The sequence below is a fragment of the Simochromis diagramma genome, unplaced genomic scaffold (assembly GCF_900408965.1).
Source record: "Simochromis diagramma unplaced genomic scaffold, fSimDia1.1 OVJJ01000430.1, whole genome shotgun sequence".
Lineage (NCBI taxonomy): Eukaryota > Metazoa > Chordata > Actinopteri > Cichliformes > Cichlidae > Simochromis > Simochromis diagramma.
The window spans coordinates 668,041-789,936 of NW_024387258.1; the positions used below are offsets into that span (position 1 = coordinate 668,041).

Consider the following 121,896-nt stretch of genomic DNA (forward strand, 5'->3'; position numbering starts at 1 on the left):
TAATGTGATGAATACAAAATGCGGTTTGAGTAATGAAATGTTCCTAATAGCTGAACCCCTGACCTTTACTGTAATTTGATTTGTGTATGTGTGTGCGCACGGCCCAGATCTTAGCCGTTTCTCAGTATGCATACTTGTGTGTACTTGCAAAATATTACTGCTTCTGTGACACAAACTGAACTTTAAAAAATTTTAGATGAGGAAATAGATGTGTAAACTTTAAATATCTGCAAGACATTACCTATTTGCAAAAGTGGTCCGTTGTTTTTGGAATTTTATCTTTAAAGCTAATATCTCATAATTAGCATCACATGTCTGTGTTTTATACTTTTATACTTACACACAGTTAAGTATTAGAAGTAGATTGCTATACTCAGATACTAACAGACATAAACAGAGAGGAGCCCCCCCTTTTCTAGGTTATGTTTCATCTATGTCTCCTTGGTGTGTGTCTTTTCTGTTCTCTGTGTCGTCTGTCTTGTCCTCTATTTTTTACTGTTAGTTATGTCAATGCCCTCATTCCATTTATCCATTTCCTTGAGTGTCTCCTTGTGTTCTGTGTCTCCCCGTGTATTTCATGTCTTCGTGTTCCATGTTCTATTTCTCAAGCCCCTGTTGTCTTGTCTATGTCCATTTCTTGTTACTGTTTTATTGTGAAGAGTCTGTTGTTCCATGTTCAGTATGTTTAGTTTAGGCATCAGGTTCATCCGTGTCAGCTGTGTTTCCCCAGGTGTTTCTACTTCCCTTATTACCCTTCTGTGTATTTGAGTCCTCCGTCTCCCTCTGTTCAGTGTTGGGTCGTCCGTTTGTCTTGTATCTCGTCACTTCAGGTTTCAAATTGTGTTTTTTACATCATAGCTCCGCATACACCTTTTCAGATTCATGTTCATGTTCATGCTCTCCTGTCACAGTTTTCATAGATAATCCTAGTTTATCTATGTTTAGGTTTTAGTTTTGTTTTTTTCCCCAGCTCGCTTTGCCTTGTTTTATGTTCATGTTTTTTCAGCCAAATAAATGGCTCGCCTTTTTGTTATACTGAGTTTACTCTCCCATGTCTGCTTTTAAATACTCTAGGAACAACAAGTAGGCCTGCAGAGCGAGAGCGAAGTGCTCTAATAGGGTGATATGGTACTACAAGGTCATTAAGATAAGATGGGGCCTGATTATTTAAGACCTTGTATGTGAGGAGCAGGATTTTGAATTCTGGATTTAACAGGAAGCCAAAACAGGAGAAATCTGCTCTCTCTTTCTAGTCCCTGTCAGGACTCTTGCTGCAGCATTTTGGATTAGCTGAAGGCTTTTCAGTGAGTTTTTTGGACATCCTGATAATAATGAATTACAGTCGTCCAGCCTGGAAGTAATAAATGCATGAACTAGTTTTTCAGCGTCACTCTGAGACAGGATATTTCTAACTTTAGAGATGTTGCACAAATGGAAGAAAGCAGTCTTACATATGTGTTTAATATGTGCGTTGAAGGACATGTCCTGGTCAAAAATGACTCCAAGGTTCCTCACAGTGTTACTGGAGGCCAAGGTAATGCCATCCAGAGTAAGAATCTGAAGCTAGCAGGTTAGCGCACTGCTTCGTCCTACTGGTGAAATAATGTCATTGTTTCCTTTGCTATTGGTTTGTTTTGGAGTGATGTTAAAGCAGTGAGTATGCTGTCATTGCTTTTAACATGCAGTTAACGTTAACTAGTAAAAACTATACCTTATTTCCAAGTTAAGTTAACTAATAATGTAAGTTAGTAAAGTTATTAAAATTTACAGCAAGGCATATCATCTCCACAATCTAATTTAAAATATCATTGTACCTTTCTGACTCCTTTTTAAAATTGTATTTATTTATTTTTTTTTTATTTAAAACCTTTTTTTAAATGGAGAATCTGGATCAGGTTCTGGCTGAGGTGGTAGTGGTAGTTATCAGAAGGTTCATGAATTGGCCCAGACTCCTCTCTCAGACTTGTAGTAGGAAGTGTTCTGAGTGCTGTGCAGAAAGGGGCTACACAAGTGCCAGTCTGTTTGGACTGGCACTTGTGTAGCAGCTTTACAGTCTGTTGAGGAGCTGAGGATTGGCCCATCAACCATTCAGTTAGTAGATGGCTCTGTATTCTGAGCCACAGCTGCTCTCTAACAGAGCTGCTCTCATCATGGAGACAAGTTTGTCTCCATGATGAGAATGTCTGTCACTTGCAGTTTTATGCTGTGTGTTTATATCTAAGGCCAAGGAACTGGAACTTTGTAGTCCACATAAAACAGGGTTTGGCCTGTGATGCTGGCAAGAGAAAGAGACCACAACTCACTATGGTGCCTCTCAGGTACCCTCTAGTGGACAAACCACAATTGCACATTTCTGGGTGTAGCAAAGTGTGTAAAAGGATAACCACATTGGCACAACACTGCTAGGTGCTGTATAAAGAAGCAGGTTTTTAAATAACAGCAGCAACAGGCTTAATGACTTTACCTGAAGTGACCAAAATAAAGGAAAGTGGGAAAAGAGAGGAGCAGTAACAATCAATCAATCACTCACACACAGAAACAATGTTACATCCTTCCACTGGTGTCACAGGAGTATCCTCAAGTAGAGTAACTGAATAAAGCGACTTTGAAAACGTACTTTTGTTGAAGATGTATTCTCAGACTGATCCTTCATGTTGACACAGCTCAGACCAATTCAAGTCAGTTTTATTTATATAGTGCCAAATCAACACAGCCATCCACCCACTACCTCCTGGATTACTATCTACATCAGGGGTGTCAAACCTTGACACAGATAATTTTATATGTCAGTTAGTAATGGTGCGTCTGTATGTGGGAGTCGAATCTTTGAATCCTCAGCACTGCTGAGAATCCATCCAGGCAGAGGTGAGACATTATTTCGATCGATTGAATCTCATGCAAGTAGACTTGGATCATACCATTACCATACCAGTGAAACAAGGAAGGGGGGATGACGTTTGGAAAACAGCCAGCGTAGCGGTACAGGCCAGGTACACCCTTTCATGCATAGTGGTCTCTAAAGTTACTGCTATTCAAAGGCTGTTTCCGTGTATTTGTGTCAGTGTTGATGGTACACTTGTACATAAACCACTACATTGGGCACTGATGTGTCACTCCATACCCTGCCACACATTAAAAACACGTTGTACACCTAAGTGGACATGCAAAAAACTCTTTGAAAAGTACATGTTTAAAAAAATGAAGTTCAAAAATCTTTTTTCATGCATAAATATGAATATTGAAAAAAATCTAGATTGAGGTTGTCATAATTCATGCGTGAAAGGGTTAAGAAGAGCAAAACATGTTTATGTTTATAAATTAGCCAGATGCAAGTAGCATCTGTTTATGAAAACATGATCATTTTAGAGGAACTTTGTTAATTTTGTAATTGCAGAGGAAAAGAAAATCAAGGCCGTCTACCTATAAAAATACACAATGTGGAATAAAAATCCATAAGGAAGACGGGATCTTTAATTGATTATCTATCCAGTTAATTTTGAAAGTATAATTTATTGTGGTAACATCAAGAAAATGTGGTCCAGAAATTTCATCATCAGTCATCATCCATCAAGATTGATTGTTTCAGAAAATGGTAGGTATTCAGGTATTCCATACAAAATCTAGCAGAGCTTTATCTGTAGTTTTACATATATGAGAGATTATGGATGCTAGTCTTAGGATTCCTTCAGCTTTTGATAGTAAAATCCTTCCTTTTAATTTCAAATCTCATAGAAGTCACGAGTTTAATATTTGTTAGTTTTTTCTAATATGGGATTGAAGTTATTGAAACATTGCTGTGATTCATGATGTTCGATATTAATGCCTAGAAAAGTAAGTGAATTTTTCACAGGGATATTTGAGACAGAATCAGCATTACACTCTTTAACTGCTTATAATTCACACTTGTAAAGATTAAGACAAAGACCAGAAGCTTTAGAGAAGGATTCTAACAGATGAATTGCAGAAGTCTGTGAGTTATCTTTTAAAAACGATGTTGTGTCATCAGCAAGGTGACTAATAAGAATTGTCCTGTTAGTGATAGAAATTCTGCTTTATTTTATATGGGAGCAAAGCAGCTGAGCAACAAGAAGAAAAAGATGTGGTGCAATTGGACACCGTTCTCTGATGCCCCGTTGCACATCAAATCTGGCTGAATAGAGCAGTTGGCATTCTAACAGCACTGCAAAAACACTCCCCAAAGCAATGTCTTTTAAGTAAATGGTGTAAAAACAAAGATAAGTGCCAAAATGGAATCATCAAGCAAATCTATTTTAGGTTTGAGAATTAATTGTCAGTAATCAATCCTCGAGTCATACTCCAGGGTAATGCACTAACTGATAGGCATTCATTAAACAGTTGTAATAAAACAGGAGCTAATTGAGGAGCTAATAATTTAAAGGCTTCAGATGAGAAGCCATCTGTCCTTATTGATTTTTTATTTTTTAGCTGTCCTTAGGGTAATAATGAAACATCACATAGATCCTCATCCTCATCTCAAGTTTGGGAGTGTTTTTGTAAAGAGTTTGGAAAGGCCAGATGAGTACTTGTATTCAATTTTGTATAATACTTTTCTAACTTATCAAAGTAAGAGGAATTCTGAATTGAACTCAGGGTTGCTCTAGTCAGACCAATATGGTCAGGACATACTGCAATACGAACTGATGACACTTACAAATGTGGATTGCACAACACTGGACATTATATTCTTCATTTCCAGTTAATACTTGTACAGCTGCTGTTATTGTGTATATATATATTTATATTTCTTCATACATTCTTATATATTTCTATACTGTGTATTTTGTTGGACAGTTATTTTATTTTCAACTTTAATTTATATATTTTGTCTTATTCTTTCCCAGTTAAATTTACCCTTCATTCTAATTTGTGTTGTACAGTTATTTCATTTTTAACTTTAATTTTTATATTTTATTTTATTCCTTCCTAGTTAAATTTACCCTTTTTAATTTTCATATTTTTTTCCTATCTTATTCATAGCCTTTTCTTTTTTTTTTCTTTAGGTCACGAGCAGTTGTCTAAGCATTTCACTACATATCGTACTGTGTATGACTGTGTACGTGACAAATAAAAAATTTGAATTTGAATTTGAATTTGATCACTTAGGGCAAGGAAAAAATGTTAACAGTATAATATTTTTAGAAAACAAGTAATAGTCTAGTCTAGAAAGTCTTGTATTGTCCTTATTTCTCCATATTTCTATTAAGTCAAATCTATCACTGAAAGGTAGTGCTGTCAGTTTTAATCTTGTTAAAATGACTACTGAAAAGTTTAAGAATCTGAATCAGAATACTTTATTAATCCCCAAGGAAATTATGTGGTTACACTTGCTCCAAGACAGTAGGAACAGAATAAACTAAATTAAATAATAAAATATAAAAGTTTAGAAAATATGATTTTATTGCTCAAATAGCTCAATTATAAATTTCCAGAATATTACAGAAATGAAATATATATGATCAACATTTTACTCTAAACTGTAAAACTTGTTCTTTGTTATTTTCACTGTTTGCAAAAGGGTGTAGCTGTTGCACTGTGTACTGTGCATTAGATGGCGGAGTTGTACAAGGAGCCACAGGCAGAAGTGATTTCCTGTGCTGCTCAGGGGTGCATTTGGGTAATCTCAGTCTCTCACTGAACGTGTTCCTGTGACTGGCCAGAACGTGATGGAGTGGGTGGGAGGTGTTGTCCTTACCTTGGACAACATCTGCCACTCCAACACCACCTTCAGGGAGTCCAGCTCAATCCCCACAGTATTACGGGCCTTGCAGATCAGTTTGTTGAGTCTGTTGGTACTCTCAACATGCGGGCCTAGCATGCAATAGCATGGCATTGGCCACAACAGACTGAGTGTTGTCCAACAGATGTTAAAAGACCTCAGCCGCCTCAGAAAATTGAGACAACTCTTGCCCTTCCTGTGGAGTGCACTGGTGTTTTTGACCCAGCCCAGTTTGTTATCAGTGTGTACTCTGAGGTATTTAAAGTCCTCCACAATGTCCACACTGACCTCCTGGATTGAAACAGGGGACACAGGTTTCCTGGTCCTCCTAAAGTCCACAGTCTTTTAGGTCTTTGTCAAGCTGAGCTGCAGATCCTGCTCACACCATGTGCCAAAGAATCAACCACAGCCCAGTACTCCATCTCATCACTCTCACATGCATCCAACAACCGTGGCAGCAGAGTTATCAGAAAACCTCTGAAGTGGCAGGTCTCTGTGCAGTGGCTGAAGTCTGTGGTGTAGAGGGTGAAGAGGGAGGGGGAGAGGACAGTCCTTTGTGGTGGCCCCAGTGTTGAAGATGCACATTGTGGTTTTTCTGTAAAGCGATCAACAATTCAGGACACAAGAAAGCAACCACCTGCATGTTGTCAGCTTATCACCCAGGAGTGTCAGCCTGATGGTACTGAGTGCACTGGAAAAGTCGAAAAACATGACCCTCACAATGCTCACCAGCTGGTCCAGAAGGGCGGAGACAAGGAATGTGTTTCTACTATTGCAGATAGGTGGAAATCTATCCATCATAGCATTGAGGGTGATATTAAAGTCTCCTGGAACTATGACTTGAGGTTATTTCCAGTAAAATTTATCAGCAAATAGCTGAACAATCATAAATGACCTTTAGGATTTGTATATGTGAGCAAAATGCCACCATTAAAAGTATTTTTTTAATATTAAAACACCTGCTGAATGCTCTGAACCATGAGAAAACCACAGATCATTACCCCATTAAGTTCTCCAAAAGTTAACATCTTTTGAGATAGAATAAGATTCTTCACAAAAAACAGAAAGAGTAGTTGTCAAACAGCTAACAGATCATCTGCAGAGGCTTATTTGAAGAGTTTCAGTCAGGTTTCAGAGCTCATCACAGCACAGAAACAGCTTTAGTGAAGGTTACAAATGATCTTCTTATGGCCTCTGACAGTGGACTCATCTCTGTGCTTGTCCTGCTAGACCTCAGCAGGACAATCTGTCTATCTATCTAATAGACTCCAGTTTGTGCATGTAAATGGAGAGTCCTCTTCACACACTGAGGTTAATTATGGAGTTCCACAGGGTTCAGTGCTAGGACCAATTCTGTTTACATTATACATGCTTCCCTTAGGCAGCATCATTAGAAGACATAGCATACATTTACACTGCTATGCAGATGACACCCAGCTCTATCTGTCCATGAAGCCAGATAACACACACCAATTAGTTAAACTGCAGGAATGTCTTAAAGACATAAAGACCTGGATGGCCGCTAACTTTCTGCTTCTTAATTCAGATCAAACTGAGGTTCAGGGCCGTGCAGAGAGGTTTAAAGGGGTGGGTGCTCAAAGTTAAAAAGGGGCACATTGAACTAGGCTGAATAACAACAACACACATTCATCAAGAATCTAATATGGGAAGGGCAGGGCTGTGTTGATCTGAGACTGTAGACATTAAAAAGTCCATAGGAGAGATGGCAGCTGATTAAACAAGTGTCATGAGATAATAACAAAATGCAAAGATTGGTGACAGCGCTTGGAACCATAAGGCAGCAAAAAACTGTGAGAAATAATTTAGGCTCTGCCTGTGAATCACTCTTTGCTTCTCTTCTTCCTTCCATCCCATCATTTCATATATCACTCTCCACTTGCTATGTGAGAACAAGGCACAACTTGCTATTGCAATAAACTATAATCTAATTATCCACACCTAACAACTCTTGCACTTAATCTATAATAAAATGATGACAGAAAAATGTTATAGCCCTGCCTTTAGTAGCCGCACACAGCTCCTGCTGTTTCCTCCTCCTGTCCTTACCAGGCATGTCTGGACAATGTTATATCATGAGTAATATTTTTTTTAAAAACCCATCTAAATAAAACAAACACATGCACGCACACACAGTGACATTTTAGACCTTCTTCAGAATACTGTATATACTATGGGCATCATGGTGCTGATCCAGAATCCTTACATGTTTATTACTAGAGCTACAATAATAAAGCAATGAGGAGGGGGAAGTAATAAATATGAAATAATGTCATTATGATGATTCCATTTGTTTCACTATCCACTCTGTGCAGGGGCAAAGCTTATTACATTTTTAAACTGTAGAGATACAATAATCTTACTGCTGTAAAATCCAAATTTTGTCTTATTTAAAATATAAATCTAATATAATCTGCTTCTTAATGTATGTTCTTTAAAATACAGCTTGTGTTTTTTAATATATTATAATTATAATCATTATTATGTGGACATGCATATTAGATCGTTTTTTAGTGAAATATAATCCCTCCAGAAAGGCAGGAAAAGCCCGGAAACTTACTTTAAAACTAAATATGTTTCTAAATACTTTAAAACTAAATATGTTCCTTAAAACGGTGACAAAGCTACAGACCCATGACAGCCTTACACAGGTAGCCAGCAGCTATGACCAGCACTACCTGTGCAGTTAATAAAAGGACAGGTAATGTTTGTCGCGCTGTTGCACACACAGCACACTCGTTTGTTTCAGTTCGTCAGTTGCCACAAGACAACTTACCAACGTGTACGTAATAAGCTAATACTCCTGGGTGCTACACACTACAGTTTGCGCTGTACACCTACTTACTGGTTTTGTCGCATCAGTCTGTGTCTCTGAGTTAACTTGTGTTTCTCCTACAGCTCCGGACCGCTAAAAATGCGCGTGCTCTTTGTGAGCTCGTTCCCGGCTCGTAACCAGCGCGTTCTGCCGTGATCATGTGACTGATGCAAGCCAGATCCTTTTATTTAGCAAAACTGTGATTAATAGTTAAATATTATTGTTGAGGGGCACAGACAGGACTCCGCACGCACGCACACACACATAAAAAAAAAATAATTTTTATAAAAAAAGTTGCCTCAACAAAAGGGCACTTTGGGCACCCATCAGGAAAGGGGCGGGTGCTCAAGCCCCTCTAGCCCCCCCCCCCCCTCTGCACGTGCCTGCTGAGGTTATTGTACTCGGCCCTGAAAATCTTAGAAATATGGTATCTAAGCAGATTCTTACTCTGGATGGCATTACCTTGGCCTCCAGTACCACTGTGAGGAACCTTGGAGTCATTTCTGACCAGGATATGTCCTTCTGAGCAGGATCAATGTCCACAAGACTGCAGGTCCTGATGGCATCCCCGGGCGTGTTCTCAGAGCGTGTTCTGAGGAGCTTGCAGGAGTGCTCACAGACATATTCAACCTGTCCTTGTCCCACGCTGTGGTACCGGCCTGCTTCAAATCCACCTCCATCGTCCCGATACTCAAAAACTCCAACCCATCTACCTCAATGACTACCGCCCAGTAGCACTTATCCCCATCATCACAAAGTGCTTAGAGCAGCTGGTCCTAGCACACTTCAAATCCTGTCTCCCCCCCCCCCCCCCCCTGGACCCCCACCAATTCGCATACCGCCAGAAACAGGAGCACAGAGGATGCAGTCTCCATCGCACTGCACTCTGTCCTCTCACACCTGGACAACAACAACATCTACACCAGAATGCTGTTTATAGACTTCAGTTCAGCATTCAATACAATCCACCCCTCACAACTCATCAGGAAACTGACAGACCTGGGCATCAGTTCCCTCATGTGCAAATGGTTACTGGACTTCCTGACCAACCGCCCCCAACATGTCCGGCTGGATAACCGCTGCTCATCTGCAATCACAATGATGAGCCCTTTCCTCTACTCCCTCTTCACCCACGACTGCAGACCGGCTGATGGTTCCAACACCATCATTAAGTTTGCAGATGACACCACGGTGATTGGCCTCATCAGTGACAACAATGAGGCCGCCTGCAGGGAGGAGGTGGATCGTCTGGCCGAGTGGTGCGACAGAAACAACCTGCTGCTTAACACCGAGAAGACCAAGGAGCTCATCGTGGACTACAGGGGGAATGCTGACCCACATCCACCCATCTACATTAACCCTGGAAAACCCATGGGGTCAGATCCGACCCCATTGGTTTACTAGGGAAACCATGGGGTCAAATTTGACCCCATGGTTTCTCCAGGGTTAAGGGGATGGCTGTGGAGCGTGTTAGCAGCTTCAAGTTCCTGGGAGTCCACATCTCCGAGGATCTCATCTGAACGACCAACTGCTCCAAGCTGGTCAAGAACGCTCACCAGCGCCTCTTCTTCTTGAGGACTCTGAGGAAGAACCACCTGTCCTCAGACATCCTGGTGAACTTCTATCGCTGCACCATCGAGAGCATCCTGACCAACTGTACAACAGTCTGGTACTGGAACTGCTCTGCCTCGGACCGGAAGGCGTTGCAGAGGGTCGTGAAAACTGCCCAGCGCATCGCTGGAGCGCCACTTCCTGCCATAAAAGACATCTACAGGAAGCGGTGTCTGAAAAGGGCTGGGAAAATCATCAAAGACCCCAGTCACCCATCACATGGACTCTTCACCCTCCTGCCCTCTGGGAGGCGCTACAGGAGCCTCCGGACTAAGACCACCAGGTACCGGAACAGCTTCTTCCCCACAGCTGTCAGACTCCTGAACTCTGCCTCCTAACATCTGACCCACGTTAACACATGGACTGGACACACCCACACCCACAACCACCTACACACAAAATGGACAACTGTACCCTCATACACACAATAATAACATGGACTGAACCACCACTCACAACCACTAGCACTTTATATAGATATATATATTTATGGATAGAAATTATCCACATATCTCACTTATCTTAACTGCACTACTGTATAGTTCTGTGTAAATAATCATTCTGTACATACGATAATTTTTAATTCTACAACTGTTTATAACCTGCATAGTTCACATTTCTGTATAGCTGTATATCTCAGATTTCTGTATAGTTTTTCATATTTATATCCTGTTCATAGCCTGTACATAGCTTGTACTCACTACAGCCTGTACACACTTATAGTTATAGCATATTCATAACATACTTCATACCGTGTACATTATAACATACCATAATAGACCCTCCATCCATCCATCTTCTTCATCCGCTTTATCCGAGGCCGGGTTGCGGGGGCAGCAGCCTAAGCAAAGAGGCCAAGACCTCCCTCTCCCCGGCCACCTCCTCCAGCTTATCCGGGGGAACACCAAGGCGTTCCCAGGCCAGCCAAGAGATATAATTTCTCCAGCGTGTCCTGGGTCTGCCCCGGGGCCTCCTCCCGGTGGGACATGCCTGGAACGCCTCACCCAGGAGGCGCCCAGGGGGCATCCTTGTCAAATGCCCGAACCACCTCAGCTGGCTCCTTTCGATGTGGAGCAGCAGCTGCTCTACTCTGAGCCCCTCCCGGATGGCCGAACTTCTCACCCTATCTCTAAGGGAGAGGCCAGCCACCCTTCGGAGGAAGCTCATTTCTGCCGCTTGTATCCGCGATCTCGTTCTTTCGGTCACTACCCACAGCTCGTGGCCATAGGTGAGGGTAGGGACGTAGATCGACCGGTAAATTGAGAGCTTCGCTTTTACACTCAGCTCCCTCTTCACCACGACGGACCGGTGCAGCGTCCGCATTACTGCAGCTGCAGCCCCAATCCGTCTGTCGATCTCCCGCTCCCTTCTCCCATCACTCGCGAACAAGACCCCGAGATACTTGAACTCCTCCACTTGGGGCAGGAACTCATCCCCGACCCGGAGTGGGCACTCCACCCTTTTCCGGCTGAGAACCATGGCCTCAGATTTGGAGGTGCTGATCCTTATTCCCGCTGCTTCACACTCGGCTGCGAACCGTTCCAGTGCGAGCTGGAGGCCCTCACCCGATGAAGCCAACAGAACCACATCATCCGCAAAAATCAGAGATGAGATTCTGAGGCCACCAAAGCGAAAGCCTTCCGCCACTTGGCTGCGCCTAGAAATCCTGTCCATAAAAATTATGAACAGAACCGGAGACAAAGGGCAGCCCTGGCGGAGCCCATCACCCACCGGGAACGAGTCCGACTTATTGCCGGCAATGCGAACCAAGCTCTTGCAACAGTTGTATAGGGATCGAATGGCCTGTAACAATGGGCCAGACACCCCATACTCCCGCAACACCTCCCACAGGACCCCAAGAGGGACACGGTCGAATGCCTTCTCCAAGTCCACAAAACACATGTAGACTGGTTGGGCAAACTCCCATGCACCCTCAAGTATCCTCGAGAGGATAAAGAGCTGGTCCAGTGTTCCGCGACCAGGACGAAAACCGCATTGTTCCTCCTGTATCCGAGGTTCGACTAGCGGACGAACTCTCCTTTCCAGCGCCCTGGCATAGACTTTCCCAGGGAGGCTGAGGAGTGTGATCGCCCTGTAGTTGGAACACACCCTCCGGTCCCCCTTCTTAAAGATGGGGACCACCACCCCGGTCTGCCAGTCCACAGGTACTGCCCCTGATCTCCACGCAACATTGCAGAGGCGTGTCAACCAGGACAGCCCTACAACGTCCAGAGCCTTCAGGAACTCGGGGCGGACCTCATCAACACCAGGGGCTCTGCCACCAAGGAGTTGTTTAACTGCCTCAGTGACCTCGCCCCCGGAAATTGGCGGGTCATTCCCCTCATCCCCAGACTCTGCTTCCTCCTCGGAAGACGTGTCAGTGGGATTAAGGAGGTCCTCGAAATATTCCTTCCACCGCCTGACAATTTTCTCAGTCGACGTCAGCAGCACTCCGCCAGCACTATACACAGTGCAGGTAGAGCACCACTTTCCCCTCCTGAGATGCCTGACGGTTTGCCAGAATCTCTTCGAGGCAGTCCGAAAGTCTTTTTCCATGGCCTCTCCGAACTCCTCCCACACCCGAGTTTTTGCTTCAGCCACTGCCCGAGCCGCATTCCGCTTGGCCTGTCGATACCTGTCGGCTGCCTCCGGAGTCCCACAGGCTAACCAAGCCCGATAGGACTCCTTCTTCAGCCTGGTGGCTCCCTTCACCTCTGGTGTCCACCATTTGGTTCGGGGATTACCACCACGGCAGGCACCAACCACCCTGCGGCCGCAGCTCAATGCAGCAGCTTCGGCAATGGAGACGCTGAACATGGTCCATTCGGACTCAATGTCCCCAGTCTCCTTCGGAATGCTGTTGAAGCTCTGCCGGAGGTGTGCGTTAAAGATCTTGCGGACTGGGGCCTCTGCTAGACGTTCCCAGCACACCCTCACTACGCGTTTAGGTGCACCAGGTCTGTCCAGCGTCCTCCCCCGCCACCTGATCCAACTCACCACCAAGTGGTGATCAGTTGACAGCCCAGCCCCTCTCTTTACTCGAGTGTCCAGAACATATGGTCGCAGGTCTGGTGATACGATTACAAAATCGATCATCGACCTACGGCCTAGAGCGTCCTGGTGCCACGTGCACTTATGGACACTCTTATGTTCGAACAGGGTGTTCGTTATGGCCAAACTGTGATTAGCACAGAAGTCCAATAACAAAGCACCGCTCAGGTTCAGATCAGGGAGGCCGTTCCTCCCAATCACGCCCCTCCAGGTCTCGCTGTCGTTACCCCACGTGAGCATTGAAGTCTCCCAGCAGGACAACGGAGTCTCCAGGTGGAGCACCTTCCAGCACCCCCCCCCCCCCCCCCCCCCCCCCCCCAGGGACTCTAAGAAGGCTGGGTACTCTCCGAACTGCCACTCGGCGCATAAGCGCAGATGACAGTCAGGACCCATTCCCCGACCCTAAGGCGCAGGGAACAAACCCTCTCGTCCACTGGGAAAAACCCTAACGTACCGGCAGCAAGCCGAGGGGATATTAGAATACCCACCCCAGCCCGCCGCCTCTCCCCAGGGGCAACTTCAGACTGAGACAGAGTCCAGCCCCTCTCCAGGAGACTGGTTCCAGAGCCCAAGCCATGCGTAGAGGTGAGCCCGACTATATCTAGCCGGTACCTCTCAACCTCATGCACTAACTCAGGCTCCTTCCCCACCAGAGAGGTGACATTCCATGTCCCTATTGCCAGTCTTGGCAGCCGGGGGTCAGTCCACCAGGGCCTCCGCTCCTGGCCGCCACCCGGCACACAATGCACCCGACCCCTATGGCGCCTCCTGCGGGTGGTGGGCCTGCGGGAGGATGGGCCCATGTCTCCTCTTCGGGCTGTGCCCGGCCGGGCCCCATGGACTAAGGCCCGGCCACCAGACGCTCGCCCTCGGGCACCCTCCCCGGGCCTGGCTCCAGGGCGGGGCCCCGGTAACCCTATCCCGGGCAGGGTAAACTGTTCCCTCGATATTCTTTTCATAAGGGTCTTCTGAATCGCTCTTTGTCTGGTCCCTCACCCAGGACCAATTTGCCATGGGAGACCCTACCAGGGGGCAAAAGCCCCCAGACAACATAGCCCCTGGGATCCCTGGGACACACAAACCCCTCCACCACAATAAAGTAGCGATTCAAGGAGGAGCATAATAGACCCATTTCTGTAATATACTCACATATCTATATTATTGCTAATATATATTGTAATATATCTATATCATGGCTAAAGCACTTCTGGATGGATGCAAACTGCATTTCGTTGCCCTGTACCTGTGACATGTGCAATGACAATAAAGTTGAATTCTATTCTATTCTATTCTGTTCAATGCACATATTAAACAAATATGTAGGACTGCTTTCTTCCATTTGTGCAACATCTCTAAAGTTAGAAATATTCATGCATTTATTACTTCCAGGCTGGACGACTGTAATTTATTATTATCAGCATGTCCTAAAAAAACTCCCCGAAAAGCCTTCAGTTAATCCAAAATGCAGCAAGAGTCCTGACAGGGACTAGAAAGAGAGAGCAGATTTCTCCTGTATTGGCTTCCTGTTAAATCCAGAATTGAATTCAAAATCCTGCTCCTCACATACAAGGTCTTAAATAATCAGGCCCCATCTTATCTTAATGACCTTGTAGTACCATATCACCCTATTAGAGCACTTCGCTCTCGCTCTGCAGGCCTACTTGTTGTTCCTAGAGTATTTAAAAGTAGAATGGGAGGCAGAGACTTCAGTTTTCAGGCCCCTCTTCTGTGGAAACAGCTTCCAGTTTGGATTCAGGAGACAGATACTATCTCTACTTTCAAGATTAGGCTTCAAACTTTCGTTTTTGCTAAAGCATATAGTTAGGGCTGGACCAGGTGACCCTGAATCCTCCCTTAGTTATGCTGCAATAGACGTAGGCTGCCGGGGGATTCCCATGATGCATTGAGTTTTTCCTTTCCAGTCACCTTTCTCACTCACAATGTGTTAACAGACCTCTCTGCACTGAATCATATCTGTTATTAGCCTCTGTCTCTCTTCCACAGCATGTCTTTATCCTGTCTTCTTTCTCTCACCACCAACCGGTCGCAGCAGATGGCCCCACCCCTCCCTGAGCCTGGTTCTGCCGGAGGTTTCTTCCTGTTAAAAGGGAGTTTTTCCTTCCCACTGTCGCAGAAGTGCTTGCTCATAGGGGGTCATATGATTGTTGGGTTTTCTCTGAATCTATTATTGTGCGATCTACTGTACAATATAAAGCGCCTTGATGCGACTGTTATTGTGATTTGGTGGTAAATAAATAAAATTGAATTGAATTGAATTACTACAGTCCCATATCCAACTCCACATATAACCAACACAGATGTGTCTGCATGTAAACAGTTGAGGCAAAACAGATCCATCATAATCATGATCAAATGAGAGGAAACAGATTTAGGATAGTTCTTACTGCTAGGCTCATTTTTACGTTTTTATGTAATTGTTCATTTGCAGAGACGCATGTTTATCTGGACAACACTGTAGAAGTGTGGGTCTAAGGCAAACACCAGTAAATGTGATGATTTAACATTCTAGCTGCTCAGCTGATATTCAGCCACTTATGTTCACTCATTAACGTTGGCTTACGTAACAACACACACTGTAGGTCACTATGCAAACTTTTCTTCATGCTGAAAGAGAGAAAAACTCATTGTGCCTTTGTTGTGCTTGTTTGGGCCACACAGGGTATGTTACAGAGGATGGGTAGCAGTTATGCTCTAAAACACTTTACATATTACACAGTCAAATTCTGAGAATCAGCACTTCCAAATCTGAAGCCATGGTCCTCAGCTGGAAAAGGGTGGAGTGCCCACTCCGGGTCAGGGACAAGTTCCTGCCCCAAGTGGAGGAGTTTAAGTATCTCGGGGTCTTGTTCACGAGTGATGGGAGAAGGGAGCGGGAGATCAACAGACGGATCGGTGCTGCGGCTGCAGTGATGCGGACGCTATACCAGTCTGTTGTGGTGAAGAGAGAGAGATGAGTGTAAAAGCGAAGCTCTCAATTTACTGGTCGATCTACGTCACCACCCTCACCTATGGCCACGAGCTGTGGGTAGTGACCGAAAGAACGAGATCGCGGATACAAGAAATGAGCTTCCTCCGAAGGGTGGCTGGCCTCTCTCTTAGAGATAGGGTGAGAAGTTCAGCCATCCGGGAGGGGCTCAGAGTAGAGCCGCTGCTCCTCCACATCGAAAGGAGCCAGCTGAGGTGGTTCGGGCATCTCACAAGGATGCCTCCTGGGCGCCTCCTGGGTGAGGTGTTCCGGGCATGTCCCACCGGGAGGAGGCCCCGGGGCAGACCCAGGACATGCTGGAGAGATTATATCTCTTGGCTGGCCTGGGAACGCTTTGGTGTTCCCCCGGATAAGCTGGAGGAGGTGGCTGGGGAGAGGGAGGTCTGGGCTTCTCTGCTTGGGCTGCTGCCCCCACGACCCGGCCCCGGATAAGCGGAAGAAAACGGATGGATGGATGGATGGATGGATGGACAGTCAAATTATGCTTTACTTGTCTCCATTTTACAGGTTTCTCCAAGTCTAACAGAGGACAGAAATATTAGTCTGTGCACTGTGGTTGTTCATATGGGCAGAAACACTGCACACAATAAACAAACGAGGATAGGTGGTCTATTATTATGGCTGCATAAATAGTGGATCAGTGACATTTAAATCAAGCTTTAATTCAAGCTTACACCCACAGACAGTCTGCTCCTATTTTTATTTTCTATCTGTGTGTATACAGTAGATTCATGTGTGTTACACTTTTGTTTTCCATGTTAATCAGAATATGAAGCATAAACAAACATCTGTTACACCTTATCCAATATATAAATTGAGTTAGCTAAATACAGTATTCCCGCGCCAAATCGTAGTTCACCTTTCGAGGACACTACATCACGGATTTATTTGTAAATTTATATCTGGTTTCTGTGGCCTGCAGGCATTTAATTTAAAATGTATAATATAAATATAGTCTTATCGTCAAACATCATGTCGCTGATGCAGCCTATGATCAGGGCGTTATTTGGGTTTAGTTATTTCTTTAATTTAGGCTTTATATTTGAAATGCACCACCTGGTCGAGTTTATGGACGGGGATAAGTACTTTTCACTGAACACGTAAGGATGTATCTCAAATGTGTGTGGAGGATTTTTATGGCTTAAAATATGTAAAATTAAAACAAACAAACAAACAAATACTTTGTAGAAGGCCAATAAGTGCTCTATATATTTCAACATAGGGCATATGTCCTAGTACATATGGGAGGGGGGGCAAAACAAATGCAGAACCAGTGAAACCAACTGCTGCAAAGGGTGAAGTCAATCTGGCAGCGAAGGAAACATCAGTCACATGGTAGGCCAGCTCTATAATTAAGAGCAAGTGTTCTCAAAATGCTCTTACTCATTGCTCATGTGTGTCATGTTGGCCAAACACCCTGCACTCAAATAATCTGTTGATTACAAATATTTATAGTTGTGTCCTGAAACAAAGAACACTTTAGATAACTAAAAAACACATTATAAGCCAACCTGTTGCTTTAATTAGTGTTTGGTCTATTTCATCAGTGTTCACTGATGGTCTGTTCATTAACGGGGGATCTGCTACCTCTTGCTTCAAAATCATGACTGCCAGCTTTAAGAAGAAATTAGTTGCAGAGATACAAAAACATTAAAGTATTCAGAATAATCAGTGATGTGTAATTGAACTGACCAAAGATGAAGTCGCTTACTTTACACGTGATTAGATCAAACGAGGTTACATCTTCTTGATGTAGATGACACAAGGTGGCACATGACCAGCGTGACAATTTGGCACCTCGGTTTCTCATGTAAGCCATGTTTGATACAGAGCTTGTGGTTCTTTAAACATATCCATCTCCCTCCAACACACACAAAGACTGCGTACAAATTCAGGGGCTGCATCTTTCAAAGGACCCAGCCTACCCAGTCTATGTAGCCTCGGTCCTTCATAGGCCGAGTTCCTCGTGGACCGTGAAGGCTGGAATTGGAGTGAAATTGGATGCTCTAGCCTTCGATCTATTCCCACCCTTACCTGGGTTTATCTCTTGTCACCTAACAACCGTTACAGTGTGAAGCACAGGCTTGTAAAAATGGAGCTCGAAATCTTGCTCTGTTTTTTTTAATCTCCCAGGACCTACAGCAGTTGCACTGTTGTCACCAGCATGTTTTGTACCTCAGCTACGAGATAATCCTATCCAGTTAAAATAACTTTGTTTAACCTACAAGCTTTTAGGAATTACATGTTACCTTTAGTTAGTTTCATGGATAATTTCTGGGACTGAATTTGTATACATTTACTACAGTATATAAACTAGTATGTAATATATATAAAATGGATCCCAGGCCTGATTTTCAACTAAGCAGGGAGACTCTGGCAGCGCTGTCTCCTGAACCAAGATTGGAAACATGGTTGGGGTGCCACAAATGAGACCTGCTGGGATTTATTTTTATCTGTAAGACTAATATCTCATAATTAGCACCACATATTTGTGTTTTGTACTTTGTTGCACACTGTAGTTTTGGAAGCAGTCTGTTACTCTGATACAACAGACACAAGACTAAGACCCTTTACAGGAATGTGGACACTCTAGAGGCCTGACAGAGGCCATGAGGTGGCTGTCCTGGTGATGGGTGAAGTGGCGTCTCGACATAAGGGGATGCCTAGGAAGCTGCAGAAGAAGAAACCTGAGCCGAAGTGGTGGATTTCACCCAAATAAGGAGAAATGTGGCTTTCCTCCAACTTTTGATCAATAACCTGTTTATCAAACATAAGAAAAAGCATTACCTGTTTTTTTCCCCAGGAGTTGCAAGTATTATACTATAGTAGTGATACTTTATTCACCATCTCCTGCTTGCATATTTCTGAATACATCTTAGCCCTGCAAACCCTGTTAATGGACGATGCTGTAGACAGTGGCAGGAAGGTTCCTAAAGCACTCTTTGCAGACCACCCTGTGTAATGCTCCACTCGTCAAACAGAAAAGATATGCTGATGTGCTCTTGAGCCAGCCACACCTTCTGCTGATGGATCATTACCTGGGCACTATTTAACAGTGTAGCTTCAGTCGATGCTGGAACGTTTTGTGACAACAGTCAGTGAACCCCAGCTTGTGCTTCGGTGAACAGTGTTGGGAAGGTTACTTTTGATGAGATGAGATGAGATAGCCTTTATTTGTCAGTTGCAGGTCTTTTGCCCACAACCGAGATGACAGACCTTGCCGACCGTACATACAATACAAACATCACATTGGGGAGACAGGTCAGGCTAGGTAGCGAGGAAAAAAAAACATTGAAATGTGTAACACAAAAGGATAATACAGGAATGCACAGGTATCAACACACCATAACACAATAAACACAGACAAGCAACATGGGAAAGAGTTCCAGTGCGTACATCTGATCTGGGACCGCTGCAATCTTTCGACTGCGCCTCCAGCTGACCCAATGTCCACATCATGTGGGAGGTAAGCGTTGGAGGTGGCGTTGGATCCGGGGTAGGGAGGGTGATGCAGTGAGTGCTTATCAGTATCAGTATATGTATGTGTGTGCGTGTCCATAGTTCAGCTGAGACAGTGTCCTTCGCCCTGCCAGGCTAAGTAAACAGTCTTCCAGCCAACCCAGGTGGCCTTGCATGGAATGGGAAGGAACAGACTCAACACAGTCGTTATCAGGGAGTTGTTGTTCGGCTCCAGCCTTGAGCTGGCGCCGAAGGGGTAGCCGGGTTATGATGGTAATTGAGAATTTCAAGCTGTTTTTTAACACTCCAACACTGGTCTCTCAGTCTCCCGTTAATAGCTGCGAGCTTCTCCGTGATGTTATTAGCCGTCGATTCTGTGGTCTTGTCACTCTTTTTGCTCACATAGCAGATTCTGAGACCTCATGACTGCAGCCAACTGATCCGAGGTGTAATCCAGCTTCCACCCAGAGATGTTCTGAGTTGATTCTTTCCTGATGTAATCCAACATACATACACTCAAAGGTGTTATTCTGAGCATTCACTGCAGTCGTAAGCGCCTCCAAGCTCTTAACCATGCTGCCTTCAGTGAGCCCTTTCTGAGAAGTCGCACCTGTCGTTCCAATCCCAGCGGGCAGCCTTGTGGGGGTTTGAACAGCCGGTTCCGCTTTCTTAATTCTTCGATAAGTCAGGGCCAAGCCAGCTCCGATCAGCAAGAACCCTGTTACCATGGTTCCGAATAGGTAGATATCTTCAGCGTCCTCGATCGACAGTCCCGCCAGGCACACGATCCTCTGCCACCCGTCCATCGTGTATCTGGCAGGGAAAGTCCCTCCAGGGCACTCGGGTTCTCCCGAGCCCAGACTTCTCGTTAAAGGGTGTCAATAGCATTCAGAGACCAGCTGATCAAATCCATAATTCTCTTTTAGGTTTTAGACACAGACTGTGAGAGAGTGTTCCAGGGAAAGTAATACAAAAAAGACACGAGACTAGACAAGGACATAAGAACTAGCAGGAAAGATAAGGGAGAGGAGAAAAGTGCGTCCGCCTCCTCCGAGAGCCAGAGCCTTTTAAAATGTATTCCACTACAGATTACAGATTACATGCTCCAAAATGTATTTTGTAACGTATTCCGTTACGTTACTCAATGAGAGTAACGTATTTCAAATACTTTGGATTACTTAATATATTATCATGCTTTTTACAACAACATGAATGTCTTATTGCTGTGTGATTTATTACTGTTACTGAAGGTTACTCTCCACACCAACACCAGCTAGATGTTTAGATCTTAATATGAATGAGTAACAGTAGGTGGACATTAGGTAAGGCTGCACTTTTTGCAGTGATCTCGTATAGAAACTATTCGGCGCGTATATAAAACAGGTCCGCGGCTCCGAACCGTAGTAAAGGGACCTCTGGCTAATACATCGGGTTCGTGTCGGGCTCGTAGCCGAAAACTAGCTTTACTTTGTTGTCTGGGTCAACTTTGCTAGCAAGAGACAGAGCGAGGCGTTGAAAGGCTGCTGCAACGGAGCTTATTGTTTCGGAGGAAAACAGGAACACGGTGTACAGTCGAGTCTTAACAGCTGACTTACAGCTGGGCTTATCAGGCTGCAGTGGTTATTATTATATTTACATGCTTCCAGCTCCCGTTTCTGCTCGGTGACTCGTACTTTTCCTTTTTCTCCCTCCTCGCTCACAGACACATAACAGGTATGGCAGTCCATCCTCCCTGCAGCACGGACTACACTGCCCATGAGACTACATTCTTTAGGGCGATGCCTGTAACACTCTCTTATTGCCTTCATATTTAATAATTTGTTTAAATATTTCTTCACGTCATTATGATTAGAGCCTCTTAATGCGTGTTTTGTTTGGGTTTTCAATGGTGTGGAATCACCAAAAATAGAGAGAGCATAGCCTAACATATCAAACGAGAAAATACCGCCGTGTAATCCCTTTATTTCAACAAAGTAACTGTATTCTGAATACTCAGTTACTCATGTCTTGTATTTTAAATACGTAACACTGGTACATGTATTCCGTTACTCCCCAACACTGTTGGTGAATCACCATTTCATCATGGTGAAAATAACACTTTTGGCAAGCAGTGAAACTAACGACCGTGTCTTGTGTCTTATGTTCAGGAAACCGTGGGGACAGCACGTGAGGAGAGTCAAGTGGTGTTTTGTAAATATTGGTGTGGGAACTGAGGAAGGAACTGAGGAAGGAATTCACTGTGAGTCACAAGGATCACGTTTTTGGAACTGTTTTTCCACTGTGCATCGATTCACTGTAAATAAATCCCATCTGCCTGAACAGCACCACTGTCACCATCGTGGTGAAGCGAGAGCTGAGCATAAAAGTGAAGCTTCTGATTTACCGGTCGATCGATATCCCTACCCTCACCTATGGTCACGAGCTTTGGGTAGTGACCGAAAGAACACGATCCCGGCTACAAGCAGCAGAAATGACCAGAAATGCTTGTCTGCTTAGGCTGCTGCTCTGCGACCTGGCCCTGGATAAGTGGAAGAAAATGGATGGCTGGATGGAAGGGATAGGTTATTGGACTTCATGGCAGGTCCATGTTTTGGCCGACTGCTTCTCCTCTGCTTGAGATGAGAGAGGGGAACACTCATTCACCAGTCTCACCATCGGTCTGCTCTTTGCTACTGCAACCCTGCACTGCCATACCTGCTACCAACTCACCAGCCTCCACACGTGCCAGCTCTTCTCCATTGCTGCAGCCTACGTCCCACGCCGCTCAGCTCTTGACTTTTGATATCCCCAGTGAACCCTTAGTTCCCTGTATTCCCAGCGAACCCAGAGCCTTCAGTGACTTCAGTGCCAACAAACCCACAACCTGTAAGGCCTCTTGTACTTGCAAGATCCCAAGCTCTTGGTTCCTCACTGTCTGAGGGTCAGAGCGAATAGGTCCCAGAGCCTGTGGGTCATAGTCCAGCTGAACCTGAGCCAGAGTGGTCCTGCCACCGACAGCACCAGACTCCAGAGGGGTCCCTGTGTCACTGACCTCCAGTGGCTCTCCAGTGCATCTGACACCGAGTGCCTGGTCAGCCACAGGAGGGTCTAACCTCCTTGCTGGTCCTCTAAAAAGCTTTGTTGCTGGCTTCCTGTTTTGTCTCCTGGGGAGTTCCATCTCCTCAGGGATCAACAACATTCAGCAAAGCGATGGGAGCTTGTTTTCTCTGCCTCTGGCCTCCCGGGTCAGCACCCAGAGTTGCTCTGTCTCCACCGCTGACCTCTCAGCTGGACTTGTGCTAAATTTGCTGTTAGTCTAAAAGCTAGCCCCCACAAGGCCCCAAATCTCCCAAATCCATTCTGGGTGCTAGTTCCACCAAAGAGGGGCCTTAGAGCTGAAGCCTCCCATTCTACTTTTAAATATCATAGAAACCACAAGTAAAGTATAAGTCTGAGAGCGAAGTGCTCTTTTGGGGTGATATTGTACTATGAGGTTAAGATAAGATTAGCCCTGATCATGAAACACCTTGTATGGGAGGAGAAGGGTTTTAAATCGGATTCTGGATTAAACAGGGAGCCAATAAAGACAAGCCAGAAGAGAAATCTGCTCTCTCTTTCTAGTCCCTGTCAGGACTCTTTCTGCAGCATTGTGTATCAGCTGAAGGCTTTTCAGGGAGTTTTTAGGACTTCCTGAAAATAATGAATTACAGCAGTTCAGCCTGGAAGTAATAAATGCATGAACTAGTTTTTCAACATCATTTTAAGACAGGATTTTTCTGATTTTAGAGATGTTGTATAAATGGAAATAAGAACTCCTACATATTTGTTTAATATGCACAATGAAGGACATGTCCTGGTCAAAAACAAAACCAAAGTTCCTCACAGCGTTACTGGAGGCTGAGGTAATGCCATCCATTGTAAGCATCTGGTTAGACACCATATTTCTAAACATTTTAGGGCTGAGCACAATAACCTCAGTTTGATCCAGATTTAGAAGCAGGACATTAGAGGTCATCCAGGTCTTTATGTCTTTGAGGTTCCCTGCAGAGGCATAAACTAAATGGTGTGATTTGTGGCTTCATGGACAGATAAAGCTCGGCATCATCTGCATAACAGTGAAAATACATGCTGTGCCTTCTAATAATACTGCCTAAGGGAAACATTTATAATGCAAACAGAATTGGTCTTAGTGTGAAACTCTGTGGTTTCTAAAATTAAATTTAGTATGTAAAGTGGGCTCTGCACGTAAAAACATTTATGTGAACAAATTGGAGACTATTAGAAAGATATGATTTAATCTACTGCTGATCAATACCTTTAATACCTACAGCATGATCTAATCTCTGTAATAAAATATTATTGATCAATATCAAATGCACACTGAGGTCTAGCAGGACAAGCACAGAGATGAGTCCACTGTCAGAGGCCATAAGAAGATCATTTGTAAGCTTCACTAAAGCTGTTTCTGTGCTGTGATGAGCTCTGAAACCTTCAAGCTTAAATTGGGTGCTCTCTGTGTTTAAGAAGCAATTTGAATGATGAAAGCTGAGAGCGACACACTCATGCAAAGCGTTGTTGTTTTCTTGTTTTGCTGTATTGGCCTTCTGCTTTGAGACATCCGTGTCTCATCGTTCATGTTTGTTTAGCAAACAGTGTCTAAGCTTAGTGCCCATATAAGGAAGTTGAAAACATGCATGCGAGATGAAACTGACAGATCACAATCGTTTCACTTCCACTCTAAGTTCCTACCCTGAAATGTATCAGCAGAAACGGCTGCCATCTTACTGTGCTGCCTTTTCTTAGCACGCTAAACCTGTGTAAGTAATCATGTTTGTCTCAGTGCACTAATGATCCTACAGATGCAACGAGTGACCTACCATGTGACTCACTCCACTCCTCACGCCTCCTGTAGCTCTTTATCAGTATATAAAAACCCTGCAAAAGATTCTGGGATTACTCTTAAGAATTGTATGTGAAGAAGTGTGACTTTCATTCTTTTGCTACTGAAAGCTCGCTGTGTGGTTCGGCTTTTAGAAATGTGAGGAAACCTAACCCTGTCATTTAACTTAATTACTGAATTAATATCATTTGGCAGTAAAGTGCTTAATATCTACACTTTTACATCTGCCTTCTAATAAAGCAGCCTTTATTTGGTTTGTTAGTTGGAACTCATTGGATTATTAAGCGAGTGGGGTGACTCTCGTGTAGAAGCTAGAGAAGGTCATCCACTAATGGTGGTCTGAGCCGTGGCTGCTGCAGTCTGTATGCCAAAGTATCCCTGGGCAAGATATCAAACCCTCAGTTCAGTTTATTGCCCACTCTGACAAACCTAGTGTGCTACTCAAGAGTGTGAAAGGTAAATATGATGGTTGTTGCTTTTCTACTCGAGTACTGTGCATAACAACTACAGCACAGTTATAGTTAAACAGCATTGTGTTTTCCTTTTATTAATTCATTTAGTTTTTGTATCGATATCGCCATGTCTGTGCATACATATGTGTGTGAAGGTATTGATTCGAAAAGTCAAGTAACAGTTGCTCAGCTGAATGTCTGAACGGAAGTATGGTACGTTGTTGCACCTCTCTGTGGTTGCTGCTAGAGAAGTTCTTGTGATACAATGCTTCCTGTTTGTGAAGCAGGAAGAAGAACGTGAACACTCGAAGACGAGCAAGGCTTTCGCTCAGGCAGACATTGTGCTGTGCAGCGACAACAGTCGAGATACAGGACGGAGGCAAGGTACTGTTACCTATTATTTATCCACATAAATGCAACTATAGAACAAGCTGACAATGCAATTGTTCCAAAAATGTTACAGCAAACTCAGCCTGGTACTGCGGCGATTAGCATTTAATCAGAAAGTAAAAGACTGTTCATTTCCTTTTCAGTACAGGATTTGTCTTTCTCTGTATAGTTTGCCAAACAGGATAAATACATCACAAAACACACACAACATCCACACACCCATAAGCACCAAACAAAAAGAAAAGGTGTGACTTTATCCAGGGCAGCAGCAGTGCTCCTAATAACAGGTTGGAGCTGTACTAAAATTGCCAGTGATTGTCAGCTCCTTTCATTCTTCAAGGAAGAATATCAAATGAAAGGAAAAAGATGAATCCTTGGACCCTGGTGTCCTTTTCTGTTTACTGCTTAGCTGTCAAAAAGTGTAATAATAACAAAGCAAAAGAGGAATGATGATACGTGGGTATACAGCTTGGAAACAGCATCATACACTTTCCTGATGACATCACACAATGTCAAAGATGTGAAGTAAGGTTGGTTGTAAACACTTATGTACTCTATCAGTTCTGCCTGACGCAAATCATGAGAATTAGTGAGAATCATTAGAATCACCTAATAATCACACAGCGATCATCATATTAGACAAAGCATTTCAGTAGAGCTGGACAATATGGACAAAATATTACCACAACATTGTTTTTCTGCATTGCATAAATTCATATTAGTACTCTAAGCTAGCATCTCTCTGGTTTGATACAAACTGAAAGAACATGTTACGTTAACATTTTTAATAACTAATAAGATTTATTTTCAACAACTGACACAAACCAAATACACAATTCTCTTAAGTATTGTTATTTGTATACATGTTTTAAAAATACACTCAAATTAACTGGCAATCAAACAATGTGCAGCACTGTTTAACAGTGCAAATTGTTTTGCATTGTTAAACAGTGCTGCACTGTACTGAGTACTGATTTGCATTGTTTTATCAAGTCAAGTCAGGTCAAGTGGCTTTACTTTCATTTCAACCATGTGCAGTGGTACAATACAGAGTGAATCGAGACAACGTTCCCCCACAACCATGGTGATAAAATGTGTAGGACCAGCATTGTTTTGTGTTTGTGCAAGAATAAAACAACGCAAATCAAGGAATGGCTGATTACTAGCTGCAATTTCTTTTCTATCTCGTATATTTCTTCAAATAAAAATATGAGGTAGGGAGTAATTCAGTCTAACAAATACATTTTCTCAATAACTCCCCAAAATCTTCAAGCAAATTTAAATTTTAAATAAAAGTTAAAAAAAATATGAAAGTTTCCTTAAAATTCAGGAAGTAGTTTTTTTTTTTTCAAGTTTTGAGTTTGTTTGAGTATTTGTAGCACCAATAACAGGGAAATGTAGATGTGTTTTGAAAAAAACTACAGTTTAACAGTGAAAATATGTCATAATATTAACAACAATGTGTAATGATGTGTGCTTATTTTATCCCTGAGATAATGAAGAGAGAGATTCCTGGTCAGTTTGAGATGCCATATTTGTTTTCATTTATATGCTGAAATACAGAACAAAACTCTGCTGTCTTGGCTTATGTAGTCTGTGTGTGCCGTGTGTGTGTGTGTGTGTGAGTATATTTCACTGCGTGTGTGGATAGGTGGGTAAGAAAACCGCCTTGGTATTTTTGAAGGTGGTGAAAGTGGTTTGTCATGTTAGCGGACTTTATAAGGACCTGTCAGTGTAGATTTCCCTGCAAACTGATTTTATCTGGTGGCTGTAGCTCAGTAGGTCGCTGGTTTGATCCCGGCTGCATGCCAAAGAACCTTGGCCAAGATACGAACCCCTGTTGCTCTCTGATACGTCTTCTGGAGTATGAGTTTAAATGTTACATAGAAAAAGACTTTGTGAGAATGAGGTGAATAAAGTGGGCTTTATGATCCTACAAATGTGTCTGTCCGTATATACTTTTTGATTGGGGGAGAGAGGTTTTCACCCACGTGAGACACATGGTGGGACTAAGGACAGAGTTCGTCTGATAGGGGCCACTGTATGGGGGCCAGTTTTTTGGAAAAAAGACTTTAAAGTATCTAAAGTATCTTTAAAGTGCCTTTAACAGATAACCACACTCTCTAACTTTGAGTATAATGTGAAATTAGGGAGCTTTTGTAATGTCTGTGAACTTCCTCAGAGCAATTGGTGGACAGTTCCAGATTTTAAGACCTATTGGGAGTGTCCAAGCCATGCTCTAAATAGTGTCCTTAAGAGGGATGGGTCCAGGACTATCTTAGGGACACTCCCAATAGGGGTGAAAATCTGGGACTCTCCACCAATTGCTTGGAACTGAAGAAGCTTCCGGGATGAGAGGTGAAATGTTTTTAGATGCTTCCGAAACATTTGACAGAGTTAATCAACTGAAGATGTTCATTAAATTGCAAAGCAGAGGGGTCCCTGCATATCAAATGGATAAAGGATTTTACACTTTTGGTATTTACATCAAACTATGCAAGTTAATTTGGGTACAGAGGTATCTGAACCTTTTTCTGTATCTACAGAAGTCAGACAAGGTGGATTATTGTATTTGTATGTTGGTGATCTTGATGATCTTTCTGTCAAGTTAAATGATTGTAAGACTGATTGTATGGTGGGCAACCTTCTTATTAATCATTTAATGTACGTTGATGATGTGGTCATTTTGTCCCACCACAGTGCTGATTACTTAAGAGTTTGTGCTAGTTATGGTGCCCAGTATGATATTGTGCTTAACCCTAAAAAAAAAAAAAGAGTGTTATTGTGATTGCTACAACTAAGAAGCATCAGAAGCTACAGTGGCTTGTAAAAGTATTCGGCCCCCTTGAACTTTCCCACATTTTGTCACATTACAGCCACAAACATGAATCAATGTTATTGGAATTGCACATGAAAGACCAACACAAAGTGGTGCACACGTGAGAAGTGGAACGAAAATCAGACATGATTCCAAACATTTTTACAAATAAATAACTGCAAAGTGGGGTGTGCGTAATTATTCAGCCCCCTGAGTCAATACTTTGTAGAACCAGCTTTTGCTGCAGTTCCAGCTGCCAGTCTTTTATGGTCTGTCTCTACCAGCTTTGCACATCTACAGACTGAAATCTTTGCTCATTCTTCTTTGCAAAACAGGTCCAGCTCAGTCAGATTAGATGGACAGCATTTGTGAACAGCAGTTTTCAGATCTTGCCACAGATTCTCGATTGGATTTAGATCTGGACTTTGACTGGGCCGTTCTAACACATGGATATGTTTTGTTTTAAACCATCCCATTGTTGCCCTGGCTTTATGTTTAGGGTGGTTGTCCTGCTGGAAGGTGAACCTCCGCCCCCAGTCTCAAGTCTTCTGCAGACTCCAAGAGGTTTTCTTCCAAGATTGCCCTGTATTTGGCTCCATCCATCTTCCCATCAACTCTGACCAGCTTCCCTGTCCCTGCTGAAGAGAAGCACCCCCAGAGCATGATGCTGCCACCACCATATCTGACAGTGGGGATGGTGTGTTCAGAGTGATGTGCAGTGTTAGTTTTCCACCACACACAGCGTTTTGCATTTTGGTCTCATCTGACCAGAGCAGCTTCTTCCACATGTTTGCTGTGTCCCCCACATGGCTTGTGGCAAACTGCAAACGGGACTTCTTATGGTTTTCTGTTAACAATGGCTTTCTTCTTGCCACTCTTCCATAAAGGCCAACTTTGTGCAGTGCACCACTAATAGTTGTCCTATGGACAGATTCCCCCACCTGAGCTGTAGATCTCTGCAGCTCGTCCAGAGTCACCATGGGCCTCTTGGCTGCATTTCTGATCAGCGCTTGTTCGGCCTGTGAGTTTAGGTGGACGGCCTTGTCTTGGTAGGTTTACAGTTGTGCCATACTCCTTCCATTTCTGAATGATGGCTTGAACAGTGCTCCGTGGATGTTCAAGGCTTGGGGAATCTTTTTGTAGCCTAAGCCTGCTTTAAATTTCTCAATAACTTTATCCCTGACCTGTCTGGTGTGTTCTTTGGACTTCATGGTGTTGTTGCTCCCAATATTCTCTTAGACAACCTCTGAGGCTGTCACAGAGCAGCTGTATCTGTACTGACATTAGATTACACACAGGTGCACTCTGTTTAGTCATTAGCACTCATCAGGCAACGTCTATGGGCAACTGACTGCACTCAGACCAAAGGGGGCTGAATAATTACACACACCCCACTTTGCAGTTATTTATTTGTAAAAAATGTTTGGAATCATGTGTGATTTTCGTTCCACTTCTCACGTGTGCACCACTTTGTGTTGGTCTTTCACCTGGAATTCCAATAACATTGATTCATGTTTGTGGCTGTAATGTGACAAAATGTGGGAAAGTTCAAGGGGGTCGAATACTTTTGCAAGCCACTGTAAAGGTTCCATGATTTTATTCAGCAGACCAAGTATTGGATGTGGTGAGTGTAATAATGTGAATTGTTGTCTACAGGATGAGATGTGTTCCACAGCAGGTTGTGTTGCTGCACGGACGTTTAACACAAGTAAGCGAGTGTTGGGCCGCAACGTCAGGCTGTATGTTGTTGTTGTACATGGCAGAGAGTCAATCTGAGTCACATGACTTGTTAATAAATCTTACTACTCTGTTGGGCAGGAAATTGATATTCTGGAGTCTGTCGTGAATGAGACCAGAATATAACAGTGAGCAAAATGAAATACTTTTTTCATATCTTCAGAAGTGATCTTTCTGAGGATGATGTTGTGAAGTGACAGTGCTGGAAGTAGTACATGCAAGCTAATAGGCAGGTGAATTTTACATGTGCACAGATGATGTTGATTGTTGCCTATGGTTCCTCTTTTTATACTATTTTTTTGTGGCGTAATTCCAGTTGAGCCATAATGAAAAAAACTACAGGTTTCAACAGAGATGGACATCTGCACGTCAAATATTTATCAACTTTTCATGCCTTACTGAAGAACTTTATGTACATATTTATGTGCCATTTTAATGAGTCAATAAATTCAGTGGGAAGAGCTTTGACAGTTAAAACATGTGGTGACACAAGGTATATGTCAAGCTTTCATAAACACTGGGCCAAGTGTCTGGATATTTTATAAGGACCAGTCTTGTCTAAAATAAATAAATAAAATAAAGAAACATTTTTTTTTAAATTTGGCGCCTTTTTGCAACAACTACTGATAAGCGCTATAGAACTGGAAAGCAAATATCACAATGAAGGTGTGTGCCAATCTCTCATCATCCCTGTGAATTTGGGAGAGACTGGGCTAGATTTATCTGAGTTAGAGCAATTTCTTGCTTCATGGTGAAACATTGAAATTCGCCATACCGCCAGAGTCATGCCCTGAAAACTCAGTTTTCGATGTAACTTTAAGACCAACTCCCTAAGGCTTTCCTGTACCAGTGTGAGGCTGTTGCCTTGAAACTGTGTAAAACATCCTGCAAAAATGGTCCCAACAGGGCCCAACAGACTTAATAAGGAAGTCTGTTAGGAAGGACTTTCGTGTCCTTCCCTCCTTATTATTTTACACAGGTGTACCAAATTTCATTCTTGTAGCTCATACTGTGTTTCCTTAGGACTTTCTAAATGCATAAGGTGCCATTTTGAAACTCTTATGTATGAAACCAATAAAATATGTCATATATGGCATATCAATCCGGATTCTCATCATGTCTGTCAAGTCTGCTGGAGTTTGCAGAATCTGTCACTGAGTTACAGCAGTCTCATTTTAAGTGATCGTAATTTGGTGTGCTGCCATGACAATGTCCTTTCACAAAAACCTCAAACGCTTTGCATTCCAGCCATTCAGTTCACTGAAGATCATGTTGATCTGATGAAATCCCTACAAGGAGTTTGTTAAAGTACGAGGTCCAGAAATGGCGAGATATGTAGCCAAAATTAGTCAGCAGACTCAACATGGCTGACTTCCTGTTGGGTTCTAAGAGATTCTAGGAGATGGCTCTAAGAGACTGTTTTGATTGTGTTGATATTTTATATGAGGCTGTCACATTTCAGATTTATAGATCAAACATAGTGCAGGGGCTGCTTTTTTGTTTTGTTTTTTAAATGTTGTAATTGTTTGTAATGTTGCAGTTTTGTCACTTTCCAACCAAAATTCACTGAACCAGCAGCAAAACAAGACCAAGACTGCACTTCATGTCTGATAAACATTGTTATGAATTCTCTCTTACTTTGCAGTTTTGCTTCCACCAGAATAAAATCCCATTTCCTGCACAGCTCTATCTCTCAGTGTACGTTGAGGCCAGTTTCCCATGCTTATTACGCACTGGTCTGCTGTTGTGTACAGTGTTGTCGGCTGCTGTTTTTGTTTTGTTTGTTTGTTTTTTCCCTAAAAACGACCTCTGACAAGAAAACCTAATTCCTGCTGTTCAATATGGGAGAAATTTCTACTTTCACAAATTATGGCAAATTGCAAATCCTAAGCTATGTCTCCAATAAAACCCCTGTAACTTTGTGAAAACAGAAAAGTTTCTGTTTTTACTTTCTACTATAGAAATTTCATGTTTCTTACAACAGTTAAAAAACAGAAAAAGAAGAAGTTCAAAGATTTGTGCTGACAGATTTCTTTATTTACCACAGCAGCTTTTTCTTTATTATGTAGAAAAGCAGTTTAGATTGGTCAGGCCCACTTGAGATCAAAGTGTGGTGTATGTAGCCCATGATGTAAAATTAGTTTGACACCCCTGAACTAGATATAACCATTCAAATTAAGTCTTATACAATTTGACATTACAGTGTCTACAGAAAAATGCCTTACAAAGAAGTTGACATACCCTAACTAACCCAAGAGGTCTTTCTTTAAGATGCATCCACCTTTAAGTTAAAACTATTTAGATTTTGAGTTTGTGACATGAAATGTTTCAAATGCACAATAAATTCTTTTGTTTTTGTCTGTGTCTTGTGTACAGGTAGTTCATCAGCTGTTCATTGCTCACAGCCAAAGAGAAAAACTCTAAAGAGACAGGCCTGTGTTGGTCACCCTATCCAAGAACAGCTCTGGGATCCCTGGGTTCACTAGAACACCTCCTCTGAAAAGCTGCGAGAATCACTACCCACACGTTACAGACAGTAGAGTTACTGTTAATGTACACAGCCTTTCTGCTACAATGAATGACGAAGAGAATGTCCTTGAGGTCGATGACACAGTCACAATGACTCCTGAAAATAAATCTGAAACTCCTTCAGAACTTAAAAAGGCGCCTCCAGTGGCACCCAAACCTGCCTGGTTTCGCCAGAGTCTGAGGAAAATTAAGGATGAGCAGGACCAGAAGACGCAAGTAAAACCATCAGAGCAAACATCTGCTGCAAGCTTCAGCAGAAACTTTGGCATCAGATCTGCATCATCTGCAACCAACCAATCAATCAAGCAAAGGATTCACTCTTTTGAGACTTTTTCCAGTCCAGAAGCTCCAGAAAAGGGGAGCAACAGAAGACCATTGGCTCCTTCAACAACCCTCTCTCCAGTGGAGAAGGGATCCCGAGCCCCTTGCTCTTCCTATTCTGCCTCAAATGGAGATAATGTGAAGAACAAAACTGAATTTTCCAGAGAGATCCAGTCCAGAGATCCAGCACCTAGTAAGGAGGAAGACAACATACCTGCCTCTGTTGCGCCCTGTGCCATTGCCTCAGCCAGCGATGAAGCTTGTCAACAAACAACAGAAAAGTCCTCTGAAGATGAAACTCATTTTAATCAGTCTACCACTGATTCCATGTATTCTCAGACTATCAACACTGATGTGGAGTCAGGGATAAATGATTATCAGTCTGCTCCAGTGCATGACAGCAGTGAAGCCTTACCCACCAAACTGGAGTCTGAGCTTGTGGATTCTGAGTGTTCTGAAACATCGATGAGATCCAATCAAACTGAAGGTCAAAATAGCTCTGACTGGACAGAGGAGGAAGGAAAGCTGTCAAGGACTGCTCGGAATGCTGCTCCGGCCACAGAGAGTAACACCGCGAGCAACCCAGAGAGTGAAAGCTTGGGGAAAATAATTACCTTCAGTAATCAGGTAATCTCACACATATATTGTGTTTATTTTATATAGTCAAGGCTGAATATTCCCACGTTTGGGAATATTCAGCCTTAACATTTATCAGTACAGTATTATTTTGTTCCTCTACCAGCTTCGCTTACATGTGAAAATGGACAGATACACAAATCAACAATCTTTTTGTGGTGTTTGTGAGTAGGAGTGAGTGTCTTTGTATTTTTGTTTGTTACGAAATGTACTTGATAATGAGGGGTGGGAAGTCATTATAGCGCCCCCCAGGAGCCAGAGGCAGACAGAGAAGGATCCGGGCCATCCATCGCCCCAGGAGTACAGAAGATATAAGACCACACATACTGGCTGTGTGTCCATCCCAGCAGGAAAAGGAGGGAGGCCCCAGATGGGTTACCCATGGCCTAAGAGTGAGAGTCTCAACGAACCATAGGCGACAGGCAGCTGACCCCATCAGAGGCCCAACACCCTGGCACGAACCACCTGGCACTTTCTACAGGACTGGATATAAAACCATTCTGTAAAAGTCCAGAGCCTCTGCGCTTTATCTGAGGATGATGGGAAGTGACTCTACCATCACACAAAGCAAACATCAGTATAACAGTGTTCCTAAAGTGCTGGGTTTGTTCATCTACAGTAGAGAAGGAGATTTCTCTCTGAGGGAGCCCCTGGTGAAGATTATGAATCCTAGTTGATCCCTGGGATGAGCTCGTTTTCCTGATGTTTCTGAAGTGATTCCTCTCAGTGGGTCAATGGAACATCTGACACAGGGCAGGTGTGATTAAAGAAAGGGAGGAAGTTTCTTCAACCTCTGCACCCAACAAACCCAGCTTGGTTGTAATGGTCTCCTTCACTCGTTTTCCTGCAGGGTGAATGTATGTTGTGTATCTGTTGTGTGTGCTGCTACACCCCAGCCTAGAGAAAACCAGAGAGCAACACAAAAAGACATTGCAGCTGCTTCCTGGTCCCAAGGAAGGACCAAGGCTGCCACAGAGTTTGCAGTTTTACAACAACCAAATATTTTATCAGTCTGGTGGGCATCACCAAAACAACAAAGAAAAAGCTCTAGAAATAAAACAAAACTAACTTACCTATCATGAGGAATCCAAAAGAAAATCCAGGCCTCTTACCTGTCTCCCTAACCTAAACAGAAGAAGGGATTTTGAAAGAAAAAGGCTTCCACATAAATCAGCAAAGGTTGATTTACAATATACAGATTCAAAATATTTGTTGGACTTTCCGATGTAATTGTCTTTGTATGTTTACAGTTTCACCACAAAAATAACATGATTTTAAATTTGTGTCAGTCTGATTTAGTGTGTTTTTGTTACAGGTGTCACAAGCATTGATGAGCTCTTTGACCGTCTGTGGAGGTAATCCTTCCTTCACAAACCTGCAGGACACCTCTTCACTGGACTCCATTAACCAGCAGGAGTCTGATCTAGCCTTGGACACGTCAGGCAGAGGATTCTCTTTCAGGTATCACTTCAGTTGAGACATGTGGACATGCAAAATGCACTGCTTTGTTATTTAACTTTTGTTCTCAGGGAATTTGGCTTAAGTTAACAAAGAAGGAGTAGTTAATTTTTAAAAACACGTCAAATAGAGAACAGTTCTATACTTGTACCTATGCTTGCGCTCATGGGTACCTGACACTCCTCAGATCTAATGCCTTTCTGTCTCCATAAATACAGCCTGTTCACTTTGAGGGAGTGCATCACTGATCGAGGGGAGGGTGGAGTTCACAACGAGACTGCTTCTGTTTCTGCTTCTGCGCACTCTGTCATCTCAGCTATCAATTCACAGGAAATACAGAAGATGATTCAGGAAGTTGAGGCTTTAGATGAAGAAACACTGAAGGTAAAAAAAACCCAAAAAAACATGTCGTATATCACAGTTCCATTAATTCACAACATCTTTAGAGACAAGTTGTAAAAACTGCAAGAGATTAACATTTTCAGTTATACATCATGAAGTAACAAAATGTAACTTTAGTAATGGAGACAAAAAAAGACTGAAATGAAGTATCTTCCTCCCAATTTTCTGTAATTAAATCCAACCCACCACGGCTTCCTGCTAAACAACAACCGAAAGGAACAAAATCCTGTGGAGACCAGGGACATCTCCTGTACTGCAAACAACAGAGGGTCTAACCAGTGATCCCATTTGCATACATCCTCGTCAATGAACTTAGGAAAAATTAACTTTAAAGTTTTACTCAGAAATGGTGCGCTCGAGTGCTTGCTCCAAGGGGGTCATTTGATTGATGTTGGGGTTTTCTCTGTATTGGGTCTTTATCTTACAATATAAAGCATCTTGAGGCAACTGCTGTTGTGATTTGGCAGAATATAAATGAAATAGATATATAAGTGAATGCCTGCAAAATAAATTTCATGGCAAATGGTAGAAATCTGCCATGATGCCATGGATACGCCTTTCAACAAAAGCTCAAAAGCATCATAATTTAACATCACCCAAGTATTGGGCCAAATATTAGGCCGGTCTGATATTATCCCTAGGAGGAGTTTGAAAATGTGTGACCACAGGAAATGATAAAATTGGTACTAAAATGTTATCTTTAATTCAAAATGGTGGACTTTATGTTGGGTTTGGGTCATTGCATCCAACCTGCCATATTACACATGTGTACGAAAATTCATTAACATTTACATAACATTAACATTTGTTGCCATGATGCCAGGTCTCTCTTGGATATGAGATTTTTAATCTCAATGAGATTTTACCTGGATAAATAAAGGACTAATAAACATTGCTCACTGTGTGCTACATGTCTGTAGTACTTTGATAAAGATGTTGTAAGTGGCACTATTGAGCAATTTTGAAATGCCCTTGTCCAAGACCAATAAAGTACACATATTTTCACCAGACATGTTGAAAGATAGGTTGAGGATTTAACATTTCTCTTGAACAAGACGTTTGTTACTTGTGTGCATAAATAAAAAAATATTTTATTTATACAGCGCCAAATCACCACAACAGTCGCCTCAAGGTGCTTTATATTTAAGACAGACCCCACAATAACACATGCAGAGAAAAACCCACCAATCATATGAGCCCCTATGAGCAAGCACTTTGGCGACAGTGGGAAGGAAAAACTCCCTTTTAACAGGAAGAAACCTCCAGCAGAACCAGGCTCAGGGAGGGGCGGGGCCATCTGCTGTGATTGGTTGGGGTGAGAGAAGGAAGACAGGATAAAGACATGCTGTGGAAGAGAGGCAGAGGTTAATAATAATTATGATTAAATGCAGAGTGGTGTGGGATGAGGGATACTGAAAAATGTTAACAGATTATTCATGATTGATTTTGTTGAAGCACGCTGTGCAATTTGTCTTCTGGAGATGAATTTTCCTATATAATAAAATGCTGCTAGATTTTCTTTACCACACAGTATCATACATGCTCTAAATATGTTTGCAGTGTCGTAGTTTACTGGATTCTGCTATATTGTGTAGGATATTGTAGTTGGTGTTTGGAACAAAATGACAAGGATGGTTGTATTTCAAACCTGTTTTGAACCTTTTAAATTGGCCTCTGACAATGTATTATATTATACATATTTTAATATTAAATTATACCCTACAGTGAATCTTTCCTGAAACTAAATATCAAAAAAAAAAAAAACCCTCAAAATTCAAATAAGCAAGTGCAACATTTCATTTGCATAAATACTACATAAATATTTATTACATAAATATTACATATACACGTCCCTACACACTGCTCCCCGGGTGCCCAATGGCTGCCCACCGCTTCACTGAGTGAATGGGTTAAATGCAGAGAGGAATTTCCCCACGGGGATCAATAAAGTATGCATTATTATTATTATTATTATTATTATTATTATTACATGTAAAAATATTACATTTGAAAAACATGGTCCAGAAAATAGAAAAATGTGTGGATTACTGTTGAAAAAATGCCTTAAAAATGGCCGCTCAAGTAAACCTACATCTTTCCACAGCAACTAGTGGACATCCATGTTGTGATTCTTCATAAAGACGAGGGAGCTGGGCTTGGCTTTACCATTGCTGGAGGGTCCGACCTGGAGAATAAAGCTGTTACTGTAAGATACACACTACACATTTATATTACTGAATTCTAATCTATTTTTTCCAAAATGTTATTCTGCCTAATGTGAAATAAAAAGCATTGCAACTGTATTCACTGAAAAGTTGGCATTAGTTTAAAATGCAGTACAAAAATGTGCAATCGAACCCTGTGAATATCCACTGAAAATAATGTTTAAAAGAAAACAGTGATTGACAGCAATCACAGCAAATCAGGTCATCGAATTGCAAGCCCACATCAACTGATTGCTCAGCTGATATTCTGCGACATATTCAGTTGGCTTCACCAACAGATATATCCGTCACATCTGTTGGTGATAATGAGCCATACCATCCATCCATTTTCTTCTGTTTATCTGGGCCTGGATCGTGTGGGCAGCAGCCTAAGCAGAGAAGCCCAGACCCCCCTCTCCCTAGCCACCTCCTCTAGCTTGTCCAGGGGAACACCAAGGCATTCCCAGGCCAGCCAAAACATGTAATCTCTCCAGTGTCCTGGGTCTGTCCCTGGGCCTCCTCCCAGTGGGACATGCCGGACCACTGTACCCAGGAGGCGCCCAGCAGGTATCCTTGCCAGAAAACTGAACCACCTCCACTGCCTCCTTTCAGTGTGGAAAAGTAGCAGCTCTACTCCCATAGATGCCCCCTGGCAATCTCCTGCTCCCCTCACCCCTCACTCGTGAACAAGACCCTCCTTCACTTGGGCAGCAACTCGTCACTGACCCAAAGTGGGCACTCCACTCTTATCCAATCCATGGCCTCAGACTTGGAGGTGGTGACACTCTGCTGCGAGCCACTCCAGTGTAAACTGGAGGGAAGCACCTGATGAAGCCAACAGAACCACATCATCTGCAAAAAGCAGAGACGAGACTCTGAGGCCACCCAAGTGGAAAGCCTTCCATCACGTGGCTATGCCTAGAAATTCTGCCTGTAAAAATTATAAACAGAATTGGCGACAAAGTGCAACCCTGGCAGAGTCCAACACCCACTAGGAACAAGTTTGAGTTATTACCAGCAGTTGTGTAAGAACTGAAAATGCTCATTTAAATTTTGAGTCTAATAAAAAATGTAATGAGGTAGTGAAGCTGTCATTTCAGGCTCTACTTTCTCTGATCCTTAGTGAAGGTAATAAGTGGAGTTAGGACTTCTTATCTTGTAATTCAGCATTAGAAGTTCTTTACTAATAGATTCATGTATTCATATTCAAGTAAACGAGTAAACAAAATCTGTTCATCTGTTTACCAGTACTCCGATACTTACTCCAATCTAGTCAGGATTTGTGTTATCCACAGTGTGTTGGTCAAACCTGGCTTTATTCATTTTTATACCAATCTAACAAAACAACAATAACACAAATATGAAATCAACTTCTCCCAAACTGTGTTAAGGCTAGTTCTACCTGATCTCTGAATTTGCCGCTGTTTCCTACTTGTGTCTATGTGTCTCACTGATTATCTTGTGTTTAGGTCCACAAAGTGTTTCTCAGTGGCCTGGCAGCGCAGGAGGGCACAATTCAGAAAGGCGATGAGATATTGTCTATAAATGGACAAACACTGTGGGGTGTCACGCACACTGATGCCACCACTGCTCTGCGTCAGGCCCGAAATCTGAAGCTGGCTGTCGTTGTCATCTGCAAGAGAGTCGTGGAGGAGGGAAGAGAGGAAGGAAGCTGTAGGAGCGAAGAGCCAAATCCTGCTGGTCAGTCAGACAACTGGGAATAAATTTATTATCCCCAATTTATTTTAGCAGAAATCACACAACCATCAAGCAAAATGCAATACTTCCAAAGAATTGGGGATCTGTGCAAAATAAATAAAAACAGAATGCAAAGACTGCAAATATCATACACATATGTTTTATTCAAATATTCACAACAGAACACAGAAAATATCAAATGTTTAAACTGAGAAACATTCACAAAATGCAGACATAGCTCTGTAGGTTTATCCAGGTCAGAATAGACATTTTTATTATAAATACTATGCAGGCTACATATACTCTGTGTCTTTGCTGTCGCAGTGGAGGAATGGGGCGCTCCAATGAGTGTGGAGCTGGAGAAATGTGCTGGTGGTGTTGGCTTTACTCTGGAGGGAGGAAAAGGCTCAATCCATGGAGACAGACCTTTAGTCATCAACAGGATCTTTACAGGTGCGCTCACGAAGCTGGCAGTATTCACAAAAACTTTATCACAAGTGTTTCTTTCGTAGTTTATTTTGGGGAAAAAAACTGAGTTTGATTCCAAAAAAAAAAAAGAAGAGCAGTAATTGTAATATTTGGACAGTTGTTAAAAAAAAATGTCTTTTGGATATTTCAGGGGGAGCGGCAGAGCAGAGTGGTCTGCAGAGTGGAGATGAAGTGTTGCAGGTCCAGGGAATAAGTCTGCAAGACATGACTCGATTTGAGGCATGGAACATGATCAAGGCTTTGCCTGAAGGACCCATCACAGTGGTCCTCAAGAGGAGGCTGGGGGGTGCAGAATGACCGGCACAGCTTATGGGCACTGATTGAAGTAAAAAACAAAAAAACAAAAACAAATACCCCAGGACAAACAAACAAAAACAACAAACAAAAGAAAAAACAGCAGCATACAGCAGCCTCAGTAGCAAACAAGGACACAGATGTTGGACTCTTTCTCTTTTTTGTTTTTTAAAAAAATCTCATCAGGTTAATAATTCTTTTAGTTTTATACCAAAGACATTGCAATTTTTTTCATTTTTATGCAGTAATTTTGCATCTACTTACTTTGAATTTCAGAAGAAAAGAGTGAAATTTCACAAATTGTTGCTTTTCAATCTTGTGGCGAGAAAAAGGAAACGTCCCACATATGCAAACAAGACTCTAAAACTGTCAAATTGGTTAAAGAAACACACAAAACAATATTTCTCAGAATTAAAGGACAACTGCACATCTCAAGAAATAATACAAAACCCAGTTAATTGGCAAGGGTTTGAACACTGCAAGGTTCGTTTTGCTTTAACTTGCTTGCTTAATGATATTTGTACAGTAAAAGCTTGTAATGTGGCGACAAACAAAATCAATTTGGAATCTGGAGGCAGCTCAACAGCTGCAGGTACCTGTGCCTGCCTACTGCTGCAGTAGCTTGACACTGAATCTTATTAAGAGATTCAATTAATTACAGAAATTGATATACTAGATTGAATTTTATTTTTAAATTAATATTATTAAAAAGAGTTTCTGTGCTCACAGTCTAAGTCATGTGCCTGAAATAACAATATTAATGGTAATTAATGGTCATAGAGATGATTAAGATAATTACTAGTGTCTTTGCAAATTTGTGAGGACATTTTTTTGCTCCATGACACCTACAAAGTTGTATTTAGCCTGTGTTTGTTACATCTAGAATGACAAGTGTCACCATTGTCCAATCATATATGCAGTACATGAAAACCTGAAATTAGACACTGGACTACATTTGAAGTGTAGTATGTGATAACAAGCAGTTTTACTCCCTCTGCCACCAATCAGGTCATATGAACAACTTCCTGTATCTTCAATAAATGGCTTTAGTCACTGGGATTCAGGTGATGTCTGATTGTTTTCACTCCTACTTGCTACCACAGCTGCCTTTGAAATTGACAATCATTTGAGATTTTTGATGAAATTTGAAAGAGATTGAAAAAACTACAGAAAACAGCCACAATAAAAGAAACACCGTTAACGATGCAACTGACCACAGCAGTCCTGTGCTGGGCTGTTATAGTGAAATTTGTCATGTTTTAGGTAAAGATGATTTTAATGTCTGAAAAACAATTATGCAGTCATAAGTAACAAATGAAAGGAACACCTTTTTAATGAAAGTATAGCACGAAGTCACTTAAGCTTCTTGGATTTTGATCTTGTCAGGGGGGTTTCAGCTGCTTTGGTGTTGATGAAATTAGCATCAGGTGCACTGGAGGGGCAACAATTAGACGACCCCCAAAATAGGAACGGTTTTACAGGCGGAGGCCACTGACATTTTGTCTTCTCATAGTTTCTGTTTTGTTTTTTTACCAGTTTTGCATTTTGCTAGGGTCAGTGAAACTATAGTAAGTGTGAAGTGAAACTTGGACCCTTGCACAGCTAGTCCAAATCCTCCAAGCACATCAATACGTGCCATAGCCAGAAGGTTTGCTCAAGATTATGAAGGAAATTCCAGGAGACAGCCAGAGAACTGGACAGGTACTAACGCATCAACGGGACCATTATCTGCTTCTTTATTCAAGGAGAAGCAGGATGAGCACTGGAAGAGCCCTACACAAAAATGTCTTGGATACTGACATTCACACCAGCAGGCCAATGGTGTGAATGTCTTTGACAAAACAATCAATAACAGATTTCACGAGGGTGGCCTCTAGGCACCACAGAGCCTGAAGGTAAATGTGTTGGAAAACGTGAGAGCTTGAAGAATAAAAAGTGTAGAAAAAAATGATCTTGTATTCTGACATTTTCACTTGAAAAATATTTTCATAACTTTTTATGAGATACGGTTACAGAAAAAATATTCACAAATGTGTTGATTGACGTTTTCACAAATATACTGAGAGCTGCATTCAAAGTTTACTCATATTTATTTATTTATTTTTACTGATTACAACCACAACTCTGTGATTACAACCTCTCAAATCAGTGAATACAGTGGGGACTATTATACACGTGTTGGTTTGAACTTGGTATAGGTTCATTAAAGTGTTGATAATTGTAGGTAACTGATCATAATTGGATTTTATTTCTCTATGCTGTCAGTTATAGTTCTTCGAAAGGAAATCCAAATTGGCAAAAATTGGCATAATGCTGAAGAAATAAAAATTCCTAATCCATGTGTTCCATCAATAGAATTTGAAGAAAGAAAACACTATAAATGAATGTGAAGCTCCAGTAGCACTTTATAGTGTCACACTATTAAGCATTAACCTATTAGCAAGTACTGATTTTTTATATGTAATTAATCCTCCCTAGTATGTGGTTTTGTATACTGACACCGTGTACAGCAATCACTGATACTACATCACTGCTAGCAATAATCATAGTCATGGTCATATTCATAATAATATAGCTGTATTTATAAATGGCATAATACAGTGTAATGCAATGTAAAAGGTGAATTAAGCTCTTGCTAATATCTTGATAATGCTTAGTATGACACTATTATGCATTATTATTAAGTGCTAGCAAAGTCCCCCACTCTGTCTTGAAAATGAAATTAGATTAAATTAAGATTAAAATCAGTGCACTTCCATTCAGTTAGAAACTTATTTTTGTCTTTAGGATTTATAAACTGTAACCCTTCCCCGTAAAAACACCCAAAACACTGCAAATAGACTACTGTAGTTTCTACAGATTAAATTGAATGTTTGCTTACTTGTTAAAACAGAAAAAGATGAAATAAGCTATTACCCATATTCAGATATCCTCCTTAATGGGTCAGCCAATCAGAACAAAACTCCAAATATCACGACGCGTACAGCGTTTATTAACATCTGTGATTTTTATCTCTTATATTCATCTTATAAATACCACTTATTTTTATTTTCTGTCTCACTTTCATTTCATCATTATGTTTGTTTCACGTGTGACGTTTACCGTACCTTGCCGATACTTCACCGTCACCGAAAATGTCCGTTTTCTTTTGAATTGGGTTGTAACAGTTTGATATCTTAAGCCAGTTACACAGCAGTTATTCTTATCATTCTATCTTACACATGCAATTACCTCATGCCACTTAAAATAGTTATTTTTCAAAACTTTTTACATCAAATCTATCAGTCGTAGTTTTATAAATTGGTATAAAATTGACAACAACAAAAAAGAAAAACCTTTTTACGTTTTCCTAAATGAAACATAATTGATTTGGTCATTACTGAACCAGTCTACCAAAGTTCCACTGAATGGAAACTGTGCTTCAGAAAACACAGCCATGAAAGTCACAGGAAGACGCTTCTGCTCAGGTGAACAGCATTAAAAATATCCAATTTAAAGGCATTTTAGGTTCGCCAGAAGGAAAAAAAACAGATTTTGCTTACAAGGGCTCCCCACGAATTCCAATGTATACTTTATCGTTTTAGTATAACTGATAAAAGAGGTAGATATTCATCGTTTGCAGGTGAACAAAACCACAGGAATTCAAGTACAACACGAACAAGCAGGTAAAATAAGTATAGAAAATGTCACTCATTTTTTTAAGTAAATATTTGTAACAGTGCTACTGTCATGAAATTCTAACAGATGTCAGTAACAGCCCATCCAATCCACACATGCAAAGAAATCAAACCATACAGGGAGTGCAGAATTATTAGGCAAGTTGTATTTTTGAGGAATAATGTTATTATTGAACAACAACCATGTTCTCAATGAACCCAAAAAACTCATTAATATCAAAGCTGAATGTTTGTGGAAGTAGTTTTTAGTTTGTTTTTAGTTTTAGCTATTTTAGGGGGATATCTGTGTGTGCGGGTGACTATTACTGTGCATAATTATTAGGCAACTTAACAAAAAAACAAATATATACCCATTTCAATTATTTATTTTTACCAGTGAAACCAATATAACATCTCCACATTCACAAATATACATTTCTGACATTCAAAAACAAAACAAAAACAAATCAGCGACCAATATAGCCACCTTTCTTTGCAAGGACACTCAAAAGCCTGCCATCCATGGATTCTGTCAGTGTTTTGATCTGTTCACCATCAACATTGCGTGCAGCAGCAACCACAGCCTCCCAGACACTGTTCAGAGAGGTGTACTGTTTTCCCTCCTTGTAAATCTCACATTTGATGATGGACCACAGGTTCCCAATGGGGTTCAGATCAGGTGAACAAGGTGGCCATGTCATTAGTTTTTCTTCTTTTATACCCTTTCTTGCCAGCCACGCTGTGGAGTACTTGGACGCGTGTGATGGAGCATTGTCCTGCATGAAAATCATGTTTTTCTTGAAGGATGCAGACTTCTTCCTGTACCACTGCTTGAAGAAGGTGTCTTCCAGAAACTGGCAGTAGGACTGGGAGTTGAGCTTGACTCCATCCTCAACCCGAAAAGGCCCCACAAGCTCATCTTTGATGATACCAGCCCAAACCAGTACTCCACCTCCACCTTGCTGGCGTCTGAGTCGGACTGGAGCTCTCTGCCCTTTACCAATCCAGCCACGGGCCCATCCATCTGGCCCATCAAGACTCACTCTCATTTCATCAGTCCATAAAACCTTAGAAAAACCAGTCTTGAGATATTTCTTGGCCCAGTCTTGACGTTTCAGCTTGTGTGTCTTGTTCAGTGGTGGTCGTCTTTCAGCCTTTCTTACCTTGGCCATGTCTCTGAGTATTGCACACCTTGTGCTTTTGGGCACTCCAGTGATGTTGCAGCTCTGAAATATGGCCAAACTGGTGGCAAGTGGCATCTTGGCAGCTGCACGCTTGACTTTTCTCAGTTCATGGGCAGTTATTTTGCGCCTTGGTTTTTCCACACGCTTCTTGCGACCCTGTTGACTATTTTGAATGAAACGCTTGATTGTTCGATGATCACGCTTCAGAAGCTTTGCAATTTTGAGACTGCTGCATCCCTCTGCAAGATATCTCACTATTTTTGACTTTTCTGAGCCTGTCAAGTCCTTCTTTTGACCCATTTTGCCAAAGGAAAGGAAGTTGCCTAATAATTATGCACACCCTGTAGATGTCAAAAAATGATGTGTAAGTATTGAACATGGTTACTGAAATTTATCCAGAAGCCTTTGTTGGTGATGGCAGCTTCAAGATGAAGAACTATGCATTGCTGGGAGTTGTGGCCCACTCTTCCCCATAAACAGTCTTTAAGCAGCAGATTCATATCAAGAATGTCTCCGTACATTTCCCACACATCCTTCACTTACTTATGTGAAGCATGCCAGCACCCTAAGCTGAAAACACAGCCCCACACCTTGATGTTCCTGTCGCCAAACTTCACCGTTGGGTATAGCGTTTCTTGGATAATATGATGATGATGATAATAATTTGATAATTTTCCATAATTTCCTTCGGGATTAATAAAGTATTCTGATTCTGATGATCTCTATTATGGCATCCAAACAGTTCAGTTTTGGTCTCATCTGAACAGACTTTACTCTCCCAGCATTTGTTTAAAAGTTCAGCAAACTTTAAACGTATTTCAACATGCTTTTTATTCAGCAATGAAGTTCCGCATGGTGAACATGGATACAGGCCATGGGGGTGGAGTGCATTCATTTTTTCTTTGAAATAACAGTACCTACTGATCCAGGTGTTTCTGTAGCTTTCTACAAGTGGTCCTTCACTGCTGGAAAACTCTTCTGATTATTCTTTTCACTCCTCTGTCTGAAATGTTGCGGGAATCACCTGGTTGTGGCTGGTTTTTGGTCAGATTATGGTCCCAACAGTGCTCACTGGAACCTTCAGTATTTTAAAACCTCCTCTGTAACCAGTGCCATCAGTATCTTTTGCAACAATAAAGTTGCTGCAGAGCATCATGAGATTCTTGTGTGACACCTTGGTAATGTTACTTTTTATAAGCCATCAGGTGGGACTGAACAAGCTCATATTAATTTGCACTGAGTGGCAGGATTGCGTTCTAATTACTGATGGATTTCAGTTGCAGTCGTGACTTTCTTCACGTGTTTAACCTCTGCCCCTTTTTGTTATTATAAATAACTTTATGGACATCTATGGTTTGATTTCTTTGCATGTGTGGATTAACTGGGTTGTTACACACATAGTAAAAATTTGAGGTCAATAGGAACTTTCGAAATATATTTACTTGAAACATCGGTGATGTGTTTCATACTTCTTTTACCAGCTGTAAATGTGAGGTATGAAGTTAAAACCAATAAACGATATCAGCATACGTTGACTAAGAGCCGTGCAATGTGCATGTTTACTATACACGCAAGTAAGAAGAGGAAATGTCTAATGCCACACTATTCTCATAAAAAAGGAATGTTTTTCATGCTTTTAACACGTGTACAAATACGTCTATGTTCATGTGATCATCTGATAATCTGAGCTTGTTCGTTACTGTTGACTTAGACTGTTAAAAATGGCATGAACATCTGAACTACTCGTGAGCAGCCCTCAGGCAGGAATTGAACTCTTTGTGTCAAAAGTCCTTGAGTGATTTAACAGACTTGGCCAGGTTGCTGTAGAACTCCGCCATGCTGGAGGGGAAGAATGAGTCAACCACAGAGCGAGGGAGGTAGCCTCCTAGGTCTGTTTGGAAAAAAGTCAGCACCTGGGTTTTGTTGGGCTCTCTGGAAAAAACAAGGGGAAAAAAAGAGAGAAACTTTTAACACACACACACACACACAAACACACACAAATGAAATGCATTGTTTAGTTACTCACCCTGAGACGGGGACACAGATGCAACCACAGGGATGGTTGAATCCTCTCACGTAGCCAGACTGGGGAGCGCAGCTCGGGTGAATTGTATTGGTAGCTTTTTGATATCACACAAAAGATACAAGCACATAACCATATGAGTCTATTTATACCGGTCCATGTGAGAATAAATCAAAGATTCATAACATTTTTGAGAATATTAGATTGTAACAATGTAAATGTGCACTTTAACCTCATCACAATAAAAATGCTATTGCATGTCTCACATATAAACAAAGTAACCAGCATATTTTGCATCAGTTCGTTGATCTAAAACTGATGGCATCTTCAGAACAGGCTGATTAATGGCAAATGCTTCTGATAATATAGTGATTTTACCTCAGTTATTTTCTTCTATACATTTCTCTGACGAATGTCCTATTCATTTATTTATTATGTCTGTTTTTGACCAGGACATGTCCTTCAACGCACATATTAAACAAATATGTAAGACTGTTTTCTTCCATTTGTGCAACATCTCTAAAGTTAGAAATATCCTGTCTCAGAGTGACGCTGAAAAACTAGTTCATGCATTTATTACTTCCAGGCTGGACGACTGTAATTCATTATTATCAGGAAGTCCTAAAAACTCCCTGAAAAGCCTTCAGCTAATCCAAAATGCTGCAGCAAGAGTCCTGACAGGGACTAGAAAGAGAGAGCAGATTTCTCCTGTTTTGGCTTCCTGTTAAATCCAGAATTCAAAATCCTTCTCCTCACATACAAGGTCTTAAATAATCAGGCCCCATCTTATCTTAATGACCTTGTAGTACCATATCACCCCATCGCTGTCCCTGTCATGTGCTTCCTGTTTTATTTTTGATAGTTCTGTTCTGTGCTCAGCTTCTGTCCCCGCCTCGTCTGCCTGATTATTTCCAGCTGTGTTTCCCTCCAGTCTCCCAGTCCCTGATTTCTCTGTTGTGCATTTTAGTCCTCTGTCTTCGCCTGCTCGTTGTCGCGTCGTACCCTCAATATGCTGTGTTTTTCCTTCTGTGCTCCTTGTAGTTCCTAGCTCTGGTTTCCAGTGTCTTAGTGTATATATTTACGTTGGTATTTCTAGTTCCTCGTAGGGCTGCTCAATTAATCGAATTTTAATCACGATTACGATCTGGGCTTTCAATGATCATTAAAAATGACTGTACCGATTATTAGCACCTCCCTCATGCTTTACTCTCGCGCTGCTCCACTCTGCATTTCGAACACGCGTCACAACAATTAAGAGGACCCGAGGGAAGCTCGGAAAGCTAAGCAGAAGTTATTTGGAGAGGAGAGTGACTGCTGTTGGTTGAAAAGAGAGGTAAAAAAAACTTCAGTGGTGTGGAAACATTATGGGTTCGCGGAGTCAGACGTGGATCAAGTAGACATAGTGTGTAAACTTTGCTACATCACTAAACATAGATGTTTACATTTTTCATTTATTTTTTACATTGCAAACATTTGCACTGTTATCAGTATTTGCACACTATTTTATTTTATTTTTTTTAAAGTCATTATTCAATACATTGTTATTGTTAACCCTTTAAAGCCGGTCAGAGCAGCAGGCTCCGTTTTGTGTAACTATTTTTGAGTCCCTGTAGAACCTGAACCGTGTAAGCTAGCGCAATAATTTTTTTTGCATATGAAACTTACATCTTATGCCATCAGCTTGTCCTCGGTCACGGTTTCCTTCCACATAAAGCTTTGCAAAAATTGCATAAAAAGCGCTTGCAGGAACAAAAACATAATATTCCAGAAACAGGCTTTGCCGATCCGATCAGCTGTTCGTAACACTTCCCACAGTGAAACAGCCGTCAGCGAGAACTATCGCATGTCGCCATTTCCTGCCCGAAACAGAAAGTGACGTCATTTTCGCGAAAAATGTAGTTTTTTACTTGTAGGCCTTAAAAGCCTATACTGGTGTTTTTATAAGCCATGTTTGACTTTTCTGAATAGTTTCTGGGATGCTTAGAACTCGAATTGCACTGCTGGAAATAGTTTATTTTGATGCTGTTTTCTTTGCAAATTTGCATCATAGGATTGTTTTTTTGTTTTTCCTGCAGTATATAAAAATTGCTGTATCTCTAAAATAAACTATGCAGACACTCAAAATAAATTTCCTGTTGTTGTAAACTATTTTGTGCAACTTTTTTGTATTTAAAGTTTTGAGGGATAAACCTCTTAAATTTCTCCAAGTAGAAATATATGTAAAAACAAAACAAAAACGATTTTCAATTTTTTTGTAGTTTATTGCACTTTTTTGCAATTAATGTAGTTACTATGGACTTAATGCATACATATTATTAAAATATGGGCTATAACAGTTGTATTGATGTATAGCAACTTGAAATGCTCCCACAAATGGCACTACAGCATGTAAAAATATAATATAAGCTCTGGCGGACTTGGTTCTATAGTAGGTCTTAAAGGGTTAAATAAATATTGTCAAATAATCGAGATCTCAATTTCAGTGAAAATAATCGTGATTATCATTTTTGCCATAATCGAGCAGCCCTAGTTCCTCGTTTTCAGGTTGTTTTCTGTATGAAGAGTTTTACAGCCAAAATAAAGCTGCCTTCTTCAGTTCTCTCCTTCGATGTCCGTGAGTCCTGCATTTGGTCCAATCTCCTGCCTGCCACACAGCGATTCACGACAAAAACTGAATTGACTTTATGGCCAGGGAGTAGGTCAGCTGCTTTAATCATCCAGTTACAGCCAGTATTTTCAACTCCACTGTTATCATGTCTTTTACAATAAAGTCGACATTTGTGATATCACTGTCAGGGAGAAAGTGTCCGAGACTGTTCATGCACTGCATTGTGCAGGTAAAAGTCAACTGTGCATTGCACATGGACAGCACTGCTTAAAATAATAAAAAAAGATCCATAAAGTTAGTTGCCTTTGCGTATGCCACTCTGCTTCTTTGTCATACATCTTTACATCACCAAGTGTCGTCGTCTTTAGAACTTGGGCTGTCTGTCAGAGTGCCGTTGTACTGCTCTCACTTTACGAGCGTACTGGTGTATACGGCTGCAGCAGCCCAAACAGCACACACACTGCTCCTGGCTGCTCCTCCTTTTTATGCTCACCGTGTTGCTTGTGTCACATGGCGATTTTCACATCACATCCTGCGTTGCAAGACATCATTTTTGTGGTACGTCGGCCGGTCGTGCACCATTTATTTATTTATTTTTTTGTAGCCTGGTGCGTTGAAGAGAAGTGTACGATCGTGCAGGGTTTTTTAACCACCATTTTCAGAGATATACTGACACACAGAGGAAGATGTTGCAACCATTTACAAATTTGAGTTTGTGGAAGGAACTTTGCAAAAAACAACCACTTGACAAAGTCCTGGCTTCTGGTTTTGACTTCTTCTCGACTTTATCAGCAAGTATGATGCAATATTATCTGAGTGGCGATACCTATCATTTAGGAGAAAACTGCAGCGTCTTCTTGTGCCTTATCGGCGGGTATAAATGACTGCATCTGTGTGATGACTGTGGGGCGGCGAGCGAAGCAACCACTGCAGAGGGTATATGGGCACCTTAAAGGCCACAGTATACTCGCTGTAATGGTCGCGTTGCCCTCTGCCGAAACCTCATTTCACAGACACTTGTATTTATACCCACCATTACGCTGCAGAAAGCTGCTGCGGTATATAACAATATAGGTATAACCATAAGTGTCGCTACTCAGACAGTATCACCACATAAGCTTTGATATGTTGTTATGGCCGAGGCTCGGGCCTCCATCTGTGTATCTGTACGTCTCTGAGCTTCTTTGCTAAAATGTAACTAAAATGGTGCAAAAAACCCTTCAAGATCAATCACTCGTTTCTTCAACCCAGCTTACAAAAACTGAGAGGTGGACGACATGTTGAGTGGCACCATAAACTGTGTGCCTCAAACTAACCTGACTTGGCTCTGACTCTGACCACATGATTGGGTCAGCACGGTGCTGAAGCAGCCAACGCTGTTCGTTTCTGTGCAAGTTTACAGGCGATCAGATAATTATTTCTCCCACGATTTATCCCAATCATAATAACATCTCAAAGAGCCATGGAAGTAAAAACGGTGCTTAAGTGCGCATCACAATCAACCTTAGAGAGTAAAAAAAGACAGAAGTACAAGAAGAGTGAGAGACAAACATTGAGTCATTACGCACCATTTGAAGAAATGCTGCCATCTTCGTATTGCTTAATTAAAATAACATCTACAAAGTCTCGTGGTGCTATGATGCCCATAGCTGCAGAGGGCGTGACTGTTCGGCAGATTGAGATGTCCTGCACAAGAGTGGACGACAAGGGGACGTACTCAATAAAGCTTAACAAAGAACAAATATGATCCACATTTTGATATCAGTTCATCCAGAAAGTATTCACAGTGCTTTACTTGGTACAACCTTATTCCAAAATGAATTTAAGTATTTTTTACCCCTAACCTCCACACACAACATCCTATAATGACAAAGTCAAAAGTTTGCTTGAAATTATTGCAAATTTACTCAACCCTCTGTTTGCCAACCCTGCTCCATCTGAACATTTGCCAGTGTTCCTATGCTCAAGCATTCCTCTCAGTCACACCAGTTATCAGTAGCTCTCCTCTAAATCCGTGCACCTGGTAACCAACTGGATTAGGATACAGTGGTCTGGAAAAGTAGGCCCCAAGGCCCTGAATAGAGCAACCTGTAAGAAGCAGTTAACTATGAGTAAAATCACATACACGTTTGGATTCTGTGTTTGATTCTGTCATTTTTGACTAAAATGAAAGATGATTCACTAATAACAAACTGACACACAGATAAACTCTGTATCACCTGTAGACATTCAGCCCTTTTACCCTCTCTCAGATGTAATGAGAGGTAAACCAGGAGCACTTCAATATCTTTCAGTTCCACCTGTCTCTTGACGGTTGGCCAGGTGATGCGCGTGCCGTGTTTCCTCCAGATATGACATTTAGCATTCAGACCAAAGAGTTAAATCTTTGTTTCATCGTATCAGAGAATCTTGTTTCTCTAATCCGAGTCTTTCAGGTGCCTTTTGGCAAACTCCAGCTGTCATATGCCTTTTACAAACAAGTGGCTTTCATTCTCTCTCCACATAGCAATGCTGGAGAGTGAGTGGACTGTCACCTCCTTGACTAAGGATCAGATTGCTCTAGGAAGATAACTGGTGGTCCCAAAGTTCTTCCATGTACAGATGATGAAGATCACTGTGCTCACTGGGACTTTCAATGCTGCAGATTTCTTCCTGTACGCTTCTCCAGATCTGTGCCTTCGTACAATCCTGTCTTGAAGGTCTACAGACAATTCCTTGGATTTTATGACTCGGTTTGTGCTCTGACATAGACTGTCAGAGGATCTTAGACAGATGTGTTCCTTTCCAAATCACGTCCAATTAACTGAACATGTCACAGGTGGACATCTAAAAAATGATCAGTGGGAACAGGATGCACCCGAGCTCAGTTGTACCTGTCACGACAAAGACTGTTAAGTTACTTTTGTTTTTCTATTTTTAATAAACTTGCAAGAATTTCAAGCAAACATTTTTATTTTATTTTTTTTACGTTTCATCATTATGGGGTGTTGTGTGTAGAACTCTGAGGTGAAAAATACATTTAAGCCATTGTGGAGTGCGGCTGTAATATGAGCAAATGTGGAACAAGTGAAGCGCATAAGCATTTAAAACTGCACCAGGCAAGAATTTCATTTTAAAATAACGTAAGTGACTTTTCCTAATTGATCCAATTGATCAGTTTTCATTAACAGACAAACACGTAACCATGACAAGAGATGTGAGAAGTGCTTTCATTCATACTACTTATTAATAGATGCTGGTTAATATAAGATTTCCAAATAGTTTTGAGGAAAGCAAAAACAAAACAAAACACAAAAAACTGATGCAGCTTTAAATAAAATTAAAAATTGAATGACTTGATGGAACTTTAAAGAATGTGAGGGGAAAACTACAGTGGGGCAAATAATTATTTGATCCCAACTGCATTTATAAGTTTATTCACAAAGAAATGAACAGTTCCTAATTTTTCTGGTGGTTTCATTTTAATGAAGAGAGAGACAGAATAGTTACTCAGAAATGCAGAGACACAACACATTACATAAAAGTTGGAAACTGATCTGCTTGTTATTGAGGGAAAAAAGTATTTGATCCAAGCAAACATGATTTTGTAGTGAAACTCTTCCTGGTTGCCAGGTTTGCATGCATCTCAGGACGGGCTTTGGCCCACTCCTCTAGAAACTCTCTAAATTTGAAGTTTCAACTCGTTCCAGACTTTCTATATGAAAACGGGTCTGGAGACTGGCTGAGCCAATCTATGACCAAGTGCGTTTTGTCTTAAGTCGCTCCTTTATTGCCATTGCAGTATGTTTTGGATCACCGTCATTCTGGATGACTCATTTTATGGTACACAGACCTGTCCATTGGCCCCTCAATACAGTCAAACTGTCCTGTACCCTTAGCAGAAAAACAGTCCCAAAGCATAATGCGAACAATGCTGTTCTTGATGTAATGGTCCCCTAATCTGTCTTAATCATTAACAAGTTTCTCCCATGTAGTTGTGAACATGTGAACTGGTCCAGCACCTTTCTCATGATTTACCCATGAGGCAAGATCCTGCATGGACTCCCGACTAAGAGAGACTGGTTGTCATTTTATATTTCTTCCATTTCCAAATATTTGCACCAACAGGTGTCATTTTCATCTATCTCATTTCATCAACACGTTGAGATCAGTAGTAATTTGTTGAATGACTAATCTGTGGGAGACTGAATTCTGATTGATTTGTATGGGATCAAATACTTATCTCAGTGAAATTCAAAGGCATGCAAATCAATTTATAACCTTTATGTGATGTGTTTTTCTGGATTTTTGGTTGATATTCAGTCTCTTGTTATTAAAGAAAACTACTGTAAATTGGGAAAAAAAAACAAAAACATGTGTTTGTGCAAACTTCAGCTTGGGATCAAATAAGTATTTCCCCCAGTGTACATGAAAACTCTATGGTTAAATAAATAATAATAATGATAATAATCACAAAACATTATTTGAACAGAAAGGAGCAAAACAAAAAATAACACACCTCTGTAATTTGTTCCAGAACCTCAAACCTTTTGACATTGTTGTCCCATTTGACTCTGAGTCCATTGGGCACCGGTTTAAGACATTCCCACACTTTTTCAGGAGTGCCGTTGACAATCCCGTCACCCTTATAACTGCCAGTGTAATCAGATAATGGCACATAGTCAGGAGAGAAGATTATGAAGGCAGGACTACCACACTGTTGTATAAGAAAACAATTTGACCTACGCACACAGATAACAGAAGCAAAACATTCTGTTAGAAATGCGACTTGCAAAAACATTCGCATGCAGGTGATGCACTGAGCATTATTAAAGCTCTGCATTTGAGTATGTAAAGTAGACTCACTAGCTTCTCTGAAAACTGCAATGGCTCCAAACTGATTCCTTTAAATAGGAGCTATGAAATTATCAATTTAAAAAAAAAGATATCTAATTAGAGAGCAGCCCATTTTTACCCTCACACCCAACCAGTGTCTTTCCTCAGTGCAGTTTTTCCTCCCATCTGTAACCAGTTTCTGGCTTAAAGAGGATTATTGGATCATTTTGTAGGGTCTTTACTTTATGTTGTAAAGAACACTGAAACAACTGTTGTTGTACACTTGTGCTATACGAATAAAAGAACTCAGCATAATAATACACTCTGATTTATGCAAAGCAGTTCAGCTATATGCCAATTTTTAGGTTCATATCGTCATCAGACATTAGGATAAGTAATAATGATCTGCTGTAACTTTACAAGCTTTCATTATGAGGCCAGTGTAATGAAATAATTTATATTCCACACATATTTAAGCTCCTAAGACCCAAACTCTTTCATTTCGCTTTTCATTTCTCTTTGGGACCTGATGAATGTAAAAACAAAGAATTAGATGTTTTGGCTTTTTTTAATATTTGTTTCTGAGAAAGATGAGATCCACATATGACGACATTCGCTTTAAATTTCAACAGAACAGTGGTAGTTTTATGTCCTCGTGCGTGCATATCAGGCCCCAGAGCAAAACTTTGTATTTTGGTCTAGACAACCCAAACTGTGATGTCCACATATGTGGACGCCAGGTCCTAGCTCTGCCCTCAAAAACAGACACAGATGTAAAACTGTCTATGTAGCTGGACTTAAGAAATAAACGTGCTTTAAAAACTTGAATCACTTAACGCCATCTTGTGGCAGAACAGAATGTGACATCATTGGGTTTGTTGGCTGGTTGCAGTCAACAGACTTGCACTGGTTTCTGTTAGCTAACTAGTAACATAACTGATAACTTGGTGGAAAATAAGAACACTGAAACTAAAAATCAGTCCCAGAGGGTCACTTTTGTGCTGCCCCTGGCAGAAACAATGAGTTAGTTTTATCTTAAGAAACTGAGTACATGCTGTCCACTGTCTGTGTCTCTTAACCAGTAAGTGGGTTCCTTATCGTTTGGCCAGCTGCACTGAAAAGGGAATTTCCACCATGAACTGGTAGATTCCCCTTGATACCTGCACTCTAAAGTCAAGAACACACACTACTCTATTTTTTTTTTATCTGAGTTAAACTAGAAGTTGAATAAAATCCTCCACAGATAAATGTATGATTACAATTACTGATTAAAAGAAGTGCAAAAAAACAATATTCCAGGAACCCCAACAAGCACAAACGTTTTTCTGAGGCATTTCTGGTTTGACATGTTTAAGAAGTCACTATTATCCTTATGCCTGTTTTTATTCTTACACCTGCACAGCAATGTTTTCTCCAGAAAAGCACTAATCTGTATATTTGATGTGTGCTTAATACTTCAGGAAACCAATAGTGCAAAAGAAGTGAAAAAAAGATTTCTCACAGATTCCCCGGGAACTCAGACGAGGGTCGCCACGACACAATGACATCGTTCTGCCAAAGAAAACGGAACAATAACTGTGAACAGCATTTGGTTATACTGGACCGTGTCAGGTCTGTTGAAAACCTATGCAGAGAAATTTGCATGAAAAGAGTTACACATGTATATGATACACAAGTGTGTAAGATTTACAAATGTGCACAGTGATTTGTGTGTGACCTTTGGGTACGCACAAATGTGTGCTTCAATTCACATACAAAAAAAAAAAAACAATTTTACAAATGTGTCCATCCAAACTTGATGCACACATTTAAAATAAATAGCGCTCATCTGCGTGCAACTTTTTTAATTGGAGTTGCACAAATCAAATCATTTTTCTTTTAAAAAGCTTCTTGTGCATACATGTGTCTAAAATACATGAGATCCACAAATGTATGATATGTTCAAGTCCCGTAGGAAAACTGTGACATCTGGGCTTCCACTCTGTTCCCGTTTCTTTTTCTAAATAAACAGACCAGTTCATCAACCCTCTATTAGAAAACAGATTTACAAGTTACAAACCCCACACATTAACCTCTAAAGGTTAATGTTCTTCAGTCAGCGCGTAGCTGCAGATGGGGGAACACTACGGTTGAATATCCCTGTGGCTCATCCTCTGAACTAGGTATATGCTAACGAATCTCTGTATATTTGAATATGGATAAACCAGGTAGTGTGGAACACTTTGATGTTGATCCTACTCTTCTTGGATAACAGCAGGCTAACACTGATATTAGCTTAATAACTAATGATGAAGTCTGTCATCTGAATTCATCACTAAGTTAAACGTTTTCTGCTCTCAGCTAGCATCAGCTTAAATAAACCCTGCAGATGATGATGAATTTCTACCAGTAGACTTACCCACAAGAGACTGCTAGCAATCTGCCAGGTCTCTCCTAGCAGAGAGATTTACCTCAGTGTTACAAATGCATACATGTAAGATTTACGCATGATAAATGGACTGGTTCTTATGTAGCATTTTTTCTCTTTTTTCTATATTTAACAACTTTCTATCTAACATTCACACATCGATGTGCATCAGAGAATTTGGGGTTAGTATCTTGTCCAAGGATATTTGGCATGCACCTTGGAGCAGCCAGGTATCGAACTGCCAAGCTTTCGATTAACAGATGACCTGCTCCTGACCTATAGTCATGTACTGTACAGTGTACAGTGATTTCTGTCTAACTTTTGAGGACTCACAAATTCCAATCCACATACAAATACAAAGCAATTTGACAGATGTGTAAATCCAAACCTGAATTGTGATCATTTAACCTCAATTTTTAACTTTTATACAAATGTCTAAAAATAGAAGTAACAACTCACTTACAAAACCTTAAATGGATGTGCATGAATCTCCTGCTACTAGGAAACCATGACATCTAGACTTCCTCTGTATTGCTGTTTTTTTCTTTTGAATTTTTGTTAAATAAAGTAGAATGTCACCGCCTACCAGAAAACAGAAACAGAATTCATTTTGATTCGGCAGGCTCCAAACTGAGAGATGTGACCTGGAAGTATCTGTGTGGCAGCCTTAACAAGAGCTGTTCCAATTCTCCAAATAATAAAGAAAGGAGTTTCAATGCTTCCATTAGCAGAGGGTACACTGGACCATCCTTTATGAAAAGGTGGGAGAGAACGGTGTCCCATAATTCAGTGCTTAACGTTCTGTATAATCAGTGTTCATTGGTAACGCACTTTAATGTAGTTTTAGTCTTAGGATTTATTTTTTACTTCAGTACAAGTCAGCTGGGATCAGTGATGGATGGAGGGGATTTTACTGCAGTTACAGAAACTCTTAACAGGGAGGAGGAAAGAAGTTCCACTAAATGACAAAAGAAAAATATGAGAAAATAAGATTGATCTCATTTTATAGATATGGGACAGATTTACTATGTGAGGCAAATTACTGTCATGTCGCAATTGCAGGATGATCTAACAATGCACTGTAATTTCTATACAGAGATGCAGGTAGTTCACTTCAGTGAAAACCAGCATTGTGACGAGAGAATGTGAATTAGAGACTCAAAAATTCAATGCAAACTAAATTGCGTCTCTGAAAACAGCGAGGCAATTCAGATAAATGAGGCTGAAGGAGAATCGATATGCTTTCGATATAAGAAATAAAATTCACAGAGTACTGTGCAAAGGGTTCAGAGGATTGGGACTCAGTACAGATTTATCCAGAGGAGAGCTGCAGTAGGAACGCTTCCATACTATAAACCTACCTGTGTAAACAGCTGACCTGTACGAGTACGGAAAGTCCGGACTCCGGTACTGAGAAACGACCAATATGTATCCTATGTCTACTATTTAGCTGTACTCAGTACAGTCAGTAGTAAAACACACGTTTTACTTCTCTGTGGTGAATGAATGGGATGCAAAATGTTATTAGCTAAGCTTTCAAGTTAGAAATCCCAAACTAACGTTTGTGAACTTTGAACTACCGACGCGGGCCACGTCAGTTAACCCACTAGACCAGAGAACAGCATGTATCTGGAAAATGTAGGGAAATAGTGTTGAGCTCATATGAGGATGTGAGAAGCATTTACCGATTTCTTGCAGACTTTCCATCCAGACTCATCCTTCCTGTAGCTCATCAAGCAGTCGGCCACTGCTTTCGCTTTATGTTCAAAATCCATTTTTGGGAATAACAATTAATGTTGCTCACCTAATCCAAAGGAGACTGATTAAATAGCTGACGGGAAACACAAAACTGAAGTCACGCTGGATCTTAACAATACAAGTCAGGTCCAGCGGCTAAAAGTACCTAACGAAGGCTAGAAACGCAAACCCTGGTCAGGTTAGTGTGGACCACCGCTACAAAGCTAGCGTTAGCCAGAATGAATGAGACGAGCTGCGCAGCGGCCGCATCGCGGAGCAACAATCTTCCATTGGCTTAGGGTGGTGTGACTTTTGTCCCTGCCTGATTTAAAGCATCAAAATTGTAATTTTGCACAATTAATTTCCCCAAAGTACAAACAAAGCACCGGAATCAGTTACTGAGATATCGCGTCATCAAAAACAATAAACTTCCGGTAGCTTTCAAAACAAAACACCTTTAAACCTTATTTAATTACTTTTCATTCATTCATTAAACGTTAACAAATAGATTTCAGTGAACTTTTAGAAAACGTGATTCCAGTATTCCCATGATAAAAAGCCCAGTGGCTTTTAATAAAGTGATATACTTTTGATTTAGGGAGCGCAAGCTCACATCTATCATATTTTGAAGTCCCTCAGTCCTCATAGAAATTTCTCCGGCTTCACACGCACCCGTGAACACCCTCTTCCGTGATTACAGCAAATTAAGCTGGGTATTTTTAGTCAGCTCGGATACAATCTATCTATCTATCTATCTATCTATCTATCTATCTATCTATCTATCTATCTATCATAATAAAAGGCAACCAAATGTAATTATTTAAGTTGTTTATGTTTTTATTGCTGATGTTACACAAGTAGACACATTCTTCTATTGTTCTTTGCACTTCCACAATAGCTAGTGCAATTATTTAACAGCATCAAAAGGATATGGAATCACACAAACACAGAAAGGAACTGACATTTTTGTGTGCTTTCAGTGCAGAGTGTCAGTTAATGCCTAATGCTACATATATTATTTAACAGAAACCAACATTTCAAACATTGGAGCAGACCAGATCATTTGATTCAGTGATTTTTAGATCAAAGCTGGTTTTGGATTTCTTTTTGGCCATTTGTCCTTGCCTGGCTCCAGACTTCAAATAGCGCTCCTTGTTGTGGATAACCTGAATATACTGGTCATTGCTGCTATTCTGCTGGTCACTGCTAGAGGCCACGGAAGCTGAGTCTGACTCAGTCTGCACATTCTCCAGCTTTTGCTTTGTCTTGGACTTCACATGAGGCTCAACATGCCTGGCCCGAGTTTGAGACAGATACTGTCTTCTCGGGGAATGAATGTGACATCTGGTTTGCAGAAGAAGAGGGTCAACTACTCTCACATTAGTCTGTGACTCAGAGTGTGACTCTTCATCTCCACAGGCTATTTCTCCTACTCCATTCTCCTCTTCATCTACGTCTTGAGCCCCATATCTTCCTTGAGCTGTGTGGTTTTCTTTAGATATAGTTATGTAGGTTTCTAGACGGTCACCAATGTAGAAATGTGCTGGCTGTTGGAGGTTAGACGGTGAGCGGGCCCGATGAGTTTTCCCTAGTGACATCTTTCTCCTGCCTTTCCCTTGGTCTTCCTCCTCATCCTCTTCACTTGGATGTTGCTGTGATGCGTGGGACTGGTAAGGACGTGGTTTACTGTGAGCATTGCGTGGTGTGTAGCGTCTGACATTACGTGGGTACAGTTCCATGATCTCTGCGGGTTCCTCCATGAAATAATGGCGTGGGATCCGTGTGGCTGAGCGCAGCAACTTTTTCCTGGGTTCATGCTCATTGACAATCACATAGCGGGTGGTGTGACCACGGCGTCCTCTATAACTCTGTGCAGTAATGATCCCAGCAGCTTCAACTGGATGAACAGAATGTACAGTCTTCCTGCACAAGGGGTCAGAGTGAATGCTGTCAGAACAGTGAGGTGGAGAATTGTATACCATGTGATGGTAGGACTTGGATCTGCAGGTACCACTAGGACCACCAAGAAAAGGTGGAGGCCTATAATGAAAAAGGACAACAATAACAATCAGCTTTTGTGTTACAGCAGATTACATTTCGTTGTTTTCCATGGATTACAAATGTCAGTGCTCTCCACAGAACACTAGTGTTGTCGAACAGGGGAAAATGATACCGTCTTTACATATCTCTGCCCCCTGATAAAATGCTGATTAAGGATTATTTAGCTACAAATTAGGGCTGAATGTTTAATCCTTGTTATATTAAAATCAAGAGGCACTTGATTGGCAGCCGTTTGTAGTCAATGATTGACTAAAGCCTGGAACCCATGGACGATCAGTTTGGCAGCATTTCGTTGAATCTGCGTAGTATAACTCGGTTCCCTTTGCCACAATACAAACTTTGTCTCTACCATGTTTGACAGATAATTTAGCATGTTGTGGATCACGAGCCGTTCCTTTTCTCTGCCACACATTTCTCTTCTCGTCATTTTGGTACTAGTTAATCTTGTTCATCTGTCAAACATATTTTTTTCAGAAATATGTTCACTCTGTTAGATGTTTTCTGGAGAAGTCCTGGCCCTCTTGTTCTTGTGTAACCAGTGGCTTGCACCTTGTTGTAAACCCTCTTTAATTTCGGTGTCTCTTGCCTTGAGAGTGTTCTTGACTTAGCGAGATGTTATGCTTTTGTTTTTCTAAACCATGGAAATCATTTTGTCATTGTTCACTTTCATTGTCTTCCTGTGGCCTTTCAAGTTTCTTGGTGTTGTGAGTGCCTTCATTCTTATTTGATTGTACCAAAGTGTTGATTTGACCACCCCTAAACTTTTGGAGTTATTTCTAATATTTGTATTTTGTTTTATTGACCCAGTGATAGCCTCCTGTCTTTGGCCCTCATATTTAAAATACAGTTAAAAGCTTTGAAATAATTTGAAATTCACTACTATGGTGAACAGAGGCAAAACTATAAAAAAAATTGTGTCAATGTCCAAATACTTTGGGGCCTGATATATACATATTATTAATAATATCTCTATATACATGTTAATAAGCTGACTTTAGGGGATGTGGAAGAGGCAGAGACACATACTAGCAGGATGCCATAGTCATGACTTAATGTTTTATGTCTTTGCATGAAAAATTATAGACCTATTTTTTTAGATTATAGTGAAATCTATACAGATTACAGATTTACATAATGGGCAGCATGAGAGAAGTTTACTTCTGAAATGTCATAGGTTAGAAATAACAGTTAATCTTTTAAACATGTATAAAAGAAACTATTTGAATTGCTTGATCATTTTTAATTTACGTTTTTTCCGCTACCAATATTTTAAAGTGGACATTAAAAAGAAACTTTCTCAACAGGCTGAGTTCTTCCATTGGCAAACTAGACTGAGACTTTATCAAAACATATCATTAGGCATCGCTCCTGGGTATAATTTCACAGTGAATATATGATACAGGAAATTTATAACACAGTTTCACTATATTCAGCCTTTAAGAGGTCCCCTAAAGTTGTGTAAACCTGACTGGTTAAAGCAACATGTCAGTGTGTGAGACCTGTTAGGAATGTGCTCCAGCCAATGTTTGGGCAGTACGGTTACTGCTGGACTTCTGATAGATCCGGCCACACCTCCTCTGTTCAGGTCTCCTCTAGATACTGATGTCGTGATGGTGCGGATGCAATTCCCACGATGAACAGGGGATTCAAAGTTTGTGGTGCTGCTATTCTGACAGGGAGATGGGGTGTGGTTAGAGGACTCTTGGCTGGCGATGTTGCTTTCCTCATGATCTGACTTTTTGTCTGCAGCAGCCTCTGGAATCTGTAGTCTCGCTGTAGAAGAGCGATACAGTGGTGTGAAAAAGTGTCTGCCCTTCCTGATTTCCCCCTTTTTTGTATGTTTGTCACACTAAAATGTTTCAAATCATCACACAAATTTAAAAATTAGACAAAGATAACACAAGTAAACACAAAATGCAGTTTCTAAATGAAGGTGTTTATTATTAAGGGTACAAAAAAATATCCATACCTGTATGGCCCTGTGTGAAAAAGTTAAGCCCTTAACCTAATAATGGGTTGGGCCAGCAGTCAGTTGGGCCTTTATTGCTGCCTCAGGACTTGTAATACTTGCTGTGATAAATGGAACCCTGATTTCTGCTGTCTACCAAAACATCCTGAAGGACAATGTCCAACCATCTGATTGTGACCTCAACCTGAACTGCACTCCTGCAGCAGGAAAATGATCCAAAACAAGTTTTGAAAAGTCCAGCAGCGAGTCCAGCAGCGAGTCCACCTCTGAATGGCGTAGAACAGCGATGTCCAAGTCCAGACCTCAAGGGTCGGTGTCCTGCAGGTTTTAGATGTGTCCTTGATCCAACGCAGCTGATTTGAATGGCTAAATTACCTCGTCAACATGTCTTTGGCTGTATCCCAATTCAGGGTCTGCAGCCTTAAAGGCCGCATTTTAAGGCCAATTACATCACAGCGACGCGACGAAGGCTGTCCCAATTCAAAGGCTGCTCGAAATGCGGCCCTCAAATGCGTCCTTCATTTCACTGAATTTTAAGGATGTGGCGGTGTAGACTTCGTGGCCCAACATATGGCCCAGAATGCATAGCGCGGCGGTGGGTGTGGATAATTTTGCCGGAAAAAGAGGGCTGGCTGAAGAGTAAACTTTCAAAAGTAAGTACTGAATATTATGTCACTTATTTATGTGCGAATGTTTAATAACGAAGAACATTAAAACATTACTGTTGGCCACATGTCGGCAAAGTTATGTGACATTAGTGACGTTTGTACTAACTTGGTTTTAAAGCCTTTACTTTAAAATATACGCTGTTCAATAGCTGAGCTGAATCTTACAGAGAATGTGATGATTTTATGGATATTTAAAGTCAGCACTGAGACAAATTTAGTAATGCCAACATATTAAAAGAACAATATTTGTCTCTCATATATATATAACACAGTTATATATACAGTGTCAAAGAAACCTGTCTTTGAGTGAAGATTTAAGGTGACAGGAAATATAAATAATATAAATAAATGCAGCTTGAATCTTTACTGAAGCTCAGTATTTGAAACAGAGTCATTCACTGCTGTAATAACTAATAATGATTGAAATTCTAACTTTAATATTGGCCATATTATATTTACATTACCAAAGCGAGATGACTTTAGTCTCATGAACAACATTAGCTAATTGTAATTTACTAACTAATCTTAAATGACTGTTCAGTACAGAAGTGAAGCCCGATAATCATGATTTCACAGTCCTGTGGTCTCAGCCTCAGACACTTATCAAATCAAAGCTCATGTAGAAACAAACAAACAAATGGACAAAAGATTTTCTCCTTCATTTCTGTCAAACAAAGCTGTGTGAAACGTTTCCAGCTGTTAGTATCATGGTTGCTAGGCAACCTGGGCAGCGCGACGGAGGCTAGACCGTCCCATTTCACAAGCCTCTCACTTCCGGCCTTAGCGGTCTTTGAGTACGTGGCCCTTGTGGACCGTTAAGGCTGCAGACCCTGAATTGGGATACAGCCTTTAAGTTCTCCAGAGGTAATGAACTAATCCTTTGATTCAGGTGTGGTGACCCAGGGTGAGATCTAAACCTGCAGGACACGGGTCCCTGAGGTCTGGAGTTGGACACCCCTGGCTTAGAAAAAAACAAAATGAAGACTTTGGACAGGCCTAGTTAAAGTCCTGACATGAATATGACTGAGATGCTGTGCCATGACCTTAAAAAGACGGTTCATGTCGAAAACTCTCCAAAGTGTCTGAATTACAACGATTATGCAAAGATGAGGGGGCCAAAATTCCTCCACAGTGCTGTAAAAGACTCATTGTCAGTTATGGCAAACATGTGATTGCAGTTGTGTTGCTGCTGAGGGTGGCCCAACTCGTTATTAGGTTTAGGGGGTAATCACTTTTTCACACGTTGGATTTTTTCCCCTTAAAAATAAACACCTTTAGAAATTGTATTTTGTGTTTACTTGTGTTTTATTTTAAATATTTTTATTTGTTTTATGATCTGAAACATTTAAGGGTGACAAACATACAAAAAAAGGTCATCAATAAGGGGGCAAACCTAGAAGACGAGAGATACCTGCAGCCATCTGGAAGACTTTCTTCTTGTCTTCAGTGCGCTCCTGAGAAGGTTTGAAAAAAACACTGACTTCAGACGCACACCATTATACTATCATTATGTAATGGCCAGTTTAAGGCTGCACTATATATACGCAGTGACATGACAAAGTATTTGCTCCCTCCCTTCTTTTGCATATGTGTGAGACTTAAATGTTTTAGGTCAAACAAATTGTAATACTGACAACCTGAGTAAATACAAAACACAAATGCGTACAGACAGTATTTATGTTTACAAAATTAAAAAGGATAAACATTTCCACTCCCCCTGTGTGTGGTCTTCATCCTTCTAGCTAAGGCCCCCTAACAGAGACCTGGGAGGTTGACGGTCCTTCAGAATATCTTTGTTCCCTTCCCAACTGAGGGTACTGCTCCTTGTGGCTGTTTATCTTGTAGTCAAATATCTCACCAATGATATGTTTACTGCCTGAATTGACACCAAAAAAGCCTGAATGCTCCACACATCAGAATCAGAATCAGAAAGACTTTATTTATCCCCAAGGGGCAATTAAGAGGATACTTAATTATGGATACTAGGGTGCTTGGCACTTTAAAAGGCTAACAGTGGACTTAATGGGACTTTGGAAGACAAAGTCAAAGACAATCACAGAGGTCACCATCAAGTGTGGGCATACCAAGGTGATGCCCACTTCTGGATAGGCCTCAACCCTCTAAAGCAGTTTATCAGTAGGATTGGATAGGAATATATATCTAGGTCTGGAGTGACCATCAGCCATCTCCTGTACAAAGAAATTATGAAGTACACCAGGAGATCCACTTCAGCATCTACTGTGAGGACATCGTGATTTTATTCGAACTGGATACGTTTGGTTGAAAACAGAGGAAAGGTGATGCAGACTATTAAGCCAGAAAGGAGAATAGCAGATATGCAGGATAGCTACAAGTGCCTGGGTATCCCACAGGCCAGTGGGAACCATGATAAAGATGCAAAAAGGTCAGGCACAGCCAAATACCTCCAGAAGGTAAGATAGGTGCTGAGAAGGCAGCTAAACAGTAAGAATAGGATCCATGCCATCAGTAGAGATTCCCTACCAGTTATCTGAATAAAAAGCTAGCTAAAAGAGGAGACGGATGCCGCTAATGTGAAGATACAAACATTCCTCATAATGTCCATCCAATCCACATGAAGTCCAGGACCTTGAGGCTCTATGAGCAGTAAAAAGAGGGAGTGAGGATTAGTGACTATCAAAGTCACCATCCAGGTTATAGCATAGAACATATGCAAATAGATCAGGCCCATCAAGACAGACAGTGATGCAGAACAGGACCAGGAACCATTATAGATGACCAAGCTTATGCATGGGATGTACCTTTGAAAGGCGGAGGAAGTGGCTGACATGAACAAATCCCACAGTTCCTGGGAAAAGCTGGCTTAAAGGACAGCACAGAGGGATGGTGGTGGTAGATCCACAGGAAGAATCTACTACAGACAACAGGACCCAAGTTAGGGTCTGCAAAAGGTACTTGAGAGACAATCCAGCAGATAGTAGCTTCCAGCAGATCCCAGGCACAACATCAGATGTCTATGTCCAGAAGGACCCAGTCCCAGGAAAGATACTACATGTTTAAAATGCTATCTGGAAAATCATTTGCTCTGTTAAATAGCACTTGGGAAATTTTTGACAAAAACTTTAAATTTCATAGAGGGGCTAATAACTTTGTCCTCATCTGTAAATGCCTTTCTCTCTCTTATTTTTATGTGAAAAAATGCTGAAAGTGATTCAACTTACAGTCTGGAGCTGCATCCTTAGCTGGTTGTTGGTGAATTTGAGGGATCTGGCGATAGACTGGAGATAGTATATCAGCATGCTGAAACACAGTTGAACAATTCACAAGTCATGTAGGATACAGATGTTTGCGTATTTGCATATTGTGAGTGTATGTGTATATGTGTGTGAGAGAGAGAATTAGAGAGAAATTGTGAGTGAGAGAGCGCATGTATACGTGACAGATATATGCAATATGTGTCGTGTGCAGCCTCACAACAGCAGCAGCAGTGCTGGCAGTACGACGACAGGACTGGTGATGTAACTTATTACTTTACTGAACCACACCGGGAAGTCAGTGGCCACTGTCTCAGAGATGATGTCGTAAACCTTCTCTTGACCACTGAAACACAAATTTAAGCATTTTTCTTTGTCTGAACACTGAAACACAACCACATAAAGAAGGGGAAAAACAAAAGAGCTGTTCATGCACCACATTTCAAAAACCAGTAGTTAGGGTATATAGTATATCACTGCTAACTTCCACATCGATGGAAGCAAAAATAATGCTGAATAAAATATATACAGCTGCATGACAACATATATTGCCATCCAGTTGACAACTTCAGGGAAGGCTTTGCTTATTTTAGCAAGACAGTCCAGAACATTCTGCATCCATTTCAATAGTATAGCTCCAAAAGGGACAACAATGGGCATCGCTTTCACACTGCAGCAACTCGTTCCAACAAGGAGACGCAACACAGAAGGAAATGGAGATGTTTCCTACTGTTTTAATGTGTATCTGGCAATGGAGTTTAATCAACATTTCATATGAATTGAATAATATTTTTCAATTTCACTTATTTAATATGTTCTTTCTGAAGTATTTAAATATAGTCTTTAAATGGTATGAAAATTACTACATTTTGATTTTATTTAAATACCCTACCAGCTTTTTTGGAAACACGATTTGACTTTGTATACTATGCAAAGAAAGATCTTTTCCAAACTATGATGCCCTGCTCATAAATTAAAATATGTCCCGTTTCAAAACACATATAAATATGTATTGTGCAGGCTGAGGATGGAAGACACCAAAATTGGGTCTTCTCTAAAATATATCCCTCATTGGTACATGTGGTAAAACATCCACTTCTGTCTTACATTCTCAGCACAGTAAATAAAAAAGGGAATCTGTTCATTAAAAACAAGAAACAGTCAGAGGCTTGCTTCCCTGAGCAGTATTTACTTTAGGGAAATAGTATTGTATTTTGCCTGCATTATCACTTTGACCTTTAGGTCAATTTATTGACCTTTGGGAGAGGTCAGAGGTGAAACGTGACGCGATATTCAAAATCTTTATACAGTGCGTTCTACTGTATATGTTGACAATTGTTACATCCTGTGAGGCTGTGGGAGTGTGTGGGCGTGGTGTTGTCTTCTCCCTCTCCTCCTCCTTCTTTCTTGCCCCTCCCCTTGTCTCTCTCTGCCCCTGCCTTCTCCTTTAGGACACACCTGCTGCTCATCTGCCCTCGTTTACCACCAATTACCCTCAGAGGTGATATAAGCTGGAGAAGAGCAGTGTGGAGGGGGGGAGGCATCGCTGCCTGGTGTTCTTGGCGGTTCACCCGGATCCAACTGTTACTGTCCCCCACCCTCATCGCCTAGCTTTTATGTGGGGACGTAACAACAATACACACCAAAATTCCAAGAGTCATAGTTTCCATAAAGTCTTTTGTCAGTTTCTCACCAATAAATTCTTAAGTTGACCTTGAAGGTCTCGATGGATGTAAGATAAATTTTAATTCCTTACCTGAAAGGTCCGCAGTGTTGTGATGGTCTGTATCTCACTATAGCAAAGATGGTGGGCAGCATACACAAAAACAGCATGAAAAGCAGCATAGCCAGGTAGAAGTTGTTTGACCTAAAAAAGCAAAGCAACGTGAGAACATGGATGTGTTGATATGATTCATTTTTACATTACTGTCTTTCCTTTATGCTCCTGAGCAGTTCAGTAGAAAATTACAATTCATGTGAATCAACTTAGCATAGGGCTGCTCGATTATGGCAAAAATGATAATCACGATTATTTTGACTGAAATTGAGATCTCAATTATTTGACGATATTTATTTAACAATAACAATGTATGGGATAATGACTTTAAAGATTGTCAAAAAATAATATAAAATAGTGTGCAAATACTGATAACAGTGCAAATGTTTGCAATGTAAAAAATAAATGAAAAATGTAAACATCTGTGTTTAGTGAACTTTGCAGTGTTGCTCTGTGGTGCAGCTACGACACTGTAGCAAAGTTTTACACACTATGTCTACTTGATCCACGTCTGACTGAACCCATAATGTTTCCACACCACTGAAGATTTTTTTTACCTCTCTTTTCAACCAACAGCAGTCACTCTCCTCTCCAAATAACTTCTGCTTAACTTTCTGAGCTTCCCTCGGGTCCTCTTAATCAGCGGTCCCCAACCCCCGGGCCTCGGACCGGTCCGTGAGTCGTTTGGTACCGGGCCGCGAGAGTTGAGGCTCAGGTGTGAAATGTATAGTTTTCAGGGTTTTTATCGGTTTTCAGCGTTATTTTGTTATCGTTTTTATCGTTTACTCGGTTTTCCTGGGTCTTTTCACGTGTGTTATGAATAAATCTTCTTTTTTTCGGTACCGGTACTAGTTTTATTTTGTTGTATTTATCTGCGACACCTTAAAGGCCGGTCCGTGAAAATATTGTCGGGCATAAACCGGTCCGTGGCGCAAAAAAGGTTGGGGACCGCTGCTCTTAATTGTTGTGACGCGTGTTCAAAACGCAGAGAGGTGCGCTCGATTTGCCACACGGAGCAGCGCGAGAGTAAAGCACGAGGGAGGGGCTAATAATTGGCTCAGTCATTTTTAATGATCGTTGAAAGCCCAGATCGTAATCGTGATTAAAATTCGATTAATTGAGCAGCCCTAACTTAGCAGAAGTATCCCAGAGTATATCTGCAAAATATGCTCTAAACAGTTTGTCATCTTCAAAAGGTGAACATTTTTTTCTTTGTTTTTTCTGTGTATCTGACCACATATCTGTAACATCTAACTGAAAATTGACAAAGTAACTAGATTAAGTGTTGTGACTATTCTACTTGCCAAAATACACTGCTCAATAAATAAATAAACTAAGGAAGATTTTTCATCAAAGTATAGCATCAAGTCACTTGAACTTCTGGGATCTTACTCTGATCAGCTAAGTAGCAGTGGGCGTTATTACAGGAGAGCTGACAGGGCTGTAAAAGGTCCCAACCCATCAGCAGAGCTAGAATCTGTTCCTTTGTGCAACGAGTAACAGGATAAGCACTGTTCCCTTTTTGAGCAATAAAGATCATAGAAAAAAATATTCTGACAAATCTTGAACGAATGGTGAATCATGAGTGGCTGCTAAGTCCAAATAATACTCAGGCAGTGTTTACTCATGACAGGATCATTTCTTAAAACACACCAAATAGTTTGTGGTGCTTAAATCTAACTAGCAAGTGAGACTGTCTAAATTTTCTCATGTCTTGACTTTGACTGGCCTCTCTAAAGCCTTTATTTTTATAGTCATTCAGAGGTGGACTTGCTGGTGTATTTCGGATCATTGTCCAACTGCAGAACTCAAGTGTGCTTCAGCTGGCGGTCAAAAAGAGATGGCCAGATATTCTTCTTCAGGAAGCTTTGGTAGACAGCAGAATTCATGTCTCCATTTACCACAGCGAGGTCATGTATGTTTGGATTTGTTCCCCCTTAATAATAAACACCTTTATTCAGAAGCTGCATTTTGTGTTTACTTGTGTTATCTTTGTCTAATATTTAAATTTGTTTGATGATCTGAAAAATTTAAATGTAACAGATACAAAATATAGGAAATCAGGAAGTGGACAAGAACTTTTTCACACCACTGTATTTTCCTTTTACACAATGAACTGTCGATGCTATCAATATGCACATGTGTCTTGTGTGATTTTCCACCACATCTGGGAGTGGCTGATAAGGACTGAAAGAGGCAATCACAGCTTCTTTTTTTTTTTTAAAAAAACATAAATCAGAGTAGCCTGACTGAGTATATGTGTGTATACGTAAGTTGCTGCACAGGCTGATAACTGAACAGGCTTAAGAAAAATACCCCCTTTGCTGACAATATACAAGCTTCTGGTGGCAATTTTAAATCTTTGTCAAACTGCAAAGAGCCAAGGATGTAATATAAGAGAATGTCTGGACACAGACATTCTTGGTGTTTTGATGGTGGTTATGAAAAGTGCTGGGCTGCACCTCTCACTGACCTTGATTTCTCCATAGTGTTTGCAACATTTATGCCTTTTTGCAGCATTTTTAATGGATTTTGTTTTAACAAATTGTGCTGTAAGGAAAAGACAGTCCAAAAGGTTTGTGCTTCAGTTTTGGTGAGTGAAAATTTAATATGTAATTAGTCCATTATTTAGCAGCGTCACAGCATTAGACCTGTGCAGATACAGTTAGTTAACCAAGCTTGCTAAGATTACCTGAATTTACCTTTACTTCAATTCAGTGTTCAAAATGCCAACACGGTGGTAGAAAAAACACTAATATTTAGGCCAAATAAAAAGTCATCAAATGATTTTTTTTTTAACTATACTGGAAATTTGGGTATGTTTCATCTGTGTGTGTGTGTGTGTGTGTGTGTGTGTGTGTGTGTGTGTGTGTGTGTGTGTGTGTGTGCGTGTGCGCGTGTGTGTGTGTGCGCGTGTGTGTGTGTGTATCTAACCTGGATGCTCGAAAGACCTGCTGATGGGGAACATTACAGGTAAGTACAGCCCAGCTCCTCAGATACATCAGACCAATCAGCTTCAGCACATTAAAGGCAGGAAGACAGGGAGAAAAAAATGCCCCCATCCTGAAGGAAAGAAAGAGATAGACCAGTCACACACACACACACACACACACACACACACACACACACACACAGGCAATAAGGTCACACTTCATATAAAAGATATGACATTCAGTGGCTCATGATTTCACTTCATTACATTTATTGCTGCAAGGAGACGTTTCTGAAATTAGATGAGAAAATACAATCAAGAGGTGTAGTGGAAAGATTACAGAGAGCTACAGTCCATTAAACAGGGTAATGGAGACCTGTCAGCACCAGTCAGGCCATTAGCTCTGAAATAGGTGCTGTGGTTCTGGAATTGTAAAATGTTTTTCAGACTTACCAGATCATTCCTTGGTTATAAATTAGATGCAAGACATTCTCGGCTATTTTGAATTCTCCATATTCAGGCTGAAAAAAGACAAAACAAAAGTAATCACTGCAACAATCCTGTGTCAGACAAGAGTCTCTCAGGGTCTTTATTGTCTTTTCATGACATGCCAAATGTTTTCAGTTACTGCAAAGGTCTGGTTTGCAGGGATGCCGGGTCATTACCAGGACTCCTGTGCTATGAAGACATACTCTTGTAAAAGATACAGCATTAGCATTGTCTCAGGTTAAAATTTGCAAGGTCTTCCCTGAAAACGACATCTGGATCAAATCATATATTGCTCTAAAATATGCATATAGACCTTTGAGCTTTCATGGTGGTTTTGTAAGCACCAACACAGTATGACAAATCCAGCTTTTGAACCTGAACCAGCTTCCCATCCTTACTGGGTAGTGACCAAAGGAATAATACTGCAGATATAAGCGGCAGAAAAGAGCTTTCTCTGAAGATTGAATGGCCTCTCTCTTTGAGATAGGGTGAAGAAGTCGGCCATTTGGGAAGGGCTCAGAGTAGAACAACTGCTCCTCCACATTGAAAGGAGCTGGTTCAGGTGGTTCAGGCATCTGACCAGGATGCTTCCTGGCTGAAGTGTTCCAGGCATGTCCCACTGAGAGGAGGCCCCAGGACACCCTGGAGAGATCATATCTCTCACTCGGTCTGGGAATGCCTTGCTGTTCCTCCATACATGCTAGAGGAGGTGACTGGGGACAGGGAATTCTCGGCTTCTCTATTGAGGCTTAAGAAAACGTGGGATAGATTTAATGATAGTTTTTTCCTCTCAAACCACTTTTATTTTTAACATTTTTACCATATTTTATCATAGCAATCATATTCAGAATTTCCATTAGATTTCCCCCAATAACAAAAATATTTGTGTTATCAGCAAAAATGTGTATTTTTAATATATCACATACCCTTCAAATGTCATTTATTTAAATAGTGAATAGTTTTGGATCCGGGACAGAACTCTGGGTAACATCCAAACATGAGGAGTATTACTCTCCCATCTCACAAATTGTTTCCTGCTGGTCAAATAATTTTTCATCCAATGTAGTACAACCCCTCTGATTAAATATCGTTCCAGTTTATTAATTAATATTTCATAATCACTTACATCAAATATTTTAAGATTTAGGAATACTCCGGCTGCATGTCGTTTCTACTCTGTAGCATTTATACCCCCCCAAAAACCCATCTCCATAGAGACTGTGTCAGCTCCCAAAAAGACAAAAAACAAACTAAAAACCAGCAACAAACAATTTAAACATAAACAATCACAAAGAAAGAACAATACAGTATCCACATCTGAACCAAAGAGTAAAACAGTGAAATGTGGATTATTAAATATTAGGTCTCTCTCCTCCAAGTCTCTGTTAGTACATGACTTAATAATTGATCAACAAATTGATTTACTCTGCCTTACAGAAACCTGGTTGCAGCAGGATGATTATGTTAGTTTAAATGAATCAACACCCCCGAGTCATTCTAACTACCAGAAATCTCGAAGCACAGGCCGAGGGGGCGGTGTGGCAGCAATTTTTCACACCAGCCTATTAAACAACCAAAGACCCAGACAGACTTTTAATTCGTTTGAAAGCCTGATGCTTAGCCTCGTCCACCCCAGCTGTAAAACTCAGAAACCAGTCTTACTTGTTATCATCTATCATCCACCTGGGCCTTACACAGAGTTTCTGTCTGATTTCTCAGACTTTTTATCTGATTTAGTTCTGAGCTCAGATAAAATAATTATTGTGGGTGATTTTAACATCCATGTAGATGCTAAAAATGACAGCCTCAACATGGCATTTAATCGGTTATTAGACTCAAATGGTTTCTCTCAAAATGTAAAAGAACCCACCCACCACTTTAATCACACTCTAGATCTTGTTTTAACATATGGCATAGAAACTGAACATTTAACAGTGTTTCCTGAAAACCCTCTCCTGTCTGATCATTTCCTGATAACATTTACATTTACAATAATTGATTACACAGCAGTGGAGAGTAGACTTTATCACAGTAGATGTCTTTCTGAAAGCGCTGTAACTAAGTTTAAGAATATAATCCACCCACTGTTATCATCTTCAATGCCCTGTACCAACACAGAGCAGAGCAGCTATCTGAACACTGCTCCAACAGAGGTCGATTATCTTGTTAATAATTTTACCTCCTCACTACGTACGACTCTGGATACTGTAGCTCCTGTGAAAACTAAGGTCTCTAATCAGAAGTACCTGAATCCGTGGTATAATTCTCAAACATGTACCCTAAAGCAGACGACTCGTAAGCTGGAGAGGAAATGGCGTGTCACAAGTTTAGAGGCTCATCATTTACCCTGGAGAAATAGTTTGCTGCTTTATGAGAAAGCCCTCCGCAAAGCCAGAACATCTTACTATTCGTCACTGATTGAAGAAAATAAGAACAACCCCAGGTTTCTCTTCAGCTCTGTAGCCAGGCTGACAAACAGTCAGAGCTCTTTTGAGCCAACCATCCCTTTAACGTTAACTAGTAATGACTTCATGAACTTCTTCACAAATAAAATTTTTATCATTAGAGAAAAAATTACCAATAACCATCCCACAGATGTAATATTATCTACAGCTACTCTTAGTACCATTGATGTTAAGTTAGACTCTTTTTCTCCAATTGATCTTTCTGAGTTAACTTCAATAATTACTTCCTCCAAACCATCAATGTGTCTTTTAGACCCCATTCCTACAAAACTGCTCAAAGACGTCCTGCCATTAATTCTTCGATCTTAAATATGATCAACCTATCTCTAATAATCAGCTATGTACCACAGGCCTTCAAGCTGGCTGTAGTTAAACCTTTACTCAAAAAGCATCTCTAGACCCAGCAGTCTTAGCTAATTATAGGTCAATCTCCAACCTTCCTTTCATATCAAACATCCTTGAAAGAGTAGTTGTCAAACAGCTAACAGATCATCTGCAGAGGAATGGTTTATTTGAAGAGTTTCAGTCAGGTTTCAGAGCTCATCACAGCACAGAAACAGCTTTAGTGAAGGTTACAAATGATCTTCTTATGGCCTCTGACAGTGGACTCATCTCTGTGCTTGTCCTGCTAGACCTCAGTGCAGCGTTCGATACTGTCGACCATAATATCCTATTAGAGCGATTAGAACATGCTGTAGGTATTACAGGTACTGTGCTGCAGTGGTTTGTATCATATCTATCTAATAGACTCCAGTTTGTGCATGTAAATGGAGAGTCCTCTTCACACACTGAGGTTAATTATGGAGTTCCACAGGGTTCGGTGCTAGGACCAATTCTGTTTACATTATACATGCTTCCCTTAGGCAGCATCATTAGAAGACAAAGCATACATTTTCACTGCTATGCAGATGACACCCAGCTCTATCTGTCCATGAAGCCAGATAACACACACCAATGAGTTAAACTGCAGGAATGTCTTAAAGACATAAAGACCTGGATGGCCGCTAACTTTCTGCTTCTTAATTCAGATAAAACTGAGGTTATTGTACTCGGCCCTGAAAATCTTAGAAATATGGTATCTAAGCAGATTCTTACTCTAGATGGCATTACCTTGGCCTCCAGTAACTCTGTGAGGAACCTTGGAGTCATTTTTGACCAGGACATGTCCTTCAACGCACATATTAAACAAATACGTAAGACTGCTTTCTGCCATTTGCGCAACATCTCTAAAGTTAGAAATATCCTGTCTCAGAGTGACGCTGAAAAACTAGTTCATGCATTTATTACTTCCAGGCTGGACTACTGTAATTCATTATTATCAGGAAGTCATAAAAACTCACTGAAAAGCCTTCAGTTAATCCAAATGCTGCAGCAAGAGTCCTGACAGGGACTAGAAAGAGAGAGCAGATTTCTCCTGTTTTGACTTCCCTTCATTGGCTTCCTGTTAAATCCAGAATTCAAAATCCTGCTCCTCACATACAAGGTCTTAAATAATCAGGCCCCATCTTATCTTAATGACCTTGTAGTACCATATCACCCTATTAGAGCACTTCGCTCTCGCTCTGCAGGCCTACTTGTTGTTCCTAGAGTATTTAAAAGTAGAATGGGAGGCAGAGCCTTCAGTTTTCAGGCCCCTCTTCTGTGGAACCAGCTTCCAGTTTGGATTCAGGAGACAGACACTATCTCTACTTTCAAGATTAGGCTTCAAACTTTCCTTTTTGCTAAAGCATATAGTTAGGGCTGGACCAGGTGACCCTGAATCCTCCCTTAGTTATGCTGCAATAGACGTAGGCTGCCGGGGATTCCCATGATGCATTGAGTTTTTCCTTTCCAGTCACCTTTCTCACTCACTATGTGTTAACAGACCTCTCTGCACTGAATCATATCTGTTATTAACCTCTGTCTCTCTTCCACAGCATGTCTTTATCCTGTCTTCCTTCTCTCACCCCAACCGGTCGCAGCAGATGGCCCCGCCCCTCCCTGAGCCTGGTTCTGCTCGAGGTTTCTTCCTGTTAAAAGGGAGTTTTTCCTTCCCACTGTCGCCAAAGTGCTTGCTCATAGGGGGTCATATGATTGTTGGGTTTTTCTCTGTATCTATGAAGCGCCTTGAGGCAACTTTTGTTGTGATTTGGTGGTATATAAATAAAATTGAATTGAATTATAATCTGCTCGACTGATGCAATTAATGAGAAATTTATGTTTATCTGTCCCACAAAGTCTAGAGTCTGGTTTTTCCCTAGTTGTGGTCTCTTGTGATTACTGTCAAACTGCAAAAACTGGAAAAAAAATTATTGAAACTATTATCAATTAGGGTGGCACAATAAAGTGTAATTCTGTTTGGCCTAGTGATTTTAGGATAGCCCAACTGTTGTGTTAATTCATTAGTTTTTTATGGGTTTTTTTTTAATTCCACAGGACAATGTTAAAGTCACCACAGATAAATATATCTGATTTGATATAATTTGATTTGCTTTTGAGCTGAACGCTAGAGCCTGGTGCTTTATATATACAGCAAATATTAGAACATTTTTTATATTCCTTGCAAATTTCAATTGTTATACATTGACTAATAAGTTATCAAACACAGTTATCATAGCTCCCATCACCTTGTAATCTATTTTTTATCCCGTACACAGCCCCTCTCCCCCCTTTCCTGGGTTGAAAAGTCCAGTTGAAAGTCCATCCCTGTTTCTGCATTAATCCATATTTCAGATACAGCAATAATTTTGAAAGCTTTTGTGAACTGATATAAAATATTCTTTAACGTTATTGATCATTTATCATTATCATTTAATGGTGTGATTAAACTGTTCATCACTGTGGCAGCAGCAGCTGATGTCTTCAGTATTGGAGAAGAAATCATTCTCTGGGTCTATTTCCTTTTTCAAGTCTGAAACATTATGACCTGTGTATTGTGTATGTATACAGAATTCCATTCAATAGAATAAGAATAAATACCTTAATTCTCATGTTTAGCATTTACTTGCTAAATTTTGTAAAAGCAAAAGTTTGCAACCAACTTACAAATTTGCTCTCTAAATCCCAGCAGCAGCAGTCACTGAGGTAGCGAACCACTAGACCTCTGATGAAGTCGATGAGCAGGATGCTCGCCACTGTGAAGATCATGTCAATGATGGACAGCTTCAACATCTCCTAAAGACACAATATACACATATTCATCAGGGAAATTTACAAATACTATATACAACTATTTTATTTTACACACACACACACACACACACACACACACACACACACATATATATATATATATATATATATACCAGGCATAACATTATGACCACTGACAGGTTAAGTGAATAATACTGATTATCTCTCCTGCTACTGGGTGGAATACATTAGTGAGCAAGTTAATATTTTGCCCTCAAAGTTTGGCAAGCGTAAGGATTTGAGCAACCTGGAGGACTGGTTCAGAGGAGCTCCAAAGCTTTTGGGGTGTTCCCACTTTCACAGTTGGGAACCAGCGACAGGGTCATGGGCTCGTGTGGCTCATTGATGCACATAGCGAGGAGAGCTTGCCTACGTGTTCCGATCTAACAGATGAGCTACTGTAGCTCAAACAATTCTGAAAAAGTGGTTCTGATAGAAAGGTGTTAGAATACACAATGCATCACTATCATTTGATGTTTTGGCAACAGGCAGGTGGTCATAATGTTTATATATATTTTTATAATTTCCACAAATATACACCGTTATCCAATCAGAAAGCAAAACCTGTCCAACATAGGTCTCCCAGCACTGATCCTGTTGTCGGGTGTTCTTTTCAAACACAGCTGTCTGGTTGTAGACATCCCCTGAGCTGCTCCTGCTGGTTACAGCCAGCACTGTGGCGATGGTTGCTGTGGTGCTGTTGTGATTCTTAGACAGGGAGATATCTGACATTAGGGTGGAGAGGCTGTTTCCCTCAGGATGAGATATTGTGGCCAGAAAGGAGCTGGACTCATTCCAGTTACTGTTACTCACTTGGACCTTGAAGACAGATCACAATCCATACAGCTGTGTGCTATGCTTTAATTATATGAGTGACTTCAAAGGTATTTCTTAATTCAAGGGCTGCATCCTTAGAAGCTCCATGATGACCGAGAAGGAGCTTCTTCTCGAGTGGCTCAAGTGAGTGGCTGTTAACGGTCTAGTCCAACTGTGACAGTAGCAACTAGATATATGTTGGACAACATTGTTTGAAAGAAACAGTAACAAATCTTTATTTTATCCAAATTGCTTTACTGTTACTTGAAAAAACTAAGATATTTAAATCGGTGTGTGATGTATCTGAGGCTGAGAGAACACCGTGGGAATATAAAGACAAGAGTCCCTTTAGACCAGAGTGTTAACTTTAGCCAAAAAACAAATTTGTACAGCAGCACAAAAGTAGCAATTATATTAGATCCTACAGGTTTGTTTTATTATAATATATATATTTATGCACATTTTGAAAAATGATCCAGCGAGGTATTTAACTCAAATACTGCAGTCCAGTTCAAATTCATGAAACACTTAATGATTTAAATTTACTTTATGGATCTATGACTGACTGTTTCAGGTAAAATGAAGGGTAAACTCTTTTTTCTTAGCTCATCTGTATTCTCTTTATCACAGCGTATTTGTGAAAAAGAATGCACAAACTGATTTTCAGGGAGTTTTTAGGACATCCTGACATAACAAATTACAATAGTCCAGCCTAGAAGTGATAAATGCATGAACAGGTTTTTCAGCTTCACTTTGAGACAAGGCATCTCTATGGGCAGAAATCTGTGCCATCAGAAACTGAAGTTGAATAAGTTAAATTTGAATTTGAATTGCTCGGATCGAATCTGAATTGTAACTTGAATAAATGCTTTTAAATACTGAATTTGAATTAGCCTAATTTGAAATTCAATTTATTGGTTTGAAAATGATCATCACTAAATTGAAATTGAATTTTATATTTTGAAATTGAATTCATTTGCTTTGAAACTGTATTTTATCCTTTAAAAATTTAGTTCTCGAATAATTTCAGATTCACTTCTCACCATTCAGTTTCAGTTCTACAATTCAGTTTTTTGGAACTTACATCCAGTTCCGGTTCAAGCGCAGATTAATAGAACTACGTTTTACTAGCGGACCGAAAGTGTTACTGACGGGAATCTACAGCGTCTTGAGCTGAATTAAGACTTCAGAAGTCATTCGTCATGTCGAATGACCAGCGGATAAACTCTCAGGTTGGTAATAAATGTATTACATGTATAAGAACAAGCGTCATGTTAACAAATGATAGCAGTACAGTAACTTTGATGCTTATTGTAGCTGTTAACTAAAAATGCTAATTTAGCGTAGTTTGCCCTGGATTCAGCTTTGACAAACAAATATGATCGACTGTTTCTAGTAGAATTCCAAAGTTGTCATCTTGGACCCTCTCAGAGCTCTGTATGCTTGCAGAGACCCCTACAGTAGGGAAACATGCAAAACGGTGTCCAAACCTTTGTATTTTAGCTTTATTTATGTCTTACACATAGTCTGAAGTCTGAATTCAGCTCAAGATGCTGTAGATTCCCGTCAGTAACACGGTCCATTAATCTGCGCTCATTACTCTCGAACCGGAACCAGATGTAAGTCCCAAAAAACTGAATTGTAGAACTGAAACTGAATGGTGAGAAGTGAATCTGAAATTATTCAAGAACTAAATTTTTAAAGGATAAAATACAGTTTCAAAGCAAATGAATTCAATTTCAAAATATAAAATTCAATTTCAATTTAGTGATGATCATTTTCAAACCAATAAACTGAATTTCAAATTAGGCTAATTCAAATTCAGTATTTAAAAGCATTTATTCAAGTTACAATTCAGATTCAAATCGAACAATTCAAATTCAAATTTAACTTATTCAAATTCAGTTTCTGATGGCACAGATTTCTGCCCATACACTTCTAATTTTAGAGATATTGTGCAAATGGAAGAAAGCAGTCCTACATATTTGTTTAATATGTGCGCTGAAGGTCATATCCTGGTCAAAAAGGACTCCAAGTGTGATGAAAGAATCTGAGGAATGTTTCTATCACCTTGTTGAATGTATGCTACAAAAGTCAGTTTTGTCGGACAAAAAGGGGTCCAGACTGGTAGTACTGAGGTGTACCTAATGAAGTGACAAGTGGGTGATGTAATGGCTTGTTTGCAAAGCCAAAAAATAAAATATATAATTTCAACACTGCACAGTCTTAACACCTTTTAGGTATCCAAATCATAATCAGAGCTTTACTGTACATCATCAATTTTCTTAACTGAATACGTTTTTGAACACTTCCCCTCTATTAAAAGACAATTGCCAAACTGAAAAGCAGGGGAAAAGTGAATTCCCTAGTGCGTCAGAGTGCAAGGATAATTTTGTATTGTACTGTATTGTTAAAGCTTTTAAACATTTTTTTAAGTGTTAAGAAATTGTTTCATGTTCTTAACATGAAAACAACTCACCTTCACTTCGTTATTATATGCTCAGATAAGCCTGCAAAGTTTGATTGTATGAATGTATAATCTCAAATAATCAGGAGAAAAGTTCTTATCACTATCATTTTTATATTTAATATAAAAGAACAGATGACTAGTGGACCATCCATTACACACAGAATTACTTAGGCAGTTTGTAAAATTATTTACGGTTTACTTAAATTATTTACATTATAATGAATGTCTCCTTTACTGTAAAAAACGTAACAAAAAACAAAACATAATTTGAAATAAAGTACCTCAAAATAACATTTAAATATGTAATCACACTGTTGGTCACTGTTGGCTTTTTTCTCCCTAAAACATTGAAGCATATTAAACTTCACACCACTAAACAGACCCAGCTTTGGTATCAGAACTGAATTGTATGTGCAGAGGATTTTAAAAGTTATACACAACTGAAGGGAAATCTGGATATATTTAGTATCAATTTTCCATAGCATCTACACAAACTCTGAAACATGTAAGTTGGTTTATTGACTGCTTATATTTTAATGTAAAAGCTTTAAAAGCATCACTAACTCGTTACACATCTGAAACTTTGTAGAATTTTGACATTTTAGACTCTTGTTAATATTTTTGCTACAGGATATTTGAGTGAGATAAAAACAATTAATTACATTTGAGTTTATTCCTTGACTGCATTCCTTGGACCATCCTTTTCAAAAAATATTCTAGAACCACCAATGCGCAACGAATCTTGGGATAGAGTGGGCCACCAAGGTTCCGCCTCATGGATCCTTCAGATCCCGCGAAAACAGTCTTTTTCGCATTGCTGTGACATAATCAGCCTTCAAATGTGGCCTTTGAAGGATGCAACCCCTGAATTTAGACGTCTAAAATGTAGGACTGAGCATTTTAGCATATTAGCTTATTTAGCCTACACAATTAGCATTAATATAAAGATAGTAGAAAATAATTCCAAACTAGTTAGTTTATGTGCATAAAAAGTAAACAGAATACCTGGACACATTTTAAAGACACTGAAGATAGAATGAACTGTGTTTACCTTCTTAAAGTCTCAACTTTGGCTCTAAAATGTAGCAAAGTAATACCACTGGAATAGTGCTAGTTGTTAGCATAACAAGTTTACCAGTTGTTTTCTGTCCAATGTGTTGCTCATGTCAACATTAAAATAACCTATATACTGAATTTTCACTTGAATGATATGTATCTCAGTTTAACTGTTTAAAGCCATATGTATTGTATTTGATGAGATGTTGTGAGTTAGGGACTTTTACATCAGTGATATTTCTCCCCTTAACAATCAATTCCACACTATATTTTTAAATAATAAATCGCAACAAAAAATAAATAAAATGCCTGAGTCACAATACAGATTTAAACTCATATTAATATTCATCAATATTCGCCTCTGTCAGTACGCCCCAGGGTGGCTGTGGCTACAATGTAGCTGCCATCACCAGTGTGTGAATGTGTGTGTGAATGGGTGGATGACTGAATGTGTAAAGCGCTTTGGGGTCCTTAGGGACTAGTAAAGCGCTATATAAATACAGGCCATTTACCATTTACCATTTACTTTTTTAATTTCATCAGAAGGTCCACTAAATACTGCATTTTCAAAACATGACTTCCATGGTTAAATATTTGGTAACTTGTTTGTGCTATTTTCTAGTAACTGTGGCAAAATGAATGACCAGCCAATTAAATTATTAATCTTATATTATTTTCTAAATAGTGTTCAAGATAACTAATTCTTAACTGGGGCTAGTTAACATACTCACAGCAGAGCTCATACTGTCGACTTTATCAAGGAGAGCAATGATGAGACTGTAGAGATTCCCAAGGTATAAGACAAGGACCCTGTAAATTGATGAGCACTGTAAGACCTTTCAGTTATTATATAAATACTGCTCCAATGAGGGCTCTCATCAGAGCTTGATGAATGAAATAGTCAAAGTAAAAATTGTTACTGACAAACACTGTATAATTTGTTGAGAACAAAACAACCTAACCCACAAACCAAACTAACTTTGGTTAGTAGAAACTATATTATTAATATCAGTTACCCATAAAATCACCACAAACTTTAAAAAACCATAAAACCAGTTTTTGTACTACTTTTAAATTAAAGACTTTAAAAACGTGCAGGGCCTGAGTAAGTTGCAACTCATATCACTATTGTCATATAACTAACCAAAGTTAAGGGAAAATTTTAACTTAGATTTTTGGCATAAAAGTGTAAGGGTTCCATTCATTTTCTGAATAGTATAGTATGCCATTATTGTGTCATTATAGGCTGCAGGTTAGACAATGGTACCTGGCCAACTGGAATCGCAGTGAGGTTCGTGGGTGGTACATCTCCAGCTGAGCCACCAGTTCAAAAGCAGATGGAGCAATCATGGTGATGAGAGAAACCACTACACTCACCTGGAAAGAAGATGGATACATAAGTAACTGATGGGGAGTTGGTAGTTGGAGAAAAGTTTGTTATTTTAACTGAAATACATGTAACAAATATGTCTCATTGTTTCTAACAATTTCAGTGATTTCCGAGGGTCCTAATTAATTGATTCATTGATTAATTCATTCATTGAACGTTTATAATAACTGAACATGCTCATTAGGTGCAGTTTTCAGTTATGCATGTGTGGCAAGAAGTTCGGCTATAAGCACCCAAGTGGCAGTGGCAGTGTACTTTTCACCACTACATCAGACACTTAGGTGACGTAATGCTTGGATACAGCTGCTTGCCCATGAAAACCTATGAAGCTCTATGCAATGTTCTTGAGCTCTGATGGCCACAGGAATGTTGGAGGTCTGTACAGATTGACTCTGCAGCAAGTTGGTGACCTCTGGGCACTACATCCCACAGTATCCGCTGACCCCGCTTTGCAATTTTCCGTGGCCTCAGCCTCATCGTGGCTGAGTTGCTGCCTTTCTCAGTCACTTCCAGTGTGGCATAATGCCACTAGCGGTTGACTGCGGAGTATTTGATGGTTGCACGGTACCGCAATGCCCTCTCACTGAGCTCCTGAGAAAGAACGATTATTTCACAAATGTTTGTAGAAGCAGTCTGCGTGCCTCTACAACTGTGACCATGAAAGTGATTGGAACACCTGAATTCAATAATTTGGATGAGTGAGTAAATCCTTTGGGCAACAATGTGTGTTACAAAAAACAGGTCAAAAGATGTAGGCATGTAGCAGTTTTACAGCTTCTGTTGAGAAAAAGAAATTCTGTACGTGTGTATGCACACAGAGTACACATGTACGTGTGTTGCACAGTTGATCAGCATAGCTTACACATTTTGTTGTGAGAGTGAGCTGGTTGCTGTAAGGTGACTAAAGCTCTCTAAAACTGGCAGATGGATATATACATTTAGTAGTTGCCTTCCACTGGATCCATGTCAAGTCTCCACTTTCAGTGGTTCCTTAGAACTGTATTGTATATTGGATTATCCAATTAAAATAACTGATGATAAGGATGGTGACGTCCAGTCTGTTCCTGTACCTCATTCTTCTCCCATAGCGTCAGCTCCGGCTTCTCCCGCTCCAGTTTCTGAGAACGATCCACCACAAAGTAAATGATGTATATGCTCCCTGCTAAAGAGAGGAGCACCAGGATGTTGGCCAAGATCCGTAGACTGATCAGAACTGCACTGAGGGAAAACACAGTGTCATTGGCAATGATCAGTTAGAAAAGTGGATGTAATTGTGATGCACTATTCTTAGTAGACATCTGAAGTGTATGTTGGATGTTCTGAACAACATACACTTCAGATAAGATGTCACTGCAGCCTCTTTTTGTTATTGCTGACTCTTTCATTATTTACATACATACATTACATTTACATTATTTACACTTTCAAAAGGACCACCTTCAGCCATGAGTCTGTCTGTAGGATTTTAGCCTCCCTGTACCAACACAGAACCTAGAATATAAAATGTCAAGGATTTGGACATGTATAGATTTTAAACATTAGAAAATCTTTGGGTTTAATCAACTTAGACTTCTGCCTAAAGTAAAGTATTGTAGCTCAGTGTCACCAATGATTTACATGTCACTGCCATTTTCAGTTTCAGGAGATGCACTTGTTTTTCAAGGAATTGTGGCTACTTAAAGATCTGTTTCCATCCATCTCCTGCCATTTATCCAAGCACAGCAGTCTAAGCAGAATTTACCTCCCCTTCCCCAGCCACCTCATCGTTATCTTCTGAGATAATCTAAGAAACATAATCTCTTCAAGTCAAGTCAAGTCAAGTCAAGTCGAGTTGGCTTTATTGTCACTTCAACCATATACAGTTAGTACACAGTGAAGCAAAACAACGTTCCTCCAGGACCAAGGTGCTACATGCAACATAAATTTACAACATAAATTAACAGAAAACACTAAACTAGCTAACTAAGAGGCCTAGTTAGCTGGCTAGCAGAGACAAGACAGACTGACCTAACATAAATTACAACATAAATAACAAAAACTAACTATCTAACTATCTAAGGAAGACTTTTTTTTTTGTTAACAAACAGCAGACAACAAAGTGCACGTGCAAATGTGCAAACAAGAGCAACAAAGTGACAGTGTGACAAAAAAAAACACAACATAACATAATAATAAGGTTTTATGATGATGAGTTGAGGTAGTGGAGGAACAGTAAACATTCCTTAGTGTAGCAGCAAAAGGCATCTTTCAGCATGCCTTGAGCCTCGCCTGAGGTACCTGCCCATCTTACAATGCTGTGATTGCAGCCATTCACCAAATCAATGGTTTTTGATCAATGGTCATGAATATTTGCATATTAATGATCATGAAACTGACCTCATAGCCTATTGTTCATTCTGTGGGCTGGTTTCAGTCATTATGCACTAAATGTACTGTTTATAAGGTTGGGGAAACCTGCAGTCAGCTGAGACTGAAGAAGTCATTTGGCTGAGTGACGAAACGCTTCTGCATTGAACGCTACGTCCAGATGAACAGAAGCAACTTTTTGGGGTAGTAAATAAACAGTCACTCACCTATAGCTTCAATAGACTGAGCTGGAGGAAGCTGGACAAACAGAAAACATACAAAACAATGCTCACAAACAAGCACTTACAGACTGGTATCCTTCTTCTTTTCTTGCTCCTCGACAATGGCTTCCTGTGCAGAAAAATATTGATAGTCACTTGTGCTTAGGTCATAATTTAAATATCTTGTTATTAAAAAAAAATATTAATTGCACAGTTCAAGTTACATTCTTCTCTGACCCTGATGTTGTTAACAATGGCAGCTCCTTTGCTCTCTGCAGCCTCTGGGTTTCCTATCAGGTAATCCCAGGCACAGAACACTCTCCAGCAGAAAGTGAAGCTTTCATCAGAAGCACTAGCCAGGCTCAGGCGTGAATTCTTTGCCATTCTGCAGAAATATTATTTTTCGGGGCATATTATCAGACGATATATTTTGCACATCTTGTTTTTTATTTTAATAATAACAGTCCTTCACCATCAGTGAAGCATTAACAGCAACAGGGAGAAGAGAACAATGTGATGCCTTGTGCGATGTTATGCTGGGAAACATTGGGTCCTGACCTTTTTATTTTATATTAAGTTGCTGATTATTAAATGTTGCAAAGATTGGAAATTATGCTAAACATTACTCTGACCATGTTATTGTGAAATGTTATAGATTCAGTAGGGATAAGTAAAGATTAGATTAACTTTTAACTCTTTTTTCCCAGTTTTTCCCCAAGTTTTAACAAACTTGAAATCATTCCAAGACATCACATTGCTAACCCATCAGATAATTATAGCATCAGTATAAGTTTTAAAGAGCATAATGATTACTTTCGCAACAGAATGATGAAACTGTAGGCAAAGACAGCCATTCCAACCAGGAAGTAGGCAAGGGGTAATCGGTACCCTGCACTGCCGATTTTCCTCACCCTGCCATAGTAACCATAGAATAACACAGAGTACTGGAGGTAGCCCTGTGAAGAATCAAAGACAACACATTTTCACAAACACACATGGAAATGCACACAAAGAGATAAAAATGGTGAAAATGAAAACAGTAAAGGAAATCAGTTGGAGCACGATCATTAGTATCCATTATATGAAATGTTTATATAGGGATGAAAGAATTATGTCTTTACTTGCTCAGTCCTATATTCTGACTCTAATGCAACTTTTGGACTGGAAGAGGTTTCGATCGGTTTTATCTTAATTGGTCAGAAAGGGAGTAAAATAATGTTTAAATAATGTTCTAATCTATCTGTAAGTAATGTGCTATTGATAGAACAGTAAAAAGAAAGAAGCTTGCCCCAAGAGACCAGATGGTGTCCAGGTCCTGGGCTGAAGCCAGGTGTTCCTTGGGAATAGTTTTACTTCTTGTTGTTCCAAATGGTGCTCCAGCCAGCAGCTAGTGCACACAAACATAGTTCAGTGCACTGTAATTGTAACAAATAAAATGCATTTCAGTCATGTTAGCTACAGGCAAAAGAAGACTGATATGTTTATCTGTAAGATAGGTGACCATATCTATTTGGTGGTGTGACTCTTCTGGGACGTCCCCTTCCTTCATCCAGAGCCAGAGAGCAATAGCAAGACTTGACGATTCGTACAAGGACATCAGTTTCGTTGACAGCTGAGCTGAGCTGATATTAAGATCGCCTACTGATCTGCAGCTGGACTTTGTAACATTATGCTTGATTTTTTTAGTCCATGTCTCCTGGTTACGGTTTTGCTAGGTTTAGGCACATGGCAGCGTTAGTGTTAGGTAAAGATCAGTGCAGTTACAGAAACTTTGTTGTGATTTTTAAAATTAAAAAACTTGGTGTTACTGTTGGATTTTTGATAACCCTTTCACCCCTCCATCCATCTACCTGCATAACAAGATAATTTAATACAATATAATAGCCCTTTATTGCCATTGTACATGTACAACTGTTGGTGCTCCACAACAACTGTGCAGGTGTGAAGCATAAATAGTAAGACAGCAGGGATGAAAAGACATGAGAAATATATACAAACCAAGAGGAAGGCACACAATAGAAGAACAGGTTGCAAAGGACTTGGTCTGAGTAGCCTCTGAGTGTGAGTGGCCCGAGTGATGAGGTTTACTTAGACAGTTGTTCAGGTTGGGGTGTGGGTGTTAACAATACAAATGGCCTAGCAATGTCAAAGCATGTGAGGGGTTGTAGACCTGCCTTTTGGAATGAGCTTAAAGATCATCACCCAGAAGCTTTGTGAGTATTATTATTTTCAAAAATCAACCAACTGTTGGTGTGATTATTATAAAACAACAGGAGGAGCATGTTAATGATTTAAAGGTAGTTGGAACCGTAGAAACAAAGAACACAATTTGAAGCACAGTGCGCCATATTAGACTGAAATCTTGCAGTGTCCCCACAGTCAAATACGGAGGTAGAAACATTGTTACCAACAAGGGTTTCTCCACCATGTTTTCCCTGGGGATCAAATACTTATTTCAGTTGGCCATGCAAGTCAATTTCTAAATTTTAGCCAATATGTTTTCTACTGGGGTTTTTTTTATTAAAATTAAATGTTTGTTTTTTGGAGGATGTCAATTTCTTTATAAGTGAGCAAACCTACAGCTTCAGCACAGGCTCAAACAAGCCTGTGTTCCACTGTGTGCAGGACATGGAACAATTGAACATTGAACATTGACTGAGGAGCACTGTGAATGTTTTTGAGAGTGTGTTATTAAAGAAAGACAGTGATAACTCCGGTGGATTGACCCTACATTCAAACTCTGTTGAATAATTGGTAAATGGACTGGTTCTTTAATACTCTATGACAAACTTGCCTCATTCACACAAACACTGTTTTTCTGTACTCTTTCTATGCTAGTGATTTCTATCTAACATTAACATGCATTCATGCTCCAATGGATGCATCACAGAGCAACATGGGTTTAGTGTCTTGCCCAAGGACATTTGACAAGAAGAGCTCAAACTACCAAGCTTCTGATTAGTAAGTGGCCTGCTCTGCTACCTGAGTTACGGCCACCCACTCAATTCCCAGTACAATACAGAAACATGAAAATGAGAACCTATAATGTTTGATAGCGAATAATATTATTCACTAAGCAAGGTGAGATAAAGGTGAGACGTGCAAATAGGAACAGCAGAATGGTAAATCCGACAAACCATGAAGTGAGAAAGAAGAAAAATGGAGGATCAAGATATGCAGTGGGAATGACATTGTAAGTTATGTCTGAGAAAATTGCTTGTGTCTGCATGTCAGAGTTAGATATATATCCAGGTGCACCCCTATCCCACTATTACTGTCCGTGCCTTGCCTTGCAAATATTCTATAATCTGTACTAAAGGACAAATCAACAATATATTTACTGGGGTAAAAATTAAATACAAAACTCATCATTGACCATTTGTGTAGGTTTTATTTAAGATATTTAACATTTAAATTTAAAAGAAAAGGGCAGGAGATGTGCTGAAAGAGTCCTGCAAGAAAATATTGTCAAACAGTACAGTACAACAAATACCTGAGGAAAACTAAGCGCTTAAATACACTCAAGGTAATTAGGGAGAGGGGAGGAAGCTGGGGAAGACGAGACACAGGTGGATAAAAGATCAAATCTAGCTCACGAGAGAAGGGCAAGCAAAACTAAAGACAATGCACACAACATTAGCATGGTAACAAATGAAAACAGGACGTAACTAAACACAGGACACAAGAATGCAAACTTGATATGGAGAACACAGATGGGCAGAAAACATCCAACTATGAAAACAAAATACAACCTGCAAATATCATGGACCCCCCCCCCCAAAAAAAACAAACAAACCAGGAATTAAGGCTAGAATATGAAAATCCAAACAAGAATAAAGAAGGATATGCAGAGGGTATAATAACAAGTGCAGGGTCAAAGACCCCCGATCATCTGACAGATGACAGTCGATCCAGCCTGAACTATATGCTTTATCAAAAATGGATCTTTTTTGGTGGTTTTGGTGCAGACTCGTCAAACTCTGGACTTAAATATAACTGATTTCTGTAAAGAAGAGTGGAGCAAATTCCAGCAGGATGTGAAAGACTCATTGCCAGTTAAACTCAACATTTTCACAGCACCGTATGAGAAATAGAAGTTAACATGCATTTATGAATAGAAAAATGCTATCATAGGTATCTCTAAGAGTCATATGCTGCACACCTAGACATGTGGTTCTACAGACTAGTTTCCAGGAAACAATGTGTATGATTTGAATATAGGATATGAATGAGTTGAATGATTTGACTGCATTATTATTTATACACAGATTGTAGGTGAAACTTAAAATTTATTTAACAAATTTGTGTTCACTGCAAAATTTTAAATCTTGCAATGAGTCTGAATTAGTTGGCGCCAATGAGACTTAACTTAGCTGCTGCTAAGTGGTTGTATTAGGATTATATTCCTGTATAAAAGCAAGGTTGTCAAGTGCGTGTGTAGTTTTGCAGCTGGATTACCATTCTAAAGAAACTAGAACTTTCTAGTCCATCCATCCATCCATATATGGTATGAGAGATTTTCTGACCTCTGGTAGGACAATGAAGGCTCCAGTCATGATGGTGAGAACAATGTTGATCCCAAACAACCAGCGGAGGAAGATAAAGTAGGAGGCCACGCCTGACCCAAAGTGACCTCAGCAAGTCAGAGGAAACATCAAAATAAGACTGACTAATATGTTGCACATAGTTCACACACAAACACTGCTGTAGGTGTACACCACTGACAGTAATGCATTTTAATGGTGCTGTTTGATCAAAAAGCTTGGTGGTTTCTTTCAAAGCTTAATCTAACTTAATAATAAACACAGCTCGCTGAATAAACTTTTCACATTCATGGTGCCTGGAAGCAAACACTATTTGGTACATTAATGACAAAGAAATAAAAATTTATTTTTGAGAAAAATATGTCAAATTAGGCAGTTGTACTGGGCCAGCTTACTGTGGTGGCCTAATACGCCATAACACGACTCCTCTCCGGACAACCATCCAAGCATATAACACTTTGCATATAACAGTCACCAACAACCCTTGGGTTGTTGCTTATGTCGATGCCTTCATCCATACAATAAAATGACTGAGCTCATCAATGCATCCATAAGGCTTCAATTTATCCTAAGAGTGCATGTGCCAATTAGCATTTGTTCCTTTAGTGCTGTACTGCTGTCACCAAAATGCTGCTCTCTTTGAAGCTCCGCACCATAAGAACTGATTACTTTAATAATCTGTTGGATTGTGTTCTGCTGTTCCACAAATTTGAATAGCTTAAACACGTAACCAGCAGTATCCTTGGATCTGTTGTGCCGTTGTTCTTGATATGCATTTAAATCAGTGTGTTATTTTCTCTTGAATGGCCCCAGTTCACAACAACGTCTCTTCCAAGTCCATATGCTTATGGTAATGTGTTGATTCTCAGCTAAAATCACAAATATTTCTTTGTTGCTAAATCCAGTTATTAAAAAATTTAATAAGGCCATCTAATGTTTGAATATATCACAGCAAAGCCGATGTGGAAAGCAATGACTTTCCTTGATGAAAAGATGCTATTGTCAAAGTTATTTCTAGCAAATTTCCCATTTTCTGTCCTGTTGAACATCATGAGTGATTTCTTATCCCCCCACACACACACCCTGCTCCTTTGTTCTTTTCTTTTTAGCCAGCAGATGTAGGAAACACGTTTTCATGAACAAAGAAAACAGATAACTCACTTTCAATTTTCTTGATCCTGACTTCCCAGGGAATGAACAGCACCACAATGTTGTAAAGCAAACGGGAAAGTTTCTTCAGCAGCTGCAGGAGAGAATCAAGCTGAGAAACACTGACAGAGGTTTAACAAAAAACTACTTCTACCATTGTTTCTGTGATGAAAAGCTCTCAGTAAAGTCTAAAATTATAACAGCAATTACATTTTTTATTTATTGTGTGTTGATGAACTGTCTAATTTTCAATTTTCAGCATATAATAAAGTAGCAGACACCTGAGATCTGAAACAGTGTGGCTGTATCATTTTTAGAGTGCTGAAAGATAAGAAACACAACTAAGCTGTTAATTGTTAATCAAGAGAAGGTCAGCTGGGCCATTGATTCTGATTTTCAATTAACCGTGAGCCAAACTGTAGAACTGATACCTGATCGTCAGACTGCTCACTGAAAGTCAATTTATTCTAATGGGTGGGAAGCAGCCCAAACATTGAATTAACTGCGCCGTAACATGGGCTATAAATTCACTTGTGCTGCTCCATGGATTATTGCAGCACAACTATCTTTCTCACTGTCTGACTTAATCGTTTTGCAAATACGAATAAAGAGTTATACACATGTGTGTTCAGCCCACAGAGGAGAAGAGCCTTGAAAGATCAAAACTCAGCAGCCTTTATATAAGAAATCCAACACAATTTACTGTTTTGGCTGTAATCATCAGGCCACTGCAGTGCAGAGAAATAAAACTGCCCTGAAATAGCACTTTATCCTGTTGTGGACAAGATCTATAATGCACTATAAATACATTAAGCAATCTGTTTCTCCAATCTCCAGTCCAGCAGGATTAGATTGTTAGTGCAGAAAAAAAAAGTCAGTGGATGAAAGGCTGGTGGACGTACATCAGCTCCTGCGGTCTGGTAACCTCTGGTTCTGGTTAGTCGGCCCTCATATCTCAGAACAATCTCTCTGGCCTGCCTGGGAGTCACACAGATAAAGTCCACCAAGTACATTTATTTATTTAAACAGAAAAAGATCTTTCCATTCAGTTACTTGCATTTTTACAAATGAAAATTTTGTGAATACTTACGCAGTACACATAATCAAGTGCAATCAAGTAATCAACAATCAAGTGAGCATAACTCAAAATTAAATTAAATCTTAATTAAATGTTCTTGAAGTAGCCCCAACATTTTTACATCACAAAGATTTTCAATATATAAATATTATTTCTCTGATTCAAGTAATCAAACCTGTTTTTGTTATGGCACAAGGAAGAACTAGGAAGCCACTGAGTACTGAGTGTGTGAATTGTATAATAATTTACAGACTTTCAAGGCTCAAAAAAGAAACTCCGGCTTTACAATAAATGCATGTTCATTTACAGGGCTGAGAGTCCAAATCTGAAGAATAACTCATGTCTGGAAATGTGGGTAAAAATCACAAATTTGTGGTGTGAAATAAATTGTTCTTGCAGTGGAAATAATTACACTCACCCTGAGATTAAAGGGGGTTTAAAACTGCATGCTAGCATCCCATCCCTGATGATGGTAATAAAACCTCTGCGGTAATAGCAAACTGCCCATATAAAACCTGTTATTCATGGCACACACTCAGCACATCTCAGGAGCTCTCTATCTACTCCCTCTGTCTCTCTGAGGCTCAGCTTGTTCTCTGTTAGTAGTCTCCTTGGACTCAGTCAGTCTGTACTATTTGTTGATACTGTCAAAAAAATTATATTTCCTTATGCAAAAAGATATAATTGGTGAAGGTAAAATTAAATGTGTCCCTCATATATGCTCTTTGTGTACAGTGATGTGAAAACCCTCCCACCTTCCTTTAGTTCCAAGGTTTTATGTACAAGGAAATAATTAAAAGTAATCTGGTATTTACCACATTCTAAAATTACAGTGTAACGTGCCATGTAATTGCATGACATATCACACTGTGTGCGTGTGTATATGCTTAACTTGTTTCAGCCAGCTTAAAACAGGTTTATCTGTTTCCTGTCACTGGCAGTACTTTCCTCTCCATTTGTCACCACATTGTTGCCCTACTCTGTGTCAAAACCTAGCTGCTGTGTTGTTTGAGTACTTACCTGTCTGGCCCAGTCTCTCACACACTCTCAGTTGCAAACTGTTCAGAGGCTTTGACATTGCAAAGCTTTGCCCTGTGGAAAAAGTGATATCCTGACTCGTGAAAGAATTGTAGTACACATTTTTGCTGGAGTCATTCTTGAAATTGTTCATTAAGCCCTGTAGAACCTTCCTCAGCTGCATCTGAGTCCTCTGAAACTTTGACAGTTCTGTAGTAGATTTGCTGGTGTGCTTGGGATCATTGTCCCAATTGCACCATTACACAATTTTGGCCTAGCTTTGCAACAGATGCCCTTATATTTGACTTTAGAATGCTTTTGTATAATTTGCTTGCTTTAATATGCACTATATTGCCAAAAGTATTCACTGACACATCAAAGTGACTTTAAGTGTTCCAATCCATTGTTGTTGATCAATGGTCATGAGAATTTGCATAATTATGATTAAGGAACTGACCTCCCAGCCCATTGTTCCTTCAGTGGGCTGGTTTCAGTCATTATGCAAATGTTCTGTTTATAAGGTTGGAGAAACCTGCAGTCAGCTGAGACTGAAGACGTCACCTGGATGATGATGAAACGTTTCTCCCACAAAACGCTACGTCCAGATGAACAGAATCAACTTTTGGAGATTTATCTTCCTGGATGATTGAGAATGCATCAAAAAGGAGAACAGTACTTGTTTGACTGCATTATGCCAAGAGTAAAATTTGGTTGAGCAGGGATTACAATGTGAGCTTGTTTTTCAGAAAGTAACTCTTAATGCTTTAGCATACCAAGACATTTTGGACAATTTCATGCTCTCAACTTTGTGGGAAAAGCTTGGGGATGGCCCCTCCAGTTCCAAAATGACTGCACACCAGTGCACAAAGTAAGGTCCAGAGACTGGACCCTGCTGTGAGCCAAGCCTTGTGAGCCAAGCCTTGTGATCCAACACCAGGTGTCTCACCTCACTAATATGCTTCTGAAAGAATGGTCCAGATTCACACAAACACACTCCTGAACCTTGTGGAAAGCCTTCCCAGAAGAGTTCAAGTTGTTATAGCTATAGAGGCAACACCATATTAAACCCTATGGCTTAAGAATAGGATGTCACTCAAGTTCATATGCATGTGAAGATAGATGAGTGAATATTTTTGACAATAAAGTGTAGTGCTTTTCTAGTCCTACTAACCAAATAAACAGTGCTATAGAACAAATCAGATTTGATCTCCAAAAGTTGGTTCTGTTCATCTGGACGCAGCGTTTTCAGTGGGAGAAGCGTTTCGTGCAAATGTACTGTTTCTAAGATCAGGGAAACCTGCAGTCAGCTGAGACTGAAGAAGGCAGTTGGATGAGTGATGAAACATTTCTCCCACAAAACGCTACGTCCAGATGAACAGAACCAACTTTTGGAGATTTACTTACCTGGATGATTGAGAATGCATCAAGATGAAATCAGATTTGAATTATACATCCATTGATATTGACTGATTTTATACACTTCAAACACTTCATCTACCAAAAGTTAATGGCCAATTTAAAATTACAAATAACAATTATACTGCAAAGCTAGCGTACCCAGAGTTAAATGAAATGATTCTTATATAGCACTTTTCCACTCTCCCAGAGCACTCAAGCCGTTTTATATATGCCTCATTCACCTATTCATCCAAGCGTTTTCTTCTAGGATTAAGGGCTTTTTATCTACCAATTACACACATTCATACTCCAATGCATCAGAGAGAGCTTGGAGTTAGTCCAAGGATATTTGGAATGGAGACTGGTTCAGCCAGGGATCCAACCACCAAGCTTCCGATCAGTAGATGACCTGCTCTACCTCTAGATTGTTGGATCAGCCAGGTGACGTGCTTGGCCTCAATTCGTTCTGTCTGCCTATTCATCTTACCCTGGAATAATCATTGTTTCCGTGCAGAGCTCTCCCTGTGTCTGGAACCAGTAAACACTGCAAAACCTCAGCACATCAGTAACAGTGCCATTTATTTTTATTATTTTAAGTAAATAAGGCTGTGTGGGTCTATCCTCCTCCCAGCTTATAACAGAAATCTCCACATAGAAAGGTGCATTTTAGGTTTTTATATTTTATGCACAGTTTTCCAATAATACAGTTTTATTTGTGGCGAGGTGTTTTAATGATGTTTTATTGCTTCTTTTTGTTAAGAAATGGTTTGAAAAATTCCTCCACAGCTGGTCGTTGTGTGCTAATAATAAATAATTTTTGCAATATAGCAAATATCAATTTAACTACAGAAGAAATAATATTTTACAATTCTTCAGCCAGGAAGGAGGCCAGAAATGTGAAGATGTCCATGTAGTGTGCAGATAGGCAGCATAAATGTTGTGTTTTAATCTGATCCAATTTATCTTACTTACTAAACAGTGCTAGTTATCCTATGGAAGCTGTAAGGGTGCACTTAGTTTTTCGCACACTGCTTCTGAATTTTGGCTGAATCTTTCTGAAATAAGTGGTGTTGTTTGTGTGCGTATGATAATGCAAGGTGGCCATCTCTGTTTGCCATTCTGTAAAAGCATGCCACTCTTGTATGTAATATCAGAAACACTTTTAAATGTAATGCAGTCCTCTTCAAACCATACATATGTATGTATGTTAGTGACAGATAAAAGAATATTTAATTATTCATATGTCTGCAGTATGAGCATATATCTAGGAACCTATATATATATATATATATATGGTATATATACCATATACACAGTACACAGAGAATAAGAAAAGCAACAGAGTAACAGTCTACACAGAGATCCCAATCAAAAAGATGGTTACTTTAGGACTTTGAGTTTGCGCCTCATTGGCCAGGGCCTAGTCCGAATATTGGCGATGATCTCCTTCTGGTACTGAATGTTTTGGAACATCTCCTCTGGATCATTGCTGTCCACCCTCTCATCTACTTTGTCTTCTTCATCTGAGGAGCTACAGAATAGGACACATGGGCAAAGGGAAATATGGTTCTGTGTTACTCTGTTACAAAGAATGGATCTAAGTGGTTTCAGTGTGGAAAAAAAAACATGGCTGCAATGTCTCTACTTTGAGATAATATTTTTCATTTGATGTGTCATATTAATCTATATTTCCAGTCAGGCTCACTTTATACAACCCCGTTACAAACATTGTTGGGAGGCTGTGTAAAATGTGAATAAAAGCAAATAATTTGAAAATGTCATAAACTGAGAACATTTTTAAATGGAGCAAATGTAACATATAAAGGAAAGTTGTGACAGGGATACATCTACAGTTGTGTAGTATTTGCATTTTTTAACGACATTCCCTAAACACCTGGGAACTTATGAGACCACTTGCTGGACTTTTGTGAGAGGAATGTTGTCCCATTCTTGTTTCAAAAATAATTCTAGCTGCTGAACAAAAGTTATAGCTAAATTGTTTAGGAAACTCCCCAGACCACTGAGAACTCGTGGTCAATCCTCAAGAAGCAAGCAGACAGAGAAAATCCCACTAATTCTGACAAACTCCACGCATTAATTTTTCAAGAATGGGTTGCTATCGGACAGGATGCTGATTGGCAGCATGTCAGGGTGAATTGCAGATGTGAAGCAGCAAATTTTAGAAAACCCAATACTTGTGTCACACTCAAATTTTCCAGCCACAACTGTACTTTTCAGCACGGATGGTGGTTTTCAAAATATGCAAGATATGCAAGCTGCCAATTCAATAAGAACTAATGAACCCGAACAATCATGGTAATTTTGGGCCCAAGGAAACCAAGAACCACCAGGTAAACACCCCCCTCTCCAGCCCACACAGAAGAGGCCCGAGCCACCCCAGACACAACCCCCAGGGGACCAGGTCAGAAGCCATGCCACGGACAGAGACAAATACACATAATGACATGCACAAAGACACACCAACCCACTAATGGATGTGCATGAGAACTGAGCGATGGACAGATCACAATCCTGTTTTTCAATTATGAATCATTCTTTTGCACATGTAGGTATTTCTAAGTTCAGTTGATTGGGTTACAATCTTGCCGCTATGATGGACTGCTGATATTCAAGAAATTGCTGATTTCATATTTTGAAAAAGGTTCTTGGAATTAATTTGTTTTAGCCATTGCTCCCATCTCTTTTTGTTTCTGCCATTTATTAAAGCTTGATGAGGCAGCAGCCTTATGGCATTTCATATGTTTGGTTCCTCTGAGCCATACGAGGCCAAGTTAGAAGCACCGGGAATGAGATTTAGCAGCTCTAAGTCTTGGTTGTCACTGGTATTCTTGTACTTATGTTTATGTTTTCTGTATGTTGAGATATCTAAACTTATTTTAATGTGATTATTGAATTAAACTGAAACTGTGAAGTAGGTCGCAAGTAAATTATTCAGTTGCTGTTATTTCTATTTATTAATTTTTATTTTATTGAATTTTTTTCCTAAACAAAAAACACCCTTGTCGATGGTAATATATCCCCATTACAGAAGAACAGCTCGATGCAAGCATTTCTATACACAAACAATATTCACTGTCACAAAGCTATTATGCAAATATGCATTACAATCAATAAGGGACGTCAAATGATGATATTTTTTCCATATATCATTCATGCAGTACATTTCAAACATCAAACAAAAACTCATCTGTATGCTCTCTGTACTTCTTTGTGTTTGCTTTCCAGGAGTCAGACTCTTTAATAATATTAATTAATGAGCCAAGCAAAACAAATGTATTTGTAGAGGAATGTAGCAACACAGCACACATAAAAATCTTTGCAGTTTTCGCTTATTGACTTCATTTAAAAATGAGAAATTTTGTAACTAACGGGAAATTTGAAGCTCTGAAAGAGCAGCTATAAACAGACAGACAGAGAGATCCGAGCAGCGAGGAGTTCCACAAGTGCTGATAGTAGTAAGAGTGAAGAAAGAACAGAGAGTAGACTCACCCCTCCTGGTGGTCCTGGTAGGCAGAATAAATCCTCCTGGAGGTTTTCCTGATACTCTTGTGTCTCCTGGCTGCAGACAGAGACCTGCTGCTCCCATCTAGAGACTCAGACACTGTACTCATGCTGTCTCTACTCAGAGAATGTGCACGATTGTGTGTGAATAATCTGTGTTTGTGTGTGTATCAGGGTGAGAGCTCTACTTGAGCACCTGTGCTGTCTGCTGCTCTGGCTCAACACTACAGCAGTACAGGCTGAAACTCACTCACTCAGCTGGCCAATCACAGTCTACACTGACTGCTTAAAGGGACAGTAACAGAGAGATGTGAATACTCTCACCAAACATATACCAGCTTTCTGCTGATCAATAATTTCTGAAATGGTTCTTAATTTGACATATGTTCAAAATTCTGATTCATTTGTTTTATTACTACTATATAATATAATAACAAATATATAGTTATAAACAATCTATGTCTGTGAATTGCTGTAACTTCTTGATTGCTGATCAACTATAAAGTTAATTGCTCATTATTTTTATTCTTGGAAAGAAAAGAATGTTGTTTTAACTCCTCCCCTTTAAGGCAACATTCTTCTGATTGGTTGCCCGTCAGAATCTAAATGCTTGAACAGTAACCAGGTGTTTGCTGCTGTGTTCGTAGCAGGACATCCTGTTCCATGGCAAAAATGAGAAATGCAGACCTGTAAGTGGTTTAAAAAATCTGTGTATCACAGGCCTTGAAGCTAACTGGAGTTTTGCATTACTGTAAGGTGCCAGCACAGTCTCAGGAGCACAGAGGAGATTCCAGGAGACAGGCATACTCTTGGAGAACCAGACAGGTCTGTAGATGGTTGTTAAGCCATCATCAAAAAAGGTATCTGCTCCATTGTGCAAGAAGAAACAGGATGAGGACTGCTAGAGCTCTACAAATGACTTTGAACAGGCCTCTGGTATGAATGCCTCTGACCAAACAGAGAAACAGAAAAAAACTGTGGGTGAGCCAAGCAAGAGGGTAGCCTGAGGGTCTGACATCCTATGTGTATGATTATACCGAATCCAGACCCACACCAGACTGTTGGTATTTGACATGTGTTTATAAGGATGCACTCCAATCATGATTTTGATGCATCACAGCGAGTAAGTCTTCTTTTCTGTTCTCGGTTGTGTGAAAAAAACATACCATCTTTAAATTCCAGGTTATTATACAAATCAGGACATCATAAAAATAATCAGATCTTCAGCGTGTCCTAAAGGTTTGCCAGCTAGATGAACAGTAACACATGACATATTAAACTAAGTACACCCATACTGTTACCTTAGGAATTAAGAGGGTATGCAGCAGCCAGGTGCTGGTTTTTAAACATACTTGATTAATTGATCGTCACCAAGTGGCACTCTTCTTCTCTATACAACATGCCCCATTCACCTATTCACATCCATTCATACAAGCAGTTTTTTCAATGCTTTCCATCTAACATTCACACACATTCACATTTTGGATGCATCAGAGATCAACTTGATTTTCTTGATAGTATTTTCCCCAAGGATATTTGGCATGCAGATGGGAGGAGCCAAGGATTGACCAATACCCTTCTGATTAGTAGATGACCTGCTCCAACTTGAGACTACTTCTCAAAGGGAGGCCCAGTCAAAGAGCAGACCTAAGCCTAACTGAACTGCACTCATCAGACCTTAGGAGAGCTGAGCATAAATGAACTTAAGTAAAGAAGAGTGGCCCTAAGTTCATCCACAATGATGTAAAAAAAACTGATCAAATCATACATGACTAATTAAAGTGACTTCAAGTTCTTTCTACTAAACATAGTAGTAGAAAGAATATAAAATGTTACAACTAAGTTAGTCCACTTTATTTCTTTTTATCATGAGTTAGTTCTTATATATCACTTTTTAACTTAGGTACTCAAAGCACTTCACAACATGCCTCATTGAAACGAGCACTTTTTAAAGGAGTTTTCTGTCCAACTTGGGGTCCTATATCTTTCCCAAGGACACTTTGGCATGCAAACTGGGCAGCTAGCGATCCAATCACAGGGAAAGAAAAAAATTTAACTTAGAACCCTCTACTGCATGACTTTTTAATTTTGGGGGAAAAAAATATTTCTCCCTATTTTGGGGGAGCTTTAGGGTCCCTAATAATATATCAATCATAAAATTTGACACCCTGCCCCCCCCCCCAAACAGATATTGGTTTGTTGCTTCAAGGCAACACTGTGCAACAAGGGTAGTAAAATGCCAAGTTATTCTATAATAAGTTGTATTAGTACAACAAGGATGAACAAATAAATAAACAACAAATAAACAATGTAAACAGTTCACAAAACAATAAAACACCAAAATACATCCAACATTTGACCCTTGATCTGGGCCACCAAAGGGCCGTTATTTATTGCGGTATGTGGGCCATCTGTAGGTGGTGTGCAGCCACGGGCCAGTTGTAGACACACTGCTGGCCCTGTGCTGGCCCAGAACGGTTTCAGCTCTGGCCCCAGATGTCAGCATAATGTGTACCTTAATCAAGCCATGCAATAACAACATGTGCCAGAACATGCAAAACAGTGCAAAAGTAACATGCCGAAACTCTGTTCAGACGGTGAATGGACTGATTTTTATGTAGCGCTTTTCTACTCTCCCAGATTACTCAAAGTGCCGGCTTGATACCAGATCCTGGCCAGACCTGCTTGCTATGTGGGCACTAACACACACACAGACACAGTTACTTTACCAACTGACCCCTGATCCCTGAGCTCCTAAGTGTCCCTCAAACCTCATTCAGGGATCCACTCCTCTACTTCACTGTCACTCCCTGAAAGCTCACCGTCCTCACTTTCTGAGGACAGAAAGTGCACATTCCCTTGGTTTCCTTGCATAAAAAGTTTTTACATCCGTGTCCTGTAATTATGAGTAGATTGTAAAGTAAAAAACATTGACTATGATCATATAAACGCACACAAACACATCTCTACACACATATCCAAATGCATTATATTGCCTGAAAAAAATTGGGCTAACTGCGCAGTGTTGCCTTGAGGCAACGAATGAAAATGAACAGTTTTACAGTATAAATAAATTTAAAAAAAGTAGAACAAACAATCAAATATGCTTCTTAACATATTCATGCACATACAAGTATTTTTTAATATACATTTATTTCACTATAAACATGTAAAATAGTGATCTTTATCTTGCCTCCTAATGGAGATGTCTCTCATGTAGTGCAGCTTGCAGAAAGGGGCCCTGCCCCCTCCCAAATCAAAGTCACACCTTCCTTCAACTCATCATTTTATTGGAAAGAGATGTGCCTGGTAGCATTGTTTGAAAAAAAAAAAGTTGTTTTTTTTTGAAGGGCCACCGTAAGGCATGAAAATGTGGTTTGTTGCCTCAGGGCAACGCTATGCAGTAGAGGGTTAGGCGTTTCTCTTGGCTTTAATTGACCCGAGCAGTGGATTAACTTTTACACTCGTATCCAATTTTTTTGAACAGCAGTAATAAAGTAATTTGCTTCATTTTCAGTTGGCTCCTCTTTCTAGCAGATGTCTTGTTTAATTACTGACTCTAACTAGACACGGTGGAGTATTTTAGAACAGTGTGACACTCTCACTGAGGACAGATTGCAGTTTCTAAGCACAGAAAAAAAACCTTGCGTATACAACTTCATCAGATTTTGTGAAAACTGTGAGAATGTACTATTGCATCAGCCTTTCTGCCTGTCTTACAAAAAAATGTAGTGTTTTATTACAGTGTGCAGATGTCACCAAGAAGGTTTGTTACATGCACAGACATATACATAGACACTACCAATCGAAAGAACACCCCTATTTGTCCAGTTATTTATTGCAATTCAAGTCATTCAAGTACATTCAAGGTAGGTGAACTGCTAGAGGTTAAAAAAAGGTAAGGTTAACCAAAACTTAAAAACTGGTTATGGACAAATCAAGTGTGTGATCATGTATGAGTTGTATAGTTTTAATGTTTTATTTGGGAACAGAATGGTGTGTATGTGGAAGTTTGGTGATGGAGTTTTTATTATGAATGAATGATGAATTTTTATGAATTATTATGTCTATTTTTATGCTTAAGGACAACAGATGGAAATTAGCCCTTGGCTATAATCTGGTATGTTTACATTCATGTAATTTTTTTTTTTACATTTATGTTCATTAACATGCACTGTCCTAAATAAATAAATAAATAAACAAATAAACAAATAAATAAAAAAACTGAAACATAATGTATATTTCAGAATTATACAAAAAGGCCTTTTTCAGGGAACAAAACCTGGGTTAACAATTTAAAGCTCTTCTGCAGCAATGGCGGTTCATGAAGCTTTCAAAGCTGGTGTGAGTAATTCCTATAGGTTTTCCAACTTTTCTGGATTAATTACAACCCCCTCTGTCTGCATAAAAGCAGTGTTGGAATACACTGTGGTACCATACCCTCGTCAGCATCAATTGAACAGTATTGTACTGCAGAAAGTAGTGTGTTGCTACAAAAATGGTGAGAAAAAGGCAATTAACAATGGAATTTCTTGATAACAGACGATCATAACACCTAAAAATGTAGATCTTTCCTACAGAGAAATTTCAAAGAAAGTCAAGGTGTTAGTGAGTACAGTTTCCTTCACCATCAAAAGGCACTCAGAAACAAAGCCACAACTGAATCAGAGGACAAGTTTCTGAGAGTTAACAGCTTGTGTGATCCGCGGCTCACAAGGACAACAGCTTCAAGCACAGCTTAATAGTGGTCGTAGTAAGAAAGCCTCAGTTTCAACTGTAAAGAGAAGACTTCAAGCTGCAGGTTTGACAGGACAAGTTGCAACAAGAAAGCCATCGCTAAGACTTCAGAATAAGACAGAGGCTTGCCTGGGCATGAAACACCACCATTGGACTACTGAAGACTGGAAGAAGGTATTATGGGCTCATCAATCAAAATTTGAAATCTTCAGTTCATCACGTAGGATCTTTGTACGCCATCGAGTAGGTGAAAGGATGGTTCCACAGTGTGTGCCATCAACTGTCAAATGTGGAGGAGGATGTGTGATGCTCTGGGGCTGTTTTGCTGATCCAGGGTCGGTGACTTGTACAGAGTGAGAGGCACCCTGAACCAAAACGGCTACGACAGCATTCTGCAGCACCATGCAGTACCCTCTGGTATGTGTCTACAGCAAGAAGACCCAAAACATAAGTCCAAGCTATGCCAGAACTACCTCAGGAAAAAAGAACAAGATGGTGAGCTTGAAAACATGGAGTGGCAGCACAGTCTCCAGACTTAAACCCCATCGAGCTGGTTTGCGATGAAGTGGACAGAAGACTGAAAGCAAAGCAGCCTACAAGGTCCACATTTATGGGAAGTTCTGCAACAGACATGGGAAGAACGTTCTGAAGAATATTTGATTTCTATTTTAGAAAGAACGCCGCAGGTGTGTTCAGCTGTTATAGCCGCCAAAAGTGGCTACACTGATGAGTCAAAAGTTTATAATAGATTCTGGTCTTTAAGTCGATTCCATGATTTCTTTTTTAACTCCCATTGCTTATTTGGACTATGCATTCATTTCAGAGTGCAATGAGATATTAAACTTCATAATTTTCAACAAAAATTTGAAAAATTGGGGTGTTCTAAAACTTTTGACCGGTACAATATTGAGCTTCATGTGGTCGTCACCTGAAATGGTTTTCCAACAGTCTTGAAGATGTTCACAGAGATGCTGAGCACTTGTTGGTCCTTTCACCTTCACTCTTTTGTCTATCTCATCCTTAACCATCGTCGTGACCTTAACCAACCCTGGCTTGGTTGGTCAAATAGCCCTTACACACCCTGGAGGTGTGTTTGGGGTCATTGTCCTGTTGAGAAATAAATGATGGCCAAACCTAATGCAAACTGGATGGAATGGCTTAACACTGAAGGATGCTGTGGTAGCCTTGCTGGTTCAGTGTGCCTACAATTTTGAATAAGTCTCCAAAAGTGTCACCAGCAAAGCACCCCCACACCATCACACCTTCTCCATGCTTCACAGTGTGGTTCATAGCTCTTCCGTGATTAAAGGGTTAGTGGATTTGCTTCTCTTGATTTTGAGAAGGAGCTCATGACCATACGAGCGTTTTTGAAAAACAAGAAAAAGAGCAAAACAAAGACGGGAACACTATTTTGTGTGGGTTGTTGTGTGTTGGTTTTTGTGGTGTGATGTGCGGCTGACAGCCGAGAGCTGCAGCCAGAATAAATAAAATGGCTTTAACACCAAATCTGTGGTCCCGCAGTGTCTCAGTCATACCACAGTATTATTTTAGGGTCTACCTGACAATATAAAGCGCCTTGAGGTTACTCTACTTGGCTGTTGATGTGAATGGTTGTCTGTATCTCTGTGTTAGCTCTGTGTTTTATTTTTCAAAGAAATAACACATACATTATGAGAACAATACATGAGTCTGTTAGCTTGTGTAAAAAGGATTAACTAGGTATGGTGCAGCCATATTATCGTTTAAAAACACTCCTCTAATATGGATAATGAATAAATAGCATAATTCTTGATCACAAAGCTTTTTCTGTAGAAATTACCATGCCTGTATGAGGACCTGCTTAGAGATACTAACATCTGTGTCCTTTGCTGAGAATTAGAAGTCATCCAAGCGATCACACTCATGAGTCCCATCAGCTGTAAATTATATGAGTTCTCCTTACTGCTGTATAAGCTCCCCGAGTCCAGTCTTAGTATTTGATGTTCTCCAGATATTTTAATGTTTACCTCTGCAGAGATCATGACGTTTTAAAGATTAAACTGATTAATCACCTCTACAGTAAACAATCCATTTTAACCTGAGCTCAGTCCTCCTGAGAGGAGAACGATCATTTCAAAGTGGATTTTCCTTGTGAAAATGATACGATGAGAGCATTGCACAGGTTTGAGGCTATTTTTTCTGAATTTCCAAAATAGAACAGGAGGATCATGCTGACCAATGGAAATCAGATTGAGTCTGCTGCAGTTTTTTGTTCTGTTATGAGCTGAAAGGAAATGTGGCAAACAATTTAAAACCTAGATATTACTCACACCTGCTCAAAGGTTTGGAGTTATGTTAAATAGTCTGTTTTTAAAAGAAAAACACATTTGTTTTCATTTGATAGAGGACAAAACTGATCAGAAATATTGAAAATGATGATTAATGATAAACGGAATCATTAATTATAAATCCTTGATGTTGTGTAATGTGATTCAAGTTTAAAATGTTAAAGACTAATCGCTGTCTGAAAAAGGCACAAACATTAATTCATCAGAGCCAAAAAGTTCATATCAGTGTTTTGGGGAAAAAAATGTCAAAAACTAAGATTAATGATGCCACTGGAGAAAATGACAGAGACTGCTTGACTACCACAGTACTTGCCAATGAGTCAAGTACTAACCAGGTACCAACTACTAAATCGCTGTTTGCTTGGGGATGAAATTTAACTACAATTAAGGTAAAACTAAAATAAAAATTGGGTACTGTTCATTTCTTTGTACAGGGAGTGCAGAATTATTAGGCAAATGAGTATTTTGTCCACATCATCCTCTTCATGCATGTTGTCTTACTCCAAGCTGTATAGGCTCGAAAGCCTACTACCAATTAAGCATATTAGGTGATGTGCATCTCTGTAATGAGAAGGGGTGTGGTCTAATGACATCAACACCCTATATCAGGTGTGCATAATTATTAGGCAACGTCCTTTCCTTTGGCAAAATGGGTCAAAAGAAGGACTTGACAGGCTCAGAAAAGTCAAAAATAGTGAGATATCTTGCAGAGGGATGCAGCAGTCTCAAAATTGCAAAGCTTCTGAAGCGTGATCATCGAACAATCAAGCGTTTCATTCAAAACAGTCAACAGGGTCGCAAGAAGCGTGTGGAAAAACCAAGGCGCAAAATAACTGCCCATGAACTGAGAAAAGTCAAGCGTGCAGCTGCCAAGATGCCACTTGCCACCAGTTTGGCCATATTTCAGAGCTGCAACATCACTGGAGTGCCCAAAAGCACAAGGTGTGCAATACTCAGAGACATGGCCAAGGTAAGAAAGGCTGAAAGACGACCACCACTGAACAAGACACACAAGCTGAAACGTCAAGACTGGGCCAAGAAATATCTCAAGACTGGTTTTTCTAAGGTTTTATGGACTGATGAAATGAGAGTGAGTCTTGATGGGCCAGATGGATGGGCCCGTGGCTGGATTGGTAAAGGGCAGAGAGCTCCAGTCTGACTCAGACGCCAGCAAGGAGGAGGTGGAGTACTGGTTTGGGCTGGTATCATCAAAGATGAGCTTGTGGGGCCTTTTCGGGTTGAGGATGGAGTCAAGCTCAACTCCCAGTCCTACTGCCAGTTTCTGGAAGACACCTTCTTCAAGCAGTGGTACAGGAAGAAGTCTGCATCCTTCAAGAAAAACATGATTTTCATGCAGGACAATGCTCCATCACACGCGTCCAAGTACTCCACAGCGTGGCTGGCAAGAAAGGGTATAAAAGAAGAAAAACTAATGACATGGCCTCCTTGTTCACCTGATCTGAACCCCATTGAGAACCTGTGGTCCATCATCAAATGTGAGATTTACAAGGAGGGAAAACAGTACACCTCTCTGAACAGTGTCTGGGAGGCTGTGGTTGCTGCTGCACGCAATGTTGATGGTGAACAGATCAAAACACTGACAGAATCCATGGATGGCAGGCTTTTGAGTGTCCTTGCAAAGAAAGGTGGCTATATTGGTCGCCGATTTGTTTTTGTTTTGTTTTTGAATGTCAGAAATGTATATTTGTGAATGTGGAGATGTTATATTGGTTTCACTGGTAAAAATAAATAATTTAAATGGGTATATATTTGTTTTCTGTTAAGTTGCCTAATAATTATGCACAGTAATAGTCACCCGCACACACAGATATCCCCCTAAAATAGCTAAAACTAAAAACAAACTAAAAACTACTTCCAAAAACATTCAGCTTTGATATTAATGAGTTTTTTGGGTTCATTGAGAACATGGTTGTTGTTCAATAATAAAATTATTCCTCAAAAATACAACTTGCCTAATAATTCTGCACTCCCTGTATATAGAGAAACGGTCTTTCTAAATGAACTCCATTGTGGTGCTAAAGTGTGGTTAGCGGCTCAGCTGCAGATTGAGAAAATCACAGTATAGTGGATTTTCTATACGTAAACCCAGAGAAAAACTTTTTAAATATTTCAGCTTTTATTTTGATGGTCAAATATATAACTGGGCCATGTGTTTGAGCATCCATCCATCCATCCATTTTCTTCCGCTTATCCGGGGCCGTGTTGCGGGGGCAGCAGCCCAAGCAGAGAAGCCCAGACCTCCCTCTCTCCAGCCACCTCCTCCAGTTTATCCGGGGGAACACCAAGGCTTTCCCAGGCCAGCCGAGAGATATAATCTCTCCAGCATGTCCTGGGTCTGCCCTGGGGCCTCCTCCTGGTGGGACATGCCCGGAAAACCTCGCCCAGGAGGCGCCCAGGGGGCATCCTTGTCAGATGCCCAAACCACCTCAACTGGCTCCTTTCGATGTGGAGGAGCAGCGGCTCTACTCTGAGCCCCTCCCGAACAGCCAAACTTCCCACCCTATCTCTAAGGGAGAGGCCAGCCACCCTTCGGAGGAAGCCCATTTCCGCCGTTTGTATTCGCGATTTCGTTCTTTTGGTCACTACCCACAGCTCGTGACCATAGGTGAGGGTAGGGGCATAGATCGACCAGTAAATTGACCAGTCTGTTGTGGTAACTCTTCACCACAACAGACCGGTAAAGCGTCACTGCAGCCGATGCACCAATCCGTCTGTCGATCTCCCGCTCCCTTCTCCCATCATTCGTGAACAAGATCCCGAGATACTTAAACTCCTCCACTTGATGCAGGGTCTCGTCTCTGACCCGGAGTGGGCACTCCACCCTTTTCTGGCTGAGGACCATGGCCTCAGATTTGGAGGTGCTGATTCTGATTCCCACCGCTTCACACTTGGCTGCGAACCGTTCCAAGGCAAGCTGGAGGCCATCACCTGATGAAGCCAACAGGACCACATCATCTGCAAAAAGCAGAGGTGAGATCCTGAGACCACCTAAGTGAAAGCCTTCCGCCACTTGGCTACGCCTAGAAATTCTGTCCATAAAAATTACGAACAGAATCGGTGACAAAGGGCAGCCCTGGCGGAGCCCATCACCGACCAGGAACAAGTCCGACTTATTGCTGGCTATGCGAACCAAGCTCTTGCAATGGTCATATAATGACTGAATCGCCCATAGCAATGGGCCAGACACCCCATACCCCCGGACACCCCCCACAGGACCCCAAGAGGGACACGGTCCAATGCCTTCTCCAAGTCCGTAAAGTGTAGACTAGTTGGCCAAACTCCCATGCACCCTTGAGTATCCTCGAGAGGATAAAGAGCTGGTCCAGTGTTCCACGACCAGGACGAAAACCGCATTGTTCCTCCTGTATCCGAGGTTTGACTAAGGGACGGACTCTCCTCTCCAGCACCCTGGAATAGACTTTCCCAGGGAGGCTGAGGAGTGTGATTCCCCTGTAGTTGGAACACACCCTCCGGTCCCCTTTCTTAAAGATGGGGACCACCACCCCGGTCTGCCAGTCCAGGGGTAGTGCCCCTGATCTCCACGCAACATTGCAGAGACGTGTCAACCAAGACAGCCCTACAACATCCAGAGCCTTCAGGAACTCGGGGCAGACCTCGTCCACCCCAGGGGCTCTGCCACCAAGGAGTTGTTTAACTGCCTCAGTGACCTCGCCCCCGGAGATTGCCGGGTCATCCCCCTCGCCCCCAGACTCTGCTTCCGCCACGGAAGACGTGCCAGTGAGATTGAGGAGATACTCGAAGTATTCCTTCCACCGTCTGACAGTTTTCTCAGTCGAAGTCAGCAGCACTCCATCCGCACTATACACACTGCAGGTGGAACACCACTTTCCCCTCCAGAGTTTGCTGACGGTTTGGCAGAATCTCTTCGAGGCAGTCCGAAAGTCTTTTTCCATGGCCTCTCCGAACTCCTTCCACACCCGAGTTTTTGCTTCCGCCACCGCCCGCGCCACAGTCTGCTTGGCCTGTCTGTACCTATCAGCTGCCTCCGGAGTCCCACAGGCTAACCAAGCCCGGTAGGACTACTTCTTCAGCCTGGTGGCCTCCTACACCTCTGGTGTCCACCATTTGGTTCGGTGATTACCACCACGACAGGCACCAACTACCTTGCGGCCGCAGCTCAGTGCAGCGGCTTCGGCAATGGAGCTGCTGAACATGGTCCATTCGGACTCAATGTCCCCAGTCTCCCTCAGAATGCTGTTGAAGCTCTGCCGGAGGTGTGAGTTGAAGATCTCACGGACCGGGGCCTCTGCTAGACGTTCCCAGCACACCCTCACTGTACGTTTGGGCACGCCAGGACTGTCCAGCGTCCTCGCTGGGAACCTGATCCAACTCACCACCAAGTGGTGATCAGTTGACAGCTCAGCCCCTCTCTTTACCCGAGTGTCCAAAACATATGGCCTCAGGTCTGGTGATACGATTACAAAATCAATCATTGACCTGTGGCCTAGAGTGTCCTGGTGCCACGTGCATTTATGGACACTCTTATGTTCAAACATGGTGTTTGTTATGGCCAAACTGTGGTTTGCACAGAAGTCCAATAACAAAACACAACTCGGGTTCAGATCCGGGAGGCCGTTCCTCCCAGTCACACCCTTCTAGGTCTCACTGTCGTTGCCCATGTGAGCATTGAAGTCTCCGAGTAGGACAGCAGAGTCCGCAGGGGGAGCACCCTCCAGCGCCCCTCACAGGGACTCCACGAAGGCTGGGTACTCTGAACTGCCACTCGGCGCATAAGCACAGATGGCAGTCAGGACCCGTTCCCTGACCCGAAGGCGCAGGGAACAAACCCTCTCGTCCACTGGGAGAAACCCCAACATACCAGCAGCAAGCCGAGGGAGTACAAAGATACCCACCCCAGCCCAACTCCTCTCACCAGGGGCAACTCCAGACTGAGACAGAGTCCAGCCCCTCTCCAGGAGACTGGTTCCAGAGCACAGGCGGGCTGCGTCGAAGTGAGCCCGACTATATCGAGCCGGTACCTCTCAACCTCACGCACTAGCTCAGGCTCCTTCCCCACCAGAGAGGTGACATTCCATTTCCCAATTGCCAGTCTTGGTAGCTGGGAATCGGTCTGCCACGACCTCTGCTCCTGGCCGCCGCCCGACTCACATTGCACCCGACACCTACGGTGCCTCCTGCGGGTGGTGGGCCTGCAGGAACATGGGCCCATGTCCCTTTTTTGGGCTGTGCCTGGCCGGGCACATATTTGAACATGAGAAATACAATTAGAAAAATACTGCAGTCTAATTTTATTAGTAAATGGATTTTATTTGTAAAGGTGAGAACTCCATGTAAATGTTTTTTAAAAGACACTCTTTCTTTTCAGTCTTATTTTCAAGGTGTAACAAAGTGTAGATTTATGTGCCTTTCAACAGATATTTACATGAAAGACACACCTAAAACATTTGTTAATGGGTCCTTTTAATAATTCAGTTTTATTTATATTGCACCAAATCACAGCAACATTCCTTCATGGGAACTCCATAAAACAACATCAATCACAGAAGTGTTTATTTTAAAAGTTTATCACACACACACACACACACACACAGCCATAAAGACTTCAAGGCTGAGAGAGAAAGGGTGACACAGTTGCTATGGTACAAAGGCCATTGAGAAGAGGGAGGGGGAGGTGTGAAAAATCCTGCTGTTTGGGTCACTGTGAAACATAATTTACGTTCCCAGAAATGAAACGCTCCTGTGCAGTCCTCAAAGATTCGGACGAAATGGATGATGTATGAATCCGCTGAATGCAAAAAACAGCAAAAAGACCACAAACCAGAAGCATTTTGTGCTTCAATAATGAATTGTGTAATACATTAGTAAATTCATTTATGAATTCAATTTGTAGTTATTTGAGAGACAGACTCAACTTTTAAGATTAGGCTTCAAACTTTCCTTTTTGCTAAAGAATATAGTTAGGACTGGATCAGGTGACCCTGAATCCTCCCTTAGTTATGCTGCAATAGACGTAGGTGGCTGAGGGATTCCCATGATGCATTGAGTATTTCTTCTTCAGTCACCTTTCTCACTCACTATGTGTTAATAGGCCTCTCTGCACTGAATCATACTTGTTGTCTGTGAAGGTTCTCAGTCATTCAGGTCGTTGTAGTCTAAGGAGCTTGGAGAGAAAAGCATCTGGACTTCTTTAGGTTTCTTGAAGACGTTTTACCTCTTGTCTGAGAAGCTTCTTCAGTTCTAAGAGCAAATAGTCGTAGAGAGTCCCAGATTTTGGGGGGGACACTCCCATAGTGCTTAAAATGTTGCTCTTAGAACTGAAGAAGCTTCTTGGATGAGAGGTGAAACGTCTTCAAGAAACTTAAAGAAGTCCCGATGCTTTTGTTTCTGAGCTCTTTGGACAATCATACGTGTTATTAATCTCTGGCTCTCTTCCACAGCATGTCTTTATCCTGTTTTCCTTCTCTCACGCAGCAGATGGCCCCGGCCCTCCCTGAGCCTGGTTCTGCCGGCAGTTTCTTCCTTCCCACTGTCGCCAAAGTGCTTGCTCATAGGGGGTCATATGATTGCTGGGTTTTTCTCTGCATGTATTATTGTAGGGTCTACCTTACAATACCTTACAAAGCACCTTGAGGTGACTGTTGTTGTGATTTGGCGCTTTATAAATAAAAGTGAATTGAATTGAGTTAAAAACACTGATTAAGCATCAATATTTCAGTCTTATTTAGCCTATGAACCCATTAATAAATACTTCAAATCAAAAATAGATTTCTCAGTTAAAGATTTTCAATGTGTTTAATGTGTTTAATTTAAAAAAGAGAAATAATCGATTCTGACATTTAAAATTCTACTCCTCATTTTCAAATCCATTTCCTCCAACTGCATTTCTTTTCCCTGTTAGCTCATGGATTAGCTATCATATTAGCTAATGCATTAGGTTTTGGATTCACTACAGGATTAGCTAACAGACTAACTACCAGATTAGCTATACCATTTTTACCATTTCCTTTAAAAAAAAAAAAAGCAATGCAATTTAGACGCGCTGTGCAATTTAAGGAGTTCTTTGATTGGTTAGAGAGACATGCTGGCTGCCTGGATGTTTTTACATTATTGATTGTGCCGATAGCGTTGACCTGCTGAGAAGTGCATGTTCATTCTCAACTGGACATCAAGGTCAAGATGATCATTAAGGACCATATTCTCCTAAACCCAGCCTCTCTAACACAGTGCCATACCTAGTCAAAAGTATGGTAAAGATACAGATATTATATATGAAATGTAGTTATTAATAAAATATATTTAATAAAAACCAAGGCTGAAATTAATTCAGTTTATTATTATTATTATTTTCTCTGTAGGGTCTGTGTCTATAAAGGCCCTGAATGCTGTAATGTATACAATAAATGATGTGGAAATCATTTTCACAGAGTTCATAAAGTTATATTATTAAATCCCTGCTGATATTTTGGCTGATGTTTACATTTTCAGTTGATTTCTGTGTGTAGGTTTCTTTGTTGACAACTTGGCCTTCTCTGGGAGATAAGGACACACTTCTTTTACTCCAGTTACACCGAATGACTTAACTAAAGTAATAGGTAAAATTAAATCTTCATCGTGCTCCTTAGATATATTACCTCCCTGTCCTGTCTGGGACTCTCACCAGCATCGGCCCCACATTGCTATCTATCTTCAAGAGTTCACAGAGGCAAGGTCATGTTCCATCCTATTTTTAACATGCTGAGGTAACTCCACATTGAAGAAACTGAATTTTGATGCCAGCTCTACTGATGATTATCGGCCTATTTCAAAATTGTCATTTATAAGCAAATTATTAGAAAAAATTTTAGAAAATCAGTTCAGATCTTTACTATACAGATTAGAGATTTTTTGACCCTTTTCACTCTGGATTTCAGAGGCAGCACTCCACTGAAACCACTCCTATAATGGCCTATAATGGTTTTTTTAATGGAGGAAACTATTGACCACAAAATCCTACTTAATAGGCTTAAGGTTTTGGCTGGTGTATCTGGCAATGCCTTAGACTGGTTTTCTTCCTACTTGTCTAATCGGACCATCTCTGTTAGAACAGACAGGTTCTCTAACATTGCCTCCCTACCCTGCGGGGTTCCACAAGGGTGCCATTTTTTATTCAGTGTTTTCATAAAAGACATTTACTACTGCTAGAGAGAACATACATCAGAACAAGTTAGAAGCCGTTTGTCAACCCCACAATGGAAAATAGCTGAAAACAAAAACAGGTATCACTTTAACCAGCTCCTAATTTAATCAGTTCTGCACTCAGCTTTGCAGTCTTCAGTATGACTGAAATGCAGCCAGATGCTGCTGATTTTACATTTTCACTCTTTTCTTCAATGTTTCCTGACAACCTTGCATTTAAATCCACTCCCTCGTTTCTCTACCTGGCCTGTACATCTACACTTGCCGTATTCTGAACATCTGCACTGTTTCCGTCTTTCACAAAATGGTATGATCCCAGTCTGTCTTTGCATGCGATTGGCCACATGGTGTGCCCATGTCACAGTAGAAATTGAAACATTAGACCAAATAACGTTTTTTTTTTTCTTCTATTGTCCAATTTTTAGCCCATGTTGTGGGCTAAAAAGTGGCTAGTGGCTGACATCCTTTAGGCTCAGAAGGTAGTGCAGGTCATCTACTAATCAGAGGGTTGGTGGAAGGTTGACCGCACACAGTCTGCATACTGAATATCTTTGTGCAAGGTATCAAGTTGCTCTCCGATGCATCCATCAGAGTACGAATTTGCGTGAACGCTAGAAAACACTTACTTGGAAAAAAGGAGGACAAATGCATAAGCTGTAGTGGGAGAATAAGGCAAATTGTATAAAGTGCTTTCAGTGCTCACATAGAGTAGGAAAGCACTACACAAAAGCCAGACTACTTACCATTTGGACATGCATTACCTGGTTAGAGACAGCCCCACCTTTGCTTTATTTAGAAGCAGCCCAAGGTACCGGTTTTATCAAGACAAAGCTTGCAAGTATGCTTTTTATACAAATTTATTAAAAATCTTAGCAACTTGTATACAAGTCTACAAAAGTATAAATGGTTCAAAAACAACAAAACAACTAGTTTCTCTAGGTATAAAACCCAACAGCAGCTCACTACAAACACTGTCTCAATGCACCTCAGCTGTAGTTGTGGGATAAGCTGTAAACATGCATTTTTGTACCCAATATTAGTGACAACTTCAATCTCGCAGATTTAAATCCAAATGTTGCCAGAATCTGCCTTAAAGTTCCTATATGATAACACGTGTTCCAACTCTACTTTCAGAACTTTGGCTTAGGAGACTATGCAAAGAAATCAGTGATTTCATTTCATCTTTTCAATTCTTAACAGATAAAAGGTAACAGTTTTCAATTCTATTCATTGCAATTTAATATACATTTTTTGGGGAGACGTTTGAACAAGATGACATCTTTTAAACGTTTTATTTTGTCTGAAAACCAGACATATTCCCTTCATTGTCATGTAGAAAAACGGTCACATCAGGGAGCAGAATCAAATGTGCATTTTTTTGTCTGTTATTCTTTTATCCAAAATTGGAGGTCACATGACATATCTAGACGGGTGACTTCTTTGTGCTTTGTGTTGCATGTTTTCAGGCTAGAAGTCACCCGTTTTCAGCTCACATTTCATTATCATTTGATACATGATGACGCTGAGCTGCACGCACATATATCCCATTTGGCCAGGAATTATCTCAGAGTATGTGACGGAGTTCTCTGTGGGGAGAATGTTATCAGTTCTCCACCTCTTCCTCCTCCTCGGCTTCATTCTCGACCTCAGGCTCCTCTTCCATGCGCTCATCGTCGTCCTCTCCTTCCTCATCTCTGCTCTTATTATTCTCTGTGTCGACCTTCTTCTCTTTATCTTTCCGTTTCTGCTCAGACACCTTCTTTCCCTTCTGTCCTTGTTTATACACTGTTGACAAATACAAACACCTGCTGTTACTTGCAGTTAATTATATTTTACTTTAGGGCTGCGATGATGATTTGTTGACATAATTGATGACACTGACTAAAAAATAAATAAATACATTTAAAAAAAAAAAAAGAAAAAAAAAAAAGGGGTCAACATGTGATTTAAATGTTTAATGAGGAAATTAGCTTTCTCCAAAAGGTGGATGGGCAATAGGGTGAGGATTTCACTCATTGGTTAGGGGTTCAAGGTAGAGTTGCTACTTCTCCACATTGAAAGGAGCCCGCTAAGCTCCAGATGGGCATGTCTTACCAGGAGGCGGCCCCAGCGTAGACCCGGGACACGCTGGAGAGATTACATCTATTAGTTATAATGCATGCACCACACTACTTAGTCGCAATTTAACATCAGTGTGTTTTAATTGTTTCCTTCTTCGTTGTCTGTCTGGGGATGTGTAAGGTTGATAATGCACAATGAGAGGTGCTGCATTGTTAAAAAGCATGATATACTATTGAAGAATGTGATAAATGGTTTAAAATGCCTCTGTTTAGAAAGTTTGGGGCAATAAATAAATATTACAGTTAACTTACTATCAGAGTGTATATTAGCTTTAGAGTTGTCTGTTATTAGTTTTTGACATTCTCCATTAAACGTTCTCAAATTTCACTTGATATCTGAGCGTTTCTCAGTTTTAGTCTGGCGAGTTTACTTTTTGTCCCGCTCATTTAGGCGCCTAAGAAACTAGTCACAAAAACATCCCTAATACATACATTAGTGTTGTTTTCTCAACTTCACAAGGAAATGAATAAAAGTCCTGATGTCACTGAACTTATTGTGGACTTATTAAAATATCTTTAAAAGCTGAGAGTATTTTCAAAGTTTCACCTTCCAAAGCTTCTCTGAGGGGCTCCAGGAACCTTTCGAACTCCATCTCCTCCATTGCAGCCAAGACGTCTCCTGCATTCAGAGTTTTTCGCTTGGCCTTCATAGCAAAATTATTTGCGCTGAGGAGAAGAAAAAAACAAACAAAAAAAAAAGCAGGGGGGAAACAATAAAACACATTTAAACTGAAGCAGTTGTTTGATTCAGTGTTTGTGAATTAACATTCACATCATAGCATTCTTAGCTTGCTGCTGTGCTGGAAATTAGAATAAAAATGGATTTTATTGTCGTGCCAAAAGCACAACAAAATTACATGCACTCTTGATAAACTTTTATTCTATGTATAAAAAAAAATTTAAAAAGAGAATTTCGAATGAATAAAGTACAAAAACTATATATAAATATTAGGGGTGCAACGATACTCTCATCGACATTGAACCGTTCGATACAGTGCTTTCGGTTCGGTACGCATATGTATCAAACAATACAATTTTTAAAATTTATTTTATCAACTTTTCTTCTGACGATGCTGTCTGTGTTGAGCGCTCAGTGGATCTGCGTTCGACTACTCCTGCCTAGGCTGCACTGTCCAGCGCAGATCCACTGAGCGCAGCGCAAGCTAGCAAGACAGAAGCTAAGCTCGTTGCAACATGGCAAACTGAACCTCCCCCACCCTCATTCAGATCTGGCCTTTGGAACTATTTTGGTTTTCATGTGAAGCATGACCCCGATGGTAAGTGCGTCATGGACTAAAGTAAAACAGTATGTTGGATGTGCCACGCAATGCTCTATTGGTCTCACCATCCAGCCCCACGCACGGGACGATTTGTCGCGTTATAGCGTTAATGTCATTTTAATGAGATTAACGCTGACAGCACTAGTGGGAATACAACGAATATGACTGCACATTTACTCCGACAGCATCCTAGTGCAAAGACAAGTGGAAGCAGACAAAAACAACAAGCACGCATGCTACAAACTTTAGCAGAGTCATTTAGACAGCTGTTAGCACAGGATTCTCCTTATGGGGACCTGATATGTTTAATATGCTGCTGAGAATATAGCCCAGAAGAAGCGTATAGTATAGCTTTTATTTTGGAAAGAGACATTTCTCTGTAATAAACTCTCTTTTCCAAAGATGAGTGATTTCTCGATCAGATAGATTTATTTTTTTTATTACTTTGTTGTTTCAGCAACATAAAATTTAAAAACTGTACTTTTGAGTTAAAATATATATTTATAATTTTAATAAATGACAAATTAAAAAAGGCATGAACATTTTTTGTATCGAAAAAATATCGAACCGTGACACCAAAGTATCGAACCGAACCGTGAATTTTGTGTATCGTTGCACCCCTAATAGATATATGTGCATGTATGTCGGAGTCATTATAATTTAGGGCTGGGCGATATGAGGAAAATGTAACATCGCAAAAAAAATTTTGTGTGTGTGGCTGTACCGCAAAACATGATATATTTCGCGATATGTCTTGAACCCCAACGCCCCCTGGGGGCAAAGGGGGTGAGCTGCAGTGTAAGCCTCAGTGAAGTCAGGTTTTCTTTGTTTGTTCTTTTAAAGAAAATATCAGCATGTGTGGGCCACAGAAACCTCAGAGTCTCAGCTTCTTGCCGATAGCCGTTGTAGCTCATATGACAGCAGGTTTAAAGTTGTCTTTGGTGTGTGGGGAGACGTTCACATGCCGAGTTTAAAACAGTCTTAATTTTGCAGTGGTACTGCTACCTTTTGCGCCAATAGTTTTACGGCATGTTTTGCTAATTACCATAATTTGTTTGACATATTTTTCTCTATATAAATATATATAAACACGCATGCTGAGTACATTGGGCAGTGTTGGGCGGGGGGGGGGGGGGTTAATGATGAATTCACAGCGTGTGAGAGGAAATAAAAACTGACTTAAATGCAGACAGCTTAATATTTCCATGGCAACCTATACTCGAAGGTTACGTTTAAGCCATTTTAACCATCATACGTGGAAAAACTCGAGATACAGTATATTCGAAATATCGCCCGCCCCTATTATAGTTGCTAAAATAAATAAGTAGTGGTCACATTATGTAAATGGGATTTATTACTTCTTACCAGGAGGTGGCATATAACACAAACACACTGGCTGCTTGGGATATGGCTCTTCTTGCTTCTTTTGACACATTCACCCCATCTGGGAGCTGTTGAAAATAACATTACAGAAGTGTTATCTCAAGGGTACACTACATACACATTATCAGAAAACACAGTCAGCCAACAAAGGCCCATAAGGGGTTGGCCAGTATTGCGTTAAATTATTTTTTCATGAAATAACAAGCAAATGAAGTTGCACCTGGAGACGATTCCAAGTGTTGAACTTATATTTGGTGGTTGTTCACCAAAACTCAATATCAGGTCCAACATTGAGCCTGACTGATACATCGGTCAATCAGTATCAATACCAGCCAATAAAGAAACAAGGGACAAGAGTAACATCATTTAACCTGGTTATAAGAGTTGATGTTACAAAATTTGCCCACCTGAGGGCACTTTGCATCTTCCCTGTTGGCAACACCCGTTTGGAACGCCATAAACATAACCAGCTGAGTCAGGCAGAGCATAATAATTCACAACCTTTTAGTCACAGCATAACCTGCTAAGCCTGCAATAATCATTTATCTTTTCTCCAACAACACAATCATAATTATTGATAGTCTAGTTCTATAAGTACAGTGGAACCCCGACTTACGAATACCCCGTTTCACAAAAAATTCAAGTCACGAAGGCACTGAACGGCAATGTTCAGTGCCTTCGTGACTTGAATTTTCTGTACAGGGCAAGTCCAAAAAACCCCAGAAACAATTCACAGTAACTGCCATCTCCTTACAAATGTTTGTTAAATTAATCACACTTCAGATCAGACTGTATATAACTACCAACTCTCTCCAGCCATGTTGATGTATTACCTATATTGGACCAAAATGTTGATTTCCAGAGAAAAAACACAGGCAGACTATGCTAACAGGATGTGATGTTACAACACTAGTGAAATTTTAATGTGTAATATATTTGTTTCAAGACATTCCTTTGTTATGGAAAAAAAATATTAAAATCATGATAAACGATGGGAGTGGTGACTTCTATAACTTTGTGTATATAATTTGGCATTTCCTACTGATTTAGGCCAAAAATAAATACATAATACCATTTCATGTAGTTTAAAGGTTTATTTGCAAGACACACAAACAGAAAAAAATGAAAGTTACAAATGTATTGTGCAGGAAACAAATTCAAACGTGGTGCAGATGTGTGTTACAAGTTAATCTGGCTGTAGACTATGACACTTGGCCACAGTTGACTCGACTCCATTTGAGTACACACAAACTGCACGCTTTAGTTGTGAAGCGAAAACGCTGAAATCGGAGTAATAAAACGCACGAGGGGAACGATAACGAAGACGAGATTCTCCAGATCGTTCACTCTTGCTGTCTTGTGAACAGCATCGGCGTGGTGACGTTTATGTGTTTGCTGTTTTCGCGGTCGCCTCGTGCATGAGAATATCACCAGGTAAACGCGCAACATTTTTAAATATCTTGTTGTTCACGAGCAACAGGACGGACTGTGTTTGAGGTAACCTCACAAATGTCACAGATGAACTATTTAGTGTTTATTTGCTGGTTTGTCGGTAGCGGCTCCTGAAAAGCAAGTCTGCCACACGTCTGTTCGACCGTCACCAGTTAATTCGCGACGCCAGATAATCTGGAACACCGGCGAGCTGATCGATGGTGTCGTGAGGGAAATGTCACCACGTTATTTATGTTACAGAAAGACAGCGGACGGAACATCTGAAAAACGGAGAGTGGAATACGTAAACAAATCTAACCGGTTAACGTAAAAAAAAAACAGTTAACCTGGGTCACCGGCGACCTCCCAGAATTGCGTCGTGTATTTGTTTAGCGTATTTAACCATCCCGGCGTGTATAAAACACACAAAAAGACCAACCGCGTGCGACATTGTGACTGCTACCGTGTTTCGATGTTCACACTCACCGCCTCCTTGATGATGCGGGTGATTACCGCGTTGGGAAGGTTCAGGTCTTCTGGCCTCTCTGCCATTGTTCTCACTGTTTAATGTGCATTTATCTGGGCCCGTTGTATGTGCGCCGCTGTTTCCGCCGTCCTAGGAGAACAGATTTAGCCGTTATCGTTGCTAAAAGGCTGTGGAGGACTGTTACCGCTGAGCTAACCGATTAGCGTCGTTGACAATGCTGTGTGCGTGGAGTTCCTCAGTTAAGCAAGCCAACGTTAAAACTCTCCGTTTCAGGGCGTACGTTATATGAAGACACTGATATTTTTATCTGGTAAGTCTGAAAGGTTAAACTACAAACTCCGGTTGAAGTTGTACGCGTTCACGTCAGAGCCGACTTGTTTTCAGACATTTCCCGCGAATCTTCCAACTACCACGAAGCTCCTACGTCAGCAATAAACTTCGACCTCTGACCTTCTTGTGACGTATGTCCGCTGTTGACCATTGACTGACATCTGATAAAAGCAGGGAGCAAAGCACTGAGCAGCATATCAGTCAGCATATAAAAATGCCATAAATTTCATCAGTTAGGCTGGAATAATTTGTTTCTAGTGGCTTCTATTGTAAGTGCTCTATATTTCAACATGATATCCTGTATGTGTCCTACACTGAGGGCATTTGAAGCTGGTCATTTTCTTAGAATGGAGCAAAAGATAAAACCAAACAAACTTTCATAAGAGATCTTCATTCTGCAATAAGGGATATTCAAAACTTATAATGTTATCATTAAAAATATTAAAATGTGAAATAATCATCAATCTTGAACAAAATCCAAATAATCTGTTTATGCAATATCAGGTGCTGTAATCTTCTACACACAAACATCAGAGGGCGCTGCTGCTCACTCAGTGGAGACAGCATCAACACAAATATCAATTAGATCTTAACAGTTGGGGATTTTGCTTAGAAAAACTACAAATGACAGTTTAAATATTGAAACTAGTCTTTTAGACAGTTTTCTAGTAGAGGTTTGGGTTGTGAGTTTTACACAATGAACACTTTCATAGATGCTGCAATGTCAAATTCTTCATGTGTGTACATGCACAGACCACATGTGCATACTGTTGTGCACATAAACTCACAGATGTATATAACAACTCAGGTTTGTGGCATTAAATTTGTATTATAATTTTAAAAAATGTAATACATTCAGAAGTTTGCAGATGACACCGCCATCATGGGGTGTATCTGGGATGATCAGGAAGAGGAGTACAGAAGTCTGGTGAGGAACTTTGTCGCATGGAGTCACACAAACCACCTGCAACTCAACACCTCAAAGACCAAGGAACTGGTTGTGGACTTCGGGAGGTCCAGAGAAGGTCCACTGCCGGTTCAGATAGAGGGGGAGGAGGTGGTCAACAAGTACAAGTACCTCGGGCTGTGGGTGGACAATAAACTGGACTGGTCATGCAACACAGAGCACCTGTATAAAAAAGCCCAAAGCCGACTGTACTTCCTCAGGAGGCTGAGGTCTTTTAACATCTGCAGGAAGCTCCTGAGGATGTTTTACCAGTCAGTGGTTGCTGGAGTACTTTTCTATGCTGTGGTGTGCTGGGAGAGCAGCACAGCAAAGAAGGACTCATCCAGGCTGGAGAAACTGATCAGGAAGGCTAGCTCTGTGGTCGGCATGAAGCTGGACACTCTGGTGACAGTGGCAGAGAAAAGGATACTAAAAAAACTGCTGGACATTATGAACAATGCTGGGCATCC

The 121,896-nt window shown here is 40.5% G+C and overlaps 4 protein-coding genes and 1 long non-coding RNA gene across 10 annotated transcripts; 2 read left to right on the forward strand and 3 right to left on the reverse strand.

Annotated features, from left to right (window-relative positions):
* The first annotated feature begins 24,475 nt into the window (after positions 1-24,475).
* On the forward strand, positions 24,476-41,953 carry il16 (interleukin 16). Of its 2 annotated transcripts, XM_040002115.1 has the most exons (9): positions 24,476-24,494; positions 25,317-25,413; positions 32,351-33,451; positions 34,776-34,921; positions 35,137-35,302; positions 37,425-37,526; positions 38,994-39,225; positions 39,547-39,675; positions 39,842-41,953. In XM_040002115.1, the coding sequence occupies exons 3-9, from the start codon at positions 32,549-32,551 to the stop codon at positions 40,006-40,008; spliced, it is 1,845 nt and encodes a 614-aa protein (XP_039858049.1). In that variant the 5' UTR covers positions 24,476-24,494; positions 25,317-25,413; positions 32,351-32,548; the 3' UTR covers positions 40,009-41,953. The 2 variants fall into 2 exon arrangements, with proteins under 2 accessions (XP_039858049.1, XP_039858050.1); XM_040002116.1 differs by lacking the exon at positions 24,476-24,494 and having other exon boundaries at positions 25,314-25,413.
* A 3,708-nt stretch (positions 41,954-45,661) lies between these two features.
* stard5 (StAR-related lipid transfer (START) domain containing 5) lies at positions 45,662-58,832 on the reverse strand. Of its 2 annotated transcripts, XM_040002132.1 has the most exons (7): positions 58,384-58,832; positions 55,793-55,842; positions 54,322-54,372; positions 53,975-54,107; positions 51,045-51,162; positions 46,872-46,965; positions 45,662-46,777 (listed from the first exon to the last, which is right to left on the reverse strand). In XM_040002132.1, the coding sequence occupies exons 1-7, from the start codon at positions 58,471-58,473 to the stop codon at positions 46,627-46,629; spliced, it is 687 nt and encodes a 228-aa protein (XP_039858066.1). In that variant the 5' UTR covers positions 58,474-58,832; the 3' UTR covers positions 45,662-46,626. The 2 variants fall into 2 exon arrangements, with proteins under 2 accessions (XP_039858066.1, XP_039858067.1); XM_040002133.1 differs by lacking the exon at positions 54,322-54,372 and having other exon boundaries at positions 58,384-58,827.
* A 137-nt stretch (positions 58,833-58,969) lies between these two features.
* On the reverse strand, positions 58,970-98,428 carry LOC120715251 (transmembrane channel-like protein 3). 3 transcript variants are annotated; one of them, XM_040002112.1, is made up of 22 exons: positions 98,196-98,428; positions 96,070-96,216; positions 92,095-92,170; positions 91,205-91,286; positions 90,026-90,132; positions 86,788-86,886; positions 86,313-86,455; positions 85,737-85,884; positions 85,586-85,629; positions 84,003-84,150; positions 82,810-82,919; positions 82,274-82,352; positions 77,765-78,019; positions 77,054-77,182; positions 71,529-71,596; positions 71,078-71,206; positions 68,123-68,233; positions 66,587-66,712; positions 66,334-66,412; positions 64,545-64,587; positions 61,996-62,269; positions 58,970-60,358 (listed from the first exon to the last, which is right to left on the reverse strand). In XM_040002112.1, the coding sequence occupies exons 1-22, from the start codon at positions 98,315-98,317 to the stop codon at positions 59,473-59,475; spliced, it is 3,405 nt and encodes a 1,134-aa protein (XP_039858046.1). In that variant the 5' UTR covers positions 98,318-98,428; the 3' UTR covers positions 58,970-59,472. The 3 variants fall into 3 exon arrangements, with proteins under 3 accessions (XP_039858046.1, XP_039858045.1, XP_039858047.1); XM_040002111.1 differs by having other exon boundaries at positions 58,970-60,475; XM_040002113.1 differs by lacking the exon at positions 77,765-78,019 and having other exon boundaries at positions 58,970-60,475.
* On the forward strand, positions 68,490-84,962 carry LOC120715261. The gene is made up of 3 exons (XR_005691583.1): positions 68,490-68,502; positions 81,434-81,436; positions 84,754-84,962. It is a non-coding gene; the product is annotated as an uncharacterized LOC120715261 (long non-coding RNA).
* Positions 98,429-114,288: 15,860 nt separating the features above from the next.
* On the reverse strand, positions 114,289-120,677 carry pole3 (polymerase (DNA directed), epsilon 3 (p17 subunit)). Of its 2 annotated transcripts, XM_040002184.1 has the most exons (5): positions 120,347-120,677; positions 120,150-120,279; positions 118,215-118,300; positions 116,117-116,235; positions 114,289-115,234 (listed from the first exon to the last, which is right to left on the reverse strand). In XM_040002184.1, the coding sequence occupies exons 2-5, from the start codon at positions 120,213-120,215 to the stop codon at positions 115,053-115,055; spliced, it is 453 nt and encodes a 150-aa protein (XP_039858118.1). In that variant the 5' UTR covers positions 120,216-120,279; positions 120,347-120,677; the 3' UTR covers positions 114,289-115,052. The 2 variants fall into 2 exon arrangements, with proteins under 2 accessions (XP_039858118.1, XP_039858117.1); XM_040002183.1 differs by having other exon boundaries at positions 120,150-120,676.
* Between the last annotated feature and the right edge of the window lie 1,219 nt (positions 120,678-121,896).

Excerpts from the sequence above, each read along its gene's own strand:
- il16 (XM_040002115.1), top strand. The coding sequence starts at position 32,549 with ATGAATGACGAAGAGAATGTCCTTGAGGTCGATGACACAGTCACAATG. Across the intron at positions 34,922-35,136 it reads GGCAGAGGATTCTCTTTCAG|CCTGTTCACTTTGAGGGAGT; the intron begins GTATCACTTCAG and ends CCATAAATACAG. Across the intron at positions 39,676-39,841 it reads CATCAACAGGATCTTTACAG|GGGGAGCGGCAGAGCAGAGT; the intron begins GTGCGCTCACGA and ends TGGATATTTCAG.
- stard5 (XM_040002132.1), bottom strand. The coding sequence starts at position 58,473 with ATGGATTTTGAACATAAAGCGAAAGCAGTGGCCGACTGCTTGATGAGC. Across the intron at positions 55,843-58,383 it reads GGAAAGTCTGCAAGAAATCG|AACGATGTCATTGTGTCGTG; the intron begins GTAAATGCTTCT and ends TTTCTTTGGCAG. Across the intron at positions 54,373-55,792 it reads TCTGAGTTCCCGGGGAATCT|CTCCTATTTAAAGGAATCAG; the intron begins GTGAGAAATCTT and ends ATAATTTCATAG.
- LOC120715251 (XM_040002111.1), bottom strand. The coding sequence starts at position 98,317 with ATGAGTACAGTGTCTGAGTCTCTAGATGGGAGCAGCAGGTCTCTGTCT. Across the intron at positions 85,885-86,312 it reads TTCATCATTCTGTTGCGAAA|AATGGCAAAGAATTCACGCC; the intron begins GTAATCATTATG and ends ATATTTCTGCAG. Across the intron at positions 84,151-85,585 it reads AAGAAGAAGGATACCAGTCT|TGCAGTTCTGATCAGTCTAC; the intron begins GTAAGTGCTTGT and ends GTTTTCCCTCAG.
- pole3 (XM_040002184.1), bottom strand. The coding sequence starts at position 120,215 with ATGGCAGAGAGGCCAGAAGACCTGAACCTTCCCAACGCGGTAATCACC. Across the intron at positions 118,301-120,149 it reads CCCGCATCATCAAGGAGGCG|CTCCCAGATGGGGTGAATGT; the intron begins GTGAGTGTGAAC and ends TATTTTCAACAG. Across the intron at positions 115,235-116,116 it reads CCTCAGAGAAGCTTTGGAAG|TGTATAAACAAGGACAGAAG; the intron begins GTGAAACTTTGA and ends ATTTGTCAACAG.